We start from the raw sequence: 144,179 nt of genomic DNA, 5'->3' as shown, positions 1-144,179 counted from the left end.
CTTTATTCATGAAAGGTGTTCACTTGAACTGGAGCATGGAAAAATGAGTCTAGAATACCCAGAAACGTAAAACTCAATATATAAATTTATGTTTCGCAGTAAATATGTTTGTGAAGATTTTTCCGAGCTCAGAAAGTGATTAGTAACAATGTGTTTTTACACTATGCCTTTGAGTGAAACAACAAACTATACCTAATCTTCAACATCAGAAAATAATTTATATCGGCTTATGGCCTAACACTTCCAGTAGCAGATATCACATAGATTATAAGCACAAAATGTCATTTCCATACAGTATACTTGAACTGATTATTTTTGAAGTGTCAGGTCTCACATTGTGAACATTAACTCAAGATTTAGATACAATCTAACAGTGGGCTATAAACAGTTTTCCAATTTAAGTTTTTGTTCTTTGGTTTATGTTTCTGTGGAAATTGAGAAGAATATATCAAGAAAAGTGACTTACGTTGAATTCGAATATAACAGAGGTCATGCAGTTTAACATTTCATTATAAATAAATAAAAAAAAACAAGAAGATTAAAATATAGGACTTTTAATTTAATAGCAGAAGAAACATTTGAATTAAATACATAATCTTCCAAAGGGTACAATGGTAAACATACAAAAAAAAACATTGATACATTTTATCTTAGTTAACATGACACTTTATTGTCCATGACAGCCCTACTAAAGAAAAAATCCGATCCAAATAATCAAATTGTTCTCTTTTTACTTAAAAATTTAATAAATACAAAATCTTAAACAATGCAAATACACAAAAGTCAGCTTTACAGATTTTAAACTTGGTAGGCTGGTTCATAGGCTTATTACTGGTTTATGGGCTATTAATAAAGATTGGAGCCATTTTCCAGCTCATTATAGCTTCTATCTTAAATTTTGTACCAGGGCTCTTTTTTTTTTAAATTAAGTATCGCTAGGCTATCATATGCGGTATGGAATGCTCCTTTAAAAATTGTCAATGTTCATTTGCAATCTCTCTCCAAAGAACAGTTTTCATGGAGAAGATTAATGGCATGAATGGGTCACACCTTTTAGAAAGATTGGTTTATGCTGGTCACTTGTGAGTTTTCTATGGCAGCATGTTCAGTCCATAGAATATATTAAGGAACTGTTTTATTGCTATAATTCATATAATCTTTCGGTCTTGGTAGATCTGGGAATTCTTGTAACTAATAATTAACAGGGAGATGATAGAACAAGCTGCCTCATCCATTCTTTCTCACAAGGTACCTTGTGGGCAATCACTGCCACCTAGATATATCATGATAAATTACAGTGGGGAGCTGTATTTCAGCAGATAAATGATACATGACGAAGAGAAGCACAATCTGCTTCATTCATAGAGTCAAGTATAGAATCACACAAGCTTCTTGGATCTCAGAGACGTTCATAATCAGTGATCATGGCAAACTGAGTAAAGAGGAAACTTAAATACATAAACAAAGAAGTCAATCAGTTCCTGAATTTGGGTAAATTATGATAAAATATAGGTCCAGCTTATAGTTTAGAAGGGTAAATCCATAGGATCTGAATTACTATACATACAATGTTGAAGATGAACACAATATTACACCTGAGCCTAGTGGAAAAAATGTTATGTGGGACATACTATAAAATCCCACAAATTGAGGATGCCTGAAAATATAGGTTCTGCACAACATAGAAACATAGAATTTAATGGCAACTGATTTTTTGCCTTATTGGAAAAATATGCTGTCTGCTGTAGGTGAAAATGCTACTATTTTTGCCTGGAGGAGAAACAATGCTTCATTTACTGAAATAATTTGACCCCCTTGACTTTTTCTGGACTGTTTTTTTTCCTTTCTCTGAAACAAAGATTATTTCTATGGTCAGTGCAGCTACACTCACACTCTTAAGATACAATTCATCCGCAAATAAGATCATGGCTGCTCACATACTCTATGCACAGTGAAGAAAAGGTTCCAGACAAGGGACTGATAGTTGTGAGTGTGTTGTGTGTGAGAGAGTGAGGTGTGAAATAGAGGTGCAGAATGATGTGAAAATACAAATATAATGTTTTGGTGTGAATGTGTATGTGTAAGTGTGTGCATTATAGCGAATGTGTATGTGTAAGTGTTAGCATCAGGTGGATGTGGGCTACTGCATTCATTGGTTACTCAGGAGGGGACAGAGCTTAGCAGCTCCTCCTTGATGTTATTTGTTGGTTTAAATATGTGATCTGTATGTCTGCATGTATTATACAGGTTGGAGATTGTTTTCCTTATTACAGCACGCTTTTTTTGTACAGTAAATGTGAGTTACCATCCACTCGACCTAGAAAGCATTTTTGTGCATGGGTAGTACATGTGCCACTCCCCTACCTTGAGATGAAAAAAATAACCTGAAGCCCCAGAGACAGCAATCCAAAAGTGCATGTAAAAGGAAAAACATATTTTAATTTGCTTGAGATTATTGATCATTCTGCAAAAGCCCTAACAAAATCAATTGCCTTAAAATTGGATAAAATTACCTCAATAGGCATTCGATTAAAATTAGTGTAACTACTTAATTTTCTTGGAAAACATAATATCTTTCACATTAACCTTGAAATATTACATTAATCAATGGATAGTTATCACAAATTCATAACATACACTTACAAAACCAGTACATAATGACTGAAAGAAATAAATGAAAATCACAGCAATATTTTGAAAGATATTTTTAAGAAAATGAAACATCAAGAAGTTGGATATCTAACTGCAAATTTCTTAGGGACAAGGACGGCTCTAATTTCACCTAGGTCCAATGGTTGGCTTAGAGACATACAGAGAAGACATACACATAAAGATAGCTGTTCTATCAGCGAGGGCCCTGTGGATCAACAAAGTAGTCTGTTTTATCAGTACAAAGGCCTAGAAGAGGTCATTGGCCAATTAAATAGTTACACTGAGCAAAACACTCCAAAAATGCATGAAAAGTAACACTTTCCAACACTGGGAATCTCTCACAGGAATAAATAAATACAAAATAAATACATGTTTTTCCCACATCTGAGTTTCAGTAGAGCTCAACACATGAGCTACTGAGAGGTTGCTAATTTAATTTTCACCTTATTGCTAGATAGCCTGAAAGTTGTTTTGATGCTTAGTATTTTCTGTCCCTCATATAATCTTTGATGTTTTACAGATCACTAATAATCTTGAATGTGTGGCTATGGCTATTCAAAACGTCATTGTAATAAAGGCGCTCTGAGTACATGAATTGTCTCCCTGCATGGAAAATCAGGTCTTGATGAATTACTATTGGTACAGTTTTGTGTTATATACTACTTGAAAATTCTTACATATTATCCAAGTTGTTCTTTGATGACATGACCTAAATAGGAATTACATTATGGTATAGAGATTAGCAATTTAGTAACTTTCTGATTGATCACATTTGAAATTGATGTAGTGACAAGATGTGCTAAAAAAGTAAAAACCAAAAAACATTTCCCCTGGTAATGAGGAACATTATGATATAATTCATTCTCTTTACAATTCTGTCCTAATGTCATGGTAAAATATACTAATTCTGTCATTCATGGAAAAAAAGATCCTCAACTATTCTCAAACCAAAAAGTGTTGGACTGCTGTAGCCCACAGCCAATTGTAATAAGCATTGCATAAAATGCATCAATAGAAGATAAGAAGACCAACTTGGTTAATTGGACCATATGTCTTTATATTTTCAAATGTCAAAATACTCAGGCAATACAGAAATACAAACTAATAATTTATCATAGCAATTGCATAAGGCAACTTCTTGACGACGTTAGTGGAGACCCAATTAGATATGGCCAATGTATGCCACACATAAGGAAGACAAACTATTCTTCACTTTCAAATTGTAAGTTTCAAATTGACTAACTACAATATAAATCTCAGCTCTGACAGTTATACCCTAAGCAGAAGTCATCGAGCAAAGATGAAGGCAGAAAGGAAACCAGCAGTAGTCAGACACTTAACATTGGTGTAAAATTCAAACTTTTAAGTGGAGGTGCAGATATCAATGAAAGATTGTGTTATGCCTTTATATTATAAAAGCAAACGCTCAAGCCAGAGCTGTTAGTTCTCTCTTGTTCTTATAAACAGCTTAATTTTATATGAATACAAGCTATATGCTTTAAAAATTGAGTTGCTAAGAAATAGTGAATCTGAGTTATTGAAGTAGCCTATTCACTAGAATCACTGTATTATCTGAAAATAAATTGCTACAAATCTAATACCTAGTGCCAATGTGCATTTCTTTTTTCAGGTGTGGATATTTATTCAGGTTGACATTTTATTCAGCTGTAACGAACCATGTGCTCTAGTACAAAACATATATCCTCTTATTCTTAAAACTAGGAAGGTCTCAAATAGCAGAGAAGAGTGGAATATTTACTTCTCCTAAAGCAATCATGTTGGATGAAACTCTGAATAGAGGACAATCATATTGTTTTGGTGGAAGATTTATAGCATCATTGTGTTTAACAAGTATTTATTGGCACTTACTGCCAAATGAAACACACCACAAGGCAAAAGCTGTGTTTCTTAGAACACCAGTTTTTAGATTGCAATCTGTGTAACTGTGATTGACCATCCAGAGCTGAGGCAGGAGCAGCTACATGTCATCTGATAGAGTCTGCAGAAATATAAACAATCACAAGTGGCCATCTGCCACAGTGCAAGCCATTCCTCAGAGCAGAACTAGCACATCCTATGTCAGACGTGCAGCCTGCTGTTATTTATCAGTAGCTTCCTTTTTCTGTGAATAAGTTGGCTTTTACGGAACATCTCTCTTTTTCTTTTGTAGCTTCCTGTTGGTCTAAATCCAGCTATATATTTCTTCCACAAAGTGGAAGCTATTTGAATTCATTGCTTATTTGCTATATTTTTTTTTTTGCTTAAATAAATAGACTGAAGTGACATGATAAAACAGCAAAAGTAACTGCTAGAGACTAAAAAATGAAGCAAGCATTCATGCCTTTGGTTCAGAGGCTAGTAGGAGATTCGTAAAAAAACATTTTGCTTTGGAAACCCAAGGTTTCCATGGGAAGGAGTAAAAAAAATGTGAGACCACACCACCCAACATTTGAAGTGTCCAAATCAGGACACGTGTGTTGGGGGTTTGATTCAGAGACATGGATTCAGAGACATGGCCACCCGCTCACATTACTTTTCTTCAAAAACCTGGACACTTGAGTGATATGTAAGACTGTCTAGAGAAGGAATCTTAACAAGACATCTAATATTTGTAAAAACATATAGAGTTCTGAATATTGTAAGGGTGAGTAGATGCATGAATCTTCTTTTTAGTATTGTAATACATTCTGCAGTAACCAATGCTGCATGTCTTCTATATTGTAGATACATTGGCCTAAATATTGTGAGGACCAGTAGATGCATGCTTGCCACCAATTCAAATGTTTCTACAAATTATCTTAAATTAGGAGTACCATAGGGAGAAAAAAGAATCATAACATTCATAGTGTAATACATTCTGCAGTTGACCTAGCGTCATCATTGTATGATATTACCCCGCATGTATTAACATTTTAATGATTATGTGTTTTGTTTTCTTTTTGAATTATTAGGAACAGGACTAGACTGGCAAAAAAACCATTATGCAAATAATTGAATACCAGCCCCATATTTAATACCCCAATTTTTTTTGTTGAGCACCCCCTGTAATAAATATTCCACCACCGTAATCTACCTCAACTTCATCATACCTCCCATGATCATCATATTCCCCCCTGGCAAACTGAAAGAGGAAAACAGTGTAAAAAATGTAAAATACATATTAAACATACTCCCCTAAAAAATAAGATTCACAATCATACTGACCATGCTTCACCAAACGCAAAATAAACACACTGACAATCCTTATCAAAACTGATGCAAATTCACACTAACCACTGTTATCCTTAACACATACAGGATTCTGAAGCAAATGACACGTACTCACACCTACACATTGACACATCTCAGTCACACATATCACACAAGACACATATGCATGCATTTATGTTGGGCTTGGTTTCCATCTCAATAAACATCTATATCTGAAGCAACTATGGCTTTCAGTAAAAATAAAAATATATCATAAACACCCACAGTTAAACGGCTTCTGTGAAATATTATTCCATTTTTGGAACTGTGGTTGGATATTGTAAAAAAAACAACAAAAGAGATATAATTATTAGTGGCATGCTTTGTAAAAACATCATAAACATTTCATTCAATGCTTTCTAATAAAATCATACTTTGCAGCGGCATAAGGATGATTCATTCTGCAATTATTTAGGTAAATTTAAATTGGGTCTGAAGAAAGGTAGAAGAGAATTAGCATTGATGTTCAAAAGGAACATTCTGTTTATCTCAACTTACCTTGGTTGACTCCAGCAAAAAAAAACATTCCAGTAATCCTACCTCATCAGAGTTCAGCAGTTTTCCTTCCTTCTGACAAAGGAAATCTTATTTTCTTTTATGCAAAATGAATGCATTTTCACAATATTTTCACTATAAATCTTTTATTTGAAAAGACACTATATTATCCCTTCATACCACCTCTAATTGGGCTAACAGTTTACATGTTTAATTCACATTGAAACAGCAACGTTCTGATTAATTATGTTAATCTTGTCCTAGGGAACGTGTGCCCAGCTGTCAGTGTCAAAACACGGCTACTTTACAGATTCCCCTAAAATACACAAAAATAACACACAAACTAATGAGCAGGAGAGCCTTTACATGAGAAAGTTCAGCTGTGTAACCCCAAGATTAGCAACGCAACAATGCTACACCGTCATGTGGGCCAAAGCCGAATGCTGCGCTTCAAGAGATAATAATGTCCTCTGTTTTTTTGCCAAAAGGCCATAATAATGTAAACCCCAAGCTATCTATTTTAACACATAATATTGCTTGCATATAAATGGTGTGCATATGTGTTGATACATTTGATCTTGTTATTTGCACACAGGGAGCTGGAAGTATGTGGTTTGTCTTTTCACTACTCAGCACATCACAATGGGCTGGGTCAGATATGGTAACACATTTCCATCCACATTTCCATTATGCCCGGTTTATATGTTTATTTTTTATATTCCATATGTGGAGGGACCTTGTAGTTCTGGCCTCTCATCTTTGTTATTTTATGTTTGTTGTTCAGAAACTGTTTATGATTCATGTTGTATGTTCTTGTTTTTATTTTTAAATCATGTAGTTCTACTCGTATATAGAGTTTGACTGTGTCAAGATCAGAACTGTTGATTCACAGAATCGACTTGTTCACGCTATTCCTTTGTCAATAAAAGAGACAACAATTTCAGGTTCAATTGCTAACTTTTAAGTAGCTAAACAAATGTTAGAAATCAGATGTCACCATTGCTACTTCCATACATGCTGGTAGAAATAGTGCCCCTAGAAAATATTTAACACATTTACCATAAAAGATGACTTGTTATCTGAAACAAAATGCACCATTAAAGATGGCCAGTCTCCCAAAACAACCAACAGAACATTAAATAGCCCGTATGCTGTGTCAACATGTATTATTGCATGAGTGCTACTGACCTGTCCTCGGTTCCCACGCTGCCGCAACAGCCGCCGCATAGGAGAGGGAGACCCCCCTCCACCACACGGCCACCTCCGCAGCAGCCGCCACGAAGGAGATGGAGACCCCCCCTCCACCGCACGGCCACTTCCGCTGCCGTCTTCTGAAGAGCCGCGCAGGAGAGGCAGACCTCCAGCCGCACGGCGTCCTGCTTCTAGTGGCAAACTCCCAAACTGCAGGTCTTTATGAAGGGAGTTTACGCCATACTCAAAATGCTTGCGATTCCCGGACACCGGAAGTGACGTCATGATGGTTTGGCGGGAAATTCGAACTTCCTCTGCGGTACCCTATTTAAGCTCTTCAGACCAGCTATACCTTGCCTCTGTCACAGTCCCGGGTCCCGGCCGGCACCGGCAAGAGTTTGCCCGTACACGGCAAACTCCGGGATCCCGGGCTGCACCCTCAGGTCCCGGCAGACACAGGCAAGTCGATGCCTGTGAACGCCGGGTTCCGGGGTCGCGGGTCACGGTCTCGGATCCCGGCAAAGACAGGCAAGCCGATGCCTGTGAACGCCGGGCTCTTGGATCGAGTGTCACTGACTCAGATCCCGGCAAACACAGGCAAGCCGATGCCTGTGAACGCCGGGCGCCGAAGTCAAGTGACACCGACGCGGATCCCGCCAGACACAGGCAGGCTGATGCCTGTGATCCACCGAGCTCAGGGGCATATAGGGCGTCCTCCGGGGATCATCCTACCACGCTGCAGCAGCCTGCCTGCAGCAGTGGAGACCCCCGGAGTCAGAGACTTACCCGTACTTGGTCCCTTCCTCGCGGCAGGAGCATTTCGTTGCCACGCAACTGGAGGCGTGGTTTGGATGGCCGACTGGAGCTTCAGCGGTGATGTCATCTTGGGGCGGGGTTAGGTTCTGGCGCCAGATTTAAAAGTCAGGAAGTGCTCTAGCCAGTTACCCTGTTGTGGTCTTTATGCTCGGTTGTGTTTTGAGTTACTTCCAGTTATTTTTGACCCTTTGCTTGCTTGACCTCTCTTTGCTTGCCGATTTTGTACTGTGCCTTGCTGATCTTATTGCTGAACCACGGATTGTCTGACTACCCTCTCTGGATCTCGACCACGGCTTACCTGACTACCCTCTCTGGATCTCGACCACAGCTTACCTGACTACCCTCTCTGGATCTCGACCACGGCTTACCTAACTCCCTCTCTGGATCTCAACCACGGCTTGTTGTGTTCCTGTGTCCGTATCCTGGCTTGGCTATCCAGTCTTTGCTAAGCCTTTCACCTCGTACTGCCAACTCCGTATCTTCTACCTATACCTACCTTATCTGGCCTCCTTGCTGTTGGGATCATCTAAATCCTGGGGTGCTGCTGCCAGGGGCTCCTCCTTTGGTCGTAGTGTTCCAGGTGGAATAACTTCCGCGGTGAGTGCCAGTGTAAGGGAGGTCGTGACAGCCTCCTGATGGTTGTTTATGCCTTGTGCTAGTACCCAGATAGCGTTTTACATTCCTGTTTCCCGTGTTTGACCTTGGCTCGTCTGACTATGCTGATCTCCTGAATCCTGATCTCGGCTACGTTTATCGTTTATCCTGATCTGCTGAATCCTAACCTCAGCTACGTTTATCGTTTATCATGCTCTCCGGAATCCTGACCTCAGCTTGTCTGAACTCATTCTGTCCTGGAGTCCTACCTGACCATGATGTCTCCTACTACTTGTAAGTGGCAATTAGGAGGTTATTGGCCTTATGTTTCTAAAACTGAGAATAGAGTTGTGCATACTTTTTAACTTGGTTACTGTTGTTTAAGTATCTTGGTAATGTATATTTTACTTTTCATCAGGTTCAAAATACCAGTTTAATGTTACTGTTATATTTTTATTTTCCTGGAACACAGCTTTCACTCCACAGTAAGAGTTTTGGTGTAGTTATTCCTCCAGTTCCAAATGAAAGAAAAGTGATTCCCAATTTTACTTTTACATTTTTTTGTCCGGGGATGACTGCTGCGTTACATCTTACATGACCAAGGCTAGAACTTTAAATGCTTTGTACAATCAATTATTGTTTAATTAAAAAACATGTAATCATGTAGTCAGTGACTGACTATTATAGGTTCCAGTATGAAAATTCTTCTTCTAAGAACTTCAGAATAGCCCAGGAGAATTATCCACTGAGTATACAGTAAGAAATGGTTAACAAAGATAACCAATCTTACGTTCATAAAAGTTGTCCTTTTATAAAGCATATTGTTAGCAGTATAGATCATAAATCTCCCTACTTCTACATCTCAAGTTTTTCCTCTGGTATCTGTTTGCTCATGTTACTTTGTACTGTATTTTGTTACAATGCAATGTGTTTTTTTTAATTATAAATAAATGGCCACACTATAAAATATTGCCATTTTCTGTTAATTGGACATTTATCTGCTGAGTTATAGACCCAAAAATAACAAAACGGTAAGCTTCTAAAAGTGTAAAGTGCACAAACAAAATAAGTATTATGTCATTTCAGTAGCTCCTTTTCACCAAACTCAAAAATGCACATTTAAGTACTAAGGTCATGTTTAGTGAACCCATTTAGGAGAGTAGCCTGTGCTTTTAAGCATATGTGTTTGCATATACATATGCGTGTACATACACATATATCCCTTTTCTTTATTAACGTTTCACTTTTTTTTTTAATGAAGCATCTAATTAATTGGTACACAGCATTGTAAAATAAAAGTACCATTTTGTGTATGCTTTTCTAAGCAAGGTTATATAAATAACGTAAAGGTTGTAAAGGTTGAAGTACATTAAAATATTTTCCTACAGCCATCAGCAAAAAAGGGTGCTTGAATATCTAAAGAGATTAACATATCTCTACAAGACGATAAATATCACAAAATAACATGATATTACCTGACAAGGAAACTGTTTGGCTTTGCACACTTTTCAAGGATTGAGGATGTCTGATAATGACTTAGGAGAATCTCATGTGGCAGTCTTTAGCTGAAGGCTGATATTACACATCGACATTTCTTCACTGCTATATTTTAAGAATTACTTTCTCACCAAGTTTATTGGATATTTATTGTACTTATGTTTAACCTTCAATCTTCATGAATGACTTTCATTTACAATTATACAATATTCATAGTAATGTAGGTTGAAAAAAACACAAGCCCATCAAGTTCAACATTGCTGTTGATCCGAAGACGACATGAGATCCCACATTGAAGCAATTTCCAGTTGTGCCTCAGAAAGGGGGAAAATGAATTCTTGACTTCAAAATGCCAATATGATTTGCCATTGGATCAACAAACTATAACTAATAGTGTCCTTATAGCCAATTATATTTCTAGATACTGTAACATTCTAAAAATAAGGCATATTTGATAGCACAATACTTGTGGGTAGTGAAGTCTACTTAGTGTATCGTTCTTACTGTAAATAACCATTTCCTTTCTTCAAGTGATGAACTGAATTGATGACGTCCTGCTCATTGCACTATTAACAAACAGGTCATCAGGTAGCAGCTGGTATTGTCCCCATATATGTTTGAATAACATGCCCCCTCTAAGCTACCTAACTAGGATGCTCCATGATCAAATGCAGAGACTTGAACGGTATATTCATGGGAGGGCAATGTATTGCCCTCCCATGAGTCAACACATTTTTTATACATGCTACTGGCCCAAACTAACATTCTTTTGACTGAGTAACTAAAATAATAGGCCAGGGAACAGCAATCTAGATATCACCTATCTAGAGTTCAGTAAGACATTTAACACTATACTGCATTAAAAATGCAATATTTATATGTAAAAACAGTAGAATGGATATGGCATTGGCTAAGTGACAGAAGGCAGAAAGCTGTGGTGAATAGTATATATGAATACAAATATCTTGTTAGTGGGGTACCTTAGGAATCAATACAGGAACCCATAATTTTTAATATTTGTATTAGGGATTTTACAGAACGTCTTGAAGGTAAGGTATATTTTTTTGTAGATATTACAAAGGTCTGCAATAGAATAGACATTCCCGGTGGAACAAGCCAAATAGCAAATGATTTAGGTAAACAAGAAAAATGATCAAGCCTGTGACAGCTGAAGTTTAATGTAAAAAAGTGCACTTATTGTATGTGCTGTCAGCAACAATAGAAGAGAATTATTTTTGAGTAATCATTTCTTTCTGGACTTCATAAATAAGGCATTGGGAAAAAAAATCAAGCAGGATGCTGGGTTGTATGTATAGGTACTGGCGTTAGTAGAAGGAAGAGGGAAGTAGTTATGTCACTTTACAGATCTCTGGTCAGACCTCACCTATGGTACTGTATAACATTGAATCCATCTCCAGATAGTTCAGAGGAGGGCTACAAAACGGATGGCTTGATGGCAGGATAAAAAAAAATATATCATGGGTGGGCAAGGTTCATTGATGCATGTGTGTGTGGGGGGGGTAAAGGCTGGCCTATGTGGTCAAATCCAACAGATAAGCTACTATAGCTCAAATTGCTAAAATGTTAATGCAGGTTCTGATGGAAAGGTGTCAGAACCGCAGACCTGTAGCCTCAGAACAGTCAGGGTGCCTATGCTGACCCCACTACCCAAAGTGCCTGCAATGGGCACATGAGCAGAAAATCTGGACTACAGAGCAATTGAAGAAGGTGGCCTGGTCTGATGTATCATGATTTCTTTTACATCCTGTGGATGGCTGGGTGTGTTTGTGTGCTTCACCTGGAGAACACATGGTACCAGGATGCACTATGGGAAGAAGGCAAGATGGCGGAGGCAGTGTGAAGCTTTGGACAATGTTCTGTTGGGTAACCTCAGGGCTTGACAAATTTGTTGTGAATCTAGGCGCCAGCTAAAAAAGTTAGGAGCCAGGTTTTTTTTTAAGTAACAGTTGGTTAGGAGTGATCTGATCATTATCAGCCCACTTACTAAACTCACAGCATTTGACCTGGAAGCACCCTGGACTTTCAGGTCAGTGCTGGCTTTTGTTGTTGTTCTTTTTTTTTTATTATTTATTTTTTTTAACGCTTTCAATGCTGATGTTCCATTGGAGCACAGCATTGACTGATATTGTGGGGACAAATGTTAACCCCTGCAATGCCACGAATGTGTTATACACAATTCTGGAATTGAAGGGGTTAACGCTGCACTGTCGCTCTCATGGAGCGATCAGGCAGCAGGGGGTGTTGGGGCTGGCCTCCACACTCATTTGGAGACCAAAGAACCCTCCCCCCTTGTCCCTGAAGCTGCCTCTGGCAGCTGGGATGCAATTGCTGGTCTATAGACCTGCCATTGCAGGGGGAGTCTCTTTGATGACTGCTGTAGGCTTCCATGCCTACAGGAGTCATCACAGGGCTTGTGGGGGCTCGTTTTTGCTGTTGCTGGCCTGCCTGGGCTTCCAGGCAGACTACCAGCAGCAGAGCCCCGTACAAAACGGGCAGACTCCTGGGCAGACAGCAGCAGCAGCGCCCCCGTGATCACAGGCTGACAAAAACCTAGGCGTAACCTTGAGTCCTGCCATTTCATGTGGATGCTAGTTTGACACGTAGCACCTACCTAAGCATTGTTGCAGACCATGTACTGTAAGGGGGCTGGCTGTCGGATCAGGTAGGAGTTTCGATGCAGGGGCAGGTTCGGGTTCAGAGCATGGCTGAAGCAGGGCACACGGCAGGAGCATGGCTGGCGACAGTAGTGGATGCTGACCAATGCGCGGTGCAAAGGATAATCCGAAGAATAGTCAGAAACCAGAATATCAAGATTGACATGGTATCAAAGGAATAAACACTAAAATGAGGTCAGAGTCCAAAGCAAAGGGTCAAGTACCTCAGTATTCAAGGCCAGGAATGCAATGCTCTAGCACTGAGGCTAGGATGATGCCTGGTTTATATTGAGACTTAATTGACGAACGAGGGGCAGGTGTGTCAAGAGCATGCAGGAACAACATGGTCCAAGGATAGTGGATAAGGGATTCACCTAGAACGCACAAAGTTGCAGGTTCTAATCCCTGTGGTTCCTGACATGTACACCCTTTCATGGACACAGTATTCACAAATAGAAAACCAAAATACCACGTGTGAATATAAATTAAATATAAATACTTCCCACAATGAAAGCAGCTACCAAACACTCTTCCTCAAAGTGTATCAGAGAGAGAGAAAATAAATTGGAGAGATTTTTTACCATACACCGGATGCTTTATTTCTACATGCTTTTGCACAATACTCTTTGAGTTGTGCTACATCTCAATTGTAAGTGCATTTTGATCTTTTAAGATCAGTTTATTGAAGATACTGCACCATCCTGGTTTATGCTTGCTTTTACAGATTACAGTTTTAGAAGCTTGACATTTGATGAGCCTGCTTTATCCAGTCCTTTTGTGAGTGGAACTTACATCTTATAAATATACATTTTTTTGACAATATTACACTATTGTATTTGTTTTTGTTTTCTTCCCCTATGTATATTATTATTCCTGGTTTGCTTATGGACACAGTATTGCCTGATGGCATTGGCCTCCTTCAGCAGGATAATGTGTACTGACACAAAGCAAAAATGGTTCAGGAATGGTTTGAGGAACACAACAATGAATTTTAGGTGTTGACATGGCCTCCAAATTTCCCAGATCTCAATCTAATCGAGCATCTGTGGGATGTGCTGGACAAACAAGTTCGATCCACCTCGCAACTTATAAGACTTAAAGGATCTGCTGCTAACGTCTTTGCGCCAGATACCACAGCACACCTTCAGAGGTCAAGTGGAGTCCATGCCTCGATGAGTCAGGGCTGTTTTGGCAGCAAATAATAATATTAGGCAGGTGTTCATAATGTTATGGTTGATCAGTATATGTTTTGTTGTTTTTCCCTTATGTTGCCTTGTCTAACACTTGCCTAGGACAATGATTTTGGTCACAATAAAAAAATACTTTTCAAGTATCATGTCTTGGGGCTGAATATTTTTTTACTTATTTGGGATTCCAAAGTACATTTTGAAAACCTCCATGAACATTTTGGAAACCTTGTGGTGAATAGTAGCACTGAAGTACCACTGAGTGTAGCAATACATTAGCAAACATACTAAATAATATTTTAGAAACTTAATATTATACAGCCATTGCAGAAATACTAAACTATACAAATATTGAAGCTTAAAAGCAACCACTCAATTGCTTCAGTAATTCTAAACTTACTAGCACCAAGCAGTTACATTACAATATTATGTTCTATGTTACCTATTAAACAAATACTGGCTAACAGCCTAGTTAAACAAGAAAGAACAATAAATTCCAGCAATTACAGATAATCCAGAAATAACTTTGTTTGTCTTTAGTATACCTATTTCACACAATGATCTAAAGGAATAAAGCATTTTATATTCAACTTCACAAACAAGTCCAGGCAGAGTATTACTCAATGTACAGAGCAAATCAATACCAACAAACCGAGTACAACAACCATGTCCAATAAATCTGCGACATGTAACCTCTACTTCCTTCCCAATATAATCGGCTAAAGCTCGTCTCCATTTTCTCGGTTCCAAGCACACTTTGCAAACATACTTTTGGAACGTATGAGTAATGATTTATGAAATTGTCTGCCAAAAAATATTTGCCAGCCATTCAAACTAAAAATAACTTCAAGATTACAAAGTAAAGTATAAAGCTCTACCTTAACTGTATCATTCATAGATATTGATGCTTCTGCTTATTGCTTTATAAGGCTAACCTGTTACCATGTCTGGAAGGTGACTTCTAAATCTCCAAATGACACCTACTAAGCCCATCTGAATGAAGTAATATTCACAAACAATATATATATATATATATATATATATATATATATATATATATATATATATATAATAAGTCAAAAGCCTTCAAAAGGTCAGAGGACCTTTGATGTAATATCCTCTGGGGGCTTAATGGCTTGAGTGACTCTATACCACTGAAAGCTGGTCTGTGACTTCTTCAACTTCTATCTTTCCTCGGACCAATATGGCACCTTGTGACTTTGTCAGTGTGATGTTTCTCTATGATAGGAAATGCTCTTAAAATATTTTAGTCACATCATCATAAAATGAGTGGGCATTTGTAAGGCTACATTTGTCTTTACTTTGTAAGTCTAAAATGATTTTCTTTAAACTTATTTTAATTTAACATGTATTATAAAATAGGTACATTTTATAAAAAGTGTCAAAATATAGTTGGCAGCATTTTTTCACCAACCCATCTTGGGTTCAGACATCCAAAAATGGCCTTTATAATAACTATAAGATTTGTCAGAAAAGTCAGTAAGAAGTTAATGAATCTTATAATTGTCAATGCGTCACAATATGTAACTAACATTCTTGCAGTTGTGTATCTAAATCCCTACCTTATCGATAGTTAATGAATAAATAATTGCATGATATTTAGAATAAATAAAAAATGTAAGAGTTTTGATTGAAACATTTGAATAGGCAAAGCGTAAATGTAAACTATGTTTCAAAGAGGGAGTATGACTTATGGAAGACAGACTTATTCTCAACAATTGACTCATCTGAAGACCATGTAAGGTTTTTGGTCATATGGAGTAAAGAAAAAAAAGGTTGACTGGGTATGACAAATGGCTTTTACCTGCTTTTTCATTTTTTTACTCTTAAAGTAAAATATGCAAATTTTACTTTTATTTTAATCTTGCTGAATTATGTTGGTGTCAGTCATATTACTGACAAGTTTAATAAGCATAGAGGCACACACCTGCAGGTTGTCATTTACTATCTTGGAAACAGGTGCGAGTAGATTCATAAAAACATTAAAAGAGAGCATATGTATATGACAGTATGCAAATGTTTCTAAATGTTAATTAAATGATACTCACAAGGAATAGTAATTGCCTTATGTATCCAATGTTAACATGATTATGTGTGTTGATAATGTTCACATAAACAGACAACTGTCCAGAACTTTTTTTTTTAAAATCTTACAAAATGTCTTTTGTTTGTACTACTAAAATGTATTTGCACTGCTATCCCCACTATCTTATCTGCTGTTTCTCAAAAGAAAATACAGGTCTGGGCTATCTAGATCTGGACAGAATGGTTGGGAAAATGTTACTTCATATTCTTTTGTTTTAGTTTTGATAGATTATATTTGATAGATTATATATAAGGGAGGTTATTATTGTGCTTCTGTTAAAAATTGAGAGTTTCTTTTTCTGGTGAAAAAAAGTGGTTTTCAAAGTACATAAAATTAAAATATTCAAATAGCAAAACAAACTCCTACCAGTGGTGGCTGTTCGGTAATTCCAATGGGGGTTCACGATATATAAATTTTGAAAATGAAATGTACATTTAAGACATAATGTACAGGTTAAAATACATTTCCCTTATCAACCCTAAACACCCCATCAACCATAACTGGCCCTATATTAACCCTAAACATGGGCGTAGGAACCCCTAAAAGTCTGGGGGGGATAGCATTTTTTCTGGTAGGGTATACCTGACCATTTCACCAACAGGGACTTTATGACATCACATTATAAATACATAGACATTAATATGAAGTTGGTCCCCCTTTGCCTCTATAACGGCTTTCACTCATCTGGGAACGATTTCCACAAGATTTTGGAGAGTTTCTGTGGGGAATTTTTGCAGCCATGCCTTTATGGACCTTGTTTTGTACACTGGGGCAGTCATGATGGAATAGAAAAGGACCTTCCCCAAAACCGTTCCCACAAAGTTAGAAGCATAGTGCTGTCCAAAAAGGTATATCACCTACAGCTCATAAAACGTTCTACTGGATGAATGGGAGAAAATTCCCACAGAAACAGAAAAATCTTACAACCACAGATGGACCCCACTGGACACGGCCACAGAGACTACTATGATGTATTGAAGGATCCATCTAAGACTCCTAACACGTCATGCACACAGGAACATATCCACACACTTAAACACTTGAATAACATACACACGCACACAATAATACACCCCAAAACATTCCCACCCTAATATACCTAGACACATGCCCACCATAACACACCTGGAAACATACTATCATACCCATAAAAACAGATGTGCACAATAACAAACCCACAAACATACGCTATCACACCCAGACACGCAAACACATCCTTCACTTACTCTGCCTACCCCTAGATTAACTCGTGGTGCTTTGTATTAGTGATGCCCTAGACCAAGTAGCACCCCGAAATATTCTCTTGTGTCCGAATGCTGTGACATACAGTGACACACATACTCATTTTAACCAGAAATAGGCCTGGATTTAACCCTAGGTGCCCCTGAGTTAAACATGTGTTACAGGGAATCATAATCTTCCCTTTAAGTACGACATGCCTGCTCATACACACATATACACTATCCATACACACATATACACTATCCATACACACATATACACTATCCATACACACATATGCACTGCCCTTACGCATGCCTGCCCACAAAAACACACACATACACTGCAATTGCCTGCACATACACACTTGCCAGTACTCACACATATGCACTACCCTTATACACGCCTGCCCAAACATACATAAACTGCTCACACACACACACGCCTCCCCATAAATATACACTGCCTTTGCACATACTTACACAGACGTATACACTATAAGACAAATACACTCCTTATATACACACACATATACACTGCCCATACAGACGTACACATATACACTGCCCATACACACGTACACATATACACTGCCCATACACACGTACACATATACACTGCCCATACACACGTACACATATACACTGCCCATACACACGTACACATATACACTGCCCATACACACATACACTGCCCATACACACGTACACATATACACTGCCCATACACATATACACTGCCCATACACATATACACTGCCCATACACACGTACACATATACACTGCCCATACACATATACACTGTCCACACACACGTACACATATACACTGCCCATACACATATACACTGTCCACACACACGTACACATATACACTGCCCATACACACGTACACTGCCCATACACATATACACTGCCCACACACACGTACACATATACACTGCCCATACACATATACACTGCCCATACACATATACACTGCCCATACACACGTACACATATACACTGCCCATACACATATACACTGTCCACACACACGTACACATATACACTGCCCATACACATATACACTGTCCACACACACGTACACATATACACTGCCCATACACATATACACTGCCCATACACACGTGCACATATACACTGCCCATACACATATACACTGTCCACACACATATACACTGCCCATACACACGTACACATATACACTGCCCATACACATATACACTGTCCACACACACGTACACATATACACTGCCCATACACACGTACACACGTACACATATACACTGCCCATACACATATACACTGCCCATACACACGTACACATATACACTGCCCGTACACATATACACTGCCCATACACATATACACTGCCCATACACATATACACTGCCCATACACACGTACACATATACACTGCCCATACACATATACACTGTTTTGCACATCAGACCCCCCCTCGTTTTGCACATCAGACCCCCCCTCGTTTTGCACATCAGACCCCCCCCTCGTTTTGCACATCAGACCCCCCCCCTCGTTTTGCACATCAGACCCCCCCTCGTTTTGCACATCAGACCCCCCCTCGTTTTGCACATCAGACCCCCCCCTCGTTTTGCACATCAGACCCCCCCCCTCGTTTTGCACATCAGACCCCCCCCCCTCGTTTTGCACATCAGACCCCCCCCTCGTTTTGCACATCAGACCCCCCCCCCCTCGTTTTGCACATCAGACCCCCCCCCTCGTTTTGCACATCAGACCCCCCCTCGTTTTGCACATCAGACCCCCCCCTCGTTTTGCACATCAGACCCCCCCCTCGTTTTGCACATCAGACCCCCCCCCTCGTTTTGCACATCAGACCCCCCCCCTCGTTTTGCACATCTCTTACCTTTCTCTTCTTCTCTTCTGCTTTCTGCTTGCTCTTCCTCCTCCCCTTCTGGTGGTTTGCCGCTCTAGTGCAGTGCAGCTGCGCAGAGCTGTTTCTGCTGAGCGCCGGGGCTGGGATATAAACGTCATATCCCATCGCCCGGCACTCAGTGACAGACAGCACACCGGTAAGTGTTGGACTGGTTAGGGAAATCCCCAACCAGTCCTGCACGCTGCAGCTGCTGATCGGGCAGCTGTGCACCGAGGGCACTGGGGGGGATTGCTCTATTATCGGTCCCCCCTGCATGATTTCCTGGGGGGGATCTGTCCCCCCCGTCCCCCCCGGTTCCTACGCCCGTGACCCTAAACACTCCATCAACCATAACTGCCCCTAAATTAACCCTAAAGATCACATCAACCATAACTGCCCCTCAATTAACCCTAAACACCCCATCAACCATAACTGCCCCTAAATTAACCCTAAATACCCCATCAACCATAACTGCCCCTAAATTAACCCTAAACACCCCATCAACCGTAACTACCCCTAAATTAAGCCTAAAGACCTTATTAACCATAACTGCCCCTAAATTAACTCTAAACACTCCATTAACATAACTGCCCCTAAATTAACCCCCACCTCCCCTAACTTTTAGCAGCCCAAACATTAATTTTATACTCACTGTTAGATGAGTTGCTGTGAAGTGTGGACGCTATAAGGAAAGGGGCGGGGCCAATTGTCAGTGTGCAGACAGCAGACTTGAATTACCCTGAGAGTGAAGACCTCATGTAGACAAGCTGGATGACAGCGCCACCTTTAGTAATTGTTAAAACTGATCGACAGATAATGTGTTCCTCCTGAACTGATATTGGATGGCCTGGCTGATCATTGACTGCAAATATCCATAACATTATTATTTCATTTTAATAATAAAAGATTCATGATAAACATCACCAAAGCAGAGGAGTAGACAAGTTGTGAAGATTGTGAGTGAGTCCTAGACTAAGACCTTCTTCTGGCATCAGTTTAATTATATTTTCAGAAGAGTCTAGAGAAAATCAATACATAAGTGAAAGGTGCAAATGAACAGTTAAAAAACAAAACCCGAATCTTAAAGGATTCTGTGGTGCTGTGTTGCGTCTCTACATGGATGGCTAAATAAAAATTTGTTAAGATTTTGTTTGATTTTCATTTTCATGCTTTAGACTCTCATTAGTCTTTGGTGCACTTAATTGCCTAACACGTTGTTTTGACTTTTCTAAGGTTCCAGGATGCCCTTATCTACTTGGAAAATGTAAAGCTGAAGTCACCAACTGACATTTTAGTAAATCTGTGAGTTGTTTGAAGAGTGTTAGCATATGAAAGCATGAACCCTCATTCAAGTCTGGCCAGTAAATTTAACTTGACTGACCAGATGACATCTTAGTGAATAGACCCAAATGTGTCCTCTGAAACAAAGGAATTTCAACTATGCTTTGTAATAGTTTAGTAAAACGTTTTTCCAAGGCAGTTTCTGTTAATGCTGCTGCTAAGAAACACTGTCACCTCTTTTCCACCTTTGTCTTCCTTCCCTCATACTGGTGTCTTAATGAGTTGAACCTCTGTTACACCTTAAAGATATCAATAGCATGGGTATACATTATTCTAAGTAGTTGATGCTGCCATTTATTCAAACCCTGACAGCTAAGGTAGAGAAAGAGCTCTATGAACTTATCCAACACCAAATTTCATCACCAAAAATTCTCTTTTTCCCATCAAACACACATTTCATATAGCTCTCTTCTTGCTTCCTATGTCTTACTACACCATGTTACTCTGTGAATGTTGGTCCAGATAGGTTATCAGAATGCACTACCTGAAATACATATACCATCAGTACAACTATGTTGCGGGGCAGTCAGTAAACATAGTACTTTTACTTCCAAATCAAAACTTTTTGTTTTAAGCATAAGAGACTGATTTTTCCTCAGGTAAGCTGGAAACTGAGGAACAATAAATTAATGGTGTGCAATGATTACATTTCTCCAGGTGAGTACTTCTACCCTTAGCCACATAAATAAAATTCTGAGTGCATTAACCATTAAATCTTAACAATTTACAAATACTCTATTGAAAACCTGTTCCATATTTTCACTTTTGTGAGTATACAAAACCAAGCATGAAACCTTAGCTAGATAATTATTTTAAATAAGAATGTTGAAAGAGGAAGTGTTTGGGAATGTTTGTTGCCTTAATGAAATTAGTGCTTGTTCCAGGATCTCAGAAATAATAACCCTGAAAGTCAACAAGTCTACCTAAGTGCAGCAGAGCCAAAACTGCAAAGTACTTTCTAAAGGCACTGACTCATTTTTAATCGTTAAAAAAGTATCTTTAATTCAAAATATTATATCCATAATGATCACCAAGAAATCAAAAGAAACAAAAGAAAAGGGATTTTTAAAATCTTTCTTATTCATTACCATATTGTATTATTTTTAGAACATTTAATTGCTTTGCATTTTTAAAAGCCTTTTTACTATTGGAAACAATTATTCAGCTAAAATGGAATATGAAAATGCTGGTTTTAAATTCCATCAGTGTTAGAGATTGTGCAAGTCTTATTTGTTAGTGTTAGATATTTTATTGGAACTAATGCCATTAGCGTCTACGAAAGAATCAGTAGGAACCATCTGTAATTATTATTTTGATTTTCGGTGTGACATTGGTAGTGTCAAAATGAAATATTTTGAATTTGAACGTTGACAAAAGATGAATTTTGAATCAGCACAATATCTGAAGGATCCTGAATTTTGATTCAGTAATGTCTAGAATAAATCCCACGTTTTTTATTTAGGAAACTGGCAGAAAATTTGGGCACCTGTTATATACCAGCAAACAGCATCTGCCCTTGTGCCAATAAGCATAGGTATGATGTTGGCATCATCAAGGATGATCCTAGAGGCACTAGCACATTAATCTCAAATGCAAACTTGCTGGTACATAAAAAGGAGATGATACTATGTTTCACATAGTAATTATACTTGTTCAACTAAATAAATGTAAAAAGTCAAGACTGTTCCTCTAACTGTAAATTATAGTGGATTCTATTTTAACCCTTACAAATATAATGATGACAGATGATTTAGTTTTGTTTAGCGTCAAAAAAGCATATACAGGATTTGCCAGCAATACTCCAAGCTCAATTAGCTGTGGTGTAAAGGTCTTGGTGGCATTTAGCAGAAGCAACAAATATATTTCATCTCTTTAAAGGGAACACAAGGAAGAAAATTAATGGGGGAAAAATAATTATAACACATACGCTGGGACATAAGTTCTCACAGCTCATGGATCTGCTTTTATCATTATGCCTGTACATAAAGTATTTGCAATGTTTGCTTTATATATTTATTGGATTAATGTTTGGTTATAATTGATTAGATAATGCTGACTCTGTCCTCAATTTTAGCTTTCAAAATCTGAAATATTTAACTAAATATTTCAAAAACAATTACAGAAAAATAGAAAGATTTTCATAAAAAATAAATGTACATCTTCTGCCCAACTTTGTAGTTGATTCTGAAACGTGGCATCAAAGCCTGTCTTTTCTGATAAAAATTGCATTTTTGTATTGGAAATGTTCTAACAATACATATGTTTAATTGTGATCGGAATATTAGTGTTACTTTACAGAATTGTTATTAGGAGTACTTGCCATTTTACTGTATATATAAAAACTATGTAGATGCAGTCGAGGATATAGCTTTAAACAAAACTTTCGAGACTTCAAATAAATGTTTGGGGTTTTTTTTTAGAAATGTATGTATTTATGATTGATTATGATTTATTTCTAATTTACGCAAATTTCAAATTAGTTGATTTTCTTAAAAGACATGTAAGATATTCAAACAGTCGGTATTAATTATACATAATTGCAATTTTATACATATTTATATTTTTTCTGCATACCATGTAAATATTAGTCTTTGTTTTATGTGTCCAGCTGAACAGAACTAGCAAGTTACATTTTGGGGTGCATATAATTGTTCCTTTTGCAAAGATAGTCAACTGAACTTCTCATGCTATTTTGTCATCCATGGTAGAAGAACACAATGAAAAGTGGGGGTATGCATACAATAATGTAGACAATACTTATTTTTCAGGGAGTTGTTAGATAATGATATGGCACTTAAGGAAAGAAAATAATATACATAGAAAACCTCATAAAACAGTGTGTTCAAATGAAGAACTCAAATCTATCCCCCTGTTTAAATACACTCACAAACATGGAACCATTTAGATCTAGTCTTAAAGATATCCAGCATTCAGAAGGAGGTTTCATAATGTTTTGAAATTGACTTGCCGATTAAAACCAGGCATAGTTGCTATTAAGAGAGGAGAAGGACAGTATTCCAATAAAATATAGCTTTAATATGACACTATGTGTCTGATGAATTGTTAAATAAATAAAAAATAAGAAAAGACAACTAGTCACTTATCCCACTCCTGGGAAGCAGTCTCTGAATGTATATCTGTAGTGTCCATTGGGGTTTCAGTGTCCTGTATTGGCTGTATATTCTTAGACTGGGATAAACTTGCGGTTGTACAGGATCATCAGTTTGACCTCTCAAATTATGAAAGCATGCTGGACAGAAATTCTTTTTTTTTCATCCATGCATAAGGACAAGCACAGAGTTCATCCTTAAAAGTACTTAATCACAATACAAAGCGCCACAACGTAACCTCTATAGGTTACCCCCGTGTAAAATTACCAGCCCAATAACTTTTATTAAAACAGGGGTCCAGCATCCATTACATTTTGTCTTAAGGGTAAGTTATCGATCCACTTTAAAGCATGAGCATCCTGTAAAATTTAATCTATAAAGGCATGGGAAGAGGAAATTAGGTTAATCTTTTCTTTGAAGTACCGGTTAGCAATACCTTCAGGATTTTATCCAGATTTTAGATATATGTTAATAAGTAAATCTTCCTTCTCTTATCAGTCATTTTAAATAAAAAGGGATTTTGGAATGTGTTGATCTCGCTATGTTGTCCATTTCTGTTGAACCTGAAATGTCATCTAGTTTTTTATTAGACTATTTAGGTCTAGTGACCAGCATGATGGCTTAACCAGAGATAACATTCTTAACATGCACAGCAAACATGATGGCCTTCTTGAATAATTTAGAACATTATTTATCTGTGGCTTTCATCAGAGCTTAGCTCTTTTTTACTAATCGGATAACATGCCATCGTTACATTTTGCAGTAGTGTAATTTCTACGCAACAGGAAACATGGATTCTTATCAGTGATATGCCATTGTAGCTTTTCATGTTACATTGGGCTAATTGGCAAGAAAAAATGGCAAGCCTTGGGGTCCTTTAAAAATGGGTTGACAGCATTTTGCAACTATGATTCAGGGACCCCTTTGTGTCTTTGGTGTCATGATGCAGTCAGGTTCAGCTAATATCCTCATGGAGCTCACTGACTAATAAAATATCCCAGGTGGTGCATACAGGTGTTACAAATATACTATTTTTTATTTATAAACATACTTTACTTACTTTTTGTAAAGTATTGTGATTTTAGGGCTGTGATGCACCCATATCCAGCAAACACTGGAAGCAATGTTGGTTATAAGATTTTTTTATTATTTATTTGTTGTTTTAACCAACATAGTGTTAAATGATGCTGGTGTCATGTTATGAGTTGCTTACTTTATGGTTAATTAGCATCTGTTAATTAGCAAATATTGAAGAATTTTATCATATACTTCTGGGATACTGCCCTTTAGACTGTTTTCCACATTGCCTGCTCCCATACATTTGCATATATTTCAGATTTTTTCAGTGTGTTTCAGTGTTTCTCTATAAATGATAAAATTTGTAATTTGTAATTATTTTGAGGTGCACTAAAATCTTCCGTAAAACACAGACACTAATTATCGGACTACCCCAAGCAATCCTAGAAACATGATCAACCTATTTGCAAATGCATAAGCACTAATGAATAGCCTTAGATAGGGGCCATTCGGGGAACCTACCATTTTCAAATTATCTCTCAGATTTCCATGGAGCTGTGCATCTTTCAGTCCCCAAATGATGCCTGAATTACTGTGATTTGTGCAGCTGAAAGCAAGCAAAATAAAACACACTTATGTCAATATGGACATATATAAGACAAAAGGGCATTGCTATGGAGTTTATTGGGGCTGAAGCCCGGAGTCTCAACTTCATAGCCCCAAATGGAAACTCTGAGGCTAAAGCATACTTTAGTCCCAGAGTCTCTATTAGAAGATATGGGCCAGGTGGTGAGATCATGAATCAAAAGGAAAGAGCTAATGAAAGGCGGGAGATATAGGGACAAATGGGAGAGACAAAGAAAAGGAGAAAGAAAGAAAAAAGAGAGATTGAGATAAAGAGGAAGAGAGAGATAATGAGAGGTGTGGAGAAAGAAGAGGGATACGGAGAAAGGGTTGATATAATAAGAAGTAGGAGGGATAATAAGATGGGGAGAAATAATATTAAGTGGTGAAGATATGGAAAAAAGGGAAAGATAAAGTAAAACCAGAGCTAAGATAAAGAGAAATTGAAGAGGTGAGATAAATAAATAGAGGCGATATAACAAAACGGATCAAAGGAAAAGGGGAGAGATAAAAGAAAAAAAGGGAAGGGTAAAGAAAAAGTGGAGAGAGAAGAGGGGAGATATACAAAAAGAGGGAGCGATAGGAAATAAGATGAGGTAAACAGAAAGTGGAGGAGTGATAAAGAGAAAGAGGAGAAAAAGAGATATAGAAAGATGATGAGAGATAAAGAGAAAGGTGGGAAGATAAAGAGAACAAAGATTCCTAAAAACGAAAGAGAAGAGAAAAGCAGAAATGGAAGAGAGAGAAAGAGAAAGAGGAGGAGAGATAATGATAAGGTGTGACAAATAGAAGGGGGAGAAATAAAGAAAAAAGCGGAGAGATAAAAATAAATGGGAGAAATGGAACATGTAGAGATAAAGGGAAGGAAGAGCTAAAGGACAAAGGGGGAGCTGAGATACAGAGAAATGGAAGAGATAATGGGAAAAGGGAGAATCAGGAGGATACTTGAGATTCTGAGAGGAGACCACTGTGGGTGCAATGTGAGTGTGGGGTAAGTCTTGTGAATGTAATCTGGGCAATTCCTGTGGGTGCCTTGGTGCTGGGGAAAATCTTGTGGGTGCAATCTGGGTCCGGACATGTACATATTATGGAGTTAAAATTGGATGTCTAAAGCAGATAGACTTGGTTGCCTATTTCACAGAGGATGCTGGAATGAAAAAAGAATTTTGTTAATTTTTTTGCAAATATTTATATATATACCGTGTGCTCTAGCCCTGGATCTTTTGGAGAACTAGCAACACCCTGGCAAAGGCATTCAAATAAGGACACAAGGGTTCGTATTGTATTCCTTATCGACATAAATGCATTCTACTTTCCTTGCTTTTGTCACTCTCATACTCACTGTAAGCACTGGAGATCTGTGGCTGGTTGCTATCCAGCACTGATAAGACCAAATAAGATTGGAATAGCAGGTGGAACAGTCCATATAACTATGGGTAAGAGATCAAAAAATGGCAGTACTTTGTTTCCTTAAATGTATCTCTTAGACACATCCATATTGGCATTCAAATATTTTATTCTGTTGCCTTTCATTGTACAGTTGAGGGCTTTTTTTCCCCACTAGGGATAATACCATATTTGCTCAATTATAAGATGACCCTGTTTATAAGACGACCCCCCCAAAATTAGAATATTAGTTTAGGGGGGGGAAATGAAAACGCCTGAAAATACCACTAACCTATACGAAAAACATTTTACCAGTAAATATTAAATCACATGTAAACTATATTTTTCATATTTAATAAAAACTACGATTGAGAAAAATGCATTTCTTGTTTTTATTTCCTTTTATTTGCTGACCTGTCCCCTAGTTATGCATATCTGCCCCCAGTTATGTACATCTGCCCCAGACTTGCCACTCTGCCCCCCTAGACTTTCCAATGCATCCCCAGACTTGCTCCCTATGCTCCAGACTCCCTGGTGTCTTGTGGGGGCAGCCGGTGGACGTTTGTGTGATGCACATAGACAATCTCTGCTGCTGCCCAGCACTTCTGCCAGGGATTCTGTGACGGAGCACCTGAAAGTCATGTCACACCGCTGCTCCTTCATAGAAGCCCCAGTGGAAGTGCCGGGCAGCAGCGGAGGTTGCGCGCAGACGCCCACAGGCTGCCAGAGAGAAGCATCCAGATCCCCTGCAGCGCTGCGGGGGGATCTGAATCTTAGTTTTATAGTTAAACCTGTATTTGAGGTCAGATTATAAAATGATTTTGAAAATAAGATATATATAAGTATCTCTATATAAGTATTTTTCAGAAAAAACCTTGTCTTATATTCAAGCAAATACAGTGATTTCTTTCAAGTGGAAATTTTTCAGCTGTCTGTATAGGATTGGATTTGGATTAGAATGGCTATATTTTAGTTTAACAATACATTTTTATTGTATTTTATTCAACAATGTATTACCTTGAAAAAAATGTATCTTTCCTATTATATAATGGACTCCAAATTATATTTTGCATCCTCACACTACATAACCTCATTCAAGTGAAAGTTCCTTAAAACATAGTTTGTCTTTGACATTCTTCACCCCACTTATGATTTATTTCTGTGTCATAAGGCAAATCCGACTTGGATTTTAGCCTTTTAAAAGAAACAGAAAATAAATATTCCTCTCTGTGTTTTCTGCACATAGAAATATAGTTTTAGTAACATCTCCTCTTTACATGTTAAATGGTTGTGAAGCTCCTGTTTTGTCCAATAATTTGAAATTATTCTAGCCTTGGTGCCCGAATAATTATAATTTTAATAAAGACAGGAGGCGAGTATTTTGCATATCTTCCTTTACTCTCACCAACAGCAGCAAAGAAAGAGTTAATAACACAAGTGAAAACAACCAATAGAAACAGTACATAGGTGGTATATAAACTCCTTAACTATCTTCCTCTTCCTCTTTCGTCCGCTGTGAACCGGAACTGAAGAACGCAGCAAACCATCTAGCAACGTAAAACCGAACCCAACACTCAGAACAGGGGCTCGAACTGGAACCAAAGTCAAGAGCAAGGCGACAATGCACTCCAACTGGGAAACAGAACCGCTATGACACGGAGATGGTATCAAGCTGAAACAAAGAGAGAGACATAACAGAACCAAATTCTTCACAAACATGGTAAAACACAGTAGAACGAGGATCACTGACAGTCATCACAAATCATCAAATGCAACGGAGCAGACAAAACCCCAAGAAAACACAAAATGAATTCAAACCAGGCTTACTTACCCAGAGTGTACACCTAACCATCGGGAGGGTAGGGAGGGAAAATACTCGCCTCCTGTCTTTATTAAAATTATAATTATTCGGGCACCAAGGCTAGAATAATTTCAAATTTTAAGGCAAGACAGGAGGCTTCGTATTTTGCATTTTTAACGCCGGAAACCAACGCCATTGCCCCTGAAGAAACCAGGCGGAAATATGCCCGAAAGGTGGCGGCACGGGACCAATCCGCCGCTCGCAGAAAAGCCACTAAAGCTCCACCAGCCCGAAGGGCACAGGAGGCCGCAGCCCCCCTGACTGAAAGAGCACCGATGCTCCTGTAGGAGATGAAAAACAGCCTTGAAAGGTTTCACAAAGGAGAGGAGTTGAGATGTCAAAACCGGACGTATCGACGTCGTGCGTCGATAAGTCCTGACACACCCGGCGACACATTTTTGGGTCGTCTAGAAAAAAGAGACATACGAAAGCATAAGAGACACAACAGAAGGGTAAGTTTCGCCGACAACTGTTGGAGGGAGAGTGAATCGTTGTCTGGCCATCCCGAATGGAAAACTAACACGACGGCTACTTCCCACAGAGAACCGTAGCGCGGCGCCGAAGGACGGGATAAATGAATACCACGCAAAAGGTGGCAGACTAAGGGAGCCAAGGGGATCCATGTGCCGTCCCAAACTCCAAGGAGCCCAGCCTCGCCAAGCTGTCCGGTATGACATACCGGTACCTGGAGCCCAAGATTTGCGGAGCAAGGACTGAGCCGCCGCCAATAGGCCCGAGACCGTTCGGGGTCCCCTGAAATCGTCCATACGACCAGGAGGAGATGTCTTTCCAGGATGAGCGCATGAACCTGGACCTCCGGGCCCGACAGGGGATAGTACAGAGATGGGATCTACAGAGGATCCTGGGCAGATAACTGCAGCAGGGCTGGAAACCACGGCTGAGCATGCCACAGGGGGGTCACCAGAACCAAAGGCCCCCCGTCCCAACACAGGTGATGGATGACCCTCGAAATGACCGTCTGGGGATTCGTCCTGGATGCAAATAGGTCCAGGTGCAAGACCCGACCGAGAAGTCTCCAGTCGCTCGCATCCCGCCAGTGTCTGGAGAACCCGTCCGCCAAGAGAACCTCGGCGCCCGGGAGGTATCCTGCCGGCAAAGTATGTTGCACGCAAGGCAAAAGTCGAAAACATCCTTTGTTACCTCTGAGGTACTTGGACCGAGAACCCCCTAAGCAGTTGATATATCGAACCGCCGACATGCTGTCTAAGAAGCCTAAGAAGAGAAAGCGGCTTGGGACTAGTTCGGATTTGAGAGAATGGACTAGAAACCCGAGTTGGTGAAGGGTCTGCACCACGAAATCGGCCTGGGCGAGCAGGGTCTCCTGGCAGCCAGAGAAGAGTAGAATGTCGTCTAGATAGACTATACACCTGATACCCCTGGACCTGAAGAGAGCCATGACCGGCTTTAGGAGCATTGTAAGGCACCAAGGGGCTGAACTTAGGCCGAAGGGAAGGGCCTTTAACTGCCATACCTGCCTGCCCCAGCGAAACTGAAGAAATCGCCCGGAATCTGGGTGAATTGGGACGGAGAGAAAGCGTCCGAGAGGTCTAACCATGTAAAGCAATCGCCTTCCAACCTAAGGTCTCCGAAGAGACGGATCCCTTCCATTTTGAAGCGGCGAGAAACAAAGCATTGAGAGCCCGTAGATTGATCACTGGGCGGAAGTCCCCAGTGCATTAGCGTACTAGGAAAAAGGAGCTGAGGAAACCGATTGAACCTTTTGCCCGCTGGATAGCCCCCTTGTTGCGGAAGGTGCCGAGTTCTGCTACCATTAAGGCCTGATCGGTAATGCCCTCTGAGATGTGGGCGGTCAGCGTACTTGAAAGGGGGGAAGAGCTGAAAAACTATCTTGAAAACCTGTACCGTTAGGGGGATCCAAGGGTCTGACGAAATCCACACCCAGTCGTGGAAAAAGATGATATATGGCCCGCAACCCCGAGGAAGGGAACGAAGGACAAGAAGCATTCGGACTTACCGAAAACGGAGCGTCCCCTGGGAAAACCAGAAGCGCCTCTACCGTCTCCGGGTGGGTTGAAGGCCCTCTGTTGGAACGGAGTCCTGTAGGACCTCTGGTTCTGAGGGAAGTACCAGGAGCCTTGGGATGAACAGCTGGCGGCCCGGCGGTCGACCAGCCCTCCCAGAAAAACAAAGGTCAGTCGGAAAGACCTTCCTCATTGACAGTTTGACCTTATTCCATGATGTCATCACGGATACGTGGCGGTTTAATTCCTTGACAAATGTGTCTCCAAACAGTAAGTGGCTGCACCTAGGTCTTTAGGGCCCAATTCCGCCAACCTGGGACCCTGGGATCATCTAGGTGGGGCTCATCCACCAAATACTCACGGACGAAGCGTGAGTCAAAATCTCTGGGCAAGACCAGATTTGCTGAAGCCTCTGATACACTAGATTAATCCGCGTGCCATACGTCCACTATAGATAATGGGTCATGCAAAGGAGTGTCAAGGGGTTTTGGGCGTTTGGCAGGTACCTTACCCTTGCCGACTGAAACACTACTGCCCGTCCAAGGCCGTTTGGAGCCGGACGCCTCTCCTTCAAAGTTCTCGGATTCTGACTCCGATGGTATTGCCTCTGGTCTGGAGGGAGCAGGAGGCTGCCCTTGGGGCAAATTGGCAGACATTTTAGAGAAAAAGGATTCAACTGAGTTAGAAGACTTTGCCCCTAACCAGGCCATAAAGGCATCCTGGGATGGAACAGTATCCTGAGACATTATGTCTGTATAAGGTAGGTGATGAGAACAGAGGCTCAGCCTGTATATTGTGCAAGGCCACAGGGACTCAGCCCGTATATTGTGCAAGGCCACTGGGACTCAGCCCGTATATTGTGCACGGCCACTGGGACTCAGCCCGTATATTGTGCACGGCCACTGGGACTCAGCCCGTATATTGTGCACGGCCACTGGGACTCAGCCCGTATATTGTGCACGGCCACTGGGACTCAGCCCGTATATTGTGCACGGCCACTGGGACTCAGCCCGTATATTGTGCACGGCCACTGGGACTCAGCCCGTATATTGTGCACGGCCACCGGGACTCAGCCCGTATATTGTGCACGGCCACCGGGACTCAGCCCGTATATTGTGCACGGCCACCGGGACTCAGCCCGTATATTGTGCAAGGCCACCGGGACTCAGCCCGTATATTGTGCAAGGCCACCGGGACTCAGCCCGTATATTGTGTAAGGCCACCGGGACTCAGCCCGTATATTGTGCAAGGCCACCGGGACTCAGCCCGTATATTGTGCAAGGCCACTGGGACTCAGCCCGTATATTGTGCAAGGCCACTGGGACTCAGCCCGTATATTGTGCAAGGCCACAGCCTGTATATAATGTGCAAGGCCACAGCCTGTATATAATGTGCAAGGCCACAGGGACACAGCCTCTATATAATGTGCAAGGCCACAGCCTGTATAAAATGTGCAAGGCCACAGGGACTCAACCTGTATATAATGTGCAAAACCACATGCACTCAGCCAGTATATAATGTGCAGAACCACATGGACTGAGCCTGTATATAATGTGCAGAACCACATGGACTCAGCCTGTATATAAATGTACAGAACCACATGGACTCAGCCTGTATATAATGTGCAGAACCACATGGACTCAGCCTGTATATAAATGTACAGAACCACATGGACTCAGCCTGTATATAATGTGCAGAACCACATGGACTCAGCCTGTATATAAATGTGCAGAACCACATGGACTCAGCCTCTATATAATGTGCAGAACCACATGAACTCAGCCTGTATATAATGTGCAGAACCACATGGACTCAGCCTGTATATAATGTGCAAAACCACATGGACTCAGCCTGTATATAATGTGCAAAACCACATGGACTCAGCCTGTATATAATGTGCAAAACCACATGGACTCAGCCTGTATATAATGTGCAAAACCACATGGACTCAGCCTGTATATAATGTGCAAAACCACATGGACTCAGCCTGTATATAATGTGCAAAACCACATGGACTCAGCCTGTATATAATGTGCAAAACCACATGGACTCAGCCTGGGAGATGCAATTCCAGAAAATTCCCAACGAATATTGAAAGTAATGCAGGGCTCACCCTGTAACCACTCCAGTGAGGCACAGATAAGAAGGAGCCATTTAGAGTAATGCCAGCTATATGTGGTTCAAAATCACTTCCACACACATCATAACTGTAATGATCCAGAAAATAACTGAAGAAACTAGCGACCAGAACTCACAAAAAGGGGTCCCAGATAGGGAAAAGAGAAGGGAAAAATCCCTCTCAAGATGCACAGATGCAAAGAAACAATGAATAGAAATAATGAAAGACAAGTAAAAAATATACATACAAACATATATTTATATCAGAAACCTATACTGTATATAAATGTGCATACCCACCTAATTATCTAGAATTAGGTGAAAAAAGCAATATGTAATGAATAATAAACAGATATTATTCAATAAATCAGCAATAAATGTAGGTAGGAAGAGGACTGACCTGCAGCTTTGGTGAGCAGCAAAGAAAGAGGAAGAGGAAGATAGTTAAGGAGTTTATATACCACCTATGTACTGTTTCTATTGGTTGTTTTCACTTGTGTTATTAACTCTTTCTTTGCTGCTGTTGGTGAGAGTAAAGGAAGATATGCAAAATACGAAGCCTCCTGTCTTGCCTTAAAATTGTATTCTACCTTGATTATTGGAATTTATTTCCTGTATCAAGCAATATTTTTCACTTGCTGCTCAGCTAGTTCCACAGCGTAACATATTCTCATCCATCTAAATATAAGATCCCATGTGTTCGCATCCTACCAGAGGTATTTCAGTCACATATTCCAGGATATGTGTTTCATATTTAGTTAATTTGTCCTGTATTTCCTTAAGGTGATTTTATTCTCATTTTCCCTATACAAAGGGAACAGTGTATTTATTCTACTAATGCCTGTTCTTTATGTTATCCCCACATTTTTGTAACATCTATGATTTGATATTGAAGTGATGTCATCTTTTTTCTTTCCTCTCTAAATTTTCTGAGCATTATAGAATTCATTTTATCCAGAAGCCGGTTATAGCCTGGAGCTATGCTGTAGTAAACTTTTAATTCCTCTTCCAATCTGATATTGACAATATTTATGTGGTGGTCAGTTTGTTTATTTCTCCCTGTACAAAAGTTAGCTCTGTAAAATATTCTGTATCAGAATCCTTCCTGGCACATACTGGGTTTTTTTCTTCCTCATTTTCTCATGTCCTTATCAAAACATCTCCTCATTTACAAAAACATAATTTACCATCATGATTTCTTAATTTTTCCTCGTAAAAAATAATATCTTCACGACATAACATTGCTACATATCCTAAACAAATTACACTCTCTCATTCCTCTTCTCAATCTTTCTGTCTTCCTGTTTCCTGATAGCCCTGCACACAACATTATCTAGACCCCCCAAGCTTTCTGTCCACATATTACTATTCAGCAGCCCCCTCACACTCCCCTGTATATATATATATATATATATATATATATATATAAACATTATGACCGCTGACAGGTGAAGTGAATAACACTGATAATCTTGGCACCTGTCAGTGGGTGGGATATATTAGGCAGCAAGTGAACATTTTGTCCACAAAGGTGATGTGTTAGAAGTAGGAAAAATGGGCAAGCATACAAATCCAAGCAAGTTTGACACGGGCCAAATTGTGATGGCTAGACGACTGGGTCAGAACATCTCCAAAGCTGCAACTCTTGTGGGGTGTTCCTGGTCTACAGTGGTCAGTACCTATAAAAAAGGGGTCCAAGGAAGGAAAAGTGGTGAACTGGCAGGGTTATGGAGTGCCAAGGCTCATTGATGGGTGTGGGGGTGAAGGCTGGAGTGTGTGTGGTCAAATCCAACAGACAGGCTACTGTAGCTCAAATTGCTGAAAAAATGACTGCTGGTAGAAAGGTGTCAAAACACACTCATGCTCTCTCACTCAGGCTCCCTCGTACTCATCTAATTATTATGAAAAACTGGTTATGGCCTCCCAGTGAACTTCAGCAAAAGGGCAAATGGCAGAACAGGACAGAATAATACAGATATATATATATATATATATATATACAGAGAAGGACAGAAATGTCACTCAGTGAATCTCTCTCAATTATGATTGGGGGAAAGGGGAGAGGGTGTATCCGGAGGCTCCACCTTTTTTGCCAAAGTTCACCTGGAAACCATGTCTAGTTGTCCAAATAGAAGCAGACAAAGAAAGATGACTTTTTGGATGAAAAAAAAGAAAGAAGAAATAGAAGATGCATGAGAAGAAGCAAAGGAGAATGGGACACGGAAGCCAGACATACAGAGAGCATGTGAGAGAGAGAGCGATTGAGAGTTTGAGAGAGTCTGAAAGAGCATGAGAGAGGGAATGATAGCGGAGGAAATAAATATATTCTTCTGATTTTTGGTCGAATCGAAATAGCACACTGCAGGACACACAAATAGGGACTTAATGGCAACCATGTCACATATGCCCTTCTTACACCCATATATGCCATGCCCGCTTTTAGTGCTTTATTGTTACATTTTATCTCTGCCCCTGACACATTTTCTACCTTTGACATAGTCTAATAGTGCAATCCAGTTGAAGGGAATGCACAGACTTGCAAACCCAAAATATTCCAGACCACAAATCACACAAGCAGTGCGAGTAGGCACAGAGTCAGGTCCAGAGGCATAGTACAGGAGGATAAACCAGAAACGTAGTCAGAGTTAGATTCAGGGGCAGGTCACACAGATTTGGAGTCAAGTAAACAGGCGAGAAATCAATAGTCAACATACCACAGAGTAAGCTTGACAGGCAAAGTATCATTGAGCAAAGGATACAAGCCAGAGGCATGTTTAACAGGTGGCGGGTGATCAGTACTCATTGGCTACATGTGGAAATATTATCAATGTGGTCAGCATTATAGGAGAAGAGGCAAGTAACTGCAATAAAGTGCATCATCAGCACAAAGTAGCAAGTGGCAAGCAGAACTAACAACCTGCATAAAGTTGATCAAAGTGATTAAATCACTTTTGTTTGAAGCTAGGATTCTTTTTGGCAGTCTTTGTCATGCTTTTAGCACACCCTCTCTAACACTGTATATCCTATCTATTAATTATGGGCAAAATGTAGGTAAATGTCAAGAATTAGCAACGTTATTACTAGAATGCTGTTATATACCAGTGCTTGTTTTATTAATGTTCTTAATGTTACAAATACTATTTTAATGTACTATTTGATTACCACAAGAGAATATTATAGTCTTTCTATCTGCACAAGCCTGATGTCAAGCTTAAGATGCTTAAGTAGCAATCTTGAACGGGCTTCTAACAGAGGCAACACACATTCCTGATTGCTTTATAGTAACATTATTTCTTACAGCTTCTTGGGAAATGCAGAATAAAAATACCTTCCATAAACAACAAATCAATGTTGAAGCAGAAGAATCTGCCAAAAGCTTTTAAGCTGTTACCCATAGGACAGATGTCATCAGTTTATCTGCAAAACCACTGATTCTGTCTAGAACTCATTGAACCTAAGAAAATGTGTTTTCCAAAGTGAGCAGGTTAACACAAAAAACATCTCTATCAAGTAAAATGCAACTTGTAACTGAAGTCAAGACACTGAAATGCATGTTTTCTTTCGATTAGGGCTTAAAGTAAACACCCTTATTGAGTCCAAAATATAAAAAGGCTTCTGACAGAATTTATTACAAAAAAATGTAACGGCTAGCTGCATGGAATCAAATCATTGGAAAGAACCTTTGGTCATTACCTGTACATATTTTTTCACTTGACTGTTGTGTCTGAAAATATTAATGCTACTCTTAGAGTTCTGTTTAGGCAGCTAAGATAAAGAACTGATGGGGAAGGAGAGACTATGTTGAGCAGGCTATAGTAACAACCATGCCTGGCTTGTAATTCCATATATGAACAAATGCCACATTTGGGGCAGCATTTAAACAATGACATGGTCCTTAGTGTGGTTGTTTAATGGGTTTTCTGCAGTAAATCATTGTATTTTGGCTATTGTGCAGAAAGCCTTTTGGGGTATACTCACTGGCATAATTCTGGGCATGTAGCTGTGATCAGGTAAGAATCCCAGGGGCCTGTGGCTTACAAAGTAAACCTGTGTTTTTTCCTTTGCAGGCCTTACTTCTACTCCATTTCAGGTAGTGAGTTGTCAGATGATGTCAGGTGCCAGAAGATGCAGATTCAACTGCTTGCTTTTTACACTTAATGTCACTAACAGGGTTTGACCTCTGGTCTCTTAGTCTTTAGATAAGTTGCTCAAGCAAATTCTGATTTAGTAAGTGCCACAATTGGCATCTTCTTACTGGTATATAAAGGTTAAGATCAATTTCGAATGCATTTAAGTTTATTCAGAAAGACTATTATTAGAACCATTTGGTTGCCAGCATTTGCAACATCACTACAATATAATCTTTAAAATGGGCTAATGAAAGCCTAATGTTTAAAGAGTTCCATGGGTCAGCTTATATAGAATGCTTCCAGGTGCAGGGGCAGAATGGGATGAGGGAAATTGAGGCAACTGCCCCTAGGCAGGGCACACCACTGGGCCAGCTGGCTCACTCCATTAATCAGTCCCGCTGTATACAGTAAATACACAGAAGAGAGATAGATGTAAGGGCTGCTAATGGCTTAGCCCTCCTTGTTGGCAGTCTTTATGCCAAGAAAAAGATTCTGTGTATAAATTCATATTTTAACTGGAATAAAGGTGTATACATTTAAGTAAAATAATAAAACAAAAAAATGTAACAGAAGCATAGTAGAATGCCCGACAGGTCAATGTCCCACAGGCCAGTGGCATTTACATTGTCCTAGTCATTTTGAAGATCTAGTGATTATTTAATTGAACGGGAAAGTCATCACTGCTGGAAGCTGTTTTAATACCAGTGAGTACAGAATGCAAGCAATTTCAAATATTTAATGTTGTATACATTATCATTTATATTTTATACCTCCTGTTTTCCATGTAATTGGCTGTTAAAGGCTGTATTGGTAATTTACTGCAGTGCGTACATATATATATAAAGGTTAAAGCATAACAGTCAGATGAAAAGATGGTGCCGTTTAAATGTCTGTAAACAATCAATAAAGCCAGTTATCTGCAATCATACAGCATGCCATTAGCAATATTGAGCATTTTTTTCTTTAAAATAAACACATTTATAAGTATATTTGAAAAATACATCTAAATCTGCATTTGTATGGCTCCATAAATGGTGAAATTCTAATCCCAAAAGAATTGGAGCATTAATCACCTTTATAAACGTTTTCTTTCTCCAGGACTAGAATGGGGATAAATATGACTTTTCCATCAACGTGCCAAGCCTGCACAGCATTGACGTCAAGAGAATTTTTTCCAGGGAGGACGATATATTAGGTGAAAAAAACAAAATGTCACGTGAAAAAATGTGTGTGATAAAAATAAAGTAAAAGTCAAAGTAGTTACTTCCCAAAAAACACTGCAGCTGCCCAAGAAACACTCCTTGAGATGTTTAAAATCAACAGAAATTGGGGCACATGTACATATGGGAAGAAATAAAACAATAATAGCGTGATATTGTAAATAAATACGGAATGTTGTGTATTATGAATATCACTCACAAACAACTGTAGTAAATCAGGCCCATCAGAGTGTTCCAATAAAATTTCTTTTAATTGCTTCTTTAAAACCTATAAAAAATAGAATGAAAATAGTGCAGTATCTTCATATAAACAATGATATAAAATCAGAATGCACTTACAGAGTACGTACGCAAGTACGTCAAAGAGTCCAGGAACGGTATGAAAAAGGTCCGAAAGGTGCAGTTTCTCAACGCGTTTCGCCAATGTTGTTCTGGCTTCTTCAGGAGAACCAATCAATAATCCGTGTGATATAAGTTTAAATAATTTTACATATGTGTGTGTGACGTTATGCACTAGAACATAAACAAAGCAGAGTACCGACAATTTTCTTTATGCCACCTATAGCCGTTACAGACCTGATTCTCTTACGTTCGCTTTTGTTGTGTATATGGAAAACATTCACAGCTTGGTTTTTCTCTAGTAAACTTTTCTAAAGACAACTCATGGAATAAAATTCACAAGCTGCTTCATGAAATGGGAAGTCATTCATATTTCTTGGAATGCAGAACACTTTTCAAATAATGTTATTTAAAAAATTGCATTTAGAACTTTCAATTAACTTTAAATTATAATTCAAGTTAAACTACAGTTGCAGAATATGATTTGCTGAATTATTTTAGAATATATATATATATATATATATATATATATATGTTATATAAATCTCTTAGAATTCTATTGTTGTAATTTGATATAGGAGCTCTTTTTTTGTCATGTCTCTTCATTATCTGCCAATACCATCCATACTCTTAACATGTTTCTAAGTCATCATATCTCTTTAAATCAAAAGTCTCTCTATACTGTTTCCAAAATACTTTGGAAAATGAGTTAGGACCAGTGATTTTCAACACTAGGCTTACAACAAGATTTTGGAGTGTTTCTGTGGGAAATTTTGCCATTCATGTGAGCCAGTCAATTTCTTACACACCAAACTCATCCAACCATGGTTAAAATCTATGTGCCTAAGGTCTTTCTGTTCTCAATGTTAGAATAATACATTATTTCCACTTAAATGATGGATCTATTATTGTTCTACATGTTGTTTCACATTTTGTGTTCTTGAGATTTGAATTACAAAAAACACGTTGTAAAATACACTACTTCACCATTAATATGCATTTACCTCAACATTTTTGAGCTGTATTTTCGTTCTTTAATTTTGGTACCCTAAAAATTACTAGACTAGTGTATATTTTGTTGAGGAAAATACATCATAGATATACCCCATAGAGGTGGGGTACAGGTGGGGTGCTAAAAGGGAAGTTTGAGGCAGCTCCTTTCTTGCTTACACGCCTAAACATTTTACAAGCCACATCAAGGAAATCATTATGCTTCCCCAATTACCCAGCTATTTATATTCTAAAACTGTAGCAGCTACACTAGATAAATGTTGATAAAAGATACAGTTTTCTCCTTCTTAAGTGCATTTTTATATCCCTGGTAAAAATTTTCCATAAGATCATTTAAATGGTAATAGATAAAAATAAATCAAAAATATTATAATGTATTCATTCATCTTCATTCATCTTCATGCATTCATTTAACAGCTTTTAATTATATCTTAAAGAATCAAATTTTGCGCAAAAGGAAAATGTGCATTACTTATTCAAATTTAATAAACATTGTTTGAGAGACTAAACTTGAATTGTTAAGATGCTAATAGGTGATTCTTACAAATTCTGGGCTAGTTAAATACATCCAATAGGCAAATTAGGGTGAATCTTAAATATTTATAAAAAAAAATTGAAAATGTACATACTTGTAATTATTGTTGTTATTATTTACTTACTATTGCTTAGCCCATATCATATTGTCATTCAAAAGGACTCTTCAGTCATCATATGCACTTGGATATGATATGATAGCTATGTGACGCCTTTAAATTGTCATGGTGCTCTACCTTGCAAAATGAATGACCGGATTTCTGCCCCTTCCCTCATCCCTAGCTATTTTCTGTGTGTGAGATGCTGTTCGGAGCCCTGTGCACATGTTCGGCAAATGCTCCCATTGATTTTAATGGGATCACTTTCCTGCCACTGATTGCCAGACTGTAGGGCCGCAGTTTCTACATCAGGTACGTGTGCTTTATTTTTTTTTGTTCCTGAAGAGTGCATATTAAAGTACTTTATGTGTGTTAGAGTGAGTGTTTATGTGTTAAATGTGTCCTAGAGCAAGTACCTGTTAGTATGAGTTAACGTGTGTATGCCAGTGCATTCGTTAGTTACTGGGAGAGAGAGAGAGGGCATAAGGCCTGGGGGTCATTCAGCTTTAACTTCCTCTCGTGACAGAAGGTGACAACCCTCCTCTGCTCACAGAATACATTATTATTCTCATTTGTACAGCAATGTTCTGTAAACACTGTATTTTTAATTGCATTATTTCCTGTGCTGTAAAATAAGTCATAAGATGGATAAGGCTTGAAACAAGATGTTATAAGAGGTGTATCTCTTGTCATGGCGTGCCGTGAGATGGTAAACAGAGTAGTCCCTTATGGCAGGAACAAATATCATGTAAAACGCCAGGCGCGGAAACAAAAGGGTTAACTCCAAAATCCAGGTCAGGTCACTAAGCAGTAGTCAAGGCAAGCTTCAAGAATCACTAGCCAATATCACAGAAAAGGATCTGGTACACGGTCAGTCAGGAAACAAATGCTGAGGTATAGGAAGAATAATAAGCTCATCCCTGAGCAAAGGGTATAGGGAGGTCAGGGTTTAAATTTGGCACCACTGTGATGTCATCATAAAAGACGCCTCTCTATGGCAACCCTGGATGGAGAGGAGCACACGTCCTCATAGAAACCCTGCTTGCTTCCGTGTCAGCAAGCTGGGAAGGAGAGGAGACGCAATGGAGTCTCTGTTCACCATTGGATCGTGGCAGCTGGTGAGGAAAGCTGGGGAAATCACTCATCTCTTTTGTAGCCAATAGTTTAAGCAGCGGTACACAAGGAACTTCAACATCCAATAGGGTTATCTTCCCCCAGTTTTGTGGAAGGGGTCTGTCATCTGAGCATTTTACTAGCCCAAAATATGCCACTGTCTGCAGTATACTATGCTTTAGACAAAGTTATTAGTAAATAAGAGGTTTTTTAATTTTCATTATTTGTCAGGGCCCGGATGATTTGTCAGGGGATACCTGGGGTTCTGTCTGCACACGGTGATGCATGGTAACCGAAGGAGAAGACAGACAGGCACAAAGGAATATACCACAGGCAGAATTCCAGGTAATGCTATGTATTGTATATTATGACAGGACAAGCAAATACAGATTAAACAGTCTCTTAACAAGAAAACATACGTATGGCAGGAAGCCCACTGGACAGGGCACAAGGCAGGAAGCCCACTGGAAAAGGCACAAGGCAGGAAGCCCACTGGACAGGGCACAAGGCAGAAAGCCCATTGGACAGGGCACAAGGCAGGAAGCCCATTGGACAGGGCACAAGGCAGGAAGCCCATTGGACAGGGCACAAGGCAGGAAGCCCACTGGACAGGGCACGAGGCAGGAAGCCCACTGGACAGGGCACAAGGCAGGAAGCCCACTGGACAGGGCACAAGGCAGGAAGCCCACTAGACAGGGCACGAGGCAGGAAGCCCACTGGACAGGGCACGAGGCAGGAAGCCCACTGGACAGGGCACGAGGCAGGAAGCCCACTGGACAGGGCACAAGGCAGGAAGCCCACTGGACAGGGCACAAGGGAGGATCAGGTACAGGGCCAGAGCAAACCGGTCCTATAACTTCAATGCAAAGGCACCTAACAAACAGGGGAGTGTCCAGATGTAGGCCTGGTCATTAGGACAGATGTGAAAGACATAGGCTTCAGGTGAGGGAAGATAATAAAGCCTGTTGGTTAGGTCAGGTGTGGTAATTGCATAGATATAGGTATAACCAAACACAGCTGAACATAAATACACAGAACATTGATTATATACATAGCCAGATAATACAAACATGGTACAGAATGCCACAAGGGACAGAGAACAAGGCAAGGAACACAGGGGATTGAGTGAAGAGCCGAGATCCTCAGATGTATAAGGGAAAGAGGGCAAAGGTACATAAAATACATACACACAAATAAACAAGACATCAAGCTGTGTAGAGGAGTTCAACTCCAGGCAGACTTCTTAGAGGGGCGGCCACGCCTGGCAGTTTGCAGGGCTGGGGCTGAATCCTGACAGTATTTCATCAGAAGTGCTTCTACAATTGTTGTACCATAGAAAGAGAGAAAGCACATTTCGTAAAGATAATACCATTATTGGCTAACTGGCGTATAATGGATTGCAAGCTTTGGACATTATCTAGGTCTCTCCTTCAGGGATATTATTATTAATATTATAATATAATATCAGCTTTAGCAAATTTGCTTATATGTAACCCTTTTAATTCCACAAATGCCAGTTTAAACTGGAATTATGTTGAAGCTCATGAGTTATAACCCATTAGATTCCATTTAAAATTCTAAGTTAAGCAGTTTAGCATTCAGAACAGTATTTTGTGATAAGATGCTTACGCATTCACATACTAGTCTGGTTGTTTAAAAGGGAAGGAATGACATATGTGTGAAATCCTCTATTGATTATGTCACACTAGAAGAAAACTAATAATGCGAAACCGGAATACAACCAGATAAAAACATATTTAGATCTGAAGAGTGACAGTTTGCTGGCAGGTTGACAAAGATAAAAGGTCAGAGTTACCCCATGGCATAATTTCACTTGATAGCAACACACATCTGGGTGACCTTGTCCTGTGTATCAAATTATAGTGGTTAAATTGTAAACCGAACTAAATTTGAACAGACAGGACAGAGTTAGTTTGGATAAAAGTGTGGAGAGAAATTATTGGCAGCCATTTAAAGTGTATACCTTATTTAGATATAGAGTTCAGAGTGTATTGCAAAGATGAAAAGTTTCATATATCCAGAGTAAATAACTCTGGTTAAAGAATGTCCATGCTTTCCCAGCAAAAATGAATGGTAACAGTGCATTGAGCTTGGAGTGGAGCCCTTCCAATTGATGTGTTTGGGAAATACAAGAAATACTTGCTTGGCAAACATGTATTACTTATTAGTTACATTTTATTTTTATAGTACAGGCCACAAGGAACAAACAGGAGACAAGGATGTGGTCATTACAGTGTGTATACTGTTTATGCGTATATGTATATATGTTTCAGACTGAAATTTTCCAATATGAAATTTGGCTCGGCTCTTTTGGTGACTTCTTCTCCCCCGATTGAAGGATGTCAACTGCTCTGGTCCTGTAGTGTAAAATAACCCTGTCCCTAAAGGGGTTAAGGTATTATCATTTATTGTTATTATTATTATTATTATTATTATAAAAAATATAATAATATGAAATTAGAACACTCATCATTTTTATATATAACTACATTTTTCTATTACCAATGTAATTTGTGCTAATCATTAAAAATCATATATATTTTAGTGCATCTCCTCACAATGTACCTAAAGTACCAGAGACTTTCACCATTATGAAGATTCTGTAGTCATGTCAGAATTCCATTAGTGTTCAACTTGTACTTAGCACAGATATATTGTAGCAGGCTGCGCAATGAAAATGCTTTGATACAGTTACTTCACATGACACTATTGTAGCATGTTGCTAGCAAACATCCTAGATTTTGGTTGGAATAACTACTCCTAAAAATAAATAAACCCCGTAAACTATATATTGCTTGAAAGCACATCCCTTGAAGATTTCTAAGACTCTTCACTTACCTTTCTACCCTGCCTAGAGCAGTCAAGAATCCTCCAAGAACAACGATGCTATATCTTAGCCTACCTGGAACAAGACAAAAAACACTAATAATGAATCCCCCATGTATCCTAAGCACATACTACACGTGTGGTATATCAGTGATATACAGCCATGAGAGACACCCAAGTCATGAGTGCCAATAATCCAGATTAACCAGTCACGTAATAAAGATTTTATTTTAATGTTTCTGTCCCTTTAATAAGCCAAACTTTATAACAATTGCCCAATAGACGTTATGAAGAACATGAATACACAACAGATATAATAAAATGAAAATGTGGAGGGTTGTCCTTCATAGAATTATGCATAATAAGAATGATGACCACGCAAAGGAAATGCTAACCACACTATGGGGGTCTATTCACTAATGAGAAACTTGAAGGGCCAACACCAGCAGCTTATATCAGCTAGAACAGCTCTACATTGTTGGCTCTACAGAGTTGACTCTACAGAATGTGTAATTTAATGGTTAAGGAGACTTTGGAGAAATCTTTATGATTCAGCTATACATTTTACAGGGCCAGCAAAGATCTTCCTGCAGCAACTGGGGATAGGCCTTCCCAATGTATAAACGTTGAAATACAACTCTCCTTCAAATTATCCCTTTAGTGAAAAGAATCCATTGTCCTTTTAATGCAGGTGTTTAGACTGAGGGACCATACATAGAAAAAAGAGAAACATGTGAATTCTAATTTATAACCCATTTATTCTGTCAAGTACAAGCTGAGGGCTTTCAATGAAAGGACAGTGCTTGTGATTTGGTAGCTTAAACTTTTAAATGCTTTAACTTTGGATGTGGTCTTTTCTTTATAAATTGGACATCATGTGGTTCTATAAGCATTAATAATAGATATAGTCAGGAACCAAGAAGTGTTAAGAAAACCAGAAAATGCTAATAATACAATTCTTTGTAGAAAGTAGAGACACCCATGTGTGATAATTGTTGCTTGAATACATGAGAAGGTAAGTGTTTGGGAAGCTAGAAGGAATTGCAAAAATGACAGGCAAACTTAACTTTACAATAAGCTTACAAAGCACATTTAACAAAACACTCGCCTAAATTTATATAAGTAGTATGCTTTGCAGAATCTCTTAGCAGTAGTTAGAATGTGTGAACATTTATTTCAAGAATAAAACATTGAGCATGTACTCCCAGGAACTTTTGTTATTCACCTACAAATGTAAACTGATCTTGTATGACTACAAGGATGTACTTAACATTATGTATTTTATATAATTAAAGAAAGCATAATATACACACTAATACATTGTTTATTATTATTATTAAATTGGAATTTGTTGAGATGTCAACTGTCCAGCTCACTTCCGAGATCCCTGTTGGTGCATACTCGCTGTAGTACTACTCTGGGTTCTTAAGGCATACTGAGAAGCATAGTGCAAGATTCAATGTGAAGAATGATACAGGGTTGCTTTTATCACTTCCTATTTCTTTGTTGTCAATAGATTTTCAGGTTCTTGCATTTCCTGGATAATCTCTAAAATATTTTAAGCAACGGTCAAATCTGTACCTATCCTGCACTGAAAAGATCCAAGACCGAAACAGCCTGTGTTGTTAATACACCTGACCTAGTCAACAAGCTTTATATCCCTGCCTCTCAGTAACACAGGTGTGAGTTCATTAAGTTAAAATAAAGCTTAAATAAATGCACTATTTCAGAAAAGCCCTGGGCGAGAGTATGAAGCAGGAGGGGCACATGACTGAGGGCACGACAGGCAGCCCTCCCCCCCCACCTTTTCTTGTTGTTTAAAATAATTTTCTGCCTAATCATGGTGGGCTGTCTATCAGGGAATGATTGACAGCCTGAGCTAGTAGGTGATAGGCAGGTCATCCCTGTAGGCTTAAGGGGTGTATGTCACTATAAATATGTAAACCCACCCCGCTTAGTTCATTCATTTTACTTAACTGGAAGGTTTTCCCTCCCTACCGCCCCTTTTTTTTGGTGATATTCTGGTATTTGCGGTTGGTTCTTGGGCTGGCATAGAGCAAGGGTTAACCACCACGTCAATTCACTCAGTGCTGAGGTATATTGTTTTATTTTAGATTGAAACCACATCTCTCCTGCAAATGCCCATCTTTAGAGATCAAGCTCCACTGACGTCCATAAACACACATCCACGTTTCCTGGCTGGGGGATCCTAAGCCTTACATTTTCTTTAACAGTATTCTTAAAGACTGCAACAAAAGGAGTATCTTCTTGGCTGACCCTGTCACGATAGGAAGGAGGATGCTAACTTTACCATCACTGATCATACTTCAAAAATGGAATCTGCCTCTCTGTAATTTTTTTTCTGTAGCACAGGGGCCCTATACACATAGTGGGTCCTCTGTGCCCCCACACCACCCAACCAACAGCAGTAGAGGAACATACATAAATGTACTTACATTCTCACAGGCTTAAATTTAACATGATAAGGGTTTGCTTCAAGAAGCTGGTGGATAAGTGGACCATTCCTGCAGTAGAGGTTAGGTGAATTTTAGCATGTATGGGTAAACCTCAGGCTATCCTGAATACAACACAAAGATTAAGTTTGACATTTTAGAGTGGGCAGAAAAATTGGTGATAATTTGAGTAAGGTAACTGTAATAATACTAAGACTAGTAGGAGAAATTGATTAAAATGACATATTGAAAAGTGAATGTCGATGAATGGATATAGGATTGCCACCACGCGGATATCACAGGTGTGATTTACTAATCATAAAAAGGAAAATTGCCTTGAATTTATGAAATATATTGGAATTGGATGAAAGGTAATTTACTAGATAGATGACAAGAAGTATGTTGAAAAGAAACTCCTGAACAATTAGATATAGTCACAACCACCAATAAAACTGAATCATGCAAAGAGTGCAGTGCTATTGAAGATGCAATTTAATAAAAGCTACTCTACCAAATCCTTGTCACGCTCCACAAAACCTTTCAATAGTTATTGCTGACTGACATAGATTTTGCTCATAATATTAGGACTTTATTGTGCATGAATCTTGTGAAGAACCTTATTTTCTTCTTCGCATTTAAATCAAAATCAATCATTGTCCTGTCATCAAGTGAACTGAGGTTCCATTTTGTTACTCTTGTGTCCAAGCTGGCTCCAATCATTACATGGTCCCAAGTGTTATTTCTATCTCAAGGGGGCTATGTACTATAACAGCTTTTATCCATTTTGATGAAAATAATTGATCCACATTTTGCCTATGCATCCAGCTGTGGTCAAGTTATATAAAGATTTTTTTAGAAGCTTCTTTTACAAGAAAGCTTAGCTTTGAACATAAATTGCTTGGTTCTTATATGCAAGCTTTAAGCTTTTTAGTAACAGTGAACCAGATTCAATGGCCCTTCTCAACCTCATGTACAGGTTTAGTGAATGCTACTTTAAAACTCCTCACAATGAATGCTATGTTCAATTTAAAATCACCATTAGATCTTTGACAAAAAGGTCAAAGCAAACATCATGTTAGCTGAGGTCAAAGTAATTGAAAATGTAAGTTCCATTAAGCTAAACTGGTCAAATTGTGTCCAGATCTCCTCATTCTCAAAAAAAAAAAAAAAAGACAACAACATTGAAAACTTACTTGTCTACAAACTTGTAGGTGGGGTTTTGGTTGTCTAGAAAATTTGATTAAATGTATCAAGTTAACTTTCACTATATATAGAGTATAGAATTGCTTAAGTGCAAATATTTCCACTACCTTTTAATGTAGCACTAAGAATTTAATTTTAATTTTAAACAGGTCATTCAACGTACCTAAAATGCAGAGTTGTGCTACTAATTTTATTATTATTGATACATTTTTATGTATAGAACCACAGAAGATCCCATAGCACTATTACAATGAGTAGAAAATACAAAGTAACAACAATAAAGGGATGTTGTTGTTTGTATGTGAGCATGAATGTGTATGTGGCAACGAATGTATGTATAAGTGTGTGAGAGCATGGATGTCTATGTATAAGTGTGTGGGAACATAGATGTGTATGTGTAAATGTGTGAGCATGGATGTGGGTGTGTGTGTGAACATGTATGAGTACCGTATTTGCTCGATTATAAGACGAGTTTTTTCCAGAGCAAATGCTCTGAAAAATACCCCTCGTCTAATAATCGGGGTCGTCTTATAATCAGACCTCAACTAGGTCTGACTATGAGACTAAGATCCAGATCCCCCGCGATGCAGGGGACCTGGATCCTCCTGTGTTACCCCCCCCCAACTTACTGGTACTTCTGAGTCCCCGGTGCTTAGTACAGGCAGCGTGTAGAGCTCTACTCTACCTCAACTGGTCTTAAGTTTGGCTGTTCCTCAACCAGTTTTATTTCCCCTACACAGCTGTTTCTGTTATAGTTAGTTTGTGTTTCAACCTACATATTACATTTATGAACATTAGCGCCTGTTTGGTATAATTGCATGTAAAAAATCATAGCTCTAACTATATGCCTACAAAATTCCTACCTTTGAACAAATATACCTAGAATAATTAATGCTGTTTTAATGGCAGTGGGTAGTTACAACAAATATTGATTTGAGTTAAGTTTTTCTTCTGTTCATTCATTTTGTATTTTGTTAAATGATAAAAAATAAACTATTAACATGTCTATTTTTTAAAGCATTCTACTTCAGTAGAATGACCAGTACATCCAAACAGAATTTATAACAATTGTGTTTATACCTTTAAAATACCTTTACATGTAATTTGCTGCTTGGTTGGGCCTGTGGAGGACTTAATAGATTGCTGGGTATAACTGATTTGAATAGAAGCTGTTGATTAGTCAGTGGCTTACCCTCCATGGCTGAAGGACATGCACATTTTATAAACATTTTATTATTTAAAAAAAAATGGGCTGATGACTCTGTAGATTTACACTCCCATCATCCTCAGTCAAGCTGATGATAAGGGTCATGGGCATTGTGGCCCAGCAAAAGAGTGGCATACTTGTGAAAATGTCCACATCAATCTTGTCCAACCATGTATTTATGGACCTTGCTTTGTGCACTGGGGCACAGACATGCTGGAGCAGACAAAGTTGGAAACATTGCATTGTCCAAAATGTCTTGGAATGCTCAAGATGACATACCAATAAATCTGGGACAATGTTATGCTTCCAACTTTGTGGGAATAATTTGGAGAAGGTCATTTTCTATTCCAGCATGACTGTGCACCAGTGGACAAAGCAAGGTTCATAAAGACATGGTTGGACTAGTTTGATATAGAAGAACATGACTGGCACACGTAGAGCACTCACCTCAACCCCATCGAACACCTTTGGGATGAATTAGAACAGAGATTGTTCATGTGTTCTTAGTATTCTTAACTAAAATGATTCATTTATTTTTTATAATTATGTGATTTATAACAATATTATTATTAGGATTATGTCCTAAAACACAGTAAATAAAGGAGAAAACACACTTGACTAGTGTTGCAAGCAGTGTAAAAGTCTGAGAATGCATTTATATAGTTGTTTTTTTACTGTATATTCACAACAAAATCAAACTGACCCCTAGGTGGTGGTAGTAATTCATAGTTAGGTTCCAACATAAATGTTTCCAAAATCACTTTTATGCTTTATAACAAACTTAAATGATTACATATTCTGAATATTCAGAAGATGCAGAACTGACTCTTAACCAGTGGTTTTAAATACTGGGGCATACACAATACTGTGATCCTCCTAGAGGTTTGCTACACCAATGGTAGATGACTCATTGGGAGGATGAGATTACTGTCTGAAGAGAAATCCTGAGTATGATGGGCTTCTGTTGTTGAAATTAAACAAGCAAACTTTTGTCTTACACTACTAGATCTCTACATCTTGGGACTGTGAACAATATTAATATAAATTATTTGAAGGCACTGGTCCACCTAGACAAACATTAATTGTACTTTATAGTGTGTTATGAAAACATGAGAACTTGTAAAAACGGTATTATGTCAGATATGTGTTATATGGTAACAACGCTTGCTTTTGTATCACATGAGAATTAGTTGGTCCGATCTAAAATGATAAATGAGACATTTGACATGATTAAATAATTATTTCGGGGAAAGTTTGGGCACTCAGCAGTACCTTGAATGATGTATACTGGCTGGCCCTTTATAATATATAGTGAAGGGAGAGAATTAAAACGTCAACTGCTCTATCATGTGCTATGTTAAAGTTAATACAGTCGAATATATATGATTATACATATTCTTTAATAATTAAGCTACAGAAGTGATACATTGACAAATTTCTTTTGACAAGGACAGTAAAATAAGATATGAATGAATGTGTAGTGTTAAACTTGTTCTAGTTACGACTTAACTTCCAGCTTTCTTACATGGCATTTCTGTGGAAATAACTTTAAGGTGAGTAAAGGAGTGTGTCTAAGCAATTCAGCCTTACATTGTTTAAAAAAAGCTGTTTAGAAACAGCAAAAGTACCTTTAAGACTACACATGACCACACACACCGCTAAGAAAGGTATGGGTTGCTTAACAAAGATGAAACATAAAGAAACGCCACTTATAAGGTTATATTACCACAAACAAAAACTGTACTATATCAATCTATTAAATATATTTTGGATAATCACTATTATCTTTAAAATCAAGACATATTTCTCATGAATTGTTAATCCTTTATAAAATAGTCTTCAGATCCACTCCAGTGTAAATGAAAAGTATGTATTGGGCATTTGGGTCAAAATCAATTCAGATAAATGTTTCAGTTTGTTTTTGGCCCATTTATTGCCTGGTACACACATTGTCCCTCTCATGCTCTCTAAATGTTTCCCAACCTTCTCTGCTGACGGTTTTAGTATTTGCTAACCACTTCAGCATCTTCTCTGTTTATCTTTTATCTTCTCTCTTCAATCTCCGTCCACATCTTCTCTGAAATAACCTATAAAATCGAGAGGGGGGACGTCACCTAAAGGGCCCTCATTTTGTCCCCACTTGAACTGGGGTAATATGGTGGCTCTTGCAGTGACGTCCTCTCCCTGATCCTCCAGTCGGGGAAGTGGATGTCATGGCAAGCACAGTCATTTTGCCCTCACTTGGACTCTGGACAATTTGGCACCATTTGCAGCGACGCCCTATCCTCCAACCAGAAGCAGGGTCAGGGAAAATGTGGACGAAGATAGAAGATAGCAGATTAAAGATAGAAGAGAAGAGAGAGGATGTAAGAAAAAGATGCAAAAGTGGTCGGCAGAGAAAGTAAGGAAACAGAGCGTGAGAGAGAGAGCGTGTGAGTAAAGGTGGGCTCATGAATTCTAGATGAAAATTCAGAGCTTTTTGCCTGGCCTCATTTTCAGGATTTGTACGAATATTAACCAAAATTGATCCAATGCAGAGCTTTGCCTCCCCAAGCAGGCCCCCAGGACAGCCAGGCCACTTACAGCTGTATGGGTTGAATATTCCTTTGTAATGTGATGTTTTGTTTTGCTTCCAGTAATACGGTCTGGTTATGTCATTTAGCAGAAAAAGCTTACTTGGCAAGTATTTATCAAGTTCTCCATACATTACAAGTAGCATATATCTTTTTCTGTGTCAGACCACCTAGCTGCCAACTCAAATTCAGTATTTTCATTTTACTTGTTTGTAGTTTTTTGCTTTTAAAGTATAAAGAAGAAACATAAAGAATCTTTTAACTTTCACACAGCCTACAGTGCTGTGGAAAAGCTTTGCCCAAATTTCTTCTATTTTTGCATATTGTCACACTCAACTGTTTCAGATCATCAAACTAATTTTAATATTAGACAAAGACAAGCCGAGTAAAAACCAGTAATTCTGAGTCTAGTCAAAGTCCTGACTTGAAAAAGATTGAGTGACAGTTATAGCCACAAATGTCATATCCACTAGATTGTTGCAGGATGCAAGATAGAAATGTTTTTAATAACGAGAACCACGCATCTTTAAAGTCCAATGTAGTGGACCAAGAACTGATTAACCCATTTGCGACCATATAGACTTACGGTATGTACTTAAAAACTGTGCCAAAATAGCCATGAGGACATACGGGTACATGACTTTGCTGCGGTGGCAGAGACACCTCCCTGTTGCTACACGGGACTCACCACTTTCAGCAGAAGCCAGCATTACTGGCTTTCTGCTGACCAATCATCTGTAAAGGCGTTCAGCCAGTACGCCATAATAAAAGGAATGCCCGATTTTTCCTGTTGGGATCTCTGATTGCTCCCCTTGCTGGCTGATCGTGGAGATCGGAGGGAAGAGTGTAAGAAACAACGTTTCTCTCTCTTCCCAAAAAAGGGAAAAATTAGTGGTTTGTTTTTATAAGATATAAAGAAAATACAAAATAAACAATACAATGAGCTCAGTGATGTCATTATGGCATCAATGGCTTACATAAATGTGTATGACAGATCCTTAAAAAATTAATTAATTAAAAACATTATTTATTTTTTTTTAAATACAACCCTATAGCATACAATGCAAGGGTTGGATATGGCCCTCTAGGACATTAAAAAATATATATCTATGTCAAGAATTTCACAAATCATGCAATATTGTCAAAAATTAATTGAGTTATTGTTTATCAGATGCGCCTACTGTGTAGAAGACATTCTAAGCGTTTTTTTAGTATCGGTTTTTTACCTACTAGCACTCATGTTTCTATGGTTACATATGAGTATGGTTACAAAGCCCTACTTTTTCTAAAAAAAAAAATCAAACACGGAAAAGGGACTCTTGATTAGACATATGATAAAAATTGTATGGTACATAGGGTACTAAAAAGTGAAGGGGTTAAGTTTTACATCAGGATGAATAGGCCAACTAGAAGGACCAACTGGTTCTTATGTGCCATCAAATGTTTCTGTGTGTACACCTAATGTGTGTATTGAATTTAGGATAGAGTAGTAGTTCCTTCCCAAAACCATTTCTTAGCACCTCTTCTGTGACATTCTGGTCCAAAGATAATATAGGCAATATAAAATATGTTAACCATCTTCCAGAAGTGGTCCAACACTACTTTTTGGAAGAGACAATTCCTTACAGAAGATGTTGGAAACTTGACAAGGTATTCATAAAGACCAAGCCTTAGTTTCTCAATCACTCGGGGTTAACATGACCATGTTGTGTCAATAGACATTTTTCACTTTAATATGTTTGCCAAGGAACCTTAGGTCATTATGACTGGAAAGCTGTGCACAATAATAAACAGCAACACACATGCATAGAATTGAAACAGGATATAATAGAAATTTGAAATAAATATTTTTAGAGCACATGCTAGGTAAGTTTAGCACTTCAACATCACTATGCACAAGCTTCCTATTTGAATGTTGTTTTTTTAATTGATAATTAGCTATCTGGCTATAGGGCCAGAAATGTTCATGGCCACTACGTACACATGGTGCTTCCATGAATGTCAGGGAAACAGTCTTTGTGTAGTCAAGAATGTCTGTGTCTGAATTCCAAATAAATACAACTGTTAACGACAACCTAGAACATAAAACCTATATGGTTGTGGAGGATGTGAAAAGCAAACATTTAAAGGTGCAAAGCCCCCAAAACAGTTTTATGACAGATTCTCTTTAAGAGACTCCCTGTTTGTTTTCTTCTCACTACATTAAAGGTCTTGAATTTGCATTAAATAAAAATGATATTATTATGGAATCTTCTGGTGCTCTACAAGAGAATGTAATCTAAAAGGTACAGAGGTGCTTAATATCTCTGTATTCATGTTATCTTCAAATGAAATAGTTTACCCTTTATAATGTTTATACTTGTTATTATGTTATTTTACATTACATTTCACTTTACAATTACGTAGTGCTACTACAACAGACGAAAGTGAAAATCAACATTAAACTTGACAATATACAAAACTGTAAATAACTAATACACAATGCTACATTCCGGTACAAAAGGAGAGCCCTACTTTTAGGATCTTACAATCTATTAGCTATGGGTTATCTAGAAATATTACAAATCATTTCTATCCAGGAGTATCAGATTTGTCATATTCATCAAATAAACCAAGAATTATTTAGAATATTCGGTTTGAGCTGTTTCACTTTGTTTTCTGCCTGGTCAACCTCTTCCTACAGCTGTTTCACAACCCATATGGCCAAAACAATATCCAATCCCAGCTAATTAGCTTAGTTAAACTTTATATTGTTAAAGATGAATACGGTTTAGTATTTCTTTACCTTTTGTACTCATCATGCTAAACCAGAAAAAAAAAATGTAGACATCATTTTAAAGTACAAATGTTTAATGGTATACAGGCTCCTCTTTCCTTCCAAGATCATTTCTTTCACATGTTCACGGTTACAGAAATATCGATACCAAAAGAATTTCAGCTCGTGGTAACTAAGTGTGTTTACTGGCATCTTAATACTTATAAATCCTTATTTTTATGTTTGTAATTTTTCATCTTGCAGTAGCTCTCATTTTAAATAGGGCAAAGAGAGTACTGAGATGAGAAGCATCTGTTGTAGTCAATATTAATAGGTGCCCTGTCTGTTGGTTTTCATGTTAACCCTCCCACTGTATTTACAGCAGGTCACATTCTTGGCTTCTCCCATTCATGTAGCCTTGATTGTATTTCAGTTTTATACAGTTTCAAAATAATATATTTCTATCTTCAGTGATTACATTGACCTGAGATGTACAACCTTATCACAAGATTATTTTTTGGCTTTTCAAACCTTTATACACTATATATTAATACTATGTATTTAAAGTGAGTGTACTACTGTACACACATATAAATGTCTTGCCAGGGGATATTAAAATGTTGCAAACAATTCAGATCATTATTATCTTCAGTGAAAATTATTCCCTAATGAAGTCTGTCTTATTGGATGAATATAAGAGGCAGGCTCTTTTCTCAGTCCCAAACTTTCACCGTGTAGGAAGGTATTTCCCTCTAATCTCCTCTCTCTCTTTCTCTCTCCTCCCCTATTTTTTATTCTTTCACCATTCACTTTGCTGTGTGCATCACAGAAGGGTTGTAAAAAGAAAGGCAGAAAAAGAGAGAAGGAAAGAGAGGGAGGGAATCAGCTTATTGTGTGAGCTCTGGTACTGCTGCAGTAACAGTCTGATACAAACAGTGAAAGCTCTGTGTGCATGACTGGCACTTGAGTCCATTGAGTAACTCTTGGCAGAGATATAGATAGATAGATAGATAGATAGATAGATAGATAGATAGATAGATAGATAGATAGATATGCCACCTGGATTCTATATTTGCCTGTCTTGGATCATGGCAGTTAAATGTAAGTAACCAGCACTACTCTTGTTATTGATCATTTTTGCCTGCATGTAATGTTGACTTTATGTTTTTATTTTTAAAGCAGATTTTGTTCACAGTATATGATTATTTTTATAGTAGCAGGTATTGTATGGTTGGTTATAATGATGTAGAACTTTTTAGCTTATCGGGATTTGGTTGACTTGAATAAAAAAAAATCCACCTGTAATACTAAGAGCAGAAGATATTATTAACTGGAAACTCTGGGCAGGTACAGGGTTTGAGGCACAAAAACCATATATATTGAATCTCTGTATTATGACATTCATACTTATTATTAGTATTAGTACATCAATCATTTGTATATTTTAATATAATTGGAAAAAATATTGCATAGGCACATTCTGTTGATTAAATATTTGTGGTTATTCTGCGGTACTGTAATGTAAATAAAGTTTAATTAGAAGGTAGCTTTTAATGTTTTGTACACTGTTTCATAATATCACTCATGATGCAATATATAAAAAAAATGATATAATATAAATATTTTAATTATGAATCGTCTATTATCTCTATTTATATAAAAATATATAATGTAACAGTATACATCTGGAGAACTTGAGTGAAAAATCCAACATAAATGGCATATTCAGTGTATCTTGTAGTTTATGTTAAAGTGGGATCGATAGCACTAGATCAAAGGCTGGCTGTGTAAACAAACACTTCCAAAAACAGCTTTTCCAAAGTAATTTTGTTCTTACTTGTCACTTTGGCCCAATTGTCAGAATAGGGATGAAAATACTTCTAAGAACAGGCTTTTTATTGATTGTTTTCTCTCTCCAAAATCAGCTTCTGTTCTGATAAATGTTAATTTGGTTTATAAGTATCCTGAATAAACAGCTATATGTGCTAGACATAATAAGCACCTAGACTATTCTGTTAGAAAACAAGAACATATGAAAAGTAGTATAAATGGAATACATCATAGTGTGTGTTTGCAGTATGTACAGATATCCAGCAATGTGTAGCACAATACATTATTGCATGACTCCTGTTAGAGAACGAAAAACCACTGGAATCTAATCTATTATAAATACCAGAAATGATTGCCAGAATTAGTTCAAGAACAGCATGCATCCCCTATTTTGTATAATCAAACTAATAAAAATTAAAATGCAAACTAAAAATACATGAAAGCTGGACTCCATGGCTATTTGTTTGTGTAATTGAACTAGGTTTTCTTTGAGCTCTAAGGAACATTTAAATTTGTTTTTTCATCAATGTAGGTCATATGTGTGTCCATACTATAAAGATAACCTGGGCCGAGTAATTTCATTTTTTTCCACAGTATTATACATCAAGAAATGACTGATTTGCTCTTGAAGCATGTATTCTTCTCTAGCAGAAGAGAGTTCATCTGTGTTCTTATTTAGGTTATATAAGTCTCTCAAGAAAAACAGAAGTGCAAAAATCTAACCAAATGGGTAACAACCTAATTCAAAATAGCAAAAGCACTTGGCCTACAGAGTGGCGAGATTCAAAAATATGTAATTTGTTAGTTAAACATTAAGATGTATTGAAGATTGATTTTTTTTCAATATCTATATATATATATTTATTTATTTATTTATATAAAAGAATGTGTGTTGAATGGCAAATGAATGTGGATCCATGTGACCTATAAATTGAATAATCCAGCACCATAAAAGCGTGTAATGGTGAACCATTTTGGTGACGATGTTAAATTGAGGATTTCCTTCTGCGTGTATCTTTGATTCTTCACATCAAGGAATATTGTGGGACATAAGAAGTTAAATAAGCAAACTTTTTATGGGTCAAATAGGCAGAGGCTAGTTCTATGGTTATCATTGGCATATCTACTTAGATAGCATCAAATATTTAAGGTCAACTTTACATAGTTATTAGGGTATGAGAACCCCTGCTTGATGATCAACAACTACAAAATAATACCCCCAGAATTTAGTATAGTATAGCATTGATCACCTGCAATGCTAATAGGATTGCATTAAGGTTGAAGCTAATGGCTTAAGCCTTGCATTTAAACCTCAGTTACTCTTTTAAAATGTGAGCAAGTTACGACTTTGTAAATCCAAATAAAGCCCTCTAGTACTCCCAGATGGAACACAAAAGTTAATACAAAGATACTGACACCAAAAGAGAGAATAATGTCATTTGCATTCTGCTACTTGTATAAAATGCCCATAGCTCATTGTAACACATCCAATAACCCTACAAGGCAGTAACCCCGCTGTTCCATGAAACATTGATTCATAGCGCCGGTGTCAGCTTAGCAGAAAAGTAAATGCTATTTTCTCTTTAATGTATAGTACCATAGATTAGCAAATAAAGAGCACTTCATCACTACAGAACTAATTTTCCTCCTTGGTATTTATGTTCTGCAGCTACATGGAAAACACTTGCTCTTTTTATGCACTGATAATTTACAAGTTTAATGACCGTGCTGTATTTGCAAATAGCTCCATATATTACAGATATAACAGGGCAACCAGACATTCTTTACTGTTAACATACATAATTCATGCAAAAACATGTTATATTGACTGGACGTATATTTTAATGCAACATACACTCTGAACTGTGCTGTATTTGCATTTTTTCTTAAACATTTGCCTCAGATCCATTAAGGGGTCATTTTAATTTGCTTGAACATGTAACATGCTGAAAACAGTAACATTTTATATATATATATATATATATATATATATATATAATTTATTGTTTAATATAGTGCTATTAGATTCCGTAGCGCTGTACAAAGGGTAGACAGGAAATAACAGTCAGTATATAATCAGTATATAACATAACAATTTAATTTACAGAAACAGCAGGTGAGAAGGAGAACCCTGCTCAAATGTGCTTACAATCTAGAGATGAAAGTTATATATGAATAAACTTTATTTTAAAGGTTGTATTCCTGTATATATGTATTTAAAATAACATCTTAAAAATAAGATATTATTAACATATATGATTATATATATATATTAATATATATTCAAATACCTAGAATAACTAAGAGCACTAAACCCCATATTCAAGTTGCTAATCCCAACTAAAGTATCTCCAGGTATCAGAAAATGTTATAGATTTTAAATCATATGCTAGGTATTTATTAGAATGAAATATGTGGATACTACCCTGAATCTAGTAGTGTCCCTACTAAATAAAGAGCTGGCCTGATAAGCATGACCTAAGTTTGGGTTACTGTATAAATGGATATGGTTCAATGTTTGGCAGGAGATTTGTTTTGCATTGTGTTTTCGGGAAATAGTTCTAGGCGTGTTCAAACATTCTGATCATTTCTATTCACACTTCTGAACTTTCCAAGGTAACACTTAAACACTGAGCTTTTGAATCACTCTATTATGACTTTTTGCCAACAAGGTTATTGTTACCAAGACGCTAATACGAACATCAGTATCAAAACTCTAAGAGTAAACACAATGAAAAGATCCAACTTTTTTCATCAGGATACTATTATCAAAAACAAACAAACTACATTTGTATACAAGATAGCATAAAATAATAAAAGTAGTTTAGTGGTTTGCAAACGAATTTCCTTTTGATTTTGTTTATATTACAATTTATTTTTCTGTTATCTAATTATGCGAAATCTTTCAACTACTTCTATCTCCCTGGAAATTAAATCTAATGGATTTTCTTCTGCATAATAGGGGATCTCTTTAACTCAATATTCTGTATGCAAGTGACTCTGGTGCAAATTTGAAAAGTGGTTCTTATCACTGTAGCAACCCATGGCAAGGTCTAATTGGCAGGAATACTCCACTGGTTGCTTTGACCGCGTTTCACTTGCACGTGAGTCACTATTTATGCATAAGCCCCTCTCTGCAGCGATAATGGCATGATAGCATTGTTCTGTAACCATATAACATTTTAGGGGACACCCTTAATACATCATAGACACTTTAATGCATATGATAGCCAGCTGTCCATTTAAATTAGGATTTTGTTTGCACACAAGTGCATAAAGGGATTAATTAGAATACCCTCTATGCCTTTCTTCTCTTTCCCCACCTTGCTGCTTTTTCTATCCCTGGAAATATGACCAGCTGAATGCATTTGCTGATCAGTAGTGCTCGTGTGCGCATACCCATCGATAGACAGCTCCAACAATTACTTGCATGAGACTTCCAGTGCATGTGCAGAAAGTGTACCTGTTGACTTGTATGGGAGCACTTTCTCACCAGTGGCTGGCTGAGTGTTACTTTGCAGCTCTAGTGCCTCTGTGCTTTCATTAGGTTAGTTGTTTATTTTATTAATTTTTTAAAAGGTAAAGAAAATATTACAGTAGTTCCAATGTGCTTTGTTTATTGGTGAGAGTGTATAGGACATTAAACTGCCTTTTTAAATATAATAAAATCTAGACACAAGCCAAGCCAATAGAGTTTTAATAAATAGGACTTCTGTATACTGATCTAAAAATCCCCATGACCAGTTGATGATTTAAGCTAAGCAAGATAATATTTTTTAATATGTTTTCATAATTCCTATGAATTGAAGAAGACCTGGAATGTAGGGGATTGAGCAAAACTAACCTTCACCTAGATCTCTATTTCTGTGTTAGTGATAAAACCTACTATGAAAAAATATTTTAAAAGATACAAAGTGGGGGGCTATCTGGAAAAGGAGATGATTTGCATAACAGTAAATTACAGTGTTCTAACTTCACAGAATTTCAAAACCAAGATAACAAACCAAGCTTCTTCATTACTAAATCCTGGTGGTCTCAGATAACGGGCACTTATTCTAAAAATCAGAACTGGGGTGTTTTGCAATCCCACTGGTGGCTCAGTTCAGCTATGATCAAAATCTTCACACATGGCATACACAGCCTTCCTGCAAACTGTTTCTTCTGGAAATGGTTAGCGATCGCAGTGCCTAGGTAGTTAGAAAGCTACGGGAACTTTAAGCCTAAAATAGTATTGAAGACTATTTAAAACATTCTTGGCTCTTACATGTTGTCTTTACATATGTTATGGCTTTACATTTGTTATGTCTACACTTTAAGTATCCTTTAATTACCATATTTATTTAAAGCAGTCAATTTAAAGTACTGTGTTCTACACAAGCGTTTTATGGCACCAACAAAGCAGAAAAGCACAGAAGTTTAGTGTGTTGTTACTTTTTTACATGATTCTAATATTATTAAAATGTATTAATTCATTTATTTAATTCCATATGCTTAAACTATATACCAAATCCAAACACATTACTAGATTGGTAGTTTTTTAATTAGAATTTTAAAGTTGATGTTATATTTTTTGTTTATAGAGTAATTTAGTGTGATTGATTTTTCTAAGAACTTTGCATGTACAGTAACTAAGAACTAAAATGAATAACAAGTACTTGTACCTTTCAAACCTAACTGGTTTGCATATGTTTTCCTGGAAATATATGACTAAACACTTTGCAAAACCCTTATATTATTGGCATTATAATACATGGATGCCAGATTAACACACACAATTGAATCTACAGAAAAAAACTAATAGCTTTTTACATTATAATCGAATGTTATTTTTGGACTAGCATTTGCATTAAATGAGACTGTCTTTAGTTTGCATAAAAAATGTACCTGGAAAGGTACATGCAATCAAAGTAACAATAAGCTCATATTATAATAAAAAAAAGTTATTGAAAATGTGTGTTATACTGTTACTAATGCATGTGATACATAGACCTAAGAACTCTCTAAATTTTGCTTAGAGGTACCAGAAATTACAGCTGATTTTTTACAACTATGACAGTCTAGCTGCTATTTGATTGGCTGGCAAACACAAAGAAACCAATAAAGATTTGTTTTGAATTTTATTTTCTATAAACACTAGGCAGCTAGTTAAAAAAAAGCCATTTTGGTATGGCAAAAATATCCCCACCAATGAGCCACCCTATTCTGACGATGCTCAAACATCTACTCTTCAAGGCTAATATTTGCATATATCTATGGACCCCTAAAATAGTCTCAGCACTTTTTTGTCTAAAGAGTGCTGAATAGGGACACGTTTCAAGTTTTAATACGTGAACTATTCTGAAACTATACCAATTCATTTCGTATTAAAGGTCAGGTCCCTTAGGATTATGCTCTGTGTGGTACACTGTGTCAAAAAAGGTGACCAACAGTGACGTCATTAAAATGTACACTTCACATAATGTGCATGTACACTGCCGTTCAAAAGTTTATTTAGAGTCATTTAATGAGGTTAATTAGTGTTTTCCGCTTACCCATGAGGCAGGGAGTGAGCTGTAAAGGTCTCTCACTTCAGCCTCCAAGAGCTTGGTGCGTGTTAGCTGTTACCCACTCCGAGAACAATGGCAGGGTTTCACTGGGGGGGGGTACACCTGTAAAACTGTAACATCGGTTTGGGGAGCTCATGGTGGACAGAAAGCGCCCATGGAGCAGAAATGCAAAAGATCGCTTGATCATGATTTTTCGTACATATACAGACTGTGAAAGTGGATCTCATTTTCTTCCTGACTTGTTTTGGTTTCAAGCAGAGTGTCAAGAAACTTGCCACAATGATAACTGGCTTCATATTGTTCATAACACCATTGTTTTTTCATCTTTCTATGTGAATTAGTCACTCACTTAATCATTCTTCCACCTTGTACAAATGCCCAACCTCAGGACCATTCTTTTTTAAGGAGGCAGTAATGTTGTGCCAATTTGCACTGAGGTTGAAAATATAGTCTTCCAAAATCACTTAAAATTATTTAAATATATTGTACCAAATGGAGTGCATGGACAAAAAAAGAAAAGACAAAATTAAACAATTAGGCTTCTTATATTTTTTTTAATAAATGTTGGCATTCGATGAGGTTTCCTGCAACTGAGAGAGCCATACTGCCAGTGAAAATTGACAATAACAATTTGACAATAACATTACCGCACATTAAGTAAAGAATGAGAAAGTCAAATGAGAGAGAATGGGAGGGACTTCTTGGAAGAGGATGCATTTTTGTTACAAGGGTAGTGTGGATAAGTTTGCATGGGGATCACGAAGATGGGGAGAATTGGTGGTTAAATGTGTTAGCATATTAGCAGTGCAAATTGTATAATTTTCTGACTATGTGGGTTTTGTTGGAATTGTGAAATGCAGGGGAGGGCACATGATGGTTAGTAGGGAGTTAGTAGCGTGTCACAATACTCTAGGCAGGATATCTCAGGCAGGAGTGGATTTTAGTAGTCTCTCTTAAGTGGTAGTGGATCGTAAAAAGGGCCAGAGAAGGCGACACTAAAGTGAGATACTTAGATCTGAACCAAGAGTAAAGTTTAAGAAAAGTGTCAGATAAGCTTAAGGCTGTTTTGAAGGAACAATGTTGTATTGAGTACTTATGAAACAATCATTTCCTGTTTAAAAACAGCAAAACAGAATTAATACTAAAAATATGAATGTTGGAGTAAAATATCTCTATGGCATATAGTGGCCTTTAGGGATTGCTAACTCTACGGGGGTGAATTATAAAGCAAGGCTACTAAGTATCACATAGTGGGTAATTTTACCATTAGCGATGTTTTTACACGTTAGGAATGTAAATTGCAAATGATCATTCACTGAAACTGTAATTGAAAAAGTTGCAAAATTTGCTCGATAATTTCTTCTACTGCCATTTTTAAACAAAAATGACAGTTCTAAAATGCTCACATTGCTAAACAGTCGGAGACAAGCACTAATGGAGTCTGCAAAGGCGTGATATCATTTATAACATTTCAAAGTAAGACATGAGATGTTTAGTTAAAGTTTAGTTTGCTTAAATTTTAATGATATGAAAGGAATTTTGCAACATCCTTGTATTCCTTGATCTACATTTTGGAAACATTTTTCATATTTTCGATAGTTCAGTAAAAATGTGCGACTAAGAACATAAGCTCTGTTCTGTGCTGTGATGTGTTTGTATTTTCACATTAAAAACAAGGTTCAGAAAAAATATGGATTTTTTTCTTTATACTAAATGTCATTTCTGCCATGGAAAAGTCTACCTGCTGTTTCTTGAACCCATTTAAACTGAACTGATCGTTGAGCATTCACAGTGTTTTACACCTGAAAGCTTTTTAAATCTGCAGGAACTTAGTCATTTGAAAATATTAGCTCCCAGAAAAATATTTTAAACAATGACATTTAACAAGTGAACCCACTTTTTGTGTGGTCCGATGAAAATGTTAACCCAAGGTTATGCATTTGCATCTTCCTCCTCAGCTACTCAAAAATTTGAGTTCTTGGATGAGACTGGTTTGAGTGTTCACATTTGTCGTTAAATTCAATGTTTAAATCGACACTCCAGTCATCATATGTACTTTAATACAGATGATAGTTATGTGTCCCACTTAAATTCCAGCATGGTCCATTTTTTCAAATGCACAATCTCCACAAATGCATTTGCCCCTTCCCCCACCCCTAGTCAAACTCCCTGCAGAAGATATGTTCCCCAGAATACATATCCCCGTCACGTGATGTACTCACCTCCAGCCGTGGATCTGGTGAAGGCTGTGTCCAGTGCACGTGTAAAAAGTCCTACCATTGATTGGCTTCAAGCACCCAATCAGCAGCAAGAAATATCAGATCATGGAGGAAGAAGGCAACTTTTGTAGAATGTTTATATTTTACTTTTATTTCCATACATAGTATTTAAATTTCTCTATAGTAGGGGTGTCAGGGACATTAAACTGTCCCTGAAATTTACTTTGGCTTTCTAATAAAAAGCAGCATTTAAGAGGTAATAGAGACAGACCTGTCCCTCAGATTAGTGGGTAGGCCCAATTTAAAAAGTATTACTAATATAACATTTTCACAACAATACACTACATTACATACATCCCCAAACAAGTCTTTACCAATGTCTTTCCTCTAAACTCCAATAAAAGGCGCAAACCCACTGAGCAAAACTAAATTGAGCAACCAACTTTGATCTTTAATTAGGGCCTTAATTGCCAAAAAATCCTGGAGACAACAGTAGTACAGATTATTACTATAGTTTACAGCCTCTCCAGGGGAATCTGTGTGCTTGTCTATGGCATCTTTTGTATCTCTTTTTTATAGATGGTTCTGGTACGTAGCAAGCTGTGCAGCTGTACCTATAGAGAGATTGTGGACAAAACATTGTATTTTAAGAAACACTATGCAAAGTCTTGGCAGCAGTCACATAACAGCTTGGTATTATTATTTATGTGACTACAAGTGTAATAGCTTTCTGTGCCTTCTAAATGAGAATCAAGGGCACAAACTAGAGCAAAGTTAAAAATGACATAAAATAACCCTTTAATACAATTTAAAAAAACAAAAAAGACTTGTTTGACATGCATTTGACATATTTATCACCAAAAATACAAATAAGAAATATTATTACTATTCTGCCCGAAGCGCCTATGAACAGTGTTATTTTGTCTGAACAATGAAAATCAGAGCTAGAACTATGAAAGGTGATAATTTCCTATTTTTATGTTTCTTAATGGTTTCAATAATCATAAATTAGAATAACAAATAACTCAAACTCAAAATATTCTTTAAAAAAAAAAATGATCAACACCACGTGAACATTGATTCTATAGACTCATGCCCTAGCAAGCATTCTGAACATAGTAAACAGGGAAAGCGCGGGAGTAAAAAGAGAGATATGTAAATCTCAAAGAGAGATGCTTGTGAGGTATGCAACAGCGTTTGTTTGAAATATCCTAATTAAAAAAGACACATTGATAATAACATAAAACCCTAGTTAAAGTAGGTATAAAACATTCCATCTACAACAGTCTGTCAAGGCAGAAGCATTAAGGCAAATTCATAATTTAGTTATACTTAATATTTACGTTGCTAATTGGGCATAAATAAATTAGATACATAAAGAGCCTTGTATTGAATAAACATACTCTTTAGAATTTTTATGCAATAGAAAGCAGGACACGTACAGAGACGTATGGTTATCAGAAGAATGTGCAGTGCATGTTTGGAACGTGTTTTTTTTTTATAGTAATGCATAATACATCATCAATCAATATATGCATTAGGAAATAACAAATGTATCAGGAAATATTTCAGAAAAAAACTATTAAGAAAAGCATAATATGCTTTAGTTATGTAGGTGGTATTTTTTTTAAAATGTTGATCTGTTTTCTTTTTTTCCATAGACAGTAATTAAAAACTGTTATTTGCATAAGATTGGTCCATGTACCTAGCAACCAGTAGACAACATTGATATATGAATATGCACACAACATAATTAAGAAAGGAAACATTTCAGTCTTTCCATTCCATTTAAACAATGTTAGAATAGTGGATGTTATAACAAATGTCAACAAAAATTCTAAACTGTTCTTTGCATACCTCCCAATAATACCCAGATGTAGACACCTCTGATCTTGTGGGCACGTATGAAATTTGGAAATTTTTGGCTTTGATGGATATTATAAATTGGCTATTGGAGCACCGACCCAATTTTAGTAACCCTCCTTTTCTCCCGTATTATGACCAAGACCAGATATTACATTTTTTTAAATTCATTCATTTTAGTGGAAATACCTAATTCCCACAAGAGGTGACCCATAGTTTTACAATTTGCACCTGAGCCAATTGATGATTTCCAGAAAAATGTTAAGACAGCCTTGGTCACAAAGGGTACAGGAAGAAAAAAGGGGTTAATTGAGCTTTGTGATTTATTTATTTTTGTAGCCAGTTAATATAACATTTCCTCTGCTTTAGTATGAGTCTAGAACAGTTAGCATGTGTATTTAGTGGCTAGACCAGTGCCAGTTTTAAGGAATTTTGCCTTTGTGGATTTGTATGGATTTCTGAAAACAGGAGGGGACCCCTAATGAAACAAAGGAAAACAAACCAAATACATCTGGGCATTTGTTATACATTTATTCATCTGTTTTGGCTCATTTCATTTGGCTGATTAACTGTTAGATGAGAGCCCAGAAAATCTGGACAAACTTCCAAGTGATTAAAATAAGGAAAACAAGTGTGTGTAAATAATTAGAAGAATGCAGGTTAAGTAACTTGTGTAGTTTTCATGTAGGGTAGTGCGACTGCGTACAGGGTAGTATGCATGTGCGTAAGGCAAGCTGACAGTGTATTGTTTAGTATGCTTGTGTATAGGTAGTGTGACTTTGTGTCATGCCCCATCCAGGCTGCGGAGCTGCTTATCTCTGTTTTTTTTCCTTTTTTTGCTACAGTTCCCCTATCCTTGCTACAGTTCAACTTTATTCTTTGATTCCAGCCCTGCTCTTAGCTTCAGCTTCTGTTTCCTTTATAAGTTGTGCTCATTAATTTTACATTCCTGTGTTTTATTTCTTGTTAAATTACTTAAAATCATAATCCTTGTTACTGATATAGAAACTAAATTTAGCGCATTTAGATATTATGTTTTTAAGGTTTTTATACATGTTTTGTTAACTTTGAATGCTAATTCATAAACTTAGTACAGAAAAAAAGTGATGTTAACTAGGCTACTTCATTTTTATATTTGTTTTAGCACTGTTATTCCAGCTAGAAAAGTTCACTCAGCACAGTATGGCTTGTAATTGTAATCTTGGAAGAATACAGGGTGATGAGTGGAAAACAGTGTTCAATACTCGTGCTGGGCAGTACGAGTATACCATAAAGCCCTTTGCACTATACAATGCTCCAGCACTTCTTAAGAATTTCTTAACTACTAAGGTTAACTGTTTGTTATAATCTACCTGGATGACATTCTGATTCTTTCTCCAGGTCTACATCCCCATCATGAGCATGTACAAAAATTGTTACAGCGCTTAAGAGATAATTTATCTCTTTATAAGTTATGCAAATCACATTTTAACAAAAATAATTTTTAATCAGAGACCACCAAATGTATTGACATAAAAACACATACTTTTTAAAAAAAAAATCCTTCTGGATCTGAGTGTATTTTTTTTATATACATCTACTGTATTGTCCACACTAAATAAACGGAAAATTCACACCTGTGAGTTTTTCACTTAAGGTACTGTAATTCTTAAACTAAATATCAAATTGCATGGTAGTTGGAAATAGTTATTCCAGTAGTTTCAAATATATTTATTTAGCTTTTATTTATTAAACACTATTATTCACTACAGTAGGCATGTGTCATGTTTTAGTGTTCTTATACTCAGCCCTGAAAGGTCAGAAAGACACAATTTTAAAACCAACCAATTGCTTGTTGGAGTTGATGTTAAGATTGCAATAATGCCGTCTGCTCTTTCTGCTTTCTTAGCACAAGTGTTTGGTATTGTTTATTCTCTATGCTGCTCTTCCATAAGCTTTCTATAAAAGATTACATAGCTTAATAAAAGAATTCATTTGATGAATCTGTGGCTCAAATTGACCACCTGTTAACTCTTAGTATATAACTAAGCCTCTGAAATTAATGTGTGCATTCTTTCACCAAAGGAGAAAAATGTTTCAATTATTTTAAAACTACATTGTGTCATTTAAAAATGTTTACTCTAGAAATGAAAGAAATGTTTTTGAAATTGCGAGTTACTTGCTTTTCCTTCTGCCATAACTAACTTAATGCAAAAAAGTTCTAGACGAAAATCCCACAGCCATTAGCGGAAAGGCCACAGTTTTGCTGAGTTTTTGCTGTTGACAATAGGACTTATGATTATAATGTACTTTTCTTTGTAATGAGAACATGAGGTGTGCGCATTGTTAAAAAATCCACCATGTGGCAGCCATCTAAATAGCTTATAAAGGGACATTCAAGGGAGAAGACTGTAAAAAAAATTAGAACCCACTAAAAGGAGCTGCTCTTCATTTGTTGATGCCAGAGTAGGCCCCTGCTGACGACCAATAGAGTCACTCCTACAGACTTTTAACTCCTGACGCCAAGGCCATTGGTCGCCCCTGAGTCCCCCTGGCAAAGGGCAGTGCAAGATACATCTCGGAGCAACTTGGCCTAGGGAGACCATTGGCTTCGGCGCCAGGAGGCCAGGACTCAAACACTAGCATACCAAGAAAGCACTATTAGCTACTTTTTTGTAAACATTTACCATTACAAAGGAATAGTCACCCAAATATAAAGATTTTGTTTTAGCCCAAAATAAGACCCAGAATCAGAACTTTACAGATGAGACCCATCCGTGGTTAAAATTCTAAGACCTATCGTTTTTTTTTTACTTGACCAGGAGCGGTACATGATAATTGGTGGTAAAATTAATGCATAGAAAGGGTTAAAATACATGCATCTGAAATACCCTGGGTTTCTAGTTTTCAAACATATATAGTTTGATGGGGTATGTTGAATTGCTCAGCTTCAAGGTTATCCCAAATATCACATGGGGACAGGATGACCACATGTCAAAATTCCAATTTGAAAAATCAACACGTCCCAAATGTGCCCTATTACCCTCCAAACACCTTGACAAACCTATGCATGGTGATATCACTGTACTCAGGATGTTGCGTAACATATATTGGGGTGTTGTTTGGCTGTGACATATTCCAGGAGCTGTAAATTCAAACCTAATATAGAAAATAATGTAGAAAATATTACTGCAGAAAATACTACCACTTTGATAAAGGCTGGTGGTAAAGTGTGTGTATGGAAAGGGTTAAAATACCAGCATTTGAAATACCATAGGGTGTCTAGTGTTCAAGCATATATGGTTTGATGGGGTAAATTGAATTGGCTGGCTTCAAAGATGTCCCCAATAGGACATGGGGCAGAAAAACTGTTGAAAAACTGAATTGTGCATGCACCAATTGTGGCCTATTACCCCTCCAAACAACTTGACAAACCTATGCGTGAGATTCTGCTGAACACACAGAGCCGGCCTTAAGTGTTCTGGCAGACTACTCCTCTGGCGCCCCCCATCCCAAAAAAAAAGAAAGGAAAAAAATCTTGTAACAAACAACTAGCTTTCATTAAAGATAGTTTATATGCAAGTGCAAACAAATGCAGTAATATATAACTGGAAACAATGGAAACAATAATATCAATTAAATACAAGGAAAAAACAGCTAATCTGCTGTAACAATTAAAAAAAAAATTGGACCCCAGAAAGCATTTCCTTGGGCCCCGCTCCACATTCCCTAGCATGCAATCACTCCTTCTACTACCACACCAAAACAAATTGCCACACTGACTGCAGATTAGGGGAAGACTATGAGAGTCAGTGCAGTCTTCCCGCCTTCTCACCCTGACCATGACTTTGAGAGGTCCTCCCCTGAAATCATTCCCAGTCCCGTTGTCCCTCATTCACTAAGCCATACATCTCCTTTCCTTCCTCTCTGTGAACTATAGATCAAACACATATGAATCAACACAAAAACCAACCTTTGCCGGTATAGATCATTTGAAAATCATATGTTAACTCAGGTTGCATACCCCAAAGCCAGCCCTGGTATCCACATTGCCCACATAGAACCTGATCAGCACCCAGATTACACATATATTACAGCCCAGCCTGAGCCAATTTTGTCCCCTAACAGCCCAGTGTAAGGCATCTTTGTCGGCAAACAGCCCATCCTTCATGTGCCATGTTTGCATTTCCCCAAATCACTTAAACATGCATGATAGACACAAACACTTACACAGTTACTCACTCATTCACACAAATTATTTACACATATTCATTAATGCAGTCTCACAAATCATTCAAGCAATTCATCCACACATTCATTCATTCTCGTACGCATTCACACTACGCCCTCTCCCCATCTACCCCTCCCCTTCTTATTATCTGCCCCTTCTCACTATGTTCCCCCTTATCAATATGTACCCCTCTCCCCTTCTCACTGCCTTTCTCCTTTCTCACCATGTACCCCCTTTCCCACTTCTCAATATGTACCCCCTCTCCCCTTCTCACTATCTATCCCCTCTCCCCCTTTTCTCACTATCTATCCCCTCTTCCCCTTTTTCACTATCTATCCCCTCTCCCCTTCTCACTGCCTTCCCCCTCTGCCCCTTCTCACTGCCCCCCCGCCACTTCTCAGTATCTACCCCTCTCCCTACTTCTCATTATCCTTACTTACCTTGTTGCCAGAGTCCTGCAGTGGGAGCAGAAGGCGCCTGTCTGCCGTGGTGCGAGCTTCACAGCTCAGCATGAAACGCCGGCACCGAGACGCAGCCACGGAGAGTGAGGGGCGCCGAGCGGTTGCTGAAAACTTCACAAGCGACCGCTCCGCGCCCCTGCCCGGGGCTTAAATTAAAACATCGGGGGAGTAAGCTTTATTTAACATGGAGGATGTTAAATAAAGTAAAAAGAACCCTGATGTTTTAATTTAAGTCCCGGGCAGTTCATCCACACATTTATTCATTCATTCTCGTACGCATTCACACAATTCATCCACACATTCATTCATTCTCGTACGCATTCACACTACGCCCTCTCCCCATCTACCCCTCCCCTTCTTATTATCTGCCCCTTCTCACTATGTTCCCCCTTATCACAAGTTACCCCTTCTCACTGCCTTTCTCCTTTCTCACTATGTACCCCCTTTCCCACTTCTCAATATGTACCCCCTCCCCCCTTCTCACTATCTATCCCCTCTCCCCCTTTCTCACTATCTATCCCCTCTCCCCCTTTTTCACTATCTATCCCCTCTCCCCCTTCTCACTGCCTTCCCCCTCTGCCCCTTCTCACTGTCCCCCCTCTGCCCCTTCTCACTATCTACCCCTCTCCCTACTTCTCATTATCCTTACTTACCTTGTTGCCGGAGTCCTGCAGTGGGAGCAGGAGACGTCCGTCTGCCGTGGTGCGAGCTTCACAGCTGAGCGCCGGAATATGACATCATATTCCGGCGCTCAGCATGAAACGCCGGCACCGAGACGCAGTCACAGAGAGTGAGGGGCGCCGAGCAGTTGCTGAAAACTTCACAAGCGACCATTCGGCGCCCCTGCCCGGGGCTTAAATTAAAACATCGGGGGGGTTTTAAAAATTTTATTTAACATGGAGGATGTTAAATAAAGTAAAAAAAAACCCTGATGTTTTAATTTAAGTCCCGGGCAGTCACCCCTGGTGGTTTTTTCAAAATGTTTATTTAACATGGAGGATGTTAAATAAAGTAAAAAAAACCCTGATGTTTTAATTTAAGTCCCGGGCAGTCACACAGGTCGCAGCCACACAGGTCACACACCCCTAAGGCCGGCCCTGTGAACACATATTAGGATGTTGTGGGGCAGTGACTTATACCAGGAGCGGTAAATTTATACCTGACATAAATTTTTTGTCAGAAATATGCAAACCACACAGTTTGACATTGACTGGTGGCAGAATTAGTGCATAGAAATAGTTAAAATACCAATGTTTGAAACATCCTGGGGTGTCTAGTTTTCAAGAATATATGGTTTGATAACATTGCATAACAATGCATTTGCAAATATGCATTTGCAAATATGTCCCAAATAGCACATGGGGACAGACTTACCATATTTGGAAAAATGATTTTGCAATATCTTGAATGTATTGCTCTATAACTGCATATAAATCAATAAGTGAATTTGCTTTTTATGTGTAACAACACTATGTATTATTTCAGTCAAGTTGCTTAAATACTGTATGCCTCCGAGTTGCCTCAACCTACTGTATAATAATTACATAGGATTCCACTTAGCTGGCTACACAAATAACAACACTTACACTGCTTGATCTCTTACTATCTCAGCCCTTTCTCTAAAACTTGAAAATGATATCCACTGCCAGGGTTCAGACCCTTTGCTAGCGGTCGGTATTTAAGCCCCTACCTCTACTAGTGGGTCTGATTCCTCTCAGTGACAATCATCGTGATACTTTGAACCAGAAAATTGCGGGCAGCAGCATGGACTACTGATTAAATACTTTGTGTTTAGGTTTTGGAGTCTTCACAAACCATGGTTGATTATTGCACTTGTGTTTAAGAATAAATGACTGATTGTGTTGTTTACTATGCATTATGCTACGCGTGTTTACTATGCATTATAAAGGGCTAACCCCAGTGACATTCTGCTATTGGCTAAACATGACCTCCTCGGTATATAAGGATATCAGGAAGCCCAAATAACAATCGTTTGTTTTATTAAAATCTGAAATAGTTACGAGAATGCACTTTCACCACTAGTTAGGTGGGTTTTTTTTAAATGTGTCTAATGAAGAGATGTAATCATAATTTCATTACTGACACTGTATGAAATAGACTTGTGTATTGGGATTCATACAAATTACACATTTACCAAATTTTGGTAAATTCTGTGATTCGTACAAAGCCCCGAAAACAAGACTAGACCTCCAAGAACACTAAGAAAAAAGCTCAGAATTTTTATCCAAAAATGTGTGGGTCCACAATCACACTCTCACTCATGGGCATAACTAGGAACCACGGGGGCCCTGGTGCAAAACAATTGCTCCAGGTCCCACAACTTTAACAGATGGTCTGTGCCTTCTTTGCCCCTTGCCCCCCTTCCAACATACAACATATGTAAACACATTTACACAAATTACACACACTAACTTATACTCACTAACACATACTCCATCTCACCCCATCACACATCCATACTCACACACACAATTACATATCCATACTCAAACACATACACAATTACACATCCATGCTCACACAAACACACATAATTACATAGCCATGCTCACACACATATACAAGTACACATTCATGCTTACACTTATACACAATTACACATCCATGCTCACACACAATTACACTCTGGGGGTCAAGAGGCATATCTGGGAGGCAGAGTGGCATTTAGGAGGTATAATGCAAATCTGGGGGCAGATGTGGATAACTGGGGACAGGTTGGCAAATAAAAGGAAATAAAAACAAAAAACATTTTTCTCAATCATAGTTTTTATTAAAAATGAAAAAAATTGTTTGCATGTGAATTAATATTTACTAGTAAAACGTTTTTCTTATAGGGTAGTCTTATATTCCTAAATTAATATTCAAATTTGGGGGGTTGTCTTTTAATCAGGGTCTTCTTATAATCGAGCGGTATATCTGTAAACCCATATACATACAATTTCTCACAAAAGTGGGTACACCCCTCACACTTTTGTAAATATTTTATTATATATTTTCACGTGACAACACTGAAGAATTGACACTCTGCTACCATGTAAAGTAGTGTGTGTACAGCCTGTGTAAATTTGCTGTCCCTCAAAATAACTCAATACACAACCATTAATGTCTAAATCGTGGCAACAAAAGTGAGTACACCCCTAAGTGAAAATGTCCAAACTGGGCCCAATGTGTCAATATTTTGTATGGCTACCATTATTTTCCAGCACTGCCTTAACCCTCTTGGGCATGGAGTTCACCAGAGGTTCACAGGTTGCCACTGGAGTCCTCTTCCACCTTCCGTTTGAGGATGCCCCACAGATGCTCAATAGGGTTTAGGTCTGGAGACATGTTTGGCCAGTCCATCACCTTTACCCTCAGCTTCTTTAGCAAGGCAGTGGTCATCTTGGAAGCATTCATGGTTTCCTCAATGAACTATAGCTCCCCAGTGCTGGCAGCACTAATGCAGGACAAGACCATGACACTCCCACCACCATGCTTCACTATAGGCAAGACACACTTGTCTTTGTATTCTTCACCTGGTTGCCGCCACACACGCTTGACACCATCTAAACCAAATAAGTTTATCTTGGTCTCATCGGACCACAGGACATGGTTCCAGTAATCCATGTCCTTAGTCTGCTTGTCTTCAGCAAACTGTTTACGGTCTTTCTTGTGCATCATCTTTAGAAGAGGCTTCCTTCTGGGACGACAGCCATGCAGACCAATTTGAAGCAGTGTGCGGCGTATGGTCTGAGTGCTGACAGGCTGACCCCTCACCCCTTCAACATCTGCCGCAATGCTGGCAGCACTCATAACTCTATTTCCCAAAGACAACCTCTGGATATGATGCTGAGCATGTGCACTCAACTTCTTTGGTCGACCATGGTGAGGCCTGTTCTTAGTGGAACCTGTCCTGTGAAACCGCTGTATGGTCTTGCCCACCGTGCTGCACCGTTCTTATAGCCTAAGTCATCTTTATGTAGAGCAACAATTCATTTTGTCAGATCCTCAGAGAGTTATTTGTCATGAGGTGCCATGTTGAACTTCCAGTGACCAGTATGAGAGAGTGAGAAAGTGATAACAAATTTAACACACGTGAGACCTTGTAACACTAACGAGGCACATGACACCGGGGAGGGGAAATGGCTAATTGGGCCCAATTTGGACATTTCCACTTAGGGGTGCACCCACTTTTGTTGCCAATGTTTAGACATTAATGGTTAAGTTATTTTGAGGGGACTGCAAATTTACACTGTTATACAGGCTATACACTCACTTCTTTACATTGTAGCAGAGTGTCATTTCTTCAGTGTTGTCACGTGAAAAGATATAATAAAATATTTACAAAAATGTGAGGGGTGTACTCACTTTTGTGAGATACTGTATATCCCACCTCCTGCCCCTCGCTTACCTCTCACTGCTCCTGTAGCTTCTCTCCGGTTGCTTGTCCATAGTGTGCAAGCAGCCTCGGTTTCACTGCGGGGTCACATGACGTCACGTGACACTGATATGTCAAAATAGTTAAGAAAGGGCCCTTTTGACTTGGATTGATGCACAATTTTGAACTGGGAAAGGAGACAGGAAAAAGAGGTCACAGCTGCGACCATTGCGACCCCTGAAGTTACGCCAGTGCTCTCATACACACTCTCTTACTTTCATTCACTCTTTCACACTTTCCCTGCCAACTTTTTCCACTTCCACATCTTCTTCTCTATTCTCTATTCTAGCTTCAGTCAATCCTTAATCTGCTATCTTCTTTCTTCAGCCTAACTGCACAGACATGACACTGCAACTTCTGCCGGTGTGGTGGTGCTGCTGGGTTGATGTCCTACTTGATCCTCCAATCGGGGGGGGAGGGCACCACCGACAAAGCCAACTGAAGGCAATATGGTGGCGCTTGCAATGACATTCCCCAGTTCACCTGACGATTCACCTGAGGGCAATTTGGTAGTGCTTGTGGTGATGTCCTTGTCCTTGATTGTGGCTGGTCTGGAAATTCATGGCAGCTATTTTATCACATACAGGCTTTTGATGTTGTTGCATTGGGTTCTTTCCTTCTACCCTGTCTAGTTAACAAGGATTAGAATCAATGGGGCTCTGTCTCGCCCCTTTGACATATCAAATGACACGAGGCAGGGTTGCCCCCTCCTATTCTTATTGACATTGAGCCTTTTATGGAAGCAATTAGAAACTGATGCTGATCTGTCATGCTGGTACTGCCACAAGATGGACAGCACTTTGTGGTGGAAGCGTGAGCTTGTGGGGTCATTTTGGGAAGGTTTACTCCATGATTTCTGGGTGGTCAATCATCCACCTTCCTTGACTCTGATTGTGATGCTCCTCCATAATCCCTCCTGGGCTATGTTGGCCTACAAGCGCTCCCACTCAATCCTCATTAACCTGAGAAATGCGTGATACAACTGTATTGGAAAGCTAGTAACATCCTTTCCATTAGAGACTGGGTTTCAAGTCATTCTTGAGGTCTAGTCTACCTAGAGCGGGACCAACTGGGTCCCCCTAACCATTCTATTTTCTACTCACTTTCCTCCCCCTCTGTTTTTCTCTCCTGTTCACACTCCATGAGGGATTAAGAGAAACTATGGCACATTGGCCTGTTTGCGGGTGCACTGGTTATTCTAGGAATTTCTTTTGTGTTGCCCTATAAATGGACGACTATTCTGAATTCTGGAAATCTCTTATGTGATTCCCTAGGAATGGACACATACTGTATGTGTCAATCTTTAATTTTAATTCTGCCCTTTCTTTGTACTTTATGGAAAAATATCAATAAACACTGATATACAAAAATAAATAAATTAATATGCAAAAATTGTAAAACAATAATCTTATTACTATAACTAACCCTAGCTTCATAATTGTAGCATAATTGGTTTTAAATAATTTGAGTTGGTATTTTTCCATGTGAGAATTCAAGGAGGCAGCTTGTAAGAAATGACAGCTGGATTTTCCAGTTAACTGTTTTCCTCCCCTCTGTGTAGCATAATTAAAATTAATTAGATACACTTCTGTAGGATCCTCAGCATATTCCTATGGAGTGGATCATTGCTCATGTAAATACTTTAAACTAAATAATATAAAACAAACCTTGCAATTACTCTAACATGCAGTTAAACTTTGTGCTTCAGAATTCTCAAAGGTCATAAAAACTCCGTATGTACAGATGCATAGTTAAATATAATTGTACATATGTGTAAATTTAGTGTCACTTTTTGTGTCATGTTCTATATTTCTGTTGATACCCCATGAAGTTTACACCCCATGAAAAGCCTAGTGCTAGAAAGACCTGTTTACATTATTTTTTACTTAACAACATGGAAATGGTGACAAGTGTCAATTCTTGTAACCATGTGGAATGGAAAAAAACTATCTCCACTACCCTGATATTATGAAACAAACTACCTTTTCTGAAAATGGAGACTTTTTTTCAAGAGTAACTCCAGATAACCCTTGCTTTCACATCAGCGCCTTTTAATGAAATCCATGGAGTCTATGCACCTTTAAGAGACAGTAAGCTGGTATATGATATTTTATTGTACTGGAGACACCGACCCCAGAGGGTAGCAATTGCACTGATTTCAGTAAAAAAAACTTGCTCAAACAATGCTTTTGCAAAAACACTAGATAATTAAGCCAAAAAGATTCTTTATGAATTGTAATGCTTATTTAGTTTAGTTTAATTCATTACTGTATAATACACATATAAATAAGATGCTAGTTTGAAGATTTCATTTTAGATACTCTTGTACAGTATGTGAAATTTTGAAAAGTTGAATAAAACAGAGATATGAGATATAGTTGAAGATAACATAGTGATTCTAAAATGTTTAGAGACATTTTTTGTCACTGAAAGCATATTCATAATTTAATTATAAAATATGCAGTACTTGATTTGGTCCTGGAGGATGAGAACAAAAACTATAGTGAATGTGGTTGCCATTTTTTCCAGCACACATGCACATTTAAAATTTTGCTGATCAGTATTTGTAAAGTACTACCCAGTAACAAAGTATGCAAAATACGTAAACTCTCAAAAGATAATCAATTACTTAATTAGGGACAGTTTACTGTCCCTGAGACCCCACTTAAAAGAATGTATATTAAAATACTTGTAATATATTACATATATGTAATATGAATTCTTAAAATTAGTTAATAAATAAAAGCATTTACCTGAAATGGAAACTGCAGTTCTGTGGGAATGCACATTCACACATTCCTGGTGTGGTTGGAGCAGGGTGCCTCATTCATGCAGCCGGTACATACGTTTGTTAAGCATTCTAGAGTACACTATATGACCAAAGGTATGTGAACACCAGACCATCACACCCAGTGTGCCATCTTTGATATTGATTGGACCCTGGGCATTTGATTGACACCCCCCCCCCCCCCGGCACGCATCCTAGCATGCAATCACTTGGATCACAATAGTATGCTGATCTCACAGTAAATGAATGGTGCAGGCCTGGCGAGTGACCTGAAATAGACATGTGAGTCACAATCAGGACCAGACCTGGAGTTCCTCTGTCCCCTCCTTCACTATGCCAAGCCTCTCCTTTCTTCTCCCATGTAGTTTAGGTATAGATCAAATAAGTAACACATGGTAACACCGCACTGCAGGTATAAATCAACTGAATAACCCCTTTAGTTTTAGGCATAGATTAACTGAAAATCACATGCAAATTAGGCATTGAAGGTAAAGATAAAATAATACATGGAAACTCTAATACGCATGCATAGATCACAGTTCCCACACACAGGACTTGCCCAGAACTAAGACTACACATGAAGGACTTGCACTAGCACCAAAATTGCATCCACAGGACCTGCCAAGCACCCAGATGGCACATAAAAGGACTTGCCCAGCACCCAGATTATCATTATCTCTCCATTTCCCCACCTCTCCTCTTTCTCATCTCTCTTTGTTCTCTTTATCTTACCACCCTTTCTCTTTTATCTCTCCTCCTCTTTCTCTCTCCTCTTTATCTGTATCTCCCCTTTCTCCCTTTGTTCTTTATTTCATCTCCTCTTTGTCACGGTTCCGGCGCCCGGAAGGCGGACTGCCGCCCTCAGATGTCAGGGGCCCGATCTCTCGGCTCCCGGCATCGGCTGGCGGATCGCTTCTCGCGGCCACCGGGTTCCCGATCCCACAGTTCCCAGCACTGGCGGGCGGACTGCCTTCTGCGGATGCCGGAAACCCGAGACTCCGACACAAGGCCTGCCGGTGGCGTGGGACCCAAAGGGTTGAGCCTGGGGATTCCCCTGTCGGCATACTTCCGACCTCTTCTCCTGGCGTCGCCTGCAGGAACACTGGGGGCGCGGCTAAGTCGCGTGGCTGGCATTGGGGCAGTGATGGACGGCTGGAGGCTCGGTCGTGACGTCACCATGGAGGCCGGGGTTTTTGATTGACGCCGGAAATCCATTTCTCCTGCACCGTGTTGTGGTGCTATATTTCATTTGCTGCGGTGTTCCTGATCTTTGTTACCATTTGACCCTTTGCTGCCTGACTACTCTTTGGATTTTGACTCTGTACCTCTGCCCGGTGATTCGTGTACCAGTTTGGCCTGTCTGACTTCCCGCTCCGTGTCTCGACCCTCTGTCTTGTACAACTACCTGATCCGTGTACCAGTTTGACTTGTCTGACTTCCCGCTCCGTGTCTCGACCCTCTGGCTTGATCTACTACCTGTTCCGTGTTTACCCCTACGGCTCTATTCTACCTGTGGAGTTCGTCTGGAGATTCCTTCACCTTTCTACTCAGTACCTATATTTACCTGCCCGCACTTGGCCTCCTTGCTGTTGGGATCCTCTAAGTCCTGGTTCTCTGTTACTAAGGGCCCCTCTCTTGGTATCAGGGGATTGGGCAGAATACCTCCTGCGGTGAGTGCCATTGTGCGGGTGGTCGTGACACTCTTTTTCTTTATCTTACCCTTTTTCCCCCTATCTCGCCTTCCTGTTTATCTCTTCTCCTCTTTCTCCTTATCTCTACTCTTTCTCCTTACCGCTCCCTTTTCTATTTTATCTCTCTACCTTTTCTTCCATCCCCCCTCTTACTCATTATCTGTCCTATTTATCCTCCCATTTCACTGTATCTCCTTTCTCTTTTGTCTTTCATTTTCTATCCAACCTTCCCTTTATCTTTTCGTATGTCTACTATTTCTCCCAATCTCTCTCCTTTCTCATTATCTCCCCCACCTCACATTACTTCTCCTCATCTCTCATTATAGCTGTACTTTCTTTTCTCATCTCTATCTTTTCTCTTTCTCTCTCTTTTTCTTTAGCTCTCCCCCTCTTTATCTATATCTTTCTCATTTCTCTTTATCTCTTCCATTGCCCATCTCTCTTCCTTCTCATTATCTCTTCTCTTTCTCCCTTTATTCATTATCTCTCAAACTTCTCACCATCTCTCTCCTTTTCCTGCCATCTCACTGCTCTTCTGAGAAGGCTTGTCTGTCGGATTTTGTGCCCATTCAGCCAAAAGAACATTTTTGAGGTCAGACACTGATCCTGTATGTGGCACCCCCCCCCAAAACACTTTAAAACTGCATAGCTTCTATCGTTATATACTGGCGCAGGCATTGAAGGTGGTACAGCATTACTTTTATCATTATATACTGAGGCAGACATTGATGGTGGTACAGCATAACACCTACCACTATATACTGAGGCAGACACTGACGGTGGTACAGCATTACACCTATCACTATATACTGAGGCAGACATTGACGGGGGTACAGCATAACACCTATCACTATATACTGAGGCCGACATTGACGGGGGTACAGCATAGCACCTAACACTATATACTGAGGCAGACATTGACGGTGGTACAGAGTAATCCCTATCACTATACATTGAGCCAGACACTGATAATAGTGCAGCAATCATACTCCTATCATGCCCAGGCATACCCAGATTCCAGCATGTACTAGCTGACTTGGCATGATAGGACTGTGATTGCTGTTAGCAATTACATATATATATATATATATATATATATATACTGTTCACATTCATTAATGCATTCTCACAAACTCATTAATTATCTCCCTCATTCAGACAATTCATCCGCACATTCATTAATTATCTCACTCATTCTCACTATCTACCTTTCCCCCTTTTCTACCCCTTCTCACCATCTACCCCTCTCCCTCCCTTCTCACTATCTACTCTCCCTTCTCACTATCTACCCCCCTTCCTCCCCCCTCCCTCCCTCCCTACTATCTACCCCCTCCCTACTATCTACCCCCTCCCTCCCTTCCTTCTCACTATCTACCCCACTCTCCCCCTTTGTAGTTAAAGGTTTTGGACTTACCATCCAGAAGTCCTGTGGTGGGAGCGACGCCTCCGCCTTCCTGCTCTGCCACCGCTTCCTGCTCTGTCGCTGATTCCTGCGCTGCTTCACTGCTGAGCGCCGAAATATGATGTCATATGTCAGTTGCTAGGAGCCCCTCTCTCTCCTCCGTGTAAAAAAAAAAATGTGGTAACCCATGGCACCCCCCTGACGAGCAGCACCCGGGGCGGACCGCCACCCGCTACGTACACTACTGTTTACAGCTAAGTTGTTGTTACTCTTAGAAGCTTCCATGTCACAATAATAGCACTTACAATGGACCGTGGCAGATCTAGCAGTGCAGGAATGCCATGAATGGCAAAGGTGGCATCCTATGACAGTGACATATTTAAAAAAAGACCTCATTGTGAGGTCGAAACGTCTGCCTGACGTTGGAACTCTTGAGTGCCTGGAGCCTTTATTTATCTAGTGCCATATTTAAAGTTACTAAGCTCTTCAATATGACCCATTCTACCGCCAATGGATGTCTATAGAGATGGAATGCCTATGTGCTTGATTTTATTTACCCTTTAGCAATGGGTGTGGCTGAAAACCTAATAACTCAATAAATCAATGATTAGGATGGGTGTGCACATACTTTTGGTCATATAGTGCACAATATAATTGAATGTGGTGGTCCTTAAGATGGAAGAAACACAATGCTTACCTAAAATTAAGGGTACAAGGGAATCAGTATTTTAGCTTTTAAAAATAGAAAGAAATAAGATACAGGCATATTCCTTTAACATGAATAAATAACCTTCAATTTCAAGTGGCCTTGTAATACATAATGCATATATTTGAGCATCCTTATTATGTGGTATCCACAAAAGCAGTCAAGTTATTATCCTGTTTTAAAAATAATTTTGGTATACGGTATGAGAATGGAATACTGATACTTCATGTATAATTGGTAATGTCACACTTTGAATCTGCAGTATAATATTGTGCACTACTTAATAAAAAAGACATCATAGAACTAGGAATACACAACAATGTTATTCAAAAGAATATGGACAAAAAGACACTACCCTGGAAATATGATTAACATATACACCTTCAAAGCAATGTAAGGAAGTTTTACTGTACTGAGAGGGTGGTAGATAAGTGAAACAGCCTCCCATCAGAAGTGGTAGGGATTAACACAGTAAGGGAGTGTAAACATGCAAAGATGTTTATTGGAACAAAATAAGATAAAACCAGGTTTTGGTCAATGCTAGTTTACATTACAATATATACTCACTGGCCACTTTATTAGGTACACCTGTTCAAAGGGGATTTAAGTGACTTTGAACATGGCATGGTTGTTGGTGCCACACGGGCTGGTCTGTGTATTTCAGAAACTGCTGATCTACTGGGATTTTCATACACAACCATCTCTAGGGTTTATAGAGAATGGTCTGAAAAAGAGAAAATATCTAGTAGGCGGCAGTTGTGTGAACGAAAATGCCTTGTTGATGTCAGAGGTCGGAGGAGAATGGGCAGACTGGTTCAAAATGATAGAAAGGCAACAGTAACTCAAATAACCACTCGTTACAACCAAGGTATGCAGAATACCATCTGCACAACATGTCGAACCTTGAAGCAGATGGGCTACAACAGCAAAAGACCACACCGGGTGCCACTCCTGTCAGCTAAGAACAGGAAACTGAGGCTACAATTCGCACAGGCTCACCAAAATTGGACAATGGAAGACTGGAAGAATGTTGCCTGTTCTGATGAGTCTCAATTCCAGCTGGGACATTCAGATGGCAGGGTCAGAATATGGCGTAAACAACATGAAAGCATGGATCTATCCTGCCTTGTATCAACGGTTCAGAGTGCTGGTGGTGGTGTAATGGTGTGAGGGACATTTCTTTGGCACACTTTGGGCCCCTTAGTACCAATTGAGCATCATTTAAACACGACAGCCTACCTGAGTATTGTTGTTGACCATGTCCATCCTTTTATGATCACAGTGTACCCATCTTCTGATCTACTTCCAGCAGGATAATGCACAATGTCACAAAGCTCACATCATCTCAAACTGGTTTCTTGAACATGACAATGTGTTCACTGTACTCCAATGGCCTCCACATTCACAATGTCTCAATCCAATGGAGCACCCTTGGGATGTGGTGGAATCTGCAGCAACTGCGGCATGCCATCATGTCCATATGGACCAAAATCTCTGAGGAACATTTGCAGCACCTTATGGAAAGTATGCAATAAAGAATGAAGCCAGTTCTGAAGGCAAAAGTGGGTCCAACCCGTTACTAGCAAGGTGTACCCTATAAAGTGGCAGTGAGTGTAGCTCTGTATTTTATGCTCAGGGTGAAAAATAGTTTTGCCATGGAATTCAGTGGGTTTTTTTTTCTGGAATCCAAGAAAAATTTTACTATGCATGCACGAAACTTAAGTGTTCTTTGCCCTTGCAGTTCATTTCAGCAACTGTCCCTCTATTTCTGTTCTAAACACATTATTTTAATTATTATAAATTATATGGCTATTAATGGTTCAGCCAAATAATAATACTATATATTTTCAGATATTCGTTACATTTATATATTCATCTTTCTTTTCAAGCAGTTGCATCTACCTTTTCTGAAAGTCAACAGTTAGACCCTGTCTGCCCTCTTGGATACTTCCCTTGTGGCAACATCACTAAGTGTCTTCCCCAGTATATGCACTGTAATGGTGTGGATGAATGTGGAAACCAGGCGGATGAAGACAACTGTGGTAGGACAAACACGTTTAAGTTATTTATTTTAAAGACACAGTTAAGCCAACAATGTATAAAAAATGCAATAGATATTCAGTGCCGCTGTTTTTAGACCATATTAGGAAGAAACAATGATAGTTATTGAATTATGGTATGGTAAAGAGCTCTGCAGGCCACCGAGTGTTAATCTCGACATAGCAAAGTTATATATGTTTATTTAAAGCTTTAAAGACAAATTCATACATTATTTTCAGTGTGATCCTTTTATGAGTGTCTGTTTAGTATCTGATGTCCAGGGAGTAACTACAGTGGGTGCAATGAAATAAGAAATTGCATCCCACCATACTGTTGCTGGTTTTAATATAAAAAAGTCACCTGATTTTAAATATTTGTTTTCTCTTTTATGAGGAGGGGGCTTTGCTTCCAACTCAGGAGGTCAACAGTGATCCCATCTGGGCCTGGATAGACTATTTTCATTTGATTTGAGTTTCCCGCATTGACACAACTGAAGGAGAGTTACTGAATGGTTTAAAGTTTGGCCATTCACCAGTATTGAAGGGTAGCTGACACTCACTCTCAGCAACATTCATTGCTGACAGAAGGACAGACTACCTTAATATACATTATGAAGAGACGACTAAAGCCAGTTTTCTGGTAACCAGAGTTATATTGTTTACAAAGTACAGCACCCAGATACAAGCTTTTATTTTTTTGTAATAGACTCCCAAATTTAGGGAAAGATAGTTTTGATAAACAGACTTATCTTTCAAAGAGCACATTTTATCATCTACGAGTGTCCAAGTAACAATGTGCCAAATGCTTGTCAAATGTGAGAAAACTATGTTACAAAACAAGTAACTTTTTCTTTCAAGGCAAATAGAGCAAGACAAAAGTTTGAGTTTTTTGACTATTTTCAGAACCTGTTACATATTATGAGCTATGGCTGTAAATTTTCCTTATAATGTGCCAGGTAGACGAATATGATCCCAATATCAATCCAAAATGTTCTGTTCTTCTCGTATCATTTACTGCCATATTTTTTAGTCTGAAAAATAAATGAATGATAGGAGAAAAAAGCATTGCATTTACCAAAAAGCCTTTTTATTTGACTCAGAAATAAAGATTTCACAAAATCCAATTATCCTTGTTAAAGAAGCAGCAAACCAATTTGTAAAATATTTGAACATATCCTTCACATTAGTGTTATCACTTTTAGTAAAAGAATTTATATGCAGAAGTGTACTGAAAACTGGTAATGCAAATGATGCTGAATCTGTACCTGCATTGGGAAGATATGAGGTTGATTGACATTACATGTCCAACAAAACTGCTCAAACATCATTATTATGTGGAATCTCCGATGATAGGGGTGGTGCCAACATCAGGGTCAGTAGTGTACCAATATGGCATATCAAAGCCATATCCCCAGAATGCCTATACGAATAGTCTTGTGTGAAGATGTAGGGAGATCAGTCTTGAACAAGGACAAGATAAGGTTTACCTTTTTTGAAGCAGTGAGAATGAACAGACTCTATGCAACAAATGGTTCTTAGCTGCCATCAATTTCTGTGTCTCTGTGTTGTATAAACTTTTGCATATCAGGGTTATCAGAGTCCTATGACATGAGTGAGAAGAAAGTATGTCTGAAAAAAGCAAAAATGCTTATTCAGAACCTGGACAACTTACCATGCATGAAAGAACCAGGATTTTTTTGTATTGTCAGGCATCTGGCCTAAACTATTTTCAACCACAACAGGAAGACAGGAGCCTATTGGGGTCACGTAACATCATGTGATCCTGCAGTGAAAGCGAGGCTGCTCGCGTGGTGCGTGGTTCGTGCAGGAGCGGTGAGGTTAGCGCGAGCAGGAGGTGGGATGTTTGTATGTATGCATGGATGTGTGTGATTTTGCATGATTACAATAGTGTTGAGTAGTGTGACTGCATACATTGCTTATGTTTTTGGATAGCACAAATAACTTATTGCATCAGTACTTGTCATATAAAACTGTGTATTTTCTAGACATGTGCAAACGTGCCAAAAACGATTTGGACACATTTTTCGGTTTGTTTGTGGCCCATTCGTTTTCGGGCAACAAATATTCTTCTGCATCTTGTTCTACTTCATCTTTTATCTTCTCCCTTCTCTTCTCTCTTCTCTATGCTATCTAGAGAAGAGAGAAGAGGTAGCGTACCCAACAGGGGGCGTGGGGGGGTGCACCCCGGGTCCCGCGTATCAGGGGGTGCCACCGCGCCGGTACCCTTCCAGAGACGAACAGTAATGTAGAGGAGCAAGCTCTGTTGGGGAGATCAAGGATCTTCCTCTAACCGGCTTAAAATCAATCAAGGGAGCGGTAGGTCTGTTAATGCAGACCTCCGATCCTGCTCCCTTGCGATGCGCTCGGCAACTAATGCTGTGCATCAGGATTTGCTGTCATATCCCGGCGCACAACACTGAACCCACGCCCACCGCCTTCTGCACTCACTCCACTGGAAGGACACAGAAGAAGAAGAACCAAGAGGAAGAACGAATAGGAGGAGGAGGAGGAAAAGGAGCTGCAGCGGGAAAATTGACAGTGACAGAGAAAAGGTAGGAAAACATTCAGTGAGAGTAAGAGTGTGTTAGTAAATGTGGATTAGTAAGTGTGTGAGAGTGATGGAGTTTAGAGTATAACTCCCATAATTATATAATGAACAAGACATTGGCAATGGTGCAGGCTACATCATAACTCCCATCACTATATACTATAAGTGTGTGGGGGGGTAGCATGGCATAGGGAGGCTGTAATCACACTCCTATCATGCCCTGGTTCCAGCATGTATGGGCTGCCTGGGCATGATAGCAGTGTGATTGCTGTTAGCAATCATATATATATATAATATTGTTATTGATTTTTTTTTTTGGTCCAATTTTGGACAACAAAATTAAATAACAATATTAATATATATACATATATATACATATATATATATATATATAGATATATATAGATATATATATATATACAGCAATCACACTCCTATCATGCCAAGTCAGCCAGTACATGCTGGAATCTGGGTATGCCTGGGCATGATAGGATTGTGATTGCTGTTAACAAGCATACATATAAATATATATATATCAATATTGTTATTGATTTTTTGTCCAATTTTGGTGTGTTACTTTTAGTAAGTAAGTTTTTTGGGGGGGTTAAATGTGTGTGGGGGGGTAATTTTCTGTTTTGGATGCAGAATTTTTGGTTTCGGGTTGAGTCCAGAATTTTCATGTTGGTGCATGTCTACTATATACTAAGCCAGACACTTAAGTGGTAGGCCTACACCACCTCAATGTTTGGCTTAGTATATAGTGATAGGGGTTATGCTGCATTATTGTCATTGTCTGGCTCAATGTATAGTGATAGGGATTACGCTGTACCCCCGTCAATGTGTACCTCAGTATATAGTGATAGGTGTTATGCTGTACCACCTTCAGTGCATGCCTCAGTATATAGTGATAGGTGTTATGCTGTACCACCATCAGTACGTGCCTCAGTATATAATGATAACAGTTATGCTGTACCCCCATCAATGTCTGCCTCAGTATATAATAACAGTTATGCTGTACCACTGTCAATGTCTGCCTCTATGTAATGATAGCAGTTATGCTGTACCACCGTCAATGTCTGCGCCAGTATATAATGATAACAGTTATGCTGTACCGCCGTCAATGTCTGCACCAGTATATAACGACAGAAGCTATGCAGTTTTAATGTGTGTGGGTTCCACATACAGGATCTTCCCCAGGTTCCAAACACGATAGGTACGCATCTGGATAGAAGATGAAGAAGATGCGCAAGATGAAATTTGTATAAATCTGAATGCACATGTCTAGTATTTCCATACTTGGGAACATGCCCAGTTTTACTCAAAGCATTGTGGTAAAGCGTTGACTCCATGAGGCTAACTTCAATCTCCAGGCAGGGAAGCAGCATTTAGACAATTTCCTGCCCTTCTTTAAACATAACTGGGGGCTAGCTCAGGAGAGGGCAGAAGGTGTGGGTAGCCAACCCTGCGAAGTTCCCAGGTATATGTAGTTCACTCCCATGAGCATATCAGGGAACGTCACAGAGGAGGCTACCCAGAGCTCTTACTCCTCTGAGGCTGTGACTCTTCTGAGGCCATAAGAGGGGTTGGTCTAGGTGCAGACAAGGGTGGAGTTACACCAAATAGCATTAAATTGGTTGAGAGTGGGAGGAGAATTGGACAGGTAGTGGACATGGCTAACCAACGCTACTCTGCCCTGGAGAATGATGAGAATGACCTGGAGACCCAGGGAAGCATTGTTTCTGCAGGAGACTTTGGTTCTCACTATGCATCCTAGCTGCCTGGCCAGTAACATGTGAACGTGTATTTGTACTGTATAAAAAAGTTGATGTGGCCACTCTCATATTCAGATTAGGGCCCCAGTGGTCAAAGTAGCCTCTCGGAGGGTAAAGGTGAAAGATCTATAAATGTGTAACATATATTTCATACAAAGTAATATCAATGTTATTTGATTTTTTTCCTTTAAAACAGATATGCGATAATACATATTTTATTATATGCGTACTGTATGCATAATTATTTGTATTTCTTGTGGTAACAATCCTTTAGACTTGGTGTCCCAAAAACTTGAGCCTCCCCATTTTTCTCTGATGTGGTATAGGCAGACTTGAGGTGAGGTGTGTGGTAACTTGTCTTGTCCCCATAAACAAAGGAAATAGGTTAAGGTGGGCATTCTTAGAATCCTTCCCTCCCACAGTTCACTAAAGGAAGTGATGAAACAGGATGTGCAAATGAAGGGTATATAATATAATGCCACACATGGACTCCTTCTTTTCCTTTTCCTCCATGGTGGATGTGGTAAGAGTCAGCTCCCAGCAGTGAGCTATTATCGGATCTGGAGGCTTAACAGTGGGTGAGATCAAATTGTGTTGAAGGGAATTGTTATATGTATAGAGAGAGAGATAAAGGGGGGATGTTGTCTTGTGGGGTTTGGCTATGCGTGTGTGTATATGAGATAAATGTGTTTGCTGTGTTGTTACCTTATAATAAATACCTTTGAATGTAGACGAACCTTTGTTAGATTTTTATATTTGGTTAAACACCACAGGGTGTGAGTCATAATGAAAAGGGTATGTTCAGACGGGGCAGGACTATGATATAGCTCATTCGATAATTACAAATACAGGCAATACTACAGTAAGTATATTCCCAGTTTGCCTAATAGATGTAAAGTTTATTTTGGTTGGTTTGCTTTATTATGCTTGTCAATATGTTATTCTTTCCTGGTGACATTATGGCATCATAATTTACTTATTATTATGTTACTATATTTGACATGTCACATTGACATTATTAAGACTTCTATTTATTCTAGTGAATTCCAGTCTTTGGACGTCTTTGAGACAATCAGGAGTTGTTTTTGGCAGCTGTCAGCCTCCGCCATCAGAAATCTTGGGACCCAGTACAGGCTTAGTGCCTGGGCCCCCATGACCCTCTCATCAGCCCAGTTACAGTGCACAAAAAGATCAATTAGGAGCAGAGGTCAAATATCAGGATAGAAAACTCTCAATGAAAAAAATGTATCACAGGACTACACTAGGCTACTGAGTGAATGCAGTTCCTGATATTAAATCTGGCACCTAGCCTGTCCCACCTCTTGCAGAGCACCTTGTTTAATTGTGTACACACCTTCAATTGCTTAATTAACTTCCTCTCTTATAATTTCCTCCTTGACCCCCTACAGTCTGGTTTCAGTACGCCAATCTCTCCTACTAACCAGGCCAGATGACTTAGCGTCATTTTCAACTCAAACTTCTAATTCATCCATCATATTCAGTCCCTCGCCAGATCCTGCCACTTCTATCACTCCTCACATAAGCAACCACAAGCGCCATCAGTGAATGGTGTTGCCGCCACTCACAAGATGGCTGCGCCAACTGTCAGATCAATGAGTTCACAGGGGGTCTATCCAGGCAGGTACAGCATTCAACCATGCAATAAAAATCTGTAAAATGTAAAAATAATTCTCCACTGTCACCAAAAAAGTCCAAATATATTGGCGTTTTAAATGCCCATAGGGTGCCTAGTTTTACAAACTGTAATAAAGGCTGGTGGTAAAATGTGTGCATGGAAAAAGCTTAAATACCAGCACTTGAAATTCCCAGGGGTGTATATTTTTCAAAAAATATTTGATTTGATAGGGTAGATTGAATTGGCTGGGTTCCAAGGTATCCCAAATAGGATATGTGGGCAGAATTTTTAACATGTCAAAATTCCAATTTAAAAAAATGCACACCTCCCAAATTCCCTGAACAACCCAATAAACACATGCATGTGGGGTATCACTGTGCTCGGGAGATGTTGCTGAACACATATTGGGTGTTTGACAGTGACATATACAAGGAGTGGTAAATTCATACCTGTACAACGTGTGTGAAAAAGGTTTGACAAAGGCTGGTGGTAGAATAAGTGCATGGAAAGGGGTAATATACCAGCATTTAAAATACCTTGAGGTATCTAGTTTTTAAAAAGATATGGTTTGATGGGGTAAATTGCATTGGCCAGCTTCGAAGATACCCGAATTAGCACATGGGGCAGAATGACCAGATTTGGGGGGGGGGGAATGGTTTTGAAATAGAAAAACGTTACTTGTTATTATTGCCAATAACTTGCAAAAAAAAAGCAAATATACATTAAAACTTTGGGTATTTCTAAACTCAGGACAAATAATAGAATCTATTTAGCAGGTTTTTTCATTAGTTTTTGCAGATGAGTGAAAGATTTTTCAAATAAAAATGAGAAAAAAGTCATTTTTTAACAAACAATCCCCATATTTTATGATTATTTTTATAGTAAATTAGATGATAAAACTAAAGGTATCTAAAGAAAGTCGTGTTTGTCCTGAAAAAAAACCAATATATAATGTGTCTGGATGCACAAAATGAGAAAGAAGAAAATTACAGCTAAACAGAAACACTGAAAATGTTAAAAGAGCCTTTATCCCAAAATGTACTACGAGTAAGAAACAGTCTGGTTAATAATATGCCTTATGACCAATGCTCTGTTCAGTGAAAATAAATGTGGCCCTATTATAGGGAATATATAAACGTTCTCACATTATCTGATTTCTCCTTATAGTCTTAGTAATGATTTGAGATAAAATAATTTCCATTTAAACAGCCTACCAGTAACATTTAAAAAAATAACTTTCCTGGCCCTCTAGATGAACTGATCAAGGGATTGAAAAACTATAACCCTGGCTATTAACCTAAAATCTAAAAAGAGATTCACACCATATGTATTCCTAATATTTAAATTATATATATCTCAGTAAAATAATACCTCTATTACCAATATTTACCAGCTGTTTCTGTTAACATAATATTTAACTCCTTCCCATTCTTATGTACTGAAATTATGTAATACATTTTGTTTAAAATGTTGATGCTTTGATTCGTAAAAACAGACTCAAAGAATCTGATTTCCTCCCTGAATTACAGATCCAATAATGGAATGGATATAGCTGAATTGGTCCCCAGTGGTCTATTATTTTATTATTAACCCCATTTCAGTGTTAACAGGCTGGTTGTTGTAGGGGACACACAGAATGGGATCCCTTGCTTCCACTGGCTTCATTTAATTATAAACTAAGCCCTCATCACCAAGAGCAGGAGATTTTATGTAATTAAAAATTAAACTTGCTTTTATTTTTTTTTACTTTTAATTAATGGTATTTGTATCTTAATTATTTTTGTCTGTTTTAGACAGGGACAGGGGTGTTTCAGGTTGGCTGAAGTTGCTTGCACTTGCATGCTCACATATTAGTGCAAAGTGTGGTCATTCATGTTAACGCTTATTCCCTTCTGCCACTACTCTACATATGATGTAATGTATATTTTTTTATTTTATTATATTGGCAAGTATTCAAATAAAGCAATGATTGAGCAATTGTTAAATTAGGAGCTTGTTTTCCTCAAGGTTTCTGTGATCCGTAAGAATTATGTGCATACTTCAAGGTGTAGGTGAACCAGTTCCAGAATAGTCTTGTGGGAAAATCAGAATAACTTTTCAGAAAAACTTATGGGAAAATCAAGTTGAATTAAGATATCTGTAAAATTGCAACTAATTGGGCAATTATGATAAGGAACATGCACTAATTACTTTTTTACTAAGGTAAAATTAAAAATCTTGAACTTATATGACTTATGTCTTAATTCCTTACTAGGAATGTTAAGCCTTTACTTTGAGAGTGGATATTTTCTCTTTCTAAAACTCTTGTTACTGGAACATGCATGTTGTCTCGATTTGAATGATTGCCCCCAATATCGCATTTATTTATTCCACTACATTTTGTCAAATACGATATATCTTAGAAATTTAAGTGAGATTTGATTTTAGACCCAATGAAATGAATATAAACTGCTTTGCATAATTTGTAAAGAGAAACATCTTAAATGGCACCTGTTTTAAGTAATGAAATCATAATGACAGAAATAAAAATTATAAATATACTCATAAATAAAATAATTTATATTCATACCTGTTAAATAAAATATAAAAACACTGTGGAAATGTTTTCACAATGATCGCCATCATGCAAACATGTTTAAAAAAAAAAAAAAAAAGGAAATTGGGACAGTTTAAAAGAAAAGAAAAAAAACTCTATAGTGTGTTCAGACCTGCTGTGAACTGATGCTAGTTACTGGTGATGTGGACAGCGTGATTACAGAAAACTCTGCTTACTTCACTGATTACTGCTCAAGAAGGGCACTTTAACTTAAACAAGGGAACTATTTAGATTTTATGAACTCTGACCTCTGTGATTGTATAGAGTGCACCTCACATGTCTAATCCATTTCCTGCCCTAAGTTTTCTTACAAAGGCTGCCTGAACCAATCAACAGCAATCAGCGACTTAAATATAGGGGGGAGAAAATGAGGGTGAAATCATGCAGGTCCTGAGAAGATGACCACTCCCATGGTATACACATAAGGCTGAGTTTTAATACATATTATATACTTTTACACTGTTATTTAGCTTATAGAATTGTAACCTTGAGAAAAAAAAGTAGGCTTTTCTCTGAACTAGTTTCAATAACACAGTAAAATGGTAACATAATCCTTAAAGTTCAACCTTTCTACCTATGCTTGATCCAAAAGAAGGCCAAAACTCAATTAATCTTTTTTTCGTATTTTGCCCTTGGAAAAAAAATCCTTCTTGACTGCAAAAGACTGTTAACAATGCAAATACCTTGTATAGTAATCTTTTTTTCTTAAATGCTACATATGTGCCTTAACTTCTTCCAGGATACATGCAGGCTGAAAATATTATGACAATATTATTATTATTATTATTATTATTATTATTATTATTATTATTATTTTGAACTAATGTGACACATGCTATGAAATGGTATAACACAATTATCATTCATTAATAAATTAATCTACATTTCACTTTTTACTGCACCTAATATACAGTGGGCTGCTAGCCAAATTACAAAGATGATCATTTGATTTAAAACTAAAATTAAAAATCTTTTTTTTTTATCCTGTGCATCTGCAAAAATATCCTCTCAGTTATTGGAATAGCTGGAGCTGCTATAATATTGCCAGGACCTTGAATATCAAAAATGTAGTTTATTAATAAGAGTATGTAGCGTAAATCTTGAGTGCCATTTTGCTGTTTAGTTTTAAACACAGATTTAATAATCAGTGTATTTAACAGCATAGATTGAAACCAGAAGTACATAGAGACATGTAAAATAAATATTTGAGGAAACATTTGCATAAATGCTTACTATTTTACATCTGTATATTACAGCACTAGTACTACCAAGTACACCCGAGTACAAAGTGGGAGCCAAGGCAAGTGTACAGCAACCAGGCACCCAGCAACCAATGCACCCAGTGGGGTCTTGTTACATGACCCAATGAAAGTAGGGGGCAACAGTGTGACAGTGCAGTGAAGACAGGGCTCTGTGTTAGGTAAGACAAAGGAAGGGGGAGCCATGCAAAGTGTATTGATTGTGAGAGAGTCAGTGTTTAAGTGTATGGCATTAGCATGTGTGCGAGCGTATGGTGTTAGCATGAGTGTGTGTTACTGTATGGCGGTAGAGTGTGCATGTGTTAATGTATGGTGTTTAAGTGTTTTAGTATTTTGGTTAGCATGTGTGTGTGGTTTGGTTTTAGAATGGTTATGAGCATGCGCTTAGGATGTTAGAATGTGTTAGTGTTTGGTGCTAGAGTATCAGGCTGAGCTTAGGGTTGGTGGTGGAAGTGAGAGGAGGGAGATAGTATGTGTAAGTGTATGGCGGTAGAGGAAGTTGGTGTTAAGTGTGAATTTGTGTGTTGGTATGTGCATGTGTTTTAATTACAGGGGGATGATGCTGAAGAAATACTGCACCCAGGTGCCACTAACCCTAGGCTCACCCATAGTATTTATGTTTTTCAGCCCTTTCTTGCAGTAGATTATTTTAGTTAATTATAATAATTATTGTTTTGTGGTAAGGGTAGCGGCAATATGTTTTTTTCTTTTACATTTAGAATATGTCAAAGGGTGAATATGTTAATAAAAAAAGTGAGTGTTTGCCCAGTTTCTGTCTGCAGAATCCAGAGCTTAGGCAAAATATTAAGCAGACAGAACATATCATTCTCTGGAGATTCCAAGTATGAGAAGAAACTAATTTAAACTGAACACCTTTAATTCCAGATCCAGAGGTTCTCCTACTGAATGAAGTGCCAAATTATATATACTTATTTTCATTAAAAGGGCAAGTCTAATGTTCCTAGAAAAAAATGTAAAACCATCTATTGAAAATTAAAAACTGACAATTTCATTCAAAGCTTTCTTCTAATTATGTAAGGTCTATATTTGAAATTAGGTGTTTGAAATCTTTATATTTCAGCAGATTGGATTCAATGGGCCAAAGTCCTTTTCATTAATAGGGCTTCTGCAGTAAAATTACATAACGTATTACGACTTAGGTAGGTTTTGCCATTAGGGAGTTTTGTATACGACAAAAAACAAGAACATCAAACAGTGAAACAAAATATATTAGCAACAAATTTAAAATATACATATTACAGAGAGAATAAAGTTAAAGTTTAAGAATATGTATGTATATATATATATACATACATTGGAAGAACACATCTCCTGGCACATGATATACTTGTGGCCATTCAGTTCAGTGCTGACTCATAAAGCACTTCCATTAAAATCAAGCAGCCAATTAGTGGCGAAAGGTGGAAGAAAAAATGTTTTTTTTCATTTTTAAAGAATACATATTCTAAAATGTTTAACTTTAGTCTCTTGGTAATATGGTTAATTCTTATTTTAACTATAAAATCACATGACTTTATATAAGTGTACCATGTTTTTAAAAGTTACCACTTATCCGTTAGCAGATACCTAGTGCATTTATATTTCTATCAATGGAATTTTTTTGTTTGCCTCACTATAATAACTTATAATGACTTTAATAATTTAGATTTATGAGTATATGAATATATTTATATTATATGCACTGATATAGGTACCTTACCCAGAAAAGGGCTTGAAAGGTTAAGTGAGCAGGTGGGGGGCAGATACAAGGCAGGGCAAACTTGCGAGGGGACTGTGGGACACAGAGAGAGAGAGAGAGATTTTTGGGGAACAGATTTCGTTTGTGTCCAAATTGATTTTTGTGCAAGTCTAGTCCCTATTGTTGCAGAGCAACAGTAACTATCATCAAAATACTGGCTTGCATTTTAAGGGAAACATTTAATAATGTAGGTTGTGCTTTTTTTTGCAATAAACTTAATTGTGTTAATTTTTTTTTATTTTTATTACTAATGTATAATTTAAACATAATATTTCATACAAAAAATATGTTTGCAATAGATTTTTATAAGGACGTTGACTAATGAATGGCAATAAAGCAAAGCACAGACGTAAAATGTATCCATGGGATGTTTCCATGCATAAATTATAATGGAGGGACAGATATCTGGTGACCCAAACCTATAATAGCCCCCCTACAGAATACTTGTAAGTACCCAACATTCATATTTTCAGTAAAAAAAAGTAGTTCACACTAAGCATTCCTAGGAAAATGTAACTGTGTTCCTATAAGAAAAGTTTATTTTAGAGCCAATGTTGAATGTTGGCTTCTGGGTGTCATTAAGAGAAGTTTTGAAAAGGCAAGGAGAGTTATATAAATTATGTACCGAAATGGCCACTCTTAATGTAAACCTTTTTACATTTTGAAAATGATAATTGTTATTTTATGATCACTTACATCACCACAGGATTGAAATAACCTTCCAACTGCATCAGTTATTTCTCACTGGGTATATGTATTTTACCGTACCTCATTACAGTCATTTATAAGCAAATGGTTTATGAACAGAATTTTGTAAAGAACTGTACAAAATAAGGGATTCTTTTCACATGCCAGCATTGCACATAATTTGCTTAGGCTTAGTGCTCCTCTATTTGAACCATGAAACAACAATCAAAAAAGCGTCTTGCATAAAATCCATGATTTTAGTTTCAATAACATTTGAAAAGTGAGGTTTGTTATTGTGAGAACCTAAAATATGTGCTGAAAAAATGTTTTTCAGAACCTTTCAATATTCATTATATGTTCCTGGGTCCGTTTGTATGAAGGTCTGATTGTTCGTCCAACTTATTGAAAACCACAGGGGCATGAAAATAATATATTACATTTTCAGTTTGACATGTAATAACATTTCTAATGCAATATTTTTTCTTGGGTATATAATGATTTGAACTATGTTATTACTTTGATATATTCAAACTTAAAGGTCCCACATATATGACATCCTTTATATCTAAAACAAACCAATTGAAGTAGTTGATTTTGGTTTATCATTGATTGAAGATTAGGTGCCCCCCTAAATACAACTTTTAGCTTAAAAATGTTAAAAATGGTTTGTAATTATATGTTGAATATTAATATCCATTATACTTAAGGGACCTTTAGTTATTGTTTCAGTGTGTTTAACTTTACCCATGAGTAAAGATGTTTTATCTATTATACCTACTTCTTGTAAAGCATGGGACAATATTGGGTTCTTTTTTATAAAGGTCGGATTGTTTGTACAACTCACTGAAAACCACAGGGGCATGAAAGTAATATATTACATTTTCAGTTTGACATGTAATAAAATCTCTAAGACAATATTTTTTTCTTGGGTATAAAATGATTTGAACAATGTTATTACTTTGATATTTTCAAACATACAAGTCCCACATGTATGACATCCTTTATATCTGAAAGAAACCAATTGAAGTTGTTGATGCTGGTTTATCATTGATTGAAGATTTGATGCCCCCGTTGCCTCAATACAACCTGCAGATGACTAAATTATTATTATTATTTTTTAATACAGTGAAAATATATTAGGCAGTGGGTAAAGAGGGCATAACAAGTAGTGTATCTCAAAAATGTGCACATACAGAAACAAAAGGTTGAAGAAGGCCCCGCTCAAATAAACTTGCAATCTAGAATATAGTTCACTGTATTTTTGGATAGGTTGTATCTGAGCATTATATCTTTTATAAATGAATGGTTTTCTCCAGATTACATGTTTGTTATACTATGTAGTATGTATTCTTTATTTTGTAAGCTTTTTACATTTGAGGAAGTGAAATTTTGCGAAGTATTGTTATTTTCATATTATGCACAATATTTTTTAGTATATATTTTAATGTCAAGTGCAGCAACATTTAGCAGCAATTTAAAATGAATGGAAATCTCTGTGACAGTAAGAGTATTAAAATGCTGGCAGCAATGTGATTCACAATGGGGCCCCTAGAATGCCTGTGTCCCATGCAATGGCAATGTGCCAACTGGTCCTGCAGCTGGGGGGTCCTAAATTGCCCCCCTGTAGCAACGACTATGTACTCCCTCATGGCAGCCTTGCTTAAATAATTTGTACATAGAGCAAAGTGCATAAGCTAGGTGGCAATTAAAAGCATTAAAAAAATTATAGCGTTACCTCATAATTTTAATTACCTAAATTTTTATGTGTGATACTTTAAACATACTTTCACTCATTACAAAATCGAATATACCGTACTATGTAATGAAAAATCAGTTTGAAAAAAAATCTGTCCATTACTTTAGAGGAACAACAATCATCTCAGTGTTTGTGAATTTGTTGGTAGTCCCACATCCCTGTAATTTAGCAAAATTGATTTTTGGCAAAGGAAATGGGTTTGTATGCTGCTGTGCTCCCTTGTTTTAAAGATAAAAGTTTAATAATGAGATTTGCTTTTTCTGCCATGGACATTTCATTAAGGAGACATTCTTAGCAGGCATGCTAAATAAAAGCCTAGGGATTGGCTGGAAAAATCTGATGAATGTTAAATGCTTTATTGGACGGAAACAAAGATGAGAAGTTTGTACATCTTGTTTAACATGTCTCATTCTCATCAGCAGAACAAATAGCATGAAAATGAGAAAAACATTTAAATTAGCACGTTAAACACTTTCCAAATCAGACATGTGGGAAACAAATACGATGCTCAGGTTGGATACGTTTTTGGTATAAGTTTCAAAAGGTGGCAAACTTTTTTATAGTTACTTGCTATTTTCATTTCAATCAAGAAAGTTCCTGCATATCATCTGCATCGGTGGTTATGAGCAGAAAAGTAACCTTTAGCTAAGTCACTTAACCATCCATATATGTTATTTAGCTTCTTATGGGCTTCAGGTTTTTCTTCTCTACCACAATAGCTAAAAAAAGCTAACTGGTATCCAGGTAGGTTAGACATTTCACCAATCTTTTCCAAAACATATCCATTTTCTATGTTTCTGGACAACTGGACATGTTTGATATAGTTGATGGTTGATACAACCCTATATCAAGAGAAGGTATAATGAAAGGTCAGAGCTGATACCTGGACTTTACTATAGCATACCTATATTCATTTTTAGGAGGTAGAGTCCCTCTTTGAGACCTAATCCCCCCTCTCCCTCTTTCCCTTCCATGACTTCCCTCAGATGCTCAGAACACTAGGTATGCGAGCATCTTGTTGTTCTAGAGCCTGGAAAAATGTGTATGCAAATGAAAGAAAATGTGCTTAAAAAAATAAAGTATGGAAATAAAATGCATTATTCATTCTCTTCGTGCCCCACACAGTTATGTAACTACTATTAAAATAGTATGAACTCACATAAAAAGTATTGTTAAAGCCATGCCCCCTAGACAAGGTTCTGACAATGCAAAAGAAAAGTTCACAAAACATCTTGCCCTTGGCTACCTGGATCTCCATGCCTTTCCTTAACGCTTGAAACAAGCAGCATTATGTTTTCGTTCCCCAGCACACAGCCAAAACATTGTTTTGAGATTAGTTTGTTCAAAAGGATATTTTTCTACTTTGTCGAAAATAATTTGAAATACATTTTAAAGCAATATCAAGAATTTTCCATTAGATTTGGGAGGAAGGTATGTGGATCAGCAGGAACAGAGAGTGGGCTTCTTACAGGATACATTAACATCACTATTCACTTTCAGTTATTATGGTACTATGTGTAATTACCTATGTTTTACAAGTTGTACATTAATCTGGTGATATGAAAAAATGATATTACTGTCTTGACATTATCTTCTTAATCAGGATAAAGTTTATTCCAATATGCTTCTTAGCTTTTTCTGACGCACCAGTATGAGGTTCAATGTACAAAGATTCTGGCACTTTTCCGAGAGAGTGATTGAAACTCCGGGACTCAATTAGGACCTGACACGGAGATAAAATTAGTACTTAAGAGTAAAGGAAATTGATTTCAAATGGCTTGTTTGAATGCTAGTTCAGTGACAGCAATTATAGCATTTCTGCAAAGCAATTTCCTTTAAACCCTTTTATAAATAAAAGGTTATAGATATATCCTCCATCCAATGACTACTGAACTACACAATAAATGGCTGGCTGTGCCATAATGTGTGATCCCCTGCATGACATCAGGAATCACACAGTTCCATGCCGTCATGATTTTTGGGCCACTTTTTTTCATAACAGCACGGAAGGTCATGAAGGTTTTAAGGGGTTAAAATATACTGAAAAAGTACAACTTGATAAAGCAAGTCAGTTCATTAATGTTATTATTTTTTAAACCAATTATCTCTGTTTAGATAAGTGTATATATTGTGTAAAACATGCTCTGCTATTTTGAAATGCTGCATCACACTAACACATACAGCCATACACACATACAGCCACTTTGGCACCATACACTTACATATACATACACACAGCACTCTAATATCAAATACTTAAACATATACACACACACAGCCCCTCCAACACCATACAATTACACATATAAACATACATGCACATACATGCGTGTAATGTAGTGTGCCCTGTAGATTAAAAAAAATATATAAATACATCTGTCCTTGAAAAAATAAATAATTTGTGAGGGTCCATAAAATATTCAAAAAGAGAATCATGGTTAAGGAAACAGTGTAAACGTAATGAAAAATATTTTTGGGCCTAAAGAAGGGAAGCAGTAAGGAAGGGTTAATATATATATATACATACTGTAGATATACAACAATCGGCCATAATATTATGACCACTGACAGGTGAAGTGAATTACACTGATAATCTTGTTATCATCAACATTTCGCCCTCACAGTTGATGTGTCAGAAACAGCAAAAATGGAAAGCACTAGGATCTGAGAAACTTTGACTAGGGGCAAATATTGATGGCTACACAAGGCTGTCCCATGTGGTGGAATCCAACGGACGAGCTACTGTAGCTCAAATTGCTGAAAAAGTTAATGCTCTTTCTGATAGAAAAGTTTGTTGTGTATGGGGCTGCATAGTTGTAGTCACTTACCGGGAGAACACATGGCACCAGGGGCATCCATGGATGCCCTACTTTGCAACTTACACTGCTGCAAATGTCTTGGTGCCCGATACCACAGCATACCTTCAGAAGTCTAGTGGAGTCCAAGCCTTGAAAGGTCAGGGTTGTCTTGGCAGCAAAAAGAGGACACAATATTAGGCAGGTGTTTATGATGTTATGGCTGGTATAAATATATATTGGTATATTTATGTATGTATATACTGTGTGTGTGTATATATATATATATATATATATATATATATATATATATATATCACTTTAACATTTAACACTCTAAACTTTAACACAATGAAAATCCAACTTGTTTGTGATCTTTGTACTGTTGTTTTAGTATGCATATTTATTATTATATTGATTATTATTATATTGATAAATGGCATGATTCTGGTTTAGTGTACTCTGTGTCTTCCTAAATAGTTATCCCTTTTAGGTATGGTTTGCATAATTAGCTAATAGCGTTTATTAACCAAAGTAATATTAGTATTGCCAAAAAGAGACATCTAGGCAATGCCATTGACCAATATTAGGGTGCCTTGCAGTCAAAAGGTTTGGTTACTTAATTCCATGTAACATAGTTTCTTGCTTTGATGCACTTATTACAAGCTTATTACATTAATTAGCGTAGAAGTCGTGTTTGTGATTGAAAGGTTTTGTAAGTGCAAAGCTTAGTACATAATAAAACGCATGTATTAATTAGTGTGTTCACTAAGAATTGACTTTTTCATATTTAAAGACCTTCAGCGGTAAGGGTTTACATGAAAATAAATTAGCACAGCAGACATGTTTTGTTTTAGATCTACTTTGACATAAAAAAACCACTTTTGCTATTCTCAAGAAGCATCTGCTGATGTGAACCATGTCTCACTTTCTCACATGTCTCACATTTCAGAAGACCTACATTCAGGGATTGTTACCGTATTTGCTCGATTATAAGACGACCCTGATTATAAGACGACCCCCCAAAATCTGAATATTAACTTAGGAAAAAAAGAAAAAGCCTGAATATAAGACGACCCTAAAGGAAAAAAGTTTTACCAGTAAATGTTAATTCATGTAAACTATTTTTTTTAATAAAAGCTATGATTGAGAAAAATATTTTTTTTTTGTTTTTATTTCTTGTATTTTCCAACCTGTCCCCCAGTTACGCACATCTGCCCCCAGGCTTGCCACACCAATATGGCACTGTGGCCCATGATATGCCTTTTAACCCTCTATATGCCACTGTGCCCCATGGTATGCCTTTTGACCCCCTATGTGCCACTCTGCCTCCAGAAATGCCTTATACCCCTATATCCCATTCTGGCATTTAGGGGGTTAAAATGCATATTATGGGGCAGAGTGGCATATAGGGAGGTATAAGGCATTCCAGGAGGCAGAGTGGCATTAAGGGAGTTAGAAGGCATTATATAGAGCACTCTGCCTCCAGAAATGCCTTATACCCCTATATGCCACTCTGGCATTTAGGGGGTTAAAAGGCATATTATGGGGCAGAGTGGCATATAGGGAGGTATAAGGCATTTCAGGAGGCAGAGTGCTCTATTAAATGCCCCCTTAACGCCACTCTGCCTCCTGAAATGCCTTATACCTCCCTATATGCCACTCTGCCCCATAATATGCCTTTTAACCCCCTAAGTGCCAGAGTGGCATATAGGGGTGTAAGGCATTCCAGAAATGACACACACACACACACACACACACACACTTACTTACCGGTGCTTCCAATTTCCTGCTGTATTGCCGGGGCAGCGGGTTGACGTCTCATTCCGCGGCAGCCGGAAGGAGGTGGAGTTGGCAGCGGGGGTTTGTATGCGTCCGTCGCAAATACCTTCCCCGGCTGTCAGAGATCAGGAACTCTGGAACTCTGATCTCTGACAGTCGGGGAAGGTATTTGCGACGGACGCATACAAACCCCCGCTGCCAACTTCACCTCCGGAAGCACCGGTAAGTGTGTGTGTGGGGGGGTCGGGTGAGACAGGAGGATCCAGGTCCCCTGCAGCGGTGCGGGGGATCTGGATCTTAGTCTCCTAATCAGACCTCTATTTGAGGTCTGATTAGAAGACGACCCCGATTATAAGACGAGGGGTATTTTTCAGAGCATTTGCTCTGAAAAAAACCTCGTCTTATAATCGAGCAAATACGGTAATTTTCATAAAGCTGGAAAGGGTTACAATGTAATATTAAAGAGATTACATATTCATCAGTGCACAGTTAGACACATTGTTTATAAATGGAGACAATTTGGTACTGTTGCTACTCTCCCTAGAAGTGGATGCCCAGCCAAGATAACTCAAACATTGGAACTGGTCTACCATAAAACATTGAAAAGGCATGTTTCTCTAGGGTTCATTGTATGACACCATAGAGGAAGTCGCTGCTCTCCAATTTAACATCACTGTTTGTCTGAAGTTTGCCAAGAAATACCTTGACACTCCACAACACTACTGGGAAATTGTTTTATGGACTGATCAAACTAGGAAAAGAACACTCAGCACTACGTATGGCATAAAAAAGGGCACCGCATGCCCGCATGAAAAGATCATCCCAGTGGTGAAGTATGATGGAGGGAGCATCATGATTTAGGGCTGTTTTGCTGACTCAAGGCATGAACAATTAATGCAGAAAAGCAGGTACTTCTTTTTTAGTGATTGTTATGTTTCATTTCTGTATATTAGCATAGTGAAGTATTATGATTCAACCTTAATAATTCAACCATGTAAGTCAATGGAACCCAACTTAAAAAAAAATGTTAAAATAAATAAAAAAATACAAATGGTTAAAAAAAGTGTTAACATGTAAAAATAACTCCCCACTGATGTCACCATAAGGGGAACCACCCAGTTCCAACAAAATGTAAAAAAAAAAATTATAAAAAAAAAATATATATATATATATATATATATATATATATAAAGGCAAGTCTTAAAATCAGCGCTATATCTTCACATTGACCATTTAAGAGCCAGATGTAAGCAGCAACTCAGAAAGCTGATCGCTCACATCAGTTTTCTCTATTTTTCTTCAACATGGCACTTTTTTTTTTTTTCAAATTGGCTCGGTTCAAAGATGTCCCAAAAATAGAGCATGAGCACAGACTGGCCAGATGTCAAAACTCCAAAAACAATGGCTTTTTATCTCCTAAATAATCTGACAAACCCATGCATGAGAGGTATCACTGTATTCAAGAGATGTTGTTGAAAACACATTGGGTTGTTTGACAGTGACAGGAGGACAGGAGAATCACAAGTGGCGGGAGAGAAAGCTAGTGTCATAGTTAGACATAGGAGAGCTATTACTGATATTTATTAATTAAAAGAAAAGTATAGTTCTCAATTAACTTGAGCAGCCTCTCTGATGTACATTAGATTCCTTTAAATGATTTACTTAGAGATCTTAACTATGTTTTTTTTTTCTTTCATAACATTTGTTCCTATTTTTCACTAATGTTTTATTAATCTTTTCAATAAATCTGTTTTTAACTTTGGAGGTGACTTTCTTTGTTTGTAAATCCTTTGGGGGGGTTTCTTTGTTTTCTTTATTTTAAGACTGACTGTTTGTGGTATCTGTTGTAAAGCAGAATAATCCCATTTTTGAATGGTTCATGTACCAGGCTTGGAATAGTGCTATTACAAATAGTTAATACTTTTCACAATACGAAAGGGGATTATTGTTATTGTACAAAGCAGAATATATTTCTTCATCAAGCCTCACATAAGTTGTTTTTAATAAATTGTGAGATTGCAAATGAGTTGAACATCTGGGTTTTGTTCACTGTAGCTGGAATTTGCGGAATTGAACATTTCGATAGTGTGATTGTACTATGCATTATTAATAACCAAACCCAGTTGGCCCTTTTGTGCACATGCTTAAACCAGTTAACGTTCTTGAAAATCACCAAGCATTGGAACTATACATTGTGCAAAGCTAGCTCAGCCATAGAGTAAGGCTGGCTTTTCACAATGCATAGTAAAGTCAGCGAGTTGAAGTCTGAGCTCTCAAACAAATGCCCTGTATGTTTAAAAAAAATCTCATAGTCTTAACTATGCATTATTATGGGCCAATAAAAACACAAAGGGTTAATAGTATACTTTTCTTAATCTATGTAAATTGAATCAATCCCTAGAAAAAAAAAACTTTAGCATAACACTGGCTAGCTCTAAAGAGACATGGTTGTTAACAGAGTGCAAATGTAATTTATATTAGGTCGATATCTGGACAACAGCTGTTGAAAGATCTTAACTTTCCAAGGAAACTCATCACTGACTAAACTGATGTATGACAGTTACATGACATTTGTTCATAGCTTTTGCAAATTGTATTTATATCACATTGCAATTATTTAAGCCCTTTAACCGAAAGGAAACCATAAAAATGTCACTTTATTGTTACAAGGGGAAGCGCTTTTACATTTTAGGTATTTTCCTTGCTATAAAGCATGCCATACTATTTTGTCTCAAAAACAATTTTCAAAATATAGTGTTTTAAACCTTGCATACCTATTGCACTTATTTGTATGAATAATTCAGATATTGTCCTTTGTGGTGGTCAGCATAATAATTGGGTATTTAGCGCCTGAAACTATACAGTATTTGAGCTAAGATGATTGAGGAACTGAAGTATCTATTGTATTTGTAGGTAGGTAGTATTTAGATCCCATTCATGGAAGACAGTGAGGTCAGAAAATTAGAATAAATTGTTATGCTGGTTTTGCCCCTATATGCCAGACCCTAAAATAAGTAAACTTATTGAAACGCAAGGGTTTAAGCCTGTAGGTGGGGTCTACACAAGGTTAAGTGGAGGAGGCACCAAAAAAGGGAGGAACACATAGAAATGTTAATTAACATCCTTACTAAAGTTAGAAGGTGTGTTTGTATTTGTAAGTATACAAAACTTATTAGCACTTTTTATCTTGTATTCCCATAAATATTGCAACTATATAATGAAAAAATGAGCATGGTCTACTCTTACAATCTTTTCTCCATCTTGCAATAAAAAACAAATGTTTATTTACGGTAAATGACCACAGACCTCTTTAATGCTGAATACCTAAAAATAAAAGAATATTCCGACTCAATCATTTTTAAGTACTTGTATTTTTTAAACCTGTTCTCCAATACAGATGCAATCTTTAGGTTAGATTAAAAGATCATAGACTGTGCAAACATGATATAGGAAACTATTATGGTATCTCCCTAAAACATTGCATATCCTTATTTTAAAGAAACACTTAAGAAAACATGCAACTTTTGAAAGTAATGCATTGTTGTTATAATCTCACTATATGACCCCAGTAGGAAACAAAATGTATATTCCTGAGGAAGTGGCATCTGATACTTAGTCTAGTTGAAAAGAGATTTTCCTTCTTGTATAAATATTATTTATTCTTTATTTTAGGAGACAACAATGGATGGTCCCAGCAGCTCGATAAACTTTATGAGAAACACTATGAAAAGATAGGCATGAATTTTTTTGAATCTATCCAGAAAAATGCAGAATGCTGTAAGTATCCAAGCTGAATTTTTTTTATTATCAATGGCAGCTCAACATTTTAGGATATGGACCAGTTGAACTTCCCTGTTCACAGTTTGTTTGAAGGCACTTTTCTGTAAGTCATTGTTATGTCCTTTTTCAATAGATCTTGTTGGAATGAATGTTTTTTTTTAGGAAGATTATGGTAAATTTGATTACCTTTAATAGACATAAAAAAACATGCATTCATATATTCTGCAGAGTAAAACTACATGACCCCTCCATACTTCTGTTTGATGTTTGTTGGTACAATTAAATGTTCAAGATGCTCTTATCAGCCATCTAATTCTATGCTTTCTACATTTTGGAACAAAGAATTGGGACAAACAGATAATTATCTTCATAGCTCCAATATGCCTTAATCCACTTATCATGAAGCCGCAATTATTCCAGTGTTAAAGATGAATGTTCCTGATTGGTTGGCAGAAACATTTGTTTACTCTAATCTGCATCTAGCAAACTCAATCTCTCTTGAATTCTAGCATGCTTAGAACAGTGCCCGATAAAATGTCATCTCTATTACAATGGTTGTCTTGACTGAAAGCTTCAATATGTGAGAACTTCATAAATAAAGGATTAAATTATCACAACAAAAGCAACATGCTATACTTAGCAAGTTATGTCTATTGTACGGTGCATTGTGCTCAATAGAACTGACATAGGTTTTTGTTTAATGCTTGGATGGCAAGAGGGATTATATATGTTTACAAACATGCTGAATTCCTGCAGGTTTTTGATGTACCACAACGGTATTTCTAATATAGGTTTTAGACCTAGGTACAGTATTTAAGATTCTCTAAACTGTCCCTTTTTTAGGAAAAACTGTCCACTTTGGGACCACATTCTCTCCATTTCTCTTTCCAACCTTAATGATGAAATTTTTTCTAGAAGTTCAGACTCTTTGAACTTTTTTGGTTATCACATTAAACTACAACCCTATAAGTCATTTTTGTTTTAACTTAATATCATAAATAAGTTTAAAACGTTTGGATGAGTGTATGTATATATATATATATATATATATATATTACTCTTAGATATGTATCTTTACATGTGAGTACTGCTAGAGAAAGTTTAACTGAGTAACAACATATACCGGTATTTAAGAGTAAAAACATATTCCCCATAACTGCAATAAACAGTTTGACCGTGCAATGCACCAACACCAGATGGCAAATCAGTGATTTTCCTCTTTGAGAATGCAGACTATACCTAACTAACGTTACGGCAGAGAAATCATAGTTGTGTCCTATGCCATTAGAAAGAAATGTTCAGTCTTCTAATTTGAGGTTACCCTCAAGGTAACAAAAGGCTACTCCCTATGTAACCACCAACCAGGTCCCAACCATGGAGCACAGCAAGCGTGGTTGTGGTTTCCATCTGTATTGTCTAATGGTACAGACATAGAGGGCCATCATAATGATAATGTGTATATTGTATTATTTATTATAATGTCTCTACATCCCAATCCATTATTCAAATCTACCTTGCTAAGAAAAGCAGCCTTCTATACTCAAAAAACCTATACATTATTGCTTTTATCTGGGCTAGATTGTGCTCTGAAGAACAAGAGGCCAAAGTTTACCCTATGTAAATGATTGCTTCCCAACAGATATGTGAGTGGCAAAAACACTCTCATCCAGACCTAACCTAAGAATCTATTCAGTCATTATTTAAATGGATAATATTTAGTAAAGCAGATATATTTGCTTCAACAACTGCAATTTGCTCCCATGCAGTTGTTGTACAACTGCATGGGAGCAAATTGCAGGAAGGTTGAACTTGATGGAATTAGTAATTTAGTTTGAAAAAAGAGCTATGTTGCTAATGTATGTAATGTATTAAATATTTACATTTTCTGTACTGGCCCTTTGCACCAAAATTGATCCAGTTTTCCTTTTATATGTCCCCAAATACATTATTTAAAGCCATTTTTAAGTGGATTTAAACTGCTGGGAAAAGTGCAGATTTCTTCTATTTTTGCATATTTCTCACAGTAAAGTGTTTCAGATCATCAAACTAATTTTAATATAATATTTAATATAATGTAAATACAAAATGCAGTTTTTAAATGATGATTTCATACATAGAATGAAAAAAGCTATCCAACCCTACCTGGCCCTATGTAAAAAAAGTAATTGCCCCCTTAGTTACTAAATCAACCAATTAACCAAATTTAACTGATCATTTGGTTCAATTTCACTAGACACACCCAGGCATGGTTACTGCCAGCCCTGTTGAATCTAAACACCAATTAAATAGAACATGTCTAGCAAAGTAAAGTAGGCTCAAAGGTCTCAAAAACCAGCACATGATGACGTGATCTAAGGAAATTCAAGAAGAAAGTCATTATCATTTATCAGTCTGGAAAGGGTTACAAAGCCATTTCTAAAGCTTGGGAACTCAAGTAAACCATGGTGAGAACCCTTATCTATAAATGAGAAACGAGTGAGTACCTGGGAGATGGTACAGCAGGCCAGTCTCCCCAGCGGCAGCAAGAGCACCAGGGAGGGGTTGCAGGCAGCATCACTCCCCAGTGGCTGAGTGACTACCCGGGAAATGGCGCAGCCGGCCAGTCTCCCCAGCGACAGCTCACAAGTCCAGGAGCAGAGGATTCTGTCCTCCCTGCCCAGCAGCCGACGGACAGCCAACAAGATGGCACAGTCAGCCCATCTCCCCAGCGGCAGCAGGAGCACCAGTTTTGGGTGGGAATTAATGAGCCTGGACTGATTGACTATGGAGTCAATCGGTGTGGGGTCTCCTCCTGGGTCAGTCCCAAAATTCCTCCACAAAGATGTAAAAGACTCATTGCCAGTTCACATGGGTGATCTGAAATATTTAAATGTGACAAAAAAGCAGAAAAAAGGGGTGAATACTTTTCACAGCACTGTATATTGTAATGTGGGATTATTGATCAAACAGTTTCCGCAGTCTCCACAGTTTTCCGAGTCTCAGCTATGCCAGATTAAAACGTTTTGTCTTTTTGGAAGACCATTTCCCAGGGCACCCCAAATATTATATCCAGTCTGCTTTCCCTCACAATGGGAGCCAGAATGTGCCTCTTACAGCACAGATCTTTGTTCCGTTCTCATTGTCTAATAATAAATAGAAATCTGTATTATTAGGTGTGCCGGTGATTAATGAGCTAACGTGTAATGTCTATTAAGAAAATTCTAAGATTCAGAGATCTACATTTCTGAAAAACAGTATTCTTATATGAATGTGGCCTGCAAGATTGGTTTTATTCCCATACTTAGCATCAAGAAAGTGTGCATTTATACGTAGCACTCCACTGACACCAAACATCCTTTGCACTTCATTAGACATGGAATACTGATATTGTTATTCCTCCTATATTGGAATGTCTTGGCAGTAAGACCACAAAAGAGTCTGAAGTGTGAAGACCAGGTTGTGTCACATTATCATTTAGGTTTAGGAGCTCTCTGATCTTAGGGCCTCTAGGATTTTGTCTCCCTAGTGGGTAATTATACCTGGATTTCGGTGACTTGCATTTCACCTCAATAACTATGCATTACAAAGAGCCAAACTTGGTGAGGTCTTCATGTACAAAGAATTGATTTGCATCTTTATAATGCATACTTTATGTGATGAGATGAAATTCTTAATCTTACCATAAATCACTGCAAAGTGAATACATACTAGAATAACAATGTTCTTTGTATATTTAGTTCCCTACCAATGGCCAAGTTAACAGCTAGTAGTTCTGTCTTGATCACTAAATTCCAAAGATTATACTCAGCTTTGCAACTAAAGAGTTTAGATGTAAGTTCTGAAACTAAAACCAGAACATGTGATTACTAATGAGATAATTGAGGGTTTTTTTTTTTTTTTAGGAAAGAAAAGGTCATGCTTAAATATTCACTACTCCCTGTTAATCAGCAGTACTGAACAAAATATGGTTACTGTGGGAGTTGTATCTAATTGGTACAATCTATACAGTCTAGTTGCAGATAAACTACTGTAGATCTGGAGGTGTTACTCTAGGCTGGTAATTGGATTACAAACAGAGCCCAGCTGATTGCATTATTTGATTTGTTCATAGCTTTGACACAGTTTTAGATGTATTGTTTATTTTTATATTAAATTACGCTCTTATTTTTACATGTTTGAATTACTCTTTATTAATGGCCATTTTTTAATGGTACCACTGTATCAACATGGTCATGCCAGGTTAACTACAACATGGTAACGGGGCAGCAGCTAAATTATATTACCTTCTTTTTTCATGATCCCAGCCCAATGCCTGACAAACCGTTGATGGGTTGATTAGAATATATATTTTCTATATTAGAAGAGAAAGTTGTTGTTATTTGCTGTTTGAATTTTTTCTGAAACAAGGTGTATCTGCTGATATACACTTCATCATAAATACACACGAAATGTTGAAAAAAGGAGAATATTAAAAGAATAGGAGTCACTGAAAACAAACAGAACTGAAACTGAGTGTGGCGGGGTACTTAAATGTATCGCTCAAGGGGTTTTTTAAATGTGAGGGAAAATAAATGGCAGTTTAAAATGGCATAGAACATGTTAACACATACTTGTACAGAAGGAAAAGAGGACACTGCACTTTTACCCAGGGCCTCTGGTTTGGTCTATTCTATGATTAATTTTGCCCACTCTGTGCCTAAATTCCACCAGCTTTTTAATCTACTCCCAAGAATGGCTGCAGTGGCTTACCAAGAAAGTGTAAGTTTTCCAGGGGCCTATCTGCCCTGCATTTGGTTCTGGAAGCATCTCCACGTGGCTGGCTGTCGTACAGATCAATTGCAGGTCATGCACAGTGATGTCTCCTGGCCTAGGCCGACTAAGCCCAGACCTAATGTGGCTTGGTAGATCAAGCCCCAGTACACCAGGGGGCTTAATCTACTAATGTGGCCGTCTTGGTAGATCAAGCCCCCTGGTGTACTGCTGGTCAATGGGCTAGTTACAGGGGAAAACCTTCTGGTCATGAGGTTCACATAATCTAATGCCACCTGCAATTATATATATAACGATTTTATATATATATACCGTATTGGCTCGGATATAGGCCGCCCCCGTATATAGGCCGCACCCTAAAAGTTTGGTGCTTTTTTAAAGAAAAAGTTTTTTTTCTTTAAAAAAGCACCAAAAAAAACATGCTGCCACTCTGTCCCCCCCCCGAGATATGCTGCCACTGTCCTCCCTCCCCGCGATACGCTGCCGCTGTCCTCCCTCCCCGCGATACGCTGCCGCTGTCCTCCCTCCCCGAGATACGCTGCCGCTGTCCTCCCTCCCCGCGATACGCTGCCACTGTCCTCCCTCCCCGCGATACGCTGCCGCTGTCCTCCCTCCCCGCGATACGCTGCCGCTGTCCTCCCTCCCCGCGATACGCTGCCGCTGTCCTCCTCTGCCCCCCCCTCCTCGACTTACCGGAGCAGACTCCCGGGTGTCTTGCGGGGCTGGCGAGGGACATCTACGCAATACGCGTATGCAACCTCCGGTACCGGAAGTTGCATGCGCGTATTGCGTAGATGTCTCCCGCCGGCCCCGCAAGACACCCGGGAGTCTGCTCCGGTAAGTCGGGGGTGGGCAGAGGTAAAACGCTTAGATAACCTCCCGTGCCGGCACCCCCCCCGTGGGAAGTGCTGGCAGGGGAGGCTGTCTGAGCGTATCGGGGAGAAGGATGCAGGTCCCCTGCACCGCTGCGGGGGATCTGTAGCTTAACCCCGCTGCCTGCCCGGCGCCCGGGACTGCATGTCCCGGGCGTCGGGCGCTAGACCCCGAATATAGGCCGCACCCCCACTTTAAAAACTTAAAGTGGGGGAAAAAAGTGCGGCCTATATTCGAGCCAATACGGTATATCTCCTTTTTTTCATAAAATATGCAGATTGAAATAGAGTAAATAACACAAAACCTTTACTTTTCCTCTCACTGATTTCTGGGCCTAGAAAGTTTTGTCCTCTGAAGTGACTATAAATTCACTTTATGTTCAATTTATTCCTACAGAAATTAAAGTGCCAGGAAACAGATGGCTAAATACACACCAGGACAGACTCTGCCACTCTGCCACCCAAACAAACAAGCCAGGACAGGCTCGGCCACACCGACACCCAAACACACACACCAGGGCAGGCTCTGCCACACTGACACCCAAACACACACGCCAGGACAGGCTCAGCAACATCAACACACCAAACACACACCAGGATAGGCTCTGCTACACCAACACCCAAACACACACACACCAGGGCAGGCTTTGCCACACCGACACCCAAACACACCCACCAGACAGGCTCTGCATCACAGACACAACACACACACACCAGGACAGGCTCTGCCATGCCAACAGCCAAACACACGCACCAGGACAGGCTCTGCCACACCAACACACAAAACACACACACACCAGTACAGGCTTTGCGACATTGACACACCAAACACACACACCAGGACAGGCTCTGCCACACCAACACCCAAACACACACACACTAGGACAGGCTCTGCAACACTAACACCTAAACACACACACTAGGACAGGCTCTGCAACACCAACACCTAAACGCACACACCAGGACATGCTCTGCCAAACCGACACCCAAACACACACACACCAGGGCAGGCTCTGTCACACCGACAGCCAAACACACCCACCAGACAGGGTCTGCAACACAATACACACACCAGGACAGGCTGTGCAACACCGACACCCAAACACACACACCAGAACAGGCTCTGCCACAATGACACCCAAACACACACACACACCAGGACAGGCTCTGCCACACCACACCCAAACGCACACACCAGGACAGGCTCTGCCATTCTGACACGCAAACACACACCAGGACTGGCTCTGCCACACCGACACCCGCATCAGTACGGGTTAATCTACGCAAAGCATAAAAAATGCTTTCCACACTGGTTTCTTTTTTGTGTGTTTCCCCCTTGTGTATTGATGCCCCAGCTAGCCCTCCCTTTGGTTTTAATGTATCCCCACACCCTTGTGTATTGCCCCATGTGCATTTGTGCCCCCAGCCACCCACCCCCTTTGTGTATTGATTTATGTGATGCCCCAAACACACTGTTGTGTACTTATAGTGTATTTGTTTAGTGTAACTAAATCATATTATATAAGACTTATACAAACAGCTGTTCATTAAAGCATCATGTAATTATTGGCCTCTGTACTTATCGTCCTATCTTCTTTTTTCTCCAGTGCTTGGTTCGGTGCCAGCGCAATGTTTGTGCCGAGGTTTAGAACTTGACTGTGATGGAGCCAAATTACGCACTGTCCCTTCAGTCTCTTCCAATGTGACCATGATGTGAGTAATTCAGGACAAACAGTCTTTTAACCCTGTGAGCGAAATGAATAGGAGCCACATTTTGGAATGAACAATAAATGCTTCTGAGAATGAAACTCCTGTGTTGTTCCATGGAGTCTCTTCATAAAATTTAGATTTTTCACCACCTTATTTAGCAAAAGTAGCCTGCTGTTTAAATTTTTATTTAATTCAGTGGGATAATGCTACAAGTCAGTGAGTGACTCAATATTTCTGATGGGTTGAAGTACATTGTTAACTAATTGTCATTACTAAAGAAAAAAATACTTTCCATTCACTTATGCCTGTAATTTCTTTCTTAACAAACTGAAGTTAAATAAATCTGCTGGGGTGCTGATTCAGTCTAACTCTAATGCAAGTGTCCAAATATAGAAATATAATCAGGAACAGATTTCCATCAGTTAAGTTCCCCCAGATGCCTTATAAGCAGGCCAGATCCTAGGGTCACTGGGTCATTTTTGCACCCCAAGGTGGGGAGGCACCCAAAATCACCACACCTATTTTCCATGGCAACCAAAAATCAATCCACCCATTTTCTATAGCACCCACTCCACCTCTTTGCCCCCCTCGACTTCACTAAGTAATATGTCACTTACTTCCCACAGTGCCATATTTGCCCCAAACAACTTACCAGTGCAACCTTTGCGCCCCAAGAAACTCCCCAGTACCATCTTTGTCCTTCAAACTAACCAGTGCCATCTTTGTTCCCAAACAGCTTGTCAGTCCCATCTTTGTGCCCAGTTTGTCAATGCTGTTTGGTCATCAAACAGCTTGTCAGTGCCATCGTTCTCCCCAAATAGCTTGGCAGTGCCATTTGTGGGCCCTACAGGTTGTCAGTGACATCTTTGCCCCCCAAACAGCATTACACTGAATGTGTCAGTGATATCCAGCGATCTGGCTTTTAAGAAAGTGAGAAAGCTAGCTGCTTTTGTGCCAGAGGCAAGAACATATAATTGTGCTCCCCTAAGTATTTACAGAGGTTATTTTAAGTCGGCACTTTAGAAATAAAGAAAAATAATAATAATAAACCTTGCCATGAACACTGGAATTCACATATAGCATTTTACCTACCCTAGTTTATCCTCAACCTTATATCAGAGGACAAATCTGTAACTTACTTAAAATGACACTCCAGCCACCATTTTCACTCTATTGCATATAATAGAGGTGTTGTCCCTTTACATTTTTCATGATACCCCCTTACAAATGCATTTGACCCTTCCCTCTATTGGCCAAACACATCTCCCTGCACATGATAAATTTAACAACCATCAGTAAGAGCCAGCTCTGGCTCGGATCTGACCCTGTGGGTGTTCTTTTAAAGCTTTCTTCCAAAGCTTTGATATGGAAGGATACTGTCCTATAGTTGCTTTTATGTGTTGATCTACTGTATGCACACGGCTGTTTTCTTCCTCCATGTTGCTCAGCACACCTGCACAACTCTATTTTTATGTGAAAGCCTGAAATTTACTTCAGTAAAAAAATTTTTTTTTTTTACTTCAGCCACAAGTAGCATATAGCCCACCCGCAACCATTGAGTATGAGCTGGGAAATCACTCAGCAGCCTGAGATGGGTATGAGTGTGTGTGACTTTAAGCAGTTAATTTTTATTCTGGGACAGTTGTGGAAAAATGTTCCCCAAGATGCAGGACAGATCTTCTGAGAACAAGACATGTGCTCAGTAGCTGGTTGGACTTTTGTAATGTATAGTGACGGTGGTGAGTTGAAAGCAAAACTTTACTACAACCCCATAATGTCAACTTCTACTTAACCAAAAATATAAGAATTTCCCGTGACCATTCATCAAGGACAGTCTAATGGACCGTGCAAGTCTAGTTTGGCTACATCCACTGTGCCCATATATCATTTGTATGTATCATACTGTTACAACTAACAACAGGTTCATTCTAAGTAAAAAAAAAAGATTATTAGAGCTTCACATTGCCCTTCTACATTTTCTACTTCTCCATACTCCTGCTGATATATGAGTTTGGTTCCACTTGAATTTAATGGCCCAGCGAATTCATTCCTGAACTAGTGAAATTGGAAAAAGGAAACCTGAAAATTTGCAAATTCATTGAAAACAAAGCTAAGCTGTAAGACAAATCTGTAACTTACTTAAAATGATACTCCAGCCATGATTTTCACTCTATTGCATATAATAGAGGTGTTGTCCCTTTACATTTTTCATGATACCCCCCCTTACAAATGCATTTGACCCTTCCCTCTATTGGCCAAACACATCTCCCTGCACATGATAAATTTAACAACCATCAGTAAGAGCCAGCTCTGGCTCGGATCTGACCCTGTGGGTGTTCTTTTAAAGCTTTGTTCCAAACCTTTGATATGGAAGGATACTGTCCTATAGTTGCTTTTATGTGTTGATCTACTGTATGCACACGGCTGTTTTCTTCCTCCATGTTGCTCAGCACACCTGCACAACTCTATTTTTATGTGAAAGCCTGAAATTTACACACATGCACATTTACTGCTGAGCATGTGTTTTTTTTACTTCAGCCACAAGTAGCATATAGTCCACCCGCAACCATTGAGTATGAGATGGAAATCACTCAGCAGCCTGAGATGGGTATGAGTGTGTGTGACTTTAAGCAGTTAATTTTTATTCTGGGACAGTTGTGGAAAAATGTTCCCCAGGATGCAGGACAGATCTTCTGAGAACAAGACACGTGCTCAGTAGCTGGTTGGACTTTTGTAATGTATAGTGATGGTGGTGAGTTGAAAGCAAAACTTTACTACAACCCCATAATGTCAACTTCTACTTAACCAAAAATATAAGAATTTCCCGTGACCATTCATCAAGGACAGTCTAATGGACCGTGCAAGTCTAGTTTCGCTACGTCCACTGTGCCCATATATCATTTGTATGTATCATACTGTTACAACTAACAACAGGTTCATTCTAAGATTAAAAAAAAAAAGATTATTAGAGCTTCACATTGCCCTTCTACATTTTCTACTTCTCCATACTCCTGCTGATATATGAGTTTGGTTCCACTTGGTTCCCAGCAAATTCATTCCTGAACCAGTGAAATTGGAAAAAGGAAACCTGAAAATTTGCAAATTCATTGAAAACAAAGCTAAGCTGTAAAAAATGTAAATGCAAATGATTAATGTACAGCCACTAAAAAGGAACCACAATGTAAGTATACAGTGGTAAACAAAAATGAAAAGTAATACACTACAAAGAATGTCTTTTTTCAGTTTTTAAGGTTTTATTAAGCTTATTTTCAATGCCCTCAAATCTTCATTAATCCCACAGAAAACTGAGAAATCTAAGTAGCGATGTACAGCAAAATTCCCTATTGAAAAAATAAAAAATAGGTTTTGGTCACTTGAAAGGCCCACTTTCTGGGGGTACAGCCAATACCTATTTATGGGTTCTGTGCAAGCTGTGGGCCAGTCCTTCATGATCTGTTCCAGGCCCTGTAATTTACCCTCTTGGCCTCCTACCAATGTCTGGGCCCTTGCAGGCTTTTGGGCCCAGATGGGGGATCCAGAATGTCTCTGTGACCCCCTTCCTTATTTGTATTGGTAAACCCAAAATGCTACTAATGGAAGAAACTATTTCATGTAAAATGTCATGGGTCAACTAGGAATGCTTGATTGTGGAAGAACAAATTGAAATTTATTGTCAAAGAAGATGGAAAGGAAATCTGTATTGTAAATATAACAGGGTACTGCAAATAGCTGAACATTTTGGATCTTGGTCGGATGCATAGTTCCCTTAAATTCATTTGCCCTTCTTTGTATGTTCAATTCTAGGTCATTGCAGAATAACATGTTGAAAAAACTTGACAGCGACGGTTTTCGCCTATTTCCAGATTTACGCAACCTGTAAGTCAAAAACTGTACTGTGGATATAGTAATGTCGAACAAGTAAATTAATAAATATTGCAAATGCCCAATTCTCACATTTGTACCTTTAATATTATAAATAATCTACAAATGATTGCCAGGAAAATAATTTAGGTTTCTTGTAAGTCAATTGTAATGATTCTCGACTTATGATGATACAATATTAGTTTATTCTTGTTTGTGGTAATTTGTTTTGTTCTGTGTTACATACTATTCAATGTCAATTCCATTGTAGTTCACCAAAAATACATTAAGCTATTTCTGCTGTGAAGCAAATACAGTTTACTGTAGTCAGCAACTTATTCTAATTCAGTTATACTCTTTTTCCAAACTAATGCTCATACTTTGACCTATTGTTTTTTTCTTTGTTATGCTGCCATATTTCTTTGTTTTACAGAAAATGAACCTGACGGGTCTGTTTTAGGTACACGTGGTGATTAATGTTAACTATTAAAAAAGGTTGTTCTGTACATGCATTGTAGCAGCACTCAATAATAAAAATTTAGAAGGAAAATAAGGGGATTTTTGAGTATTTAATGAAGCATAGTTTGATGGAGCAGTCCATAATTTACAGTAGAGTCCTGTAAAAGCTATAGTTGCCTATTTTGCATAGACATATATATAGATACGGTATATTCCTTCCAGTTTTTTGCTAATGGAAGAATTCTTCAGACAACTACATACTGTGTAGTCTCTGTGGATCTGGAGGCTACTTTGACTGCTCATCCTTTAATCATGCTGCCCCGTGATCATTTTTTTTATTTTTAATATAATACATTTTAACTCCCAGATTTCTACTGTGATGTCTGATCTGGCAGCAGCACATACCCTTTAACTCTGTTAAATTGTTGTTTGTTATGTTAGCACTTTGTACAAAATACTTAATATCTTGGAGGATTAGAGTAATCCTTTTGAGGTTTTTGATAATGGCATAATCTCACCCCCTGAAGATAGCTTTTTTTTTATGTAGGAAAAGCGCCCGGTTGTACCCTACTCAAATAACTTCCAATCTCATAAATTCACACAAAGACTGTTTATCATCAGACAGGTCGTTTGTGTTACTTTGAATTTGAATTTTGTTCCACATGTTTTGGTTTCTATTAATAACTTCCATGCGAGCTTCTAAAAAGGCATGTCTGTTGCAATTAACCTGTTGCCAAACCACACCATAACTCTGATCTAGAGATGGGAAGCCTCATATGGACCCTATTAAAACATCTAGCAGAATAAGAACTCTTTGTGTAACATGTGTCAACCTCACAAAGGTCAATGAATTACAAAGGAATAAATGCACAAGGGTGCCACAAATGTATCTTTAGCATCCATAGAATTCAGAAAACAGAAGCAGAAGAAAGTATTCTAATTAATTTAATTCAGCATCAAAGGGTAGCTAGGAACTTTGCTTATGACTATAAATTATGGGTGGAACACAGTAATGGCATAATAATAATATCATCTTCTTATTGGGTCATTGGAGTTCATAGAGCGAGGTATTTTCATTCCTTTAACAAGCAATTATTTGTAGGCGTATGAACTTTCTAGAGCCGTATAGGTCAGCTTCTCAATTTAAATCCGATGTTTGCAACTCAGCGGGATCTTAAATGTGTCCTTGTAAAACGCTGATTTTCAATGAGCAATTTTAATTTAATGTCTGTTTTTTTCCTTATCTGCAAGTCAGATGGCCCTTGCATCTAGGCTGTCTTTACTCTTATAGCTCATTTTCATATGGAAAAATTTTAAATCTTAAAAACAGCTAATGAGTAGACTGCAAACATATTTTAAAATTAATTAAAACACTTTCAAGTTGCATATTTAGACCATATTGTAGGTCTGTATTTCTACTGAAAATGAGGTATTGCGTAACTCATGAAATCAATAACAAAAGTTTAATATTCCAAATACTGGAATGGTATTTATTATGTATAATGAAGGGCCAGGAAACAACTTGTTGTAAGACAGCATGGTACCGTAAAATGCCCCAGACAGACTCTCTAAAAAAGAATTAATATTAAAGTACTTTATGGGCAAAAAAAGCACTTACCTTAAAGAGATTCTACAGCTCCCTGTCTCATTAAAGGGACATCTCAGCTATTATTTGAATTAAAGTGCATATGGTGACTGGATTGTCATTTTAAAAAGCCAGTTCTGGGTGCAGTGATCTTATATTAGAGTTTAAAAAAAATACTTAACCCCATAAATTGTGCCAGGCGACAGACAGCTGCCTGGATCACACGTACCCCTGGGAAGGGGACACAGTGGCAGGCACCCAGGAACATGTCCCCAATGTAAGAAAGTAGGTCTAGTGCCGGCCAAACAAAAAAAGGAACACCGGCACTCCATGAAGATATAAGTATAAAAAAGTATTTTATTTGGATGCTTGATCCCATATGTATAAAAATATAGTATGTCCAAAATTATTCAAGAAAAGTAAGAAAAATACAAAATACAAAAAATTATAAATAAATAACATACCAGCCGCAGAAAAAGAGAGACCACTTCGTACCTCAAGTGCTTTATCAAACGCTAATCCCACAAGACAAAACCAATAATAGCCTAAATAGCCAAAAGCTAATATAGCCATGTTAATCAAACCCTTAATGAAAATAAATAAAGAACACCTGATAGTAATAGCAAAAAATAAATAAATCCCCCAATATGAAATAAATTCCCGAGTATATCCGCTTTAAAGGTGCTTTTCCATCTAGGGGCCTACCTGTCATTTCATGCTCATGTTTGTGAAACAGCAAAGCTTTACAGATCCTAATACACAGTGATGGCCATATTGGCCTGTGATGGGAAGTGAGTGTTATGGAGTGTGATGATTTGTGTGGTAGGTGTGGTGGGAGTGAGGTCAGATTTGTTTGTTAGGTGTGATGAAGATATCTGTGATAGATGCAAGGTGTTTTATGTGATGGGAGTGAAGTGTGTGATAGGTGTGATGTGTGATGGGGTGAGGTCCCTTTCAAACTACAAGACCTTAAAGAAAACTCCCCTATTTAGATGTCAGCGATTGGCAGGCTAAGCAGTGAACACAGACAGGATTAAGAGGCCAAATGGTATGTTATTTTAAAAAGGGATACATTTATTTAAGATGCACACCATGGTAGTAAATAATAATATAAAATCAAGGATAGTTGGGGGGGGAGTTTATGTAGAAGCTATTAAATGAGTCTGTGTCTCAGCTGGAGGGTAACCAAGAAATATTGTTTAACAAAGCTGAAGGAACAACATAACGAGAGAAAAACACAGTGAAGTGAGAGAATAGCACATAGATTCATATGACCTCATTATTCAGAAGACATTTCAAACTTCAGCTTTTAAACTAAACTTGGCCAAATTGTCATTCAGGCTAACTTGCAGGATCTCACAAAACTCACCTAAGAACCGGTGAATATGTATAGTATTATCGGCCATGTCTTTGTGCCTTGCACCCCACTTTTTATATTGCAACTTCTTGTTCTTCTGTCTTATCCTGCTGCTCCATAAAGTCTTTGTTCTTTATCCACTTCTTCGTGGACAACAGGACAGGGACATGACCTACCGGTGAATTTATGTAAAATGACAGAGCTTCCGGGTACATCCTCTCCCCTGATTGGAGGATCAGGAATTGGTTGTCCAAAGATGAATGGACCAAAAATGAAATAAAAAATGTGTCGAAATAGTTTTTGGTCCATTTGCACAAGTCTAAGTTAGGAATGCACTAATAATAATAAATTAGTTCTAAAGTAAATTATATTACAGTTATATAATTTTATGTAGAATTTCTACTGTACTTGCATAGGTCACCCTGCTTCATCCTCTGTGGAGCCCCTTGGAACTTTGAGGGCCCTAGGCAGCTACTAACCTTACCAATTACCACTAGTCACCATGATTTAGTTTATATAATTATTATAATTACATCTCAAAGGTGTACATGTTTTATTCTTAGCAACAAAAATGTTTTATTCTTTCCAATGGATATTTCATATTGATGCTGTCTTTTGTTTCCTTCAAGAGGTTACAGTTTATTTATTGCAGTTAATAACAGGAATTCATGCAGAGAATTGCAATAAGTGATCAGGTCCAATGGGTTGAATGACAATCTTTTACTAATAATAAGATAATACCACCTTTTCAATCCGTTATCATGTCACAGCAATAAGAGCTTTTCTACAGTGTCCAAAAATAATATGCTCCTGCTTTATGAGTATGTTATGTAAGATGGAGGAATCTTTGTATTTTTCTGTTTATTTATTAAAGAATTTTGTATGGAGAAAAATCTACACTCAAATTAGCAACAAAAATCCTATTAAATGGAAATTAATATTTCATCTGCAGTATGTAAAATAATAAATACTGGAATTGAGATTTTACAAGAAGATAAAAATAAATGTAGGTTAAAGGATAAGCAATATATTATAGATAATTTGATGATCTCTTGTAACTGTATGAATGAGATAAAAGAACAGAAATAAATGTTTTCATTGTGATGAAACGAGACAAAGGATAATCTATCCCCAAATGTCAATGTTAGTTTAGTACATTAGCTATAGAAATGGTTAACTCTGTGGTTTACAGTGTCACCATAAATACATCATTGTTTGGTATCAAAGGCCAACTCACCAACTGGTAGAGAGCAAAAAAATGTGCGAAACAGGTTATTCAAGATTATTTTTTTCCTAACACCAGTGCATATAACAATTCACACACAGAAAAATGAAATAGACAAATTGGTCCAAAAGAACCTTTAATTGATGCTTATCCATCTTTTATTGTGGCAACATAGAAAAAGATACAAAGCCACACCTGAATAAAATACCTCTGGTGTCCCAAAAGGTTTTTTTTACCATCTTTTTCTATAGTTGTCCAATAAACGGTATGAACTTTGTCTGTAGTTCACACACTAAAGATAAATCACCAGTTAAAGTAAAGTACAACCTAAATGGGAAGCACCAGCCAAAATAGAAAATATCCTTATGATCTAATTACCCTGTGTAGAGTGATTGCTTATATATATATATATATATATATATATATATATATATATATATATATATATATATATATGTGTGTGTGTGTGTGTGTGTGTGTGTGTGTGTGTATTTGGGTATAAATATAAAAACACACCGAATGTACCAGCAGTTAATAGAAAAAATATATAGTATGGATTGTTCTAAATAAATTCCAGGTTTATTTCAAATAGTATAAAAGGATAATATGCTTCTGTGGGGAAATGGCTGCTTTATAAAATGAAATCAAAGTAAAACCCATAAATCAAACTTGAAAAGCCCTTTTCTTTGAAAAAAAAAAACTACATGCAATGTTTTTTGAAGATTAAGCATCAAACGTTATTAATCCATTTTATACAATCTACTAAACAAGCAATTGTCTTGGTTATATAGTTTATCACTTACTGACACAGAGTTTACTTATAATTACCTATAGATGCTTAGGCGTGTCTAAGATTGGACACAAACTATGTCACTTTTTAATTTATTACCACCAGTTACATGAAGCCAGTGTAACCATGGATAAGAAATGAAAAAGTGACATATGTTTGTGCCCATCGTAGACATATTCATAATGGCATAAGTGTATTTTTTTTCCTGTGCTCTCCATCAAATGAAGGGTTTTTTAAGTCACCAAAGGCATGGAAGGGCCTAGTGTTGAGAAATTTCTCAAGAATTTGACTTTATGTTTTTATTAGCTGAAAGAGACCTTCTAATGTCCTATGGAGACTTACCAGCCTATTAAAGTACCTTGTGAGTGCTTTAATATGTATTATTTAAAATGTTTAAAAAAGCAGGAGAAGCTGCAGCAGAAGTCTCCTTTTTGGTTTGATAATTCATCTTATTGATTGGCTGCTTCAAGCCTCGTTGAACCACACTAGAACTGATGTGGTCAGTATATCATCTCCTGCAAGTCAACTACCTAGTGAATTCATATTGAGGGATTCTATAGAATCCTCCCATGAATTTGCAATGGGAGCCACACAAACGTGTATGGGAACTTAAAAGGCGTTCAAATTGTGTTAGATTTCTCCTTTAATTTAATGGATCCGTTTCATACTTTTTAACATAAACATTGGTAAGATATTCATACCATATTAGATATGGATTTCAAAAATGAGAAATTTAAAAATGATGAGATTTAATGAAGTAGGAACGCTCATAAAGAAAGAAAACTTAAAAAAAAAAACTGTTCAAGACCTTAATGATTATAAGACAAATAAAACATGTAAGGGGCCAAACAGCAACCAAGTGAACTAGCATGAAAAGCCAAACATGGCCTGAGCAAAGTCAGGCATTTACAGCTTGTTCTTTTGTAATAGACTAATACCATAGTTTTGGAGATATTTGGAGTAAAGGTAAGGGGCTAGTATACTTCAGGGAAGATGAGGTAAATCATTATGCTGATTGGTAAAAGCATATACTATAGGTAGCCATGAAGCCGGCTCTCACCAAGGTCACTTTGGTTAACCCACAGTAAAGGGGAAGCAGCTCCCACCATGTAAGAAACCATAAAGCATGTATGTGTATATTTATGTGTGCGTGCATGCATGGTTCGTGTACATTTGCCTATGGGCCCTGGAGAGTCTTAATCTTGTACTGCACATTAGAGATATGTTGGTATCACCTCTAGCTCAGCACCCTAGGTAGCCCCCGAGACCTCCTCTTGTTGATTTAAATATGCATTTAACATGAAAATAGGGCTTGGGTGGTTCTTTAAGTAACCAAAATGTTGGTCATTATAAGTTATTAGCTCACAGAGGTATTTTTGGCTGCGTCTTCTAATCAGTTTGTTTTATAAAGACTGGTGCCCTGTGACATCCCATTCCAGTAATAACAAATACTTACTACAGCTCAGTATAAGCACATCACAAACACATTGCAATGAAAAAGAATTTAAGGGCAAATAAGAACCATCTGGCTCATCTAGTCTAGTGTCTAGTCATTTTTCCTAATGCTCAGTCCTTGGTCTTCTCCTAGATTCACGATAGCTTTGTGCCTATCCCATGCATGTTAAAACATAGCAGCAGTATCAGTATGTGGAATTTTTACATTAACTACATACATATAGGATTAGGAAAAAAGACACAGATGGAGCCTCTAATAACTTTTCTCATACCCTTTACCCTATCCAGCCTCTATATTTTAGCTTTAAAATATATATTATATATATCTCTTACACAGAATTAAACTATAGATTGTGGTGATTCTCATCCTGTGCCACAGTACAAAGCAAGAAAGTATGATGCCGTGTGTTGAAACTGTAGTTGTACAAATATATTTTAACCCTTTGCTTATGCTATAATACCTGAATAGTGCTACATTCCAATAAAAATCAAATACTGCAGAGCCACTTCTATTAGCATTTTCTTATGATATTGCAAGCAAACATCTTTTCCCTACTGTTTGAATTGTAGAAAAAACAGTAACCACACACACTATTATTATTGTTTTGCTGTAAGGATACCAGCACTTGTGTGAATGTATATAAATGATATTTGCAATTCTGTATTCACCTAGAGGATAGCGGCAAATGTGAAAACCTCCGGGGTTTAGAGCAATTTTCAAGTACCAGATATGTCAATCTTATTATTGAATTATATTTATTTGTTTATACCAGATATGGCAATCTTATTGTTAGCTTAAAAAAAACATGGTTTCTGGAATGTAAAACTTTCGTTTTTGAGGAATAAAATGCCCTGAAATTTCTTGTGTGATATTCTGTATACATGTAAAAGCAGTGGAATTAGTTTTTTCTTAGCAAATTATACTATATCTGAGAGATGTGGCTACGATGCCAATACTCTTCTTTAAAATGAAGAACTGTTATTACTATCAAGTAATTTTTAGAATGTTCTCTGATTACTGGACTAATTGAAACATTAATATATAATTATAAATCCCAAATATTGTTGATCTCTATTTGTCAGATATGAAAAGAAATGTGCAAGAAAATATTTTAATGCTGTTGTTCCATCTACTCTGATGGATTTCATAATTTTGTAACTAAAAAAAAAACATAATTCCTACCCAAGCCGTTGCCAGAAATAGTTGTTAATTATTTCCCCTTTAAGAATTTATGTCATGGTCTTGGCAAGATAATGCCTACATGAGATGACCATGAGTGCCGTTCTTATACCTTTTTATATATAGGGCTATATAACAATTATCAGAGGATAATTTTATGTCTCATGTGCATTTCTTACTTTAAATGCAATAAAAAAGCTGAAAATATGTAAATTATCTTGAAGATTCAACTGAGTGAAAAAAATACTCCTTCCATTGCTCCACATTTTCCATAGCAGTGAGCTTCTGCGTCCACTCACTATCTGTTACGCTAGAGACTGGGGTTAAACACGGTATAGTGATTCTCATGGAAATAATCATGAGAACAGACCAAGTTGACATTTACAATATTAAATATGAGTTCTCCGAATCTGGGGAGAAATATGTGGCTTTTGTGCTTATGTTCTCTATCACCACCTAGTGTTCACTAGTAAAAGTGCAAGATATCTGCATATTACATGTTATACTAATGCATTTGTATCACTTTTATTAGGTATCTGCAACACAATAAAATCAAGACTGTGTCTGTGCATGCTTTTCGAGGACTGCACAATCTGACAAAGCTGTAAGTATTACATCAGAGCACTGAATAACTTGTTTATTGTAAAAAACATATATATATTCAAGTTGGTACAAAGGATGCCATGGGGGTTATGTTTATTTACAAAACTTTACATTTAAAGACGATTCAACATAACAAATAATATATATTTAGATACATAGACAGTCAGTGTTCAGCTAGCATACATCAGATTGGCCATTAACTCCATTGATTTCAATGAATGCACTAGCGCACCAAAAAGAAAAAGAATAATGCCATTGTTTCTTAAATTGTGTGCAGGTATTTAAGTCACAACACAATAACCACACTTAAACCAGGAGTGTTTGAGGACCTTCGTCGTCTGGAATGGTTGTAAGTATAGCTTTGTTACTGGTTCATCATGTAATTAATATTTACCAGCTTTATGTATGCAATTTTCTATTATATTTTTATAGCATGTCAATCATAGAAGACTTTTTGGTGTTAAAGACAGTCTTTTTCTAAAACATCATATTTTAGCTGGAGTTGGGAGGCTTAAATGCATGGTAGGTGAGAATTAAGGGTTATTAATCTCATGCCATAACAGTTGGTGTATTCCGGTATTCCGTGCACCTGACGTCCTGTTAAAATGTTCATTTAATAGCTTTTTCACCTTCTATTAAATTGGTGCAGAAAGCAGGAAATAGGTTTCTCCAACAAATGCCTGAAATATTCATCACATAATATATTTAAAATAAAAAAATCTATTCTCTCTCTCTCTCTCTCTCTGTCTTAAAGTATAGTTAACATGAAATATTAACAACATAGATCTGCTCTTTTGATTGATGGAAAGTTTACTTTACACTGCTCAAATGTAATTTGTATATTGTGTTATATATCACGTGGATGGTTTTGTTGTGGTCAAATCGGGAAAGTTGGCAACTGTGATTACAAATTATTAAATTCACTCTAATTGTGTGGCTGAAAATTTTACATTTTCACCAAAGCCCCATAGTGTTCTACTTTTAGGTAACTAAATGAGCAGATGTCAAATTAAAATGGTGAAGTGATACCTTAGCAGCTTGAAGCATAAGCAAATCTACCCATAGTTGTACTTTTCATTTTTTAATTGGTGTGATCGATTTGGATTTTTGGAAGTATTTTTACAGTACAATGTAAGGTTTCAGAAAATAAATATATGACTGTATTTATTAAAGAGAAAAACACATTCAATTTCCATTTTATTTTAATGACATTAGCATCTTATGATTACTTATCATGCCCCACTATCATATTCAGTGGCACCATAATCTAAGATTGAAAGATTTCGTTTTACCCTAGGTTTTGTTTTGTGCTGTACTCTGGGCTGAGGAAACTGTACTGAATCACACAATTTGTGTTACGGAATCTCTTGCTGTTCCCTTGGTAGGAGGCTTCTTAATAGAGAATACCCAAAGGGTCTAATTAAAAGAGGCTTTATTAGAGCCCTAAAATCAGAGAGATCTAGGATGCTTGATAACTTCAAGTCTATGAATAGGACATTTTGTGATACTTGATGTCCATTTATTATTACTGAATAAAACTCCCAATTTAAGGAAGTCTTGAATATTATTTAAAAACAAAATATTTCAAATATTTTGATCCTTTAATGTAATGATTCTCATTTATGTATCTTTGTGGCGGATAGAATTAAATGAGTAGCTACGAAGGCTCAGGCTATGGATGCTAGAAATTCTCCTGGTTTTATTTCTTCAAAAATATATCTACATGCTATCACACGTGTGATAGGCATATAATTATAGGGTGTAAGTTCTCAATTAGTGATTGGCTGGCAGCATGATGTAGTGTATCACATGAATTGCAATATTGTTGCAACCCGATTTATTTTTTAACATATTTAAAATGCAATATGCATTATGCTGGAAAAATTGACAGTGTGAAGACAGCATTTAAAACCGAAAATGCACTTTATTACGAACGACTTTGGACAAGTCTACTTCATTTTAAGCAGTAATGGCATTACCAGTTTGTGTTGGATACAATGTATTAAGAATAGCGTTAATGTTGGTCAGCACGCTTCTGTTTTTTAGCTATCTAGAATTAAAATGGATTTTTAATTTAAAACCCATAAACATTTGGGTCTTATCTCTGAGTTTGATTTTGTATGCCATGTTTAAGTTCTGTATAATGTGTGTCTTTGTCTCTTTCCTTTATTTTTTTTTTCTCTAGTTAGGTTATTGATTTATAATGAATGGGTATCTGACTTATGTGTAATTTATTTGGGCATTATTTATAATTGAATGGGTTAGCGCTCCATTGAATTATTTATTCCTAGTCTCTTTTTCAATTTTATATAGATTTATCGTGTAAAATGGGAAACTGGAAACTCTCTGTATTATAACTCGACTGATTGCAAAACACAATTTCTCAAGGTTTCAAGGAACAACTCAGATGCAAAATGCAGTGAGGTCAAAATGCAGGCAATGCAGCTCACATTTACACAAAGAGGTTATTCTGAGAAGATCTTAGAGAATACATTTCAGGGCTCGTGAGTCATAATGCCCAAATTGTAAAACAATGACAGGTCTCTGGCAGCCAATGAATGTCTGCATGCAACCTCCGCTTCTCCCGGGCACTTCCACGGGGGGGGGGTTTCTATGATGGCGCACCGGAAGGTCATGTCATAGATCATAGAAGCCCGAGAGGAAGTGCCAGCAGTGGGGGTTTTCAGAGAGGAGGATCCAGGTTCCCTGCAGCGCTGCGGGGGATCTGGATCTGAGACTAATAGTCAGACCTATATTTGAGGTCCCATTATAAGACAACCTCTAATATAAGAGCACTTGCTCTGAAAAAAACCTTGTCTTATGTTCGAGCAAATACTGTAGTTTATTCGGTATTCCGTTTGAACAACAAAAATCTGTGTTCGTTTTTATGTTTTCCCAAATACAAATGCCAAGTCTAGTGGAAATGGCTGATATTTAATGGAATATCTTGATAGGGGCACAGAAGCCCTTTATCAACAACCATCACTCCTGTGTTCCAAAGGCACTTTATGTTAGCAAACACTTTTAAAATTATGCTGCACAGCTAGAATTTCCTTGTTGTGGCTCCAAAAGTTTGAATGCTAGTGTGTGTATATACTGTATTGGCCTGATTATAAGCCGCACACTTATAGTTTGGTGCTATTTTAAAGAAAAAAATATTTTTTATGAAGAAATTAGTGGAATGGTAAAACAGTATTTTATCTAATGAACCGGAATACATGTATTTTAACATTTTAGGTATCTTTTATGCAGTTGTTCCTGCTTTTGATAGCATATGTTAATTACAAACAGAAATAGAATATATATAATAGAAGTAACCCTGCACACTACTTCACCTGAGGGCATCGTGTAATCAAAATTAATTAATTAAAGAATGAGAGCACACCAAGTTACATATTTAGATTCTGTGAATTTGCACAAATCAGGATGCACAAGTCTCAATACATATAAAAACAAAAGCGTGGTGCATAAAAATCCTCCATTGTCTGTTGCATCACTGTCAGGTACCATATCCCTGTGGGCTTGTTTGTTCCAGTTGTGGTATCTTCTTTCAAGCAGACACCATTCCCTACTCATCATGTTTGTGCAGTTTGTTTGCTATCTTGAACTACCTGTTGCTGACCCCAGCTTGCTCCCCTTACCTTCCTCTACTTGTGATTTCCTGGCTACTGACTCGGCTTAATTGCTGGACTACGCTTTTTTGGCTCTTCTCCCTACCCTCTGCTCTGTGGCTCCACTAGTCGAACCATTACAATCACTTACTTCAGAGTTCCAAACTGCCACTGGATGCAACATCAGGACAAGTACTATGGATCAGGAGCTTCGTGAAATGGGTTTCCATGACCAAGCAGCTGCACACACGCTGATGATCACTATACGCAATGCCAAGCATCAGTGGAAGTGGTGTAAAGCATACCGCCACTGAACTCTGGAGCAATGGAAGGGTGTTCTCCGAAGTGATGAATCTGTCTCGCTATCTGGAAGTCTGATGGTGTTTAATCTGAGTTTGAAACATGCCAAGCAATTTCTGCCTACCAGAGTACTTGGTGCCCATTGTAACCTTCAGTGAAGAGATATTGGTCCAGCATGATGGAGCCCTTGTGCACAAAGCAAGGTCCATAAAGACATGGTTTAATGAGTTTGGTGAAAAGTGTGGCCAGCACAGAGCCCTGCCCTTAACCCAATTGAACACCTTTGAGGTGATAGGAGACACCGGTTGCAAGGCAGTCCTTCTCCAATAGCTTTAGTGCCTGAGCTTACACATGTTTTTTCCCTGTATGGGCACAATGCAAAATCTTGTGGAGGCAGTTATAGCCACAAAAAGGGGGACTCCTCATTTATGCCCAATGGGATGTCCAATAAGATCGTGGAGGTCCAGCAGGATCTGAAGCTGTGGTGTTTACAATGTAAAGTTAATAAAAAATACTCTAAAATGAAAATTAATTTTGTCTTTACTCACACATTTATAAAAACTGTGAAAAAAAATAATTGCCCTCAGTCCACCTTGAGTCCATCTGTTGATGCATTGCAAAGATTAGCACAGTTACAGTTCCAGGTGATGTACAGCGCTGCAGACAGATGGAATTGATGACCTCTGTATGATATTTCTTAGTGAGATAGCCATGTGCTCAAATATCTTAAGGCTACCATGCTTACCGATAAAAATATCCAGTTGCAGCGACAGCACTAACAGTAGGTAGCACACACTCATTGAAAGTGACACGTTAACACATTTGACTCCATTGAATTTTCATGCTGTCCATTCTGCATGGCAGCCTCTTTGGTGCCAGAAAAGTATTTGATTTTTATTTTTCTTCTTTTTTGAAGAATGCATATTAAAGTACCCACAGAGTACTTCGATAGGCATTCTTCTTTAGATAGGGTTTCAGGGCCATTAGCCTGTCCCTTAATTAAGTGGTACTATTTGATTTTTTGAAAGTGGTAGTTTTAGAAGCAGGATTGATTATGGGCGCAGCAAAGGGCCTAGAACCATGTAAATGCTCTAAAATGTGATTATATTAGAGAGTGGAGAGCCTGCATGCCTTTCAGTCCTATAATTGCACTGATGCAAAAATAAAACCAAGTAGATGTATTCTAGACATCAGTGATGTCAAAGACTGAGTTTGATCAACTCTCTGTAAAGTATAGTTTGTGATTTATGACCGATTCCAGACTTTTTAGAGTAGCATGTGAGATCTATGACAAATGGTAAGTAAGCTTTGTAGAGTGTAGGATCTACAATATAATACAAGTCTACACTTGTTCATGTTCATGGCATACAGGCATGAAGCAGTATAGCACTAGGTATGGGTTAATGAATATGCAAAATATTAGACTACCTGGGCACTGGGACATTTAATTAAAAATCCAGCAATCTAATCAGGAGGGTGTATTGGTGATAGCAATCAGCAAGGATGCCAGAGGGCATAACACTCATAATGAGAGCAAAACTGTGAATCGTAAGCATATTAATGTTACTTAGTGCCTTTGTTGCCCCAGGTTCCAACCTGTTCTTTAACCATCCCTAGTGTTTTAGATTATACATAAAAGAGATATCAAGAAGTAAAGCCAACTGTTTGACAGAGACCAGTGCTTCAAAGACGTTCGTAGGATGCAGGTCATCTTAATTGTTTTTATGCTTTATAAGGGCTTTAAAGGGTTTCACACGATACATTCATCATCTTAAAAAACTAGGTAATCTGGAATTGAAGTTAAGGTAAGGTAAATAGAACAGGAAGGCTGGAAACTGGACCTAATTATTTAGAATAAAAGGACCGCGACATCCATGGTTCGTTAGTGGAGATCCTTATTTTACTTAATTCGCTGTCTGAAATACATTTGAAATTAAAACAAAACGTACATTAAAAAGGAGGCAACCTAACGTTCAACAACAAAAAATACAGACTGTGAAAGGATTATGAAGACAATAACGTGATGACAAACTAAATAAAAATCAGATGAATGATTAATTATAGTTGATGATGGTGGAAAATAGGTGGAGTGATGGTACCCTCTGGCAGGAATCATGGCAGTTCTTTTCTAAACAATGTTTACTATGAACAAAAAAAGTACTTTTTACAAAGATAAAATTAAATGCCTGTACAACAACCGGATAACTGGATAGCCCAACATTTTTCAGAACTGCAACAGGAATAATTTAAGATATTCAAACAGTCTAGAAGTGTTTTCCACATCTCTGGTTCTGCATCCCATTTTATATAGTGCTGTATATGCATCTTCACACATTGTTTCCTTGTCTTATAAATCTTGCAATATACATTATTAAAGGGTATTACTAAGAAAAGTTCATTGAAAGTGAAACAAAAATGTATTTTCTTAAGGCTTTTCATGCATGTACTTGAACTTTTAATTAAACTACCGAGGTTTTTGTATTCTATTTTAACAGAATAATAGAAAATAATAAAATTACTCGGATCTCTCCTCAAACATTTCAAGGACTGAATTCGCTTATACTTTTGTGAGTATTAAACATGGTTTTAATGTAATATTGTTTTCCATTGACGTTTTCTCTTTTAACATGCATTATTTTATATGTGGTTTTAAGTCTTAAGTCTGTGTATCAAAAAAACCTTCCCTAGATCGGTTCTTCTGTGGCATACAAAGGGAGGAGAAGATGAGCCTTATTGTGGACTTAATATAGATGGATGAAAGAAACTAACCTTCTAAAAAAAACTCAAGATAAACAAGCAATGGCAATAACAGATAAACAGATACGAAAATAATAAGAGGGATACTTACAGAAAAACTATAGTACAATAATAAAAAATCACACGCTTCATTTCTGTATTGATTGGTATTCATTACAACAGCATCTCTCATTGTGAGATAACAGTCTTGGGCAGTTTAGATATCTAATATTGATTGCATTGCCCTTTATGTTCCTCAAAATAGTTATTTATGTAATACTAATGCTTTCAAATATATCTGTCTGTAAAATCCACAACAAAATTGCTATATTTTTGCAAAGATCTATTTTTTGTATGGCTCAAGCTTGTACCTTAAGTATTGATTTTGTAGGTATTTGTATGTACAGAGCGAGCATGTAAAGTAGCATGTAAGTGATTTTTACTGCCGTGTACTCATCTGTTTGTAAGAACAATATATTTCATGCTTTATTTCTTTAACTAGGTAAATGACATATTTTTCATCATCAGACCATATATTCTCTTTACATGTTTATAAGCGGTTTTACTTCCTTATGCCCTACAGAGTAATGCTGAACAATCTCCTTGGTCGTTTGCCCGACAAGCCTTTATGTCAACACATGCCTAAATTAAACTGGCTGTAAGTATGCCTGAGATAAAGTAGATGTAGTGCTCTGATGCTGGTTTTAATTAAAACAGAGCATGTTAGAGTTTGTGAATTCTTGCATTGATGTGCTGAAATAATGTCCTGTTCCCTCCCAGAGTCATGCAGTTATATTAATATCTAAAGAGATATTTTAGGAAAAAAAGATCTGATTTTTTTTTTTTTTTTTTTTTGTAAAGTGATGAAAAGCTGTGTTAAGCATCTTCCACAAGATTCCAGCACAATGACATATGTGTTTTTCTGGAGTGTTGTACAACTACATAGATGGCGCTAAGATAATTTAAGTAGACCCAGCCGCAGATTTTAATCTGCTGCTCTATGTGCCTTTTTTATGGGATGGAAGGGAGGTCCATGGGATGCAAACTGGTCATAATGTAATGTTTATTATAATATTAGATTATCTCTTAACTGGATTACACATAAATCTAAATTTTTATGAGACACAGGCAGCCTTTAATCTTTTTGCTTAGAGTCCATAGATATTGTACTAATTATGCACCCTTTCGGCAAGCAAGATGGTAATGTCACTTATTTAGCGTTTGATTTGATCCATCCCTTGTATACTTGTTTTGGAGTTCTGTGTGCCTGGTAAAATTGTGTTCAAAGATCATTAAGTGTGTAAGACTTTTTACACACATTTCTTGAGTATAAATTTGACATGTATATTTTATGGATTCATCTAATCTTACATATGATCTATTTCAGAGACTTTGAAGGCAATAATATCCACAGTTTAAGGAACACAACTTTCATATCTTGTACAACCTTGACTGTCTTGTAAGTATTACATAGGAATATATATTGTTAGATAGATATGTATGTATATATATATATATATATATATAATGTTTGACATAAGTTGGATTTGAATTGTTTTATTTGAAAACTTTTTTGTATTTTTCAATGCCTGCTATAAGCTCAGCATATTTTAATAACATATTGTGTTTTACATGTTGCTTGTCATAAACAGAGGTAGGTAAAAACATTGCCGACCTCCGAAAATAGGTAGAACACTGCAAGCTTATACCCACTTTTGCAGATATCTGCATTTCCGTGGGAGCAGTGATGTATGATGGGCGGCAGTCCCCCTGCTGCCAAACCAGGGAGCAGATCACCCTCTGGGGCGATCAGGCCCCCAGTATCCCCAGTGGGCCGACTACAGAGGAGATCTTTGATCACCTCAACCAGCCCATTTAAACTATGGAGGCTGTGCCGACTCCGCATTAGAAGGTGCCATATGATGTCATATCCAGGTGATCTGTGTCCTAACGGCATGGCTCACCTTTTAAGGCGGTGCGATGATGAGGGGTGGCTGGGGTGGCGCAGTCCTAGGTTGGGCCTAGAGCAGTGCGGAAGGTAAATGCATCGCTGGGTGGGAGCTACTGTGAAAGCAGATCAAATTGTGTGGTTGCCACACAAAAGTTGCCACTCTAGACCACTATATACTCTAGACTTTTAGTGGCATGGGTTTTTTAACTACACAAATAAGGAATGCCCAACATATCTGTGATTGGTTGGAATTTGTTGCTAGAATATCTTACAATCTGCTACGCTGCGCAATAGTTGAAATCATGTAGGACAGTCGCAACATCCTGATTTAAGTATCTTTATGTTTTATACTGAGTAGAGGGTGCCGATGTTACACATATCTTATTAGTTTATTTCAAGAGCTCCAACTCTTACTTTTGTTAGTTTTTAAATTTATGGCGTTCATGGGATTGGCACTTTTGTTGTAGAGCAGCTATATTACCTCACAGTGTTTTATGTTATATTATTGTAGCGCCTTAATTCATTTTAAGTTTCACATTAATTATAAAACATGATATAGCTTAAAAGACTAATAGCACCAGTAAACTAATCTTACTGTATCCTGTTGAATTTAGATAATTATAAATAGATTATATTAGATAAAATGTGCGGTTGGGTAATCATATACAATGTGGGGGATTTGCATATATTCAGCGTAGTGTATACATTTAATATTTTAATGATATGTATCTGCATAGCTATATATATATGGCCTTCAGGTGGGTGTTAAGTCTGATATATTAGCTATTAACCATATGCATTTAATTTCATTAAATTAAGCTCAAACAGCAAAGACAAACAAATTACAATTATAAGGGGAATGAGAGGCATTAGAATAGAAATTTGCATAGACTGTGATAACACTATGCATGCAAATATAATAACATTTATGCCATTTACTGATTCCCACAAGAGGAATAAACACATTTCTACTCTGTATCTTGAGATGCATTCAGTGGCTGCAAAGTAGAATATTATTAGAGCTAAGATTTATTTTTGCATGTTTTAATGTTAATCACTAGAAGTTACAGTGAAATTATACCTATTATATGTGCAGCACACCACAATATGTGTGGTATGGACAACAAATTACACCAAAAATGGCTGAATTATAGATTTCTGAATGTTTAATTTAATGGGGTGACTTTCTAGGCTGCGTATCCTCTGTTCTGGGCACAGGGAAATGTCACATCACATATCCCTTGTATTTGTGCTTTGGTACAGACGTTGTGGCTCCATAGCACAATTACAAGGGATATTAGATCTAGCCAGATCCTCCCCGATCTGCTGCCATTGGCCTGGAAATGAGCAGAGCCAGGAAAATTGTTCTTAGAGCTCTTGGTTATAGAATTTCCGTAATCTGTATAATATTCATGCTTGGAAAAGAAAAAATGTCGGTGCGCTAAGCTAGTCACAGGCTTAGCGCACCGACATTTTTTCTTTTCCCTGTTTGCACATATTTGAGGTTGTTGGCTCCTCATCAGTCTGGTTGCAGCTTGCTGTCCAGGGGTTAATAGGGAGGAGGTTTAATTGCACCTCCCCCAACACATTAATAAGGTTTTGGTAGCAGTATAAACTGCTTTGTGTGTCCACTATGTAGGAGGTGAGAGTAGGTTCTCACCCTATTGAAAGTGTGCCTTGACGTGGCGGGTGAGCTTAATTATGCTTTGGCCAATTCATATAACCAAAAGCTCTCATTTATATTATGTTTATATATTTGTTGCCAACTTTATTAGGGTAAGAAGCGCAGACGGTTTTTGTTTTTTGTAATATTCATGCTTCCCATCTGCAGAGTTCTGCGAAAAAACAGAATAAGCACAATCAATGAGAACACGTTTTCATCACTTCCCAGGCTGGATGAGCTGTAAGTTTCTTGCAACAAAAGTAACATTTTTATATTATATATTAGAGTAAAAACATCATCAAATAAAGTTTCACTTTATTAATTTAACCCTATATACAGTAATACAGTAAATATTTTTTATATATTATTTTGACAGAGACTTGGCTAATAATAGAATTGAAGTATTCCCCCCTTCTCTACTGAAGGATGTAAAAGACTTGTCACAGCTGTAAGTTGCTTTTTTCATTCATTTATTAAATATTGTTATATTTAACATGCAAATTTTTTTAACCAGAAAAGTGTGCGTGTAAATTGTCGTGGTTGGTAATAATTACTGAAGCATTCAATATCTTTAACAGTAAAACACTGCGACGTTCTTCTATTTTCTAACAATGAATGAACCACTATATGTGCTCTTGCAGAATACTGGTTCTTAATTACTGTAAATGAAATGCCTTAGCATGACGGCCGTGTTACCTAAACAAATAACCTTCCTACGTGCTGCATGAATATGCAATCACAATGACATTGGATGTTGATGGTTAGCTATTGTAACAGCAGTGGGGCAACCGTTTTTGCAGCAGGAATTATGGGCAGATTAGATGAGCTTTATGGTTCTTATCTGCCATCAGATTCTATGTTGTTTCTTTAGAATTTAGACGTTGTTTAGAGCTGGATAGTTAGAAAGGGACCATATACACAGGTTGGCGGTCTGTTATACAAAGCACATTTTTGTTTCTACAAAGCTGAATGAGAATAATACAGTCTGAATGTCTAAACATTACCTGGTATACATCAGATAAGATGGAATAAAAAGAAATCCTTACGTACATCACGGAAGGGCTTTCTTTGTGGTACTAAAATGATATAAAAAATGTATAATTTGTATAATGTATAATGTATATACATTCATACACTCACACATAAATTTGCAGACATGTATAAGGGACGACCACATTCATCCCTGCAACAATACAGACAATCGTGCACACACACACTGACTTCCATATACATGGATTTCAGCTACTACTTGCACAGAGTATCTCTGCTTACGTGACTGCAGGCTGCTGACTTGGGATCCGGATACAGTATCTCTGGACCTTGCCTTGCAGCTGCTGCTCCTATTGACTACACTTGATGGACCTCGTGTACCATTTGGGCTCCCACATCACTCTGATATGCCTTTTAGCCAGTTAGCTAAATAACACAGCAGCGAGTGGGGTCCCCTTGCCACCAGGGGCCATGGGTGAGATGCCCCTTTTGCCAAACTCATTTATGAAACTGAAATTTAAACATTGTTCCTGGTATTTCAAGGAATGTTAGGGTATGTTATTGCCCCTACCCTTCGTCATCTTGCATATTAGGGTTAGAACACACACAAAATCAGGAAAGGCCACACACAATTGCCTTAGTTTGTTGCAATTTCATTTCATAGCAGTAAGATTGAACAGAGAGGTGTTCTGTTATATAAAATCGGTAAAAATAGTAATTCAGGAATTTATGTTCATGTTTGGTAACACAAATTTGCTCTTAACTTCATACCTACAGAAACATTTCATATAACCCCATCCAGAAGATCCAAGTTGATCAATTTGATTTTGTACTTAAACTCAAATCACTGTAAGTATTGTATCAGTTTATGCCATTCCTATGCATAAAGTTTATGAAACAAATCTTGGGAATATTGTTTTTTCCCCTGTGCAGATCATTGACAGTCATGGGATACAGAGGGGTGAATGAAAGTCAGAATGTAGACAGTATTTAAAGGAAGTCAAATTAACGTATTAGATCTTTCTCCATACTAATAATATAACAATAATGAGGACATGGTGAATGATCATTTCTAAATATCAGATTCCTCATGGTGTGTTAACTGCATACTGTCCGTTAAAATCAGTGGAGCACCTAGGTAGTTGAGACCCTGCTGAATCCCTGGGATATGTGCCATACATATTGATAATTTACACAATGCTAACTATTTGTTTACGTGTACTGCAGAAGCTTGGAGGGAATTGAAATCCCAAATATTCAAAGAAGAATGTTTATGCCGCTTGGAAATCTCACTCACATGTAAGCTACACGTGTGCAAGTATACTTTCTGTATTTTCTTTATTTGTAGACAATACAGGTCATTGCCATAATACAACTTCTAAATTCTGCAGAATTCACCCATATTCATTTGCCCCATCTCCTAGCTAAACATATTTATGCACACGATATACTTACCTTAAGTCTGCTGCAGCACTGGCTTGTCAAATGCTGCTAGAGGGGATCTGTTCCGAGCCCCCTTTTCCATGCTTGTAAAGCTTCCCCTCTTATTGGCTGCTTCTCAGATTGTCGGATCTCTGTTGTTTGTTTATACAGCCTATAACCAGATATTTTACTTCTCTTATGCTGTCTCAGAGGTCCCAAGTCTCCCGAAAATGCACCTTTCGCCCGCTTTCCTGATGCGTGTAAAATATCTTTGATGCACGCTCTCTTTCAATGTATCCCTACGTTCTCTGCTGACTGCTGTTATGTCCCTGTCTCCTCCACTTCTCTTGCCTCTTCTTGCTCTTCTTGCTTTTCTGTCCTCTTTCTTCATCTGCTTTTCCCCGTTATCAGCTCTGTTGACCAGACGTCCCAGAGTGCCTTCTCAAAAGGGCAAAGCCTCCACAAAAAAACAGCAAGTGTGGCGCTCCACACTTTTGTGGAAGTACTTCAAGAGGCCAGAAGATAAATTCACATAGAAAGAGAAGGGTTATAGTTTATAATGGTGAATTTAGGGCCTTGTAAACCCTAGTTTGCTAAATCAAATACGAAGCATTAATGAAGATTTGTATTTTAATCACTTTAAATCAGGCCAGAAGAGAATAATGAGTTGCAGGGGCATGTAGCGTCTACAAGCCTTCACCCCATGCGCCACAAGGCAGCTGAACAGAGTGAGGTAGGCAGAAGGTGGCTAGGTTTGTCATAGCTGAGGAAATGAACAAAACCTGCAGAATCACACCATTATTACCATATTTATACAGTTATTCTGTCCTGAGATAAGATCTTCATCAATCAGCATGAATTCATGTAATGATTGCGTATCTTGTTTTGTCATTGGCAGATACTTTAAGAAATTCCAGTACTGTGGCTTTGCTCCCCATGTACGGAACTGTAAGCCAAATACAGATGGAATTTCATCTCTGGAAAACCTGCTTGCAAGTATTGTTCAGCGAGTGTTTGTGTGGGTTGTTTCTGTGATAACCTGCTTTGGAAACATCTTTGTCATCTGTACGCGGCCTTACATCAGATCTGAGAACAAACTCCATGCCACGTCCATCATCTCGCTATGTTGTAAGTTAAAAAAGGTTATATATAGAAAGCACTTGGCAGCCATTGGGGCTTACACGCCTGCTGATAATTAGGAATACAAAGTTAGCACCATGGATGTTCTGGGGGAAAAAGGATCTTCGCCTCATTAATTCAACAGAGTTAGATCTTGGATACATGTATAATGCAGCAGTCAAGAATTCTCATACTATATACTCCATAATATTTATTCTATATTATTTATATGTCTTAATAGAGAAAATACACCACGTTTCAAATGTATAACTGTTTCTAAATATTATTTTACGATTATATAATATTACATATGTTAGATTAGGAAATTACATGTTCTTTCATAGTAGCTAGAATTACTCCTAAATACAATACAGAATTGTACTGATTATGCGCTACTAATAAGGATACCAGATATACTAAGAGTAGTAAGGATACAAAACGTTATTCAGTGGCAAGGCCAGAACATTTGCTAATTAATTTGCCAGTTCTTACTGGGAATACTTTGGTGTTGGAGGAAAGTATATATTGCTTCAGCTGCTTGCAAATATTACAATATAGTAAACGTTACTTGACAACTTGTGTTTATGTTTTTGTGTTTGTTAAGTGTAATTTTAATAGACTAAAAAGAAAAAATGTCAGTTGTGAAGTGGTCGGACTTAGATCTAGAAAGAACTGAGTTGACATTAGCATGACCCATTTCAAAAGTCAACATGAATGGCATTGAATCACTTAATATTTCTTATTTATTGGGATTAATTAGTCAGTGTGGAACATTTATAGAACCCTCTGCATTTATATAAGTCACAGGATCAGGAGAGAGAGGAGTTTTAATGGTAAACGTTCTGCTTGCGTCCCACTAACCCCTTTAAGCCAGCACAAATATCACATAGGATTACATAGTAAATGTATTGGTTACATTTCATGGTAATTTTTGGAAATTAAATTTCTTTAATGAAATTTGCTTGGTTTGTCTTCCAGGTGCTGATTGCTTAATGGGAGTCTATTTATTTGTCATTGGATATTATGACCTTAAATACCGGGGGGAGTACAATGAAAATGCTCAAGCGTGGATGGACAGCACACAGTGCCGCATGGTTGGGTCTTTAGCTATCCTCTCTACCGAAGTATCTGTTCTGCTTCTTACATACTTGACTTTGGAAAAGTATATTTGCATTGTATACCCCTTTCGATGCCTAAAGCCCGGGAAATGCAGGACAGTCACCATGCTGATACTCATCTGGATTATTGGATTTATTATTGCCTTCATACCACTAAGCAATACAGCGTTTTTTCACAACTATTATGGAACTAATGGTGTCTGCTTTCCTCTGCATTCAGAGCAACCAGAAAGCACAGCAGCCCAGATATACTCTGTCATTATCTTTCTAGGTGAGTATGTAAAATAGTCCTCTTAAAGAACTGTTACGTGCAGTTCCCTTAAGTGCTTTCAGTGGTTAACCTGTGATCATTACGCGTGATTTTTTGTGAAGGGAACTATTGCTTCCTAAGAAATCAGGGTACAAAATAAAATGGGATCAGATGGGGAGTATCTCCTATATTTAAGTAAAACACATACTAGAATGCATTTGTAAGCTCCCACTGCTGAAAGAAGGAAGCTTACTCAAGTATGCTGTCCCCGCATGCACTTTAGCTTAGCTTTCATCAAGATCCTTGGGACCACTATAACACATTGCAGGAAAGATACTTAACTGTACATCATGCGTTCAGAAGAGATAGGGAACTGAGAAAGATGTCTCATGAACTAATTTACACGCAGAAACAAATAGATTCTCATAATAAAAGCATGATATAAGAAAGGCAATAACCTATATCAGGTCTCTCCTCATGAATACAGTAGATGGATGGTTACATTATTAATATTGTTTTATATAGCACCATCAAATTCCACAGCACTGTACAATGGATAGACAGGCCACAACAAGTAGTATATAACATAACAATTTGACTTACAGAAACAACAGGTGAGGAGGGCCCTGCTCAAATGATCTTACAATCTACATGTAATGTCTTCCTCTGTGAACCATCAACAGTTGGTCATTTGGTTAGATGCATAATCCATAATAATTTGCCTTTAATTAACAGTGATTGCCACTAGATTTTCTTCTCATTTGCATTTTTCCGATAGGAGTAAACCTGGCAGCCTTCATCGTCATTGTGTTCTCCTACAGCAGTATGTTCTATAGTATTCACCGGACTGCCATCATGGCAACAGAAATACACAACCACGTCAAGAAAGAAATGACCCTGGCCAAACGCTTCTTCTTTATTGTCTTCACGGATGCTCTATGCTGGATACCGATTTTCATACTAAAACTTCTTTCGCTACTTCAGGTGGAAATCCCAGGTGAGTAAATACTCTTGAAATCTTTTGATATTGCAGTAACGTGGAATTACTACTAACCAGTAAATTACCCCCTATTTCAAATTATTTATGCAGACACATGTGCATAGGTTAAAAAAAGACAAACCAGCAGAGACTAATGCATACCAAATACAGGGGCATGTGTTCTTGCCTGTATCTATTTTTTCTTGGCATGCAAAATAAATACAATTCTAATTTATTCTTCTGCCGGAACCATTTGTCTGCCATTTCAACACATCTGCTCCACTGAACATGGCAGCTGTTATAAGTACAGAGCATGAAGACAGGAGACGTCTCCACTAAACTTGACTAAAAAAGAAAAAGTGTAAAATAAAAAATGTGCAGCCATTACTTGAGTCAAGTTCACATGAACACTTCTAAATATTATGCTCTAAACATAGCATACAGCTATGAAACGTAAGAAAGGCTGAGCGATTTAGATAAATGAGAACATTCTATGCTCTACTGATTCATGTAATTTACACAGGTCCACATAGTGACATTTTGTCAAAGCAGCTTGTATTTGAGAAGTGATGTCCTCTCCAATCGGTGGACAGGCACTGCCTGCATGTGGACAGTTAAGCAGTCACTGATATCATACACTGGATGACTTTGGCCATCATTGATAGAAATGATCTTAATCAGATCCCCTTAGTAAGCGTGTCTCGGTGTAGCCACAAGAGAAGATCACCTACTGTGTTTCGTGTAGCAACTGATCTCCAGCTAATCAGATATTAGGTAGCAGCTACAAAAAGCATGGTATATCTCAATAGATTATTAAACTTCCCTGGGATTTGAAAAGAGATAACTAGTTTCTTCCAAAGAATGTAAATTTAATTTTGAGAATATTACAGATTACCTCATAGACAGAACCTGAAGTTACCCTGTTAGCTATGCGTTCTCTGCATAGGGATAGCGTGCCTGCGCTCATTAACACTATTAAGTTCAGTTTTATTTTATCACGCAATACAAAAATATCTCTGTGGCTTTGTACTAAATCCTCATATCATGAGGCCCCTTCAAAGAATTTCTGCTTCATAACACCTAAGTTTCTCAGTTTAACATGTGTTCAGTGTTAGCAGATGTATAGTACTTGGTGGTGTCTTTTTTATGGGTTGGATGCAGTTCATGCCAAGATGCAAGATGAAAATCATGAAAAAGATTAAACGCGTAATACATCATAATACAAAACTGATAAGAATTCAGCTGTGTACTCTGAAAAGAATGTCTTTGTGCTAATTTGGTAAAACTTATCCTCGTCTTTAATTTATGTATGCAATTAAATATCTTTCAGGGTCCATCAGTTCCTGGGTAGTGATTTTCATACTGCCAATTAACAGCGCTCTCAATCCGATTCTCTACACCATAACAACGCGACCATTTAAAGAGATGATTTGCCAGATATGGAACAACTACAAACAAAGACAGTCGGTCGGAAGTAAAAGCAGCCAAAAGGCCTATTCACCTTCCTTTTTCTGGGTCGAAATGTGGCCTTTGCAAGACATTTCCCCGGAAATGATGAAACCGGGAATTTACACAGACTCTGAAATGTCAGTCTCAACACACTCAACGAGACTAAGTTATGCTTAGGTACAAGTTGGAACCAGGCAGTTCTCAAACATTGCAAGAGGAAAAGTGGATGTGAAGGAGTAGTGTTCGCCCTGGATCCATACACAAAGGCACAGATAGCTGAAAGCTAATATGACTTCTATCCTAAAATACTAATACATTTTTAGAATTCCATAAGTGACCTGGTGGCCATCATAATTAATAGTCATATAGATGAAAAGTGAACCACTGAGCAGAATGTCAACCCTTTTCATTCTAAATTACTTATTTGTAACTTATTCTCATTCTTAGTTGGCTCACTAACAATTAAAAAAATTGAGTGTAAATAGAGACATAACATTGGCTGAGCACTGCAGTACCTACCTACCTCCATCTACCATAAAAAGCACCGGGATATGAAGTCATATTCTGGCACGTGCATGTGCGGCATAGAGTAAGGCCACAATGGAGGTTATGCCGGTTAGGCACAGTGCTCCATGGTG

At 37.8% G+C, this 144,179-nt stretch overlaps 1 protein-coding gene across 1 annotated transcript; it reads left to right on the top strand.

Moving 5' to 3' along the window:
- Positions 1-55,533: 55,533 nt before the first annotated feature.
- On the top strand, positions 55,534-143,718 carry RXFP1 (relaxin family peptide receptor 1). Its single transcript, XM_053460197.1, has 18 exons — positions 55,534-55,624; positions 83,570-83,719; positions 106,000-106,104; positions 113,336-113,441; positions 117,243-117,314; positions 125,883-125,954; positions 126,231-126,302; positions 132,360-132,431; positions 133,184-133,258; positions 133,988-134,059; positions 136,383-136,454; positions 136,591-136,662; positions 137,982-138,053; positions 138,432-138,503; positions 139,525-139,754; positions 140,724-141,134; positions 141,892-142,110; positions 143,423-143,718. Exons 1-18 carry the CDS (start codon positions 55,576-55,578, stop codon positions 143,716-143,718), a joined length of 2,289 nt encoding a protein of 762 aa, XP_053316172.1. The 5' UTR covers positions 55,534-55,575.
- The last annotated feature ends 461 nt before the right edge of the window (positions 143,719-144,179 follow it).

The sequence above is a fragment of the Spea bombifrons genome, chromosome 1 (genome assembly GCF_027358695.1).
Source record: "Spea bombifrons isolate aSpeBom1 chromosome 1, aSpeBom1.2.pri, whole genome shotgun sequence".
NCBI classification, from domain to species: Eukaryota; Metazoa; Chordata; class Amphibia; order Anura; family Pelobatidae; genus Spea; species Spea bombifrons.
Note: the sequence above shows the minus strand (reverse complement) of the source record. Positions and strands in the feature narration are given on the sequence as shown.

Excerpts from the sequence above, each read along its gene's own strand:
- RXFP1 (XM_053460197.1), top strand. The coding sequence starts at position 55,576 with ATGCCACCTGGATTCTATATTTGCCTGTCTTGGATCATGGCAGTTAAA. Across the intron at positions 126,303-132,359 it reads CTTCGTCGTCTGGAATGGTT|AATAATAGAAAATAATAAAA; the intron begins GTAAGTATAGCT and ends CTATTTTAACAG. Across the intron at positions 136,663-137,981 it reads GTAAAAGACTTGTCACAGCT|AAACATTTCATATAACCCCA; the intron begins GTAAGTTGCTTT and ends TCATACCTACAG.